A 144179-nucleotide genomic window follows, 5' to 3' on the forward strand; every position below is an offset into this window, starting at 1 on the left:
AAGAATGGGATCAATAATATTTTATTATTTCTCATTATTCGAGGATAACTCAATATTTTGTTATAAATAGAAGAGTTTTCCATTCATTATTCACTTTTGATTATTTTCATTGTTGCACTCACTATTGTAACCCTAATCATTTTCATTGTCGCACACCTTATTTTTGCTGGTTTTACACATTATAGAGTAGAGAGATTTTGCACAAGCTGAAGACGTTTGAGGATAGCCAAGAACCCATCTCATAGAGGGGGACTGGTATCATCTATTTGTTCCCTTCACAGGTGTTATAATAAAAGTATCCTTTGTATATCTGGTTTCCATTAGATGATCAGAGTTATTACTCTTTCTTTTCGTTGTTTAGCTATGATGATGATTGGAGTTATTACTCTTTCTTTTTGATGTTTAACTATGATTATGGCATAGATCTGGAATTTGGCAAGTTTCATTTCTATCAGTTGTTGTAGATCTACAATGTTTAGTAGCCATTTATATCGTTGAGATTGTTTGTCATCCACAATATTAAGTGGGTTCTTTTCGTACATCATTGAGAAGAAAACATTACAACAAAAATTGGCTACTCCACTAGTGACTTTTTTATTGTTTCTAATCACAAAATTCGTGACTCCGCTGGGTTTTATACTTCAAATCCAGAAACTTGGGCAACCTTTGGTTTTCAGCTTAGGGTTTCTTCTTTTTAACCCTAGATTTGTTAAATTTCTCACTTCCACAAGCTTTCTGGTCATTTTTGTAGGTCACAGGAACCAGCCGCGACAAAGGCGACAACTTTTTCCGAGATTTGCCGATCGGGATCTAGGGAGTAGAAATAACATTTTTTGGCCTAAGAAGTGCGATCTAGAGGACACGGCACACTTATTAGCCAAAAAAGTGCAATCGCTACTAGAAAACAGGTCAATACCTGCAATTTCTAGGTTTTAGGGTTTTTCTCAGATCTGTTTCTAGGTTTTGCAGAGAGCTGTCTGCTGGGTTGTTTGACCTTTGTCTCATCCCTCTTATGCCTTGACCACTCTGATTTACTCGTCAAATTTGAACTTAGCCTCCCCTAGGGCTTATAGTATGCTTCCACCTTTCTAGGAGGAGTTTAACTAAGTGAGTAGTCTAAGTTTCTGCAGCGCTTTCAACCATATTTTCCTTATCTATATCGTTCTGTTTTAGATTTGTTAAGATAGGTTCATACCATCCATAGTTTCACATTTAAACTTATTTGGTCATTAGCCTTAAGGACCCATCAGTTGCCCTAGTGTTTCACCCATCTCCCTATCCTTTTGCAGTGATCTTGCTCTCTGGTTTTTTGTATTGTTGCACCATTTTCTAGCAGCGTAGTGTCACTTGGTCCTAGTCACACCGAAATTTAGATCTCTTGACTGTTTCAGTGTATTTTATGTCGATTTAGCCACCAACCAACATAGTGTTTGCAAACCCAGATTGGGTGGGGTTTAGTTAATTATTTTGCTGTTCATTTTCTGTTATTAATTTCAGTTTATTTTCAGCAAGTTTTTTTTTTTTACAAACACTATTTGGGCTTAATCAATAAATACACTTGCACACACAAGCACACCTTAAGCAAAGGGTGCTTGGTTTACACTTCCAAGTGAATACTTAGCATAATAAATTTATCTCCTTGCATTAAGACAAAGACATATTGTTGATCTCCCTTCACCATTTCACATGTCACGTGTGTCTTACCACCATTGTGCCACCAAGGCATCTGTCACAGAGACTATTAGGCCTTCACCCCCAGTTTCCACTTAGGCATATTACTTCCCCCCATTGGGTTCGAGTTCATAGCCCTCCGAGTCCCCATATTGACTCTTCTCCTGGTTCATTCGATTCCTCATGTGATTCCAAGCTTCCTTCACTGCATATTGTCACCATGTTTGGACCTACAGCTAGTGTTGGAACCCAACCTCGTGTTGGTTCTAGTTATATCCCAGTGGTCACATCAAGAGGAACACTATCAAGAACCGTTCTGGCAGCCCCCATGCTCCCCTTTATGGTTGGATTAAGTCTACCGGATTTTAACCAGTTGATAATCGACCCCATACACCACGATGCTGGTTGGCCCTCTATGCGGGCTAAGCTTCCTTCAGATATCCCAAAGTTTGAGGGTAATGCTGGAGAGGATCCTACCAACCATGTTTGATCCTTCCACATGTGGTGTTCGTCCAACATCATTACCGATGACTCCATTCATCTTCGGTTATTCTAACGCACGCTCACTAGAGATGCTGCAAAATGGTATGTAGACCAGCCCGCCGCATCTCATTCCGTTTTCATGACACTTGCTAAAGCATTCCTTTCATACTTCTAGTTACCTCTCCAGTATGACACTGGTGCAGAGCTATTGACCTCATTCCATCAGTCTTCCGCCACTCGCCTTTCCAACCATGTTTGAGAGTGGCGTCGAAGGAGGAGCACATGCCATGCCCCGCCCTTCAAGGACCGTGTCTATCTAGATTGGTTTCATAGGAGCCTCTTAGCAACCATTAGAAAATATGTCGTGTCCCATTTTCCTCATACCGAGGAAGAATCTCTCTAAACCACCCTGAGATATGACCAGATTTATGTACAATCCCATTATGTCCATACCATCATTCCAGACCTCCCTCGTGCTGGAAGTGCCAATGCACCAGGGTTATCTCACACCACCGATGCTATCTTTGGATCCATTTCACACTCTTCGTCATATACTCAACAAAGTTATTGCTATCTGTAGGGGGAATCAATTACTCTAACACTTATTCCCCTCCTACTAGCAACATGTTTTAAGGACCCCAACCTATCTATTAAACGATTGCTCCTCCTTATGCACAGTCAAGTGCTCCAACTCCTCAAGCATTAGCAGCATAGCCTCCCATGCATCCTCAACCCCAGCAGCCATCGCCCCCTCAGGGTAAGGTTTTTACGTAGCAAAGTGTGACCAATCCCCAAAATTCGAAGAAAAATAATAAGGGGAATGGTAACAAGGGTCACCAAGTTAATCAAGATAATCAAGGTAATCAACCTAGTGAACCACAGGGGAACCAGCCTAACACCAAAAACCAGCAATAGGGCAACCAACCCAAGTAGAGTAAGGATATTTGTATGAACAAGCCTTATGCATGTTGTGGTGTACATGGCCATTATACACATGAGTATCCTCTCTTACCCCAGATGCACCAAATTTGGGAAGCTCAAGCAACTTCTAGAGGTGAACAATCACCTCAGAATCCTGCACCATCTAAACCAGAAGTGCTCACAAATCCTTTCCCTCAGTAAGGATTTGTGGCTACTCAACCTCAGTTAGGTCAAGCAGCCCATCCCCCCAGCCTTCTAGTCCTAGTGACTACCAGATCTTTACGATGAACTACGATGAGGTTAATCCCTCCAATATCAACATGAAAACTTAGTCATGTCAATATGACAAGCCCTCCACTTCGTCTGCCACTAAGTCCAAAACCAAAGTATCTATTGAGCCTCTTACGACACCAAATGGTACATTAATGATCCCTCAACCTAAATTTGGGGCCATTCCTGAGATCCCAAAGGGACCATTATGCCGTAATGCGGCTTTTAATAGAGCTGCCCATACATACAATATAGTAGACGACTTGGCACAATCACCTGCTGCCATGTCAATGCTAGAAGTCCTCCAATCGTGCCAATCTGAAAAGAAATCTCTACTAACTACCTTGGGTGCAGTAGATCCTTCTGAGGATCTTTTGATTGTCTTCCCAGTTGATACATTAGAGCATCCCCCATTGCCTTCATCTATTGCTTTCTAGATACCAGCTAGAGTCTGTAATGCCATCATCTCTTGATGCATTATTGACGATGGTGCATCCACCTATGTGGTGTCCATTGCTATTTGGAAACAACTTAAGTCACTTGAGTTTTCCCCATCCACCATCACTTTGTGTGCTTCGGATAGACACTCCTCCTAGCCCCTTGGCATGTATCGCAACTGTCGAGTGACCCTTGTGGGAAAGATTGTCCATGTCAACATTGAAGTCGTTGATGCCCCTTTCGATTAAAACATTCTATTAGGTCTTAGTTACACATATTCAATGTCAGCCGTCACATCTATGGTTTTCTGCAAGACGTGCTTCCCCCATGAAGGGAAGATTGTTACCATCGATCAATTAACTTACTATGAGCCAATATCCTTGACCTCCCCTGAGTTCATTATCTTGTCAATGTCAAATAAACAGTATTCACCTCCTCTCATTGGTGTTTCACCCAGAGTCTAAAAATATTCCTCACTTTTGGGTGCCTTCCCTAGTCCTCCCCCTTCCATCTGAGAACCTAACACTATGAGTGTTTGCTTGTTACAAATGTCATGGGCTATCCTTAAGTAGTTTGGTACACCTGACCAATAGCCATCTCCTCAACACCTTGATGTTTCCCTTCTAGCTCAGCCCTCTAGATCTACCCCACCAGGACCTCCTCCATTGTTAGGTGCCTCCCCTATGTTTCCACCAGGAACTGTTCCTCGAAGTCACAACCATCTAGGAGCTATTCCGCCAGGACATTACCTTGAAAGCCATATACCATTCTTGTTTCCTTCTCCAGGAATATTTTATGTCCCTGTCATGGCTTCACTGGTCCTTCCTAATATGACTTTGGGGATCCCAGTATGGTACATTGATCCCCCTGCAAGCACTCCGCCTGGTCAGCAAAGACCTTATCATGCTTTGAGCCCGGTTCAATCGGTCCCTACGGCCCCTGCCGCTGCTCCAGTTCCATCACAACCTCAACAGGAACCCACTTCTTTTACGAGAGCATCCAAATAGGGGGGCAAAGCCAAGAGGAAAGCACCCAAGGACAAGGCTCCCCAATCTCATCCAGCCCCTAAGGCCCCAAAACCGTCACCCTCATGTGCTTTGTGTAAATATTTTTGGCACACCACCAATAATTGTCCCGAACTTCCTCAACTTATACAATTGGTTCATGAAGCATTCCCTGACTCAAATATCCTGGAAGTACATGTTAACATGTCAGGCCCACACAACAAACTCAAATCATTTTTCACAAATCACCCTTGTTCCCTATGTGATCATCATGGTCACTATTCCCATTGTTTCCCTCATCTTGATGAATTTAGTGATTGCCTTGGGGTGCTTCACGAATATGAGGCCACTTGTAGTGGATCATCTACTACTTTACCCATGGATTTTGGTACCACTAGTCAATGAAAATAGGGGGACTCTGGTCCCACCATTGTGATCCCTCCCACTGATGTCGAGATGACGGACACCACAAGCCACAACCTTTACCTGTTGTAATCCTTGAGTTCCTCACAAACAAACCTTTCTGAGGTTTCTGCATGCGCTTCTATTGAACCTCTTTCGATAGAATCCTAGGTCTCAACATTCGTATATACTCCATCTACCAGATCATCGTCTACCATTCCAGATGATGCGTATGTGAACCTTGTTTCTCAGGTTGATGCACTAGGCAACACCACCGCATCATGTAGTCAGTCTTCCTCTCATTCACCCATCTCCTAGCTTGATGAGGACATCATGGAAGCTACGTCTACCCCTGATTACCCTTGCACTTAGGTAAGGGGACATTGATTTGGAGGATTCAGAAGGCCATTTCCTTCTTAATTCTCCCAATGCGCTCTACCTCAAGAAATTCCACACATAGCACATCCCTTTGAATTTTTTTTTCTTTATTTCTGCTATGTAGTTAGGTAGATTGGATCATCTCATCCATTGTATTTTGCACCATTCAGATGGATCCATCATCCATGCCATATATTGGTCATGCCGATGGTGCGAGTCACTTCTCCCCGAATTTAGCCTTCACAGCCTAGGCCATTTTTACCCCCTTGAATATGTTAGTCCTTTCAAATGGCATGTGCATTGGATCTACAACCAATAATTAGGTTGAATATTACACGGCGATAGGTTTGTTAGCTAATGCCCTTTCTCATCGCATCTTTCATCTTCATGTTCTTTTAGATTCCCTACTACTTGTCTTGCAATTGAATGGTGTGTATCATGTGCATAGCAAAGTCCTATTTAGAAAATATGTATGAGTTAATTTGCTGGTATGTTAATTTGAAACCATTACTTTCAGGCATGTTCCTAGAGCCAAAAATAGCTATGTAGATACCATTTCAAATAACATTCTAGATTGGCATTTAACCCATGTATACCATAGATGATAACCATAAACAAAACAAATGGCGAACCATCATCGTCATGTAAAATGCATAATCATATTATGTATCATATAAGTGTTTAGAGCCCATAAATCTAAATACATCCAGTAAGCCCATAACATACTAGGGGGCACAAAGGCCCCTACATCTCCTTTGGAGGATCTCATGCCAAGTTGGGTTGAGATGCTTGAATCCCTTTTTTGAGCACTCAGAACATAATGGCGCTCCACAAACTCCTCCTGCTAGGGGGCATCATTCCCACCCTTTCACACCAGATCAATCCCCTCCATCACATATGTATGTGGACAGTATCCCATGCTTAGGGGCATGATGGTTTTCCCTTGGGCATCTTCTCAACAAGTCTTGGCCTAGATCGCACTGGATCTAGGTATGGTCGATTATCCTCCCATTCCTTGGATAGTTTTTCCTACCAGCCCCTCTAGCGAGCCATATGCACATCGCATATCGTAAATGTTTGATACCATATCTTCAAATATCATACTCTTTGTCCACATAGTCCCCATGTTGGACTTCGTGTGTGAGGATGATTGTAGACCTCCTCTAGTAGTCCATTCTCATTTTCCCCTTCCCTTAATTCTTCATCAGGAACCATCATTCCAGGAAGCATTAAGGCCATATTTAGACAAGTAAGGCCACCTTCTTGAAATTCACAGATCTCAATTCCAATGGTTGGTTTGTCCGCTATGATCTCCACAAGATTTAGGGCCTTCTCCTCCTCTCAAATTGGAGGGAAAAGACCCTTTTATAGGAAAACCCACAGTTTGTCTGTCGCACATTGTGACGAGACTGTAGCTTCATTTGATGAACCATTAAAACCATTGTAAATCTCTCCTTGAACTCTATAATGGGTCTTCCTTAGTTTTTGATGATTTGACACTTCACCATGAATCCATTTTTCTAAGAAAGGCCACTTTGTCGCCTCTCAAAATCGAATTTTGTCATAAAGCGACACTTGTACTTTGATGAACACCTCATCTTAATACTTTTCATACCACGTTTTGATGTTTGTCATGAGTAACCATCATTTACTCATGTTTTGATGGTCCCCACCAGCCACAGTCTGTGTGGCAGCATCATCGAGTCACCCTTGTTCAGAGCATCCACGATGAGTCACCCTTACATTCTTGGAGTCTATTTCATGTCCCATTATATCATGTCACAGTATTCCATCCATATTTTCATATGTTCATCCTATGTTGCCAATTTTGGCCTGCAATCATATTGTCCCCATCCACTCTAGAATTGAGTCAATTGTTGCCTGGTCAACCATGCACTTTATGCTTTGAAAAGGGTAGTCGTTTGTTTGTTCCTCAGTCCCACTTTCTCCCCATTATCCCTGTTGTTAGTCCATCAGTCACATTATTATTTTCCCTTATGTTTTAGTTGATGATCCTCATTGCCTCACCTATCGCGAGCCCTATTATGTCGACATCAGCTCATTTATTCTAGAAGAACATCCTAGAGGGCGGTGTATCTTGGTTCCATCTCCCATTCTTGTTCGGTGCTTTGGATCGAGAAGAGGGACTCATTATTACCTTTTGACTTGGTCGTTTCATGTTCATGATTCATACACTTGATGGTCCAGTGATGCAGTAGATTGTACCAGTGATTCTTGGGTGTGTGTGAGATGTTCCAGACCTCACAAGGGGGTAGCCCTTCAGGTATCCCCCCACATGCTCGGATGCATTCCCATTATGCTACAACCTCATATGCAGTTTCAAAGATTTAATCGGTTTGGTTCCTACCAATCGTAGTGTTCATAGCATGCATGTCTGATTCAGATGATCCATTTAGTTTTGCAGAGTCCTTTGCCTTTCAATGGGGCTTCTTCGGTTGTTCTACCCTCCCTCCCACCCATGTTTGAGGGAAGGGCCTTTGTATCTCATGTACTCAAATATTATTGTATTCAGTCCTAGTTCATATTTTTCCAGGTGCATTATGTATATAGGACACATTGTATTATTTTCTGGCTCTTTTATGCCAATATGTAATGTACCATTCACTTCATTTCTTAGTTTTATATTTCTGGGCTAACTGTTATTTTTGTACTAAGTTGTCTCAGCGGGTATGGGTATACCTCCCCCTCCTCATTGAGGTCCTGTACCACAACATAAAAGGAGACTTGCATCAGTCTCGCCCCCTCTATCTCTATCCTCTTTTAATTCAACTTGATTGGTCTCTCTCTCTCTCTCTCTCTCTCTCTCTCTCTCTCTCTCTCTCTCTCTCTCTCTCTGTCTATCTCTCTCTCTCTCTCTCTCTCTGACTCCCCTGTGTTGTCTAGTGATTATGTCTTTACAATGTACTTCGGTCATACGTTTTGCTCCTAACACTCGTATGTTGGGGGGCAATCTTTTATCACCAAAATATTGATCATCTAGCCTAATTTACTAGATGGATTGAAGTACACCATGTAAAGCCAATTTTACCATAGTAAAATTGCTTTCACTGTGAGAAATTACTTAATAAACCACCTTTGTTAAGTAATTTATAGTTAAACCCTTGAAGAATAATTAAATCAATCACTATATATTTGATTTTCTTCTAGGAATAATGAATTAAACCACTGTTCAATTATTATTCCTTGTCATATTTGACCCAATCATGGAAAATAAAAAGATAAATCATTAATTATCTTATTTTTCATTAATAATGATTAATTAATCACTAATTAATTATTATTCTTTCTTAAATTTGACTATATCCCGTTGGAATAATTAAATAAATCCTTATTTATTTATTATTCCTTAACTAATTTCTTCAAATGATAAATATATCATTTATCTATTTATTATTTCTAAATACAAGTTTAAATACTTTTTCCCTCCTAAGCAAATATAATAAAATATTCCAAGAGGTTATTCCAAGAATGGGATCAATAATATTTTATTATTGCTCATTATTCAAGGATAACTTAATATTTTGTTGTAAATATAAGGGTTTTCCATTCATTATTCACTTTTGATTATTTTCATTGTTGCACTCACTATTGTAACTATGATTATTTTCATTGTCGCACAACATATTTTCGCTGGGTTTATACATTCTAGAGGAGAGAGACTCTGCACAAGCTGGAGACGTTTGAGGATGGCCATGAACTCATCCCATAGAAGGGGATTGGTAACATCTATTTGTTCCCTTCACAACCGTTATAATAAAATTATTCTTTTCTTATCTGGTTTCCATTGGATGATTGGAGTTATTACTCTTTCTTTTTGTTGTTTAACTATTATTGTGGCATAGATCCAGACTTTGGCAGGTTTCGTTTCTATCAATTGTTGCAGATCTACAATGTTTAGCAGTGATTATATTGTTGAGATTGTTTGTCATCCACAATCTTAAGTGGGTTCTTTTCGTACATCATTGAGAAGAAAATACTACAACAAGGGGCATCTAAGCTGTCAAATCACTCGGATAGCATGCACCATTCCTTAACATGGTTGGAGACCATCACATCACAAAGTGACTTAAAATATACGATATATATATATATATCTATATATATATATATATATATATATATATATATATATATATATATATGTCACTGAGTTAAGAGATAAGAAGGATTAAATCTCTTATACACACTCAAAGAGGTTTTCATATTGAGATATTTAATCCTTTTTTGCTTGGTAGATTTGTAGAGAAAATTAATTTACACTAATTTATTTAAACTAATTCTTGATTATAAGAAATCTAAGGTGTGGCTTGAGAAGCCTCAAGCGAGGGGCATATAAGCTTGTCAAAATCACCTGGATAGCACACACCAGCCCTTAACATGGTTGGAGACCTTCACATCATAGAGTAACTTAACAATAGACCCCATTACCATCCCTAAACAACTTCTTTATTATTTTAAAAAATTAAAATATAAACACTTTCTAGAATACATGGTTTGAATGTTTTATTTATTTATTGTCTCTAGAAAACACAATAATGATTTAAATATTACATGAAATGATTTTTTTTTAGTACAGAAAAAATAATAATGAAAATAGTAATGATTTAAATGTTACATGAGTTGTCTTTTTCTATTTTTTGTTATTTAAAATAACAAAAAGAGAAAATTATGTTTTAACATGGACTCATGTAATTGAAAATTACAAATTCAATTAAGATTGCATATCTAAATTTTGTCTGCAACCAATCTAAATGGAATCATTATCATAAAAATTTAATATAATTTTAATAGAAAATCATATTGCACACCAAAAACTATTTTTCACACTCCATTAATTCACAAATATTATACAAATATATAGTTGGATTGAGTTCCAACTAATTCCAAATATGAATATGGCACTTGAGATATTTTATCAACCAAATCCAAAACGAATTCTAAATTTACCATGTAAGCATTATCTCCAAGTGCCTCCCTTAATGCTTATATGTCAAAATTAAATATATACAAATTACAATATAGAGAATACATATTACAACAATATGACTGGTCTTCATCAACACTCATGCCCACTTTGGAATCTTTGTGAACATCGCTCTTTCTTCATCCACTACTTCGAGCTATCACTTGAACTCCATTTAACACATGCTTGCCTCAGACCATCATTGATGAAATTTGCAAGATCAACAATATTGACAACTTGGCTCATTGGGGCTTCCATGATAAGAGTTGTCAAGTAATGAACCATCTTATGGACAAATCACCATCTCTCGGATATTTCACTTTCAGTTATCCATCAGTTTCTAGGCAGACGATCTAAATATTAAATGTGTTCAAAAATTGATCAAACAACTTGACATGTTTCACACACATGGATCTCATATTGTAACTTGTAGCCATTGTTCAGGGGTTTCCAAGAACCAAGAACAACAAACCATAACAGTATGTAAACACATATGTTTAAGGGTTTGCATGTTCCAATAACTATTGATTTGAATTATGTTATACTATACAATGATTGGCTCTACACTTTTTACAAACATAATAGAAAACTACAGAAATCTCACAACAACAAAATCAATAATTATGAGACTATCTGCCATTCAAAACAAGTCTCCTCATTCTTTTCCGATTTAATTGCAGTATTGGATTGTCCTACAATGCTGCAATTCTAACAGAGTGCACTTCTACATTGAGTTGATTAGGCTCAATGTGTTTATCGTCCCAAACTCCAATTCTATCAAGTTGACCCGAGGAGAAAGAAGAGAGTTGTAAATCTCTGATTGTGTGAGAATGATGTTGTACATACTACTATACATAACTGAGATTGTTGTCTATTACACATAAATGAGCTAACATCTATTTCCAAGTAATTTCATTCACCATCTCCATTTCTGCAGCTGGTTCCTTTGATAGACATTGATGTAGAAAATTATAATGATCTTCGCTTTCCATTTCACTGTTAAAAGATATGAACCCAATGTGTTATTTCATGGTGAATTCCAACGTATCTATCTGCACTCAACGTGGAAATGCATAAAATTGCATGACACCTCAACATTTTTCAACATCTAATTCAATGTGGAGTGTTAAAACAACCACATCACATCACATGACTGAAATACAACAAGCTGCAGATTTCATACCGACCAGTGTCCATTGAAAGCCAAAGCCACCCATGAGCTTATTGGTTTTATTTCGCATAATTTCACCATTGAGAATGGACTCCAGTATTCCTTCATCCACACCCAAATCCAACGAAAGTTTTCATGGCACCCGTGCACCTTGCTGTAAGAAGTCACAACAATAGCCTCAATTCCTCCAGACAAGATTTGAAACAGATAACACCATTGGGAAATAACACATAGTCACTTAGATATCTCATAGCCTTCATGCATAAACTCCACGCCTTTTCTATGTGTCATTCACATTATGACAATTCTCTAGAAGCATCACCACTTTCTATGATACTCCTCTTCTTGTGTGGCACTGAAATGGAACTTTTGCAAAAAACTTTCCACATAGGCCTTCACACAACATAGGTCATAGGTACGTCTTGAGATAGTACAACAATACAAGCTCATAATGTTGTAATCCCATGCTACAATTAGATCCAAACTATGCATAATTCCTTCCAAATATTGATTCTTAATTCACTATTGCCTTCAAGCTAATCTAGGAGTCAAATCAAACACACAGGTACACGGGAAATAAAATTGGCACAAACACTCTAACCTAAACAATCTCACACACTATCTTTTTTATGTACAGAAAATAGCACCTCGGATCTCTTTCATTTTTCTGGGCCCTCCCTTAAGCGATTCAGACCCATATGAGCTCTGATACCAAATAGAAAATTAGATTACACATCAGAAACTATTTTTCACACTCCATTCATTCATAAATATTATACAAATATATAGTTAGAATTCCAACTATTTCCAAATATGAATATGTGAGTTGAGATATTCTTTCAACCACATCCCAAACGAATTCTAAATTTATCAAGTATTATCTCCATTTTTTTTACTTATAATAATTTGTAAAATAAATAAATATATATTAAATTATTTATTTTATTACCAAAAAAATAATATTTTTTAATACATTTTAATATTAAAAATTATAATTTTATGAATAAGAAATTATAATTTCAGAAAAATTACGTAATTTAATCTTGATAATAATAAATTAAACAAATAAAAATATTAATATAATTAATCTTTTTAATTATAATTATTTTATAGAAATGTAAATATACGAGCATAATATTATTTATTTCATTTTAACTCATAGCTATAAATTTTGGCAATTCTCCAAGAGGATCTTCTTTGCATTCTCAACGAGCATATATACTAGGAGACACATAGATTAAATGGCAGATAAAAACTAATACAGATTAAAGTATATGTTTCATTATACATTTTACATTGTCAAAATTTTAAAAGTTTATAAAAATAACTAAATTATAATTATATATAAATGATTATTGTTACTATTAATATAAAAAATATATATATGTATAAGATTTTTAATGACAGATTCACATATATTTTTGCATGATAATATTTATTGCAAAAGTATGGGTCATTCATTGGATTTACTAATACAACATGTCCAAAAAGCTATTACTCATATTAGTATGACACATGTTATTGTACCTTTTTTTTCAATTGATCAATTTAATTATAAAAGTAAAAGTATCAAAACTACTTTTAAAATAAATCTCAATCTTTGATTTCTCAATGTCTAAAATTAATCCCAATGAAAATTAATTCCTGACCATCTACCTAATAATTATTGATAATTAAATTAATCCTATACAAACTCTGCTCCAATATAAAGAAACTGTAATAAATGTGAATATATTAATTTATAATCACCTAAACTTCAAGTGTTAATAAAATATTCCTTTCTCAATTAATCTCTCCATCCTAATCTATCTTTAAAAATTAATTAATAAAAAAATAATCGTGGTATATTCACTACTTTTAGATTTCATAGAAAAGCCAGTTTAGAAGGTGGGGCCACAATTACAAGTTGCTCCAACAATTTCATACTTAATGACCGACTCGAATGATATGAATTCCTAGTTTTCGATTCTACATCAAACAAATTCGTTGTAAAAAGCCAATTTAACAAGGTGGGCTACGATAACAGGTTGCTCCTACTCTTTAATATTTAATGACCTCATTGGAATTGTAAGAATTCCCTAAGTTTAGATTCTACATCAAATAAATTCTTTGTAAAACTGGCTTTAACAAGGTAGGGCATGATTGTACTCTTTCATATTTAATGCTGGAATGAACCAGACGTTACTGGCTCTGATACCAATTTTAGCAGCAGGGGCTTCTGTCACAAGCTTGCTTTAACTCTTGGCCTTACTGTGTCTCTTTAATTGTCTTTGCGAACAAACTCCCGGTGAACTAGTGGTGAACTCAGTGTGAACCTACTCAGATCTTTCACGCTCTGCGACCTCAACACACAACTTCCTCGCCTAACAATGCTCTGGCGTCCCTTCAATCTTTTGGCGAACCCCTGATGAACTTCCTGTGAACTTCGAATGAAGATTGCAAGACAACTACTACCACAGCAGACAATAAAAATGCGCAGAGGTATTCAAATGCGGAATGGTGTACTCATATTATTTTAGAAATAGAGATGGATTACAAACTGCAGATTACAGAGAGAAATCTTTATCAGAGATTGACTATCGTTGCGTTTATCAGACTTTATGTTGTCCACAGAGGAACAAGCAATACTGAAGGCTACCTAGCCACTGATAGACTTTGCCTCAGATTATATAGACACAACCCATATACAAACTTGACTGACTGCTAATAGATCTGGCCATTTTAGGTTCTTACTAGTGCTGAGCACACTGATACGTAGGTTCCTCAGATCTCTAAGACTCTCTAAGACTCTTAAACACTCCAACTCTAAATGCCTGAAGAATGAGCCTTACCCTCAATTTATAACAAATGAGAGGGGGCAAACATTCCCGTAGAGCATCAGACAGCTAGACAGAATCATTGCTTTCGGGTAACATCAAGGTGACATCTGCACAAAGATTCCAGTCCGGAAAAGTAAATCTTATGGAAAATATGTTGTCTAAACTTTTTACAAAGCAGATGCTTTCCTATGGTAAAGCCCTCGATAAATTATATATATATATATATATTTTGAAATTTTTACTGTGTGGATGCTTTTTGTACAGCAAAGCCCATGGGAAAAACTGGCCACAATTAAGTCCTTGTGACTGGACATCATGATTACACTATGGATGCTTTTACGGACAAGCCCATGAGAACCGTCAGAATACTTTGATTTCTGGGAATCTATTTCTTTTATACATTAATTCGTCCCAAGCTTTAGTAAAGATTCGCCGGACAATCATAGGTTTTCCCAGTATTATTTGATGTTTAATCTTGGTTAAGATTAACCATTCATAATGACCAGTCATTAAACATCAAATAATACTGGGCAAACCTATGATTGTCTAGCGAATCTTTACTAAAGCTTGGGACGAATTAATGTATAAAAGAAATGGAAGGGAAGATTTTATTAGTGCTACAGAGGATTAATCATCTCCAAACCTTAATAAGTACACAAATGAATAATCATCTCCAAATTTTAAGAACTAATTCGTGCTGATTTCAAAGTTTGAACTAATACGTTTATGTGGGTATATGAAAATAAACCTCTTACATATTATATTTTTATTTTTGCGATGGAATTAACAATCTATTTCGACGTACCATTTTACAATATGAATCATTTTGGATAAATATTGCGAATTAGTTAGTACGATTCATCATCAAAACCCTAATAATGAGAAATCTGATCAAATTTAAAAAATAAAATCGTATAAAACATCTCTTAAAAAATAAATAGAAAAAATGCAATAAAAAGAATAAACTCCAAAAAAATAAAATAAAAAAACAAACCAACACAAGTCAAACTACAAAATCAAAAAACAAAAAAAACATTAGCTTCGGAACAATAGTATATTATATATCTTTATTAATAAATAAACTCTAAAACCCTAAAATATACATTAATAACTAAGCTTTAATATTTACTTGTTAGTAACTATATCTAATTCATACTTACTGCATTAAAATATAAACTATATATTTAACCATCTTAATATTAAGATATATTATATTTAAGACATGTTATAATTTAAAATTATAAAGTAATATTGTGTGAGAATATTATTTAAATAAATGATAAAAGTTACATACTAATATTAACAAAATATAAACTTAAAAGTATGTGCAAATAAGGTTATATATATATATATATATATATATATATATATAATTAAAAAAAAAAAGATATTAGGACAAGTTCATAAATATAAAATTATCATAAAAACAAAAACAAAAACAAAACATGATTAAGAAAAAAGTCAAACAAGAGAAGAAGCGAAAAAGAGAAGAAAAAAATAAAAGTCGGGAACAAAGTGATTTTAGGAAAAGGAAAATCTTAAAGTAAGGGTAGTGTTGACACCTAATCATAGGGATTGGGAAAACAACTATAATTAGTGTAAATAAATAATAGAGAAAATGAAGAGTCATCAGGAGATGAACTGAACAGTGACTCCCTCTTGTATATAATAATGAACAACCTCAATGAATAATACGATTATATTTGAGGAGTTACCTCCTAGTCTGAGATGGTATCAGAGCCAGTGCCATTTTAACTTCCCTCTCTGCTTTGTAACTCCTCTCTGGCAACTTTTTCCCTTCTCTGGCAACTATTGCAGATGTTCGGCTGGTTATGTGAGGCAACTGCTCCACAAGGGAAATTGAGATATCACTCTCTTGGTTTCATAGTGTTAAACACGGGTGCGATGAATGAAATTCTCTTATGACTGTGTATTGGCTTTCTGGACCCTATTAAGGTATTTTTGTTTGTTCATACATTTTATTTATAAATCATAGTCAATTAGCGTTAAGCGTTAATATTGAGTTTAAATTCTAAACCTTTTCTTAAGAGCCTTTTGAATTAAGGATGTGGGTAGTATTCAGCAAGTGGTAAGTGGTATCTCGTGTGCCCTAAAGGTTGGAAATAGTATTCCTAAATTTTAGGCAATTAACCTTAGCGAGCGACACGTAGCACAAGAAAACCACTTTTCTCGCGCACTCTCGATTTGTTATGCATCGTGTAAGATTTCATGCAAGATTACGCGATAGCCGTTGGCTCTAGTAGGATTGATCGATGGTGGAGATTGGCCAAGCTAGTTGGTGAGCAGGTGACGCAATAGCCGTTGGATTAGACGGGTCAGATCTTTTGGTGATCGCATCGAAAGATTCATGTGAGTTAATTTAAATTTTAGATGTGATAAGGTTATGAACTGGGGTTCTAATTCCTTTTGGTTCTGTTATGAGATTGCGTGACAATTGTTCGATGGCACGGGTCACATCGACGGTGGAGATCGTTTGGGTTAGTTGGTGAGTGGATGACGCGATATCCGTTGGATCTGGAGAAGTGAGATCAACGGCATGGATTGAAACGGTTGATAAAAGGAGAAGTCAATGAGGGACCGACAGTGATTGGTCAGATAAGCGGGGCCCTCAGGGGGAAAATCCACATATAGAACCGGATTTAAGTGTAACTGATTGGTTACAAAGTTAACTAGTAGTCGAATTACAGACTACCACCTCATTTTTGTCAACCTCGTACATCCACCTTGTGTGTCATTTTTTTACCAGCAAAAGAGCGATTTTTTTTGCACAATACATTTTTAAAATGCACTCATTGATATCTATTGTGGGAGTGGTTCTCACCAGGAAGGAGAACTCTCTAGAATGGTCATGGAAAATCAAACACACTCTCATTTATAATGAGCTATGGAAAGGAGTGTGTGTTGGAGATGAAGACAAAGAGGCAGAACAACCTACCTCAGACAAGAAATTCACCATTTGGAAAAATAAGAACATCAAGGCTTATCCATTGATTGCAACATCAGTAAATGAAGAGGTGAGTCACCATATTTCACCATTTTCAAATGCTTTCGAAGCCTTACAAAAACTTAAGGAACTCTATGACTCACTCTGCACTTGAAGTTGTTCAACTTATGATTAAATTATTCACCGTTGAATTACAAAATGATGATCCTCTTGCTCTTGCTTCAGAAGTAAAATCTATTATGCATGATATGAAAGTCACTAATGTTGAACTAGACATTCCTCTGATAGCTTTTCTCAAGGCACTTTATCCCACTTACTCAAATTATCTTGAGTCATTGCAAGAAAATGGAAACCTCAAAGATATTACCTTTGAGTCCCTTGTGAAAAAATTTACTGAAAGAGAGAAAGATTTTGGGAAGAAGACAACTCCTCAGTCTTCTGAAGAGGTTATGTGCCTTGCACATAGAGAGAAGAATCTTGCTCAATATTCTTTGAGAGGAAGAGGTGGTCAAAGAGGAAGAGGAAGAAATTTCAGAGGCGGGCGGGCAGACACTCTTAAGGAGAAAAGTTAGATTTGCACTGCATACACTGCAAAAGAGATGGATCACTTGATGCATCCACATGCAAGTTGCCTTGGGAAAGAATTGAGCATGAAAGAAACCAACCCAAAGGTAAAACTAATGAAAAAGAGAAAGGTAAAGAACCTAAATCCGCTCACTATGTTGTGGCACATTGTAATATTGGAGCAAATGAAGACTTCTTTAATGCTTCACTTGCTTCTTCGAAAAATGATTGGTTGCTTGATTCAAGAGCAACTTGGCACATGAATTTTAGAAGTGACTTTTTTGAAGAATTTTCTGACAATGTTGATGGAGTAGTATACTTTTCAGACAAATCAAAACTCAAGCTGTTAGGGCTTGGTACAATCAGGCTTAAATTGCTTGGTCATCCAGACTTTCTTCTGCATCATGTTTTATATCTCCCACAGCTGAGGAGAAACTTGTTGTCCTTGGTCCATATCCGCCAGCAAGGACACTCCATTCATATGTTTGATGGCAAGCTTGAGGTGAGAAAAGCATTAGATCATTCACTTGTCATGATGGGGATAGAAGAAGAAAGACTTTTGAAGCTGCAGGGACCTCTGCTTATGCACAAAATTTCTCATACAATTCTCATTATGAAGAAGGTACATTTCCATCAAGTTTATTATGGCATGCTAGATTTGGACACTTGAACTATGAAAACCTCCACTTGTTGAAGAAAAATGGTGTTGTTGGTTTGCCTACAATTCCTAGGAAACTTAAGCACTATGATGCTTGCATTCTAGGAAAGCATAGCAAATAGTCTTTTCATGATTCACATTCCAGAGCACATAGAAAAATCGAACTCATTCATTCAGATTTATGTGGTTCAATTCCTATTTCTTCTGCAAATGGAAATAAATATATGATGACATTTATTGATGACTACACCAAAATTTGTTGGGTTTATTTATTGAAGAACAAATCTGATGCTTTTCAAACATTTAAGAACTTTCATACATGGATTGAAAATGATGCACAAATTGATATTGGCTCTATTCGCACTGATAATGGAAAATAATACACTTCAAATGAATTTCAAAACTATCTTCGCCAACATGGGATCAAACATCAGACAACTGTGTCTTATAATCCCCAACAGAACGAAGTAGCTGAAAGAATGAATAGGACAATCTTAAATTTGGTGCACTCCATGATGTCTTTCAAAAATGTAAAAATGATGTTTTGGGCTGATGTTGTTCTATGTGCTGTATATATAAAGAATATATGTCCATTTAATGCTATTAGAAAAAAGACTACTTATGAAATGTGGTATGGGCACATTCCTTCGGTAAATCATCTCAGGGTCTTTGGTTCCACATGTTATGTCTTGATACCAAAGGTACATAGAAACAAACTTGGTGCAAGAAGTCGTAAGTGTATCTTCCTGGGGTATTCAAACACCTCCAAAACATAATGTCTCTGTGATGTAGTCAATAAAAAGTTTGTTGTATCTAGAGATGTAATCTTTCTTGAATCATACAAAACTAACAATTTTGTTGAGTGGGAACTTGATCACTTTGATAGATTCACAAATGAAAAATCATTTCAAGAATTTGATAATTAGATTCCACATCTTGAAGGGGGGATTCCTATACTAGATCATCCTATGGAATCTTCTTCTGAAGCACTCTCTCCCCTGCATGAAACTCCAACAATGGATGATACTTTGAGTGATGTGATTGACAGAATTGGGAGACTCAATCTTGATTCGGTCCCAACTCAATCAACAGAGCACCTTGGACCATCTCAGAAAGGTCCCCTAAAGTGGTTGACAAAGAAACTTGAAAGTGTTCATCCTGATGAGGTTGCAAATATAGGAACTAGAAATTCAACCCGAAAAAATGAAGGTGATGTAGATGACTTTGATTCACCTGTTGATATGGATGTTTCTTATGATTGTGAATTGAATTTGTCTATAGATTTTTACCAACTTCCTTCAAAGAAGCTGCTTCTCATGATGAATGGAAATAAGTTGCTTCTCATGATGAATGGAAAGAAGCAATGCAAAAGGAGTATCATGCCTTGATAAAGAATGGCACTTGGAAGCTGGTTGATCCTCCATTGGGAACCAAACCAATTGGCTGCAAGTGGGTGTACAAGAACACGTATAAAGTTGATGGCTCACTTGACAAGCATGAAACCAAGCTTGTGGCAAAAGGTTTTGCACAAAAGGAAGGGGTCGATTATGAGGAGACTTTTGCCCCTAGAGAAAAATGGGCTACCATCCAGACACTCTTTTCCCTAGCAACTCAGAACGGTTGGAAAGTCCATCAAATGGATGTAAAAACTGCTTTCTTGAATCGATATCTAAAAGAGAATGTTTTTATGTCCCAACCTGAAGGATTTTCTATAAAAGGACTTGAACATAAAGTATGCAAACTTGTGAAATCCTTGTATGGCCTCAAACAAGCACCACGAGCCTGGTATGAAAAACTAACTAAGCATCTTCTGAAACTGAATTTCAAACATTATGATCTTGATGTTGCAACTTTGTTTGTCAAGAAGGATGGAAAAATAGTTGTATATCTTGTGGTATATGTAGATGATCTTTTGATGACATGGAAAAATGAGAGCTACATTGAATCCATAAAGAAGGAATTGAGGAAAGGTTTTGAAATGGCTGATTTGTGCTATGTTCATTACTATCTTGGTATTGAAGTAACTCAACATCTAAATTCCATATTCCTTTCTCAAAAGAAGTACATTGGAGATCTGTTGAACAGGTTTGGCATGAATGAATGCAATCCTCTGACTACTCCAATGGAACAAAACTTAAAGCTCACATCCATTGAAGGAAAAGAATTTGAGGATGAAACAAAGTATAAATAGCTTGTAGGAAGTCTCGACTACCTAACTACTACCAGACGAGACATTTCATTTGCTGTTGGAATCCTTTCAAGGTTTATGCAAAAGCCTTGTGAGGGACATTGGTCTACTTCAAAAAGAGTTCTAAAGTACTTGAAGAGAACTCAAGACTTTGGAATCAAGTATACAAAGGTGGGTGACTTCAGCTTGGTTGGATACTCTAATTCAGACTTCGATGGAGACAAAGAAACTAGGGTATCTACTTCAGGTTATGCTATTAGTCTTGGATCAGGAGCTATCTACTAGAGATCATGCAAAAAATCAGTTCTAGCAGATTCCACAATAGAGGCAGAATATGTGGTAGCAGCTGAGGCAACAAAAATTGTGTGGCTCAGGAAAAGTTTGGAATATTTGTAGGTAAAACAAGTATAATCGATTCCACTCATGATTGAAAATACCTCGGCAATAAAGTTGGCCAAGAACCCAAAGTTCCATGATCGAAAAAAGCACATCAATACAAAATATCATCTAATTTGACATCATGTTGAGGCCAAAACAATCCATATTGCCACTGTTCCACTAATGAGAAGATTGCAGACATCTTCACCAAAGTGCTTGGAAGAGAAAAACTTGAAAGATTCAGAACGATGCTTGGACTCACCAGCATTCCTTCAGGTAGGAATCTAGTTCTTGTTTGTCTTCCAACAATTCTCCCTATTTATCTTGTTGGCTCTTTTTCTCAATTTCAGTGACTTCCCTAAAATTCCTATGATGGTAGTGATCGATATTGACAATGATGTTGGACTCCTAATGCAAATGTGATGTTTATTCTTCTCGGTGTGTATGGCTAAAGATGAAGAGTGAGACCAATTACTCAATGTGATCAATCTAGAAGAATTACATCAAAACATAATCTCATAAGTATAAACTCATATACACTAATATTATTTATTTATTATATTAATATTAATTATATGTAATATTATAATATTATAATATTTATTAACATATAAAATAAAATAATATTAATAATATTATTATTTATCATAATATGAATCTTATATATATGTTTGACTAACATATAATATTATAAATTTTAGCCCCGAGGATTAGCTCAATTGATCGCGTTTTCGTTACTAAATACCTTGCCGATTGGGTAGTCATGGGGTAAATTCTCCTCAATGGGTTAGGCTATGCCAGTTTCTTTGACAGGATGTGATCTCTTCAAGTTGATCTACCAAAATTTTCCACAAATTGTTTAGAGTTATAGTTTTAGTAATAGATAATTTTCTTTATTTTTTCTATTTTTTTCTAATTTTATTCGAAATTTGATAGAGATTTTCAAATTGTGAATTTGAATTATGAGCGAATAATTTTTTTGGACATAAATCCATTTATATAGTTTTTTCAACAAGAATGAGTATTTTTTTGTTAAATCTGCACCCAGTCATTGCAAAAACCCGAGAAATTTACATTGTAAGTGAAACTCTGGACATCATGACTAACATATCAAGGCTAACTATCCATGCCCAAATAACATCAGTACTCTTATTTTTCTAGTATTATAGACATGACAAAATTGATACAAGAGGAGTATGCAATGAAAACCAGTCATGGCATATGCAACAACCTCAGGTTAAAAATCCATGTAATAAAGTTAACAAAGGAAAAATAATAATGAAGGTCATGAGACATGTATTCCAAACTGAATGTTGGGTTAAAAACATAGTAATAGGGACCACTTATGATTAATTAATGGCTATGGAAATTGACAAAGGCAATGACAAAGGCTTTGGAAATACATGATACATTTATTGGCATTTTACTTATGAAAATAATTGAAAATAAGAGAAAAGGAAGGTGAAAGGTCACAATTTGCACGTGAGGAGGAAATTGAAGGAAAATAATGGAAAATGAAGAAAATAGAGAACTCATTAATAAAAAAAGCTTATGAATATCAATACACAACTTTTGTTAGTATTAGCTTTTTTCACTTTAGTATTTGGCACTCTCGTTATATTCTCACTCTCTCATACTCTTGGAAACTTAGAGTTTTCTTAGAGTGCTCTTTGAGGAGTGTGGCATACTTGCGGTTTGGAGCAAGAAAGAAAAGGAAAATACAGGAAAATGTAAGAGGACAACGGGATCAACAACTACAATGGTTTTTTCTTGCAGGTAACGAGTTGCATGTAAGATTTGCTTATTAGTTTTGGCATGCATGGAACATGCATGTGCTTTATTAGTTATGATATGTCATTGACATGGAGGATTGCCTATATTGACAATGGTTTTGCCTAGCCTTTCCATTTCCTGGATAGCCATGATGTTGTGGGTTTTGCCTTTTGTTTTCTAGTTGGTGCTCATCTTCCTTATGGTTGTGGGTTGAGTTATTAGTTCTTGGATCCTCGGTTGGATAAACAATCTGGAAAACCTTTTACAAATTGGGTTGAGTTACTAGTCTTGGAAGCCTTGGTTGGATAAACACTCTAGAGCCCTTGGTGGGTTGAGTTACTAGCCATGGAATCCTTGGTTGGAAAAATCATCTAGAGCCTAAGGACAACTATGGGTTGAGTTACTAGTCCTAGAAGTCAGGTTGGAACAAATGCTTTAGAGCCCTAGAAAACTTGGATAGAGACCGATGTAGTGATGGTTAGTGATGTTCGACAATGAGGTGGAATCAATAGTTGGGGGTTGAGGTGGTTTGGCCTCTAAAAGCCTTGTATTTGGTTTTGATTGGTTATTTTATAAGATCGCACATTCATGTTTGGAATATGGCACAGGAGCGATTGGATGAAAGTGAGATTTGGTTTAACCCAATCTATGGTTTTACCTTTTGTTTTTTGGTTGGTGCTCATTTTACTTATGGTTGTGGGTTGAGTTATTAGTTCTTAGAGCCTTGGTTAGGCATACAATCTCGAATCCCTTTAAGAGATTGGGTTGAATTACTAGTTTTGGAAGACTTGGTCGGAAAAATGCTCTAGAGCCTTTGGTGTGTTGAGTTACTAGTCCTGGAAGCCTTGGTGGGACAAATGATCTGGAGCCTAACAACAACTATGGGTCGAGTTACTAGTCCTAGAAGTCGGGTTGGAACAAATTCTTTGGCATCCTGGAAAACTTGGATAGAGACTAATCTGGTGATGGTTAGTAATGTCTAACAGTGAGGTGGAATCATTGGTTGAGAGTTCAGGTGGTTTGGCCTCTAAAAGCCCCATGTTTTGTTTCGATAGGTTATTCCATGAGATCCCACATTCATGCTTGGAATATGGCATGAGAATGATTGGATGAAAGTGAGATTTGGTTGAACCCAATCTATGGTCGGGTGGTATGTGGAAATCCATGACTTGGTTGGATTTGCATATGTTAATAAGATCTCCTTTCCTCTTATTTTTTGTGTGTAAATGTACTTGTTATTATATGGCTTTGATGGTTGTTCTATTGTTTTAATTTATCTAGTTATATGTTGGTTATAAGTATGGTTTTATAACATTCTTAAGTTACATATCTCTCCATGTTTTGGTTAGTAGATGAAATGTTAATGAATGAATGAACTAATAGATGATAATGTAGTTATTGTAAAGGGGCATCATACCTTCTTGAGGAATCTCAGATAAATATGAGATCCCTATGTTCAGATGGTCTTTTATGACCTATACATTACATGTTCAAGATGTGTTGGAAGAAATTTTTGTTCTGGTTAGGATGAGTCTGGTCAAGTCCTTGTTAAATTTTTTCCTTAGAGGGATTGTCTTCTTTTCATTATCATTTCATAGAACTTCATCAATTTCTGGGCATAAACTTGAGTCCTATCCCTGAAAAGGTGGCTCATAATTCGGGGTCATTGGCACAAAACCGCCTAAAAATACTACAGTCGCATGGAAGCCTTGTTGTGGGAGCGACTAGAGGGTTTCAGTCACATGGAGGGATTTTCATGGGAGTCAATGGGGGTCTAGTTCAGTAAAAATTAGAGCTAACTCAGGGGTTGGGAACCTAGAGTGGTTCGTTAGCCTCTCTGTTTGTGTAGCTCCTTAGGAATGCTAGATTCATTTTTGGTTTTCTGATTCCACTTCCTTGACTATACTTGGGGAGTTGAATCATATCATAGTAACTCTTCATCACATGTTTACCCTAGTCTACAGGTTAGCTTGGGTTAATGTGGGAGGAGGGTGGTTACAAACTAGTATCAAAGCATGGTTCAACCTTTGGACTAGATGGGTGGAATATGTTTGTCGTGCATGTTACTGCCTAGATTTACCTCAGGCTGAAAAGGTAGGATCCAAGGCCAACATCAAACCACGCTCAGCCTCGTAGCTAGCCCTACGAGGACAGGAGAGGGCTTTCTCTAGGTCTATCTCAGCAAAAGATAATCGATGGGGCTTGAGATGACTGAAATATCTTCTAATTTTAGGCTAGGTATGAAGTGCAAGGATTTGATTTGATTTTTTGGGGTTTTTGTTGGAATCAAGGGAAAGGCAAATTTGGGTCTGGGGATGAAAGCTAGTTTTGCAGAGTTCTGATTAGGGCAAGAAAGGCAATTGTTTTAATGCTTTGATTTCTAAATATGGAGGGCTCAAACTGGTGAGAAGGTGAAGAGGGCGATAGGGTATTAAGAATCCTCTTCAAACTGAAGAAAACATTGAAAATTAAACAAAACTATAAGGTAGAGCACAACAAGCTAATGAATTCTACCTTTGTCACTCATTTGTTTAATTTCAGAAGCAAAATAGAAAGGAAATGGTACACACAAATATCAGTGAACTTACAAATTACATATAGAAAAACACCATCAAAACACAGAGCCATAGAGATCCCAAAAAGTGCTACAAATCCTAGTCTTTCCTTTGCCAAAAATGCAGAAATCAAATGTACAATGGAGTCCTAAGCAATCCCAAGTGTCGAACCTTGAAAATGACTAAGAAATTACATGATATAGACAAGCCTAACTCCTTCCCATGCCTCTAGGGGTCGAGCTCATAATTTTAGGAGCCGTTTCAACCATATCTAAACAAGTTACTGAAAAATAGGCAATGAAACAACTTGCCTCTATATAAAAGGAAACTAATTCATTCACTATCTTTTCACTTTTTAGTGAATGAATCTACATGGATGAGTATCAATGTGCCAAAATTACATCAAATTCATGAATTTACACCATGATAAGTCAAGAGTTGCATGAAAAAAGTGAAACTAGTTAAAACTAGGCGAAATTCTGTGCTGCTGAGTGAAAAATAGGCCAAATTTCCCTATGCACCGTGCCTGAAACCTGTATGCGTAGCACAAATTTGAGGCTAATTTTGAGGGTCTTCCCGAAGTCCAAATTGAGCTCAAGATAGCTCGTTGGAAATCCCTACCCGTCTACTTTCCAACCCAAGTGGAATTTCTGGATTTGGTGTCCATTTTCCCCTCCAAACATCCAATCTCCCAACACTGCTTCCTGTGGGTGCAAAAGGTGGCAGAGAGGTCATTTTTTGCATGTTTTTGACCCTTTAGGCAACCCAGAACTTGATGAAATCCTTAGGTAATTCATGAGCATGCATAAATTTTTATAAAAAATCCAGAAATACAAAGTTTTCCTCCAGAGGATCTCCCAATTATAAGCGCGTGCCAAGTGGCGCTACGCGTTGGGCAGGAAAATCTGTTTTGAAGCCAAAAAATTCAAAATTGACAAAATTTTCTCCAAATTTGCTGAAATTTGGACTGAAGGTCCATCATCAAGTATCATGCTCAGCCAAGGAAGCTTCAGCCAAGATTTGGAGTCCTTCATCCTCTTTTTGCCTCCTTGATGCTCTTTTCACCTTTGCTTTCAAACTCCTGATTCTCGCTTTGCACACCAAGTTTCGGGATAAGTAATGATATGACAAATTTCTAAGCATATTCTTCTCATTTATCACCTTCTCTAGCTTCCACTCCAAGTGGATATTGACTCTCTCGAGCCCTGACTCCCTATCGACATTGATCTCTTGCTCCAATGTAGTGAACTCTATCCTCCTCCTTTGGGCAGCTTGGCGGTTTTGCCAAATCTTTTGTAACTCCATGACTGTATGCTGATCCTCCAATGGTTTGTTTCACTACTCCAAATAGTTTATGACCCATTGAGCTCTCTGCAATTTGTTGGTCAATGCATCTATCTCGGCCTTCTGCTCCTGAAAAATCTCCCTCAGCTTTGAGCTAGGAAAGTTCACATCATCATCGATGAGTATGAAATCAGTGTCTTGGCCTCCTAAAGGGCCCTCATCCTGCATAGGCTTGTTGCCTTTGTCCTGTACCTATACCTTTGTTGCCAATGATGGCAACAATACCCCTTCCACCCCAGGTGGAGATAATACTCGTCGGGCTGCTGCAAACAATCCTCTCATGCCTCTCTGATAGGTGACATATGTCGGCACACTAGTAGTCTTCGCCTCCTAACCTCCATACTGAGGTGAAGGTTCACCCACATCATGGACAACCTATTGATGAGCTGCGGAAGCTGTGAATAACTCACGGGAAATGAAGTCTCCCCATGTGATACCCTGCAAGCCAAGCTGATGTACAACAATGATCTTGATGAGCGCATAATGGTAAATGTTATTATACTGTTGTTCAGGAGTCTTCTTTTGTATAAGAGTAGTCATCCTCTCGATGTTTCAGCACATGAAATATGGAATGTTCATCATCTTCACTCTCGTGAAATGCATCAATAATCTGATATGGTATGCATAGAGGCGTGAGAAGCGACCCTCACAACTGAAGTATCTGATAATGAGTCTCATCAATGGCACATAGGATTCTTTCAAAAACCAGAATGGGAACACCCTGCTGAGCTGTTTCACATAGCTGGGCTTGATGTATGGTTCATAATGTACTTTTTCTACCTGCTGTCTTTTGTTCCACTCCTCACCTACATTCGGTATTCCTGTTGCTTGAGAAATGGTCTCTGGTGTCAAGGTGAAATTTACACCAGCAAGAGTTACCTGACCATTATGCAAATGTAAAACAAACAACCGAGCCAACTCGTGATGATGCTGAATCTGAGCAATCATTTCACAATACTGAAAGCATGACTGTTGTTGGAAACAAGCCATGGCAAGTGGGCAGGCCTGCAATTTAGTCAATGAGGTGGGCTCTTCTCTGACATGTCTGCCACCCTTACAAGGCCTCCTTGGTGCATGAAGTTCTATGGTAGAATCACTGTCTTGTTCATATGATGACTCAGTGTCTATCATGGTGTTACAAGTCTATGCCAAGTGAATGTTTGATTTGTTGAAAATGAGAATTTGGTGCTTTGTTTCCAATTGCCAAATGTGTGCCAAATAGGAAAGGACCGTGGGAAATATGTTCAGGGAAATATGGATAGTGGGTGTAGTGGAGCTTTGTCAAGTGAGATTTAAAAAGTAATTACAGTCAAATGTAATAATAGTCACTTGATTGTATTTAGGAATCTGGGGTTTGGGGATTTAGGAATTTAGGAGCTTTTAATGACATGGGAGAGTGATGATGATGGGGAATTGTAGGGTTTAGAGATAGGGATAATAGGAACGAGTGATAAGTGTTTTGGGATGTAGAGGAATAGGGGATTAATAGGAATGATAGGTTTAAAGTGAGGGAAGAAATCAACAAGGTGGAGGGGAAAAGGAGTCTTTAGCACCAAACTGATTTTAAAACACCAAAACCCAACCCTAAAGAGCAGTTTTTCACCAAATGGTAGGTTTTATGTTTTCACCACTCAAATTCTTATAACCAATCTTAAAACAACTCCAAACACTGACCAAAGGTAATAGCAAGATGATATACACTTACACGGAGCAACAGAGATTGAGCCATTTTGATTTTTTAGAAGCGGTGATGAAATTTTAGCTTGTCGTCCCTGTGCGCCGCGTGCAAAACCTAGTGTGCCACGCCGTGTGAGTGCACCGCACACGTTCAAAACAACACTACGAATGGTGGCTCTATGCACCGTGACCTCCCAGTGCGTCGCGACTACCTCCCAACGCGCCGTGCAACACTCCAATACATAGTCCCAGCCTCAAACACAAATTTTCGCTCCTCCATGATTTTCCTTTGGGTCTTTGACAACTTCTTGTGTGCAAATGACATTTGAATGGTGAAAATATCTTTTATAGTCATGGATTTTATTTTTGTTTTGCAACAACCCACTTTCTTATGTTTTGAATTTGGCACTTTTCACTTTTAATACAAACTCTATTTTTTGTTTCCATTTTGACTTTTTTGACTTGAATGATGAAACTTTGTCAATTTTTGCAGGGATGGTTGGCATTGGATTTCGGCAAAGGATGACCAGGGTTGCGCCTGAAATACTCCATGACTGAAAAACTTTAAAAATTACATATTTATTACAAACAATAAATTTGATGATTTCTTCTTCAAAACAGAGTTTTGAAGAAGAATCATTTTCAAGCATTATTAATAATGAAAATTTTGGAATGGAAACTTATTAGGAACATCCTCATGTGCCTGTTGGCATTATTGGAAAGTTTGAAGACAAAATTTGTGAAACCCTATACCTAATGACTGAAATGACTCTTGGCTGACCAAAAGACCATCCATAATGACTAGAAAATTGGCTTTGATGAACTTTGATGATCATACACGAACTAGCAGGTACATGACATGAGGGAAGTGTGGAGACAAGAGCCTTCCGTCAGAAGATTGATGCCCTAATGGAATGCAGATGATCAAGCTAAATCAGACACCAAAAATGAAATGCAACAAAAGAGGTTTTGATCTCTGATGGAGGGCTGAACAGACTGACTCTAACATTGGCTCCAATGGGGATGGTAGCTCCTTGGAGGTGCCAAGAACTACAAATCTCTGGGAGAGATAGAGAGTGCCTTCATCGATTGGGCTATGGAGTCGATAACTTAACAAACTGACACAAGACTTTTGACTCATTTATTAACTGAAACTTGACTCAAACCGACTCAATTTTGAAACCAAAATGACTTTAAAACATGACTCGACACACTCAAACCAAACCTAAGATATTTCTTCAAAATTATAGCCTTCACTTTGGGCCCCAAACTGAAGAAAAGATCATAGCACAGTCTTGCAATGAAATTGAAATAAAATGGTATATACAGTGACAATGTAAACAATAGAAAACATCTCAGAAATTGTACCACTTGAGCAACCGACCATTGACTGGCCCTCTTGGATAGTCTTCCCCATTCATCTCCTTCAGAAGAAAAGCATTCTGACCCTAATATGTAGAAATTTTGAAGGGACCATTCGAGAGATTCTTGAACTTACCATGCTTACCCTTTTCCTCATTCCTTGCATCCCATTTCAGCACCACTTCCTCCAATTGGAATTTGTCCACCTTTGCTTTAATTCTCTCCTGCAACTTGAATGTGTCTTGGAAAACCTCTTCTCTCGTTTGATGCAAATGAATCATTTGATTTAATCTTCTCTGCATATGATCTTCTTCACTGCCAGGTTCCTGAAGAAGTTTGACTATCGGAGCTGCGAGAGAGGTAGGGAACACTGTGTCAACTCAATATACTAACTCAAAGGGGGTCATACCAATGGATTTCTTCTAAATCACTCGGTCTGCCCAAAGTGCATTAACTAATTTCTTATGTCAACCTTTCTTATTTATTTCTAGCAACTTTTTAATGATGTTAACCAAAGATTTGTTGGAAGACTCTGCCAATCCATTGCCTTGTGGATGATAAGCAGTTGAGTGTCACAAAGTGACGTGATACTTATGACAAAACTCAACCATCCTTTTAGATTTGAAAGCTGTTGCATTATCAATGATTAACTTATTCGGGCAACCAAAATGAGACAAAATGTTATTCTCAAGGAATGAAATTATTACCACATCTGTAGCTTGCCTGGTGGGAATTGCTTTGATCCATTTCGTGAAATAATCAGTCGCCGTGAGGATCCACCTGTGCTGAGCTGAGGAAGGAGGATGGATCTCACCAATGAAATCCAAACCCCACTACTGAAAAGGGGCGCTTACCTCAATAGGCTTAAGTGGCAAAGGCTGCAATTTCTGTCTTCCTTCAAAAATATAACATTTATGATAGCTTTTGATAGTCTTATACACATCAGTAAAAGTGTCAGCCAGTAATATCTAACTCTCAAAATCTTTTTGGCCGTTGTTTTCCAAAAAAGGTGACCCCCGCAATCTCCTTTATGGAAATCCTCCATGACCTCCTTCGCTTCTTCTTCCACCAAACAATTCAACAAAACACCACCGAGATCTTTCCAATAAAGTGCAGAATTCAAAATACAAAACTTAGCAGCCTTCAATTTCAGAGTTCTACTTTTGTTCTTGGCCATTCTGGGAGGTGATGAAAGATTTTGAAGCACATAAACAATGTCTGAATACCAAGGAGAAAGGAGGAAAATTTCTAATACCTGAGTGGGCAGATTTTCTTCATCTTCCTCGGACATGGCAGCAATTAGATTAATGTCCAAAGCGTGCAGATTTGACTCAGCCATAAGTTTTGCTAGCCCCTGTCCTTTAATGAGCTTTTTCAGTTTGATTTCTACATCATATTCTAGCAAGGTAGCTATCCATTTGCCTCTCCTTCCCTCCGGATCTATTTGCACTAGGACATCTTTGACAGCGGCATTAGGAACATAAGCAAGGATGTGAGAATGCAAAATATAAACCTGAAAATCTTTCAATGCTTTTACCAATGCAAGGGCCTGTTTTTCAATAATATTATTCTTCAATGCCACATCCCTTATGGTTCTGCTGAAGAATGCAATTGGTTTTTTGAGCTGGTCTCTCTTCTGCATCAAGACCGCTGCCATAGTATGATCCGAGGCAAAGGAAAACAAAATAAAATCCTGAGTATAGTCCGAGCTGATCAAAACTGGAGCTGAAGAAAGAGCTAATTTCACCAAATTGAAAGACTTAACTGCTTCCTCAGTCCACCTTATTGCACTATCCTTTTTCAGCATGTTTGTGATTTCTCTTAAGTGTTTTGCAAGATTGGGCACAAAGCGACGTAAGAAATTAATCTTACTGTTGAAGGATTATATTTCTTTCTTACTTCGTGGGAAATCAATACTTTTAATAGCCTCCACCCGTGATGGATCAATTTGGATGCCCTCCTTTGAAATAATATGCCCAAGAAGCTTGCCTTCATCCATGGCGAACAAGCTTTTCTTTGGATTGAGCGAGATGCCATACTTCCTACACCGTTGAAAAACAACCTTCAAATGATAGAGGTTTTCTTCATCTGTATTAGAGAAAATTGTTAAGTCATCAAGATAAACAACTAGAAAAACATCTTTTTCATTGGCAAATGCTATATCCATCGCCCGCTAGAAGGTTGCACTAGCATTTTTCAATCCAAACGACATCTTTGCGTAATGAAAAGTTCCCCATGGAGTGGTGAACGCTGTCTTGTCATGATCATCCTCATGGACCAAAATTTGGTTATAACCTGAATAACCATCAAGTAGTGACATCCGTGATGCTCCAACTACTCGCTGAAGTATGTGATCCATTTTGGGCAATGGATAATTGTCTTTCAAGGAGACTTTGTTCAGATTTTTAAAATCAATGCATAACGGAATCTCACCTGTTTTCTTGCGGAAGGGACCAAGTTTGATATCCAATATGAAAATCTGATAGGGACTATGATACCAGCTTTATACAACCTTTTCACCTCCTTTTCAATTGAGGGCAACAGCTTTGGATTGATTCTTCTTAGCTTTTGGCGAAAAGGCTTTTTGTTTGGCTTGATCGGGATCACATGCTGAATTATGCTTGCGTCATATGCCTTCAAATCTGAATAATCCCAAACGAATACATCAGTAAAAGAGGATAAAAAACTGATATATTTTGCCTTTACCTATGGGGATAGCACCTTCGATAATTTTACCATCTTGGGATGCTCAGCTGATCCAATGTTCACATCTTCAACTCCTTTTTTAGTTGGCAGCAAGGTCAATTTTTTAGCCACATCGCCCTGATCGAAAAGCTCCTCTAAAGGCGTTAGACCTTTAGGAATGATGTTGTCTTTGAGCTACAAAACTTCCATCTGATTGACTTCCAAATTCTCATCACCATCATCATACTCCATGTCAATAGAAATGTCCTTGAATTTACCTTTATTTTGCATAAATTCATCGATCTCATCATCATCTTGGAACACTTGGCAATACCTTTGATTGTGAGGCACAGCTGGGCGATGCTTCACATGAATCTCAAACTTGTTGTTTGAGTTCATAGGAATCTTCAGATTGCTTGCTGCTGTTGCAAGTGAATATGCTATGACATTCTGAGCATGGGGCACACAAGTGATAGTGCAATCAGAAAATACCTTCAAGATGTCCAACACCGCATTTTGGTAGGCTCGCATTCGAGGATGCTTAGCTTGATATTCACCTTTCACCTGCTTGATGACTAACTCAGAGTCGCCATACACTGAAATCCTTTTAGCATTCAATTTTCTAAGAACTTTCAAACCAGCAATCAAAGCTTCATATTCAACCTCATTGTTTGAACAATCAAAAGCTAATTTATAAGAGCAGACCCTTACATTACTCGGCACTTTGTTTGGGGTGAAAACCGGGCTGCGTATCAAAATACCAATTCCAGCACCTTTCCTTCCTACAGCACCATCAAATTCCATACTCCATAGGCCTATTTCATCCTCTTCTAAATGCTGAAACTGTTTTTCTTTACCTTGCTATCCATCATTATGTTGCTACTACCAGACTGCTGATTTTTCAGAGATGCCATCAAATATTTGCCGCTCTTGCCTTAAGACTTCTCTAAAATTTTTAGTAATCTCAGGTATGTCTTCTACTTCCACTAGTTGATTATTTACATCATTAAAACTATCTGAATACAAAACAAATGACTCTAAATCAGTATGTACATAGTTGATCGGATGAATTACTGGTTTCTCCTTGCTAGTGATCATGTACTTCATTTTCTGCTCCCAATATAGTTTCCTCATCTGACCGAACACGGGAATCATAGCATAGGAGAAATCAAGTTGCATTGTCCCTTTAATCTTTGCTCCCCAAGATTTGGAAAGAAGCATGCCAAATTTGGGAGGTATATCCGCCACCACCACGTACATCAAAACATTTTTGGTCGGAATTTGATCCAAACTGACCACCAAATCTTTGATACGCCCGATGCACCTTACTCTACCGGAATCAAAAGAGTAAAGGTCATGGTATTTTCTAGTGATGTCCAATCCCAATTTCTCCATGATGGCTTTTGGCATAAGATTATGAGAAGCTCCGAAATCAAACATAGCATTATGTAAAACAAAAGTCATGCACCCTGAGACTGATATAGAAAGGAGCAACATCACTATCTTGGGACTGACCTTCCAATGCTGGCCCTAATATCAACTCGGGACTATCATCCTCCACATTTACCATGTTTGATGATGGATCTAAGCTCAAAATTTTAGACACCTGACCTTTATAATTGCTATTCTTCATCAACTCGGTCAAAGGAATGGATATTTTCAACTTAGCAATTTCATTTTCTACGTTAAAAACTGAAACTTTGTCTACCTCTTTCACTGGAACATCTTTCTTTCTCGCTTTCTCCTTTGACACATTTGGCTGATTTGGTCTTTCACTTGCTGATGTCATTTTGCTGCTGCTAGGATCAGCTGTTTCTTTTCCCTTTTTCTGCACATTAGGGGGATCATTCTTTGATGTTGCTGCCCCCTTCCTTTTCTGAATTGGATTTACAGGCACATCTCTATTTCGAAGTGAATATTTCCATTGATGAGCTAATAAAGTATTCATATATCCTCTTTGGTAATCATCGGACTCTTACTCAAGAACCGTTTCATTTTCCAAAATACAATTTTCATCCCCTCATTCAGCTGGATTCTTGGAGTACTCCCATCTTCAGTGATGCAAATTGGCATGTCATTGGGTGTAAAGAACTAATTTTCTTCTCCAATCACATTCTCCTCCTCTTCTGATTCTGGACCAAGTACAACATTCTGTTGTAGAGGTGTCTGCACTTGCTGCTGCGCTGTTTGATCTTGGGCTCGTTGCTCTCTTTGTTTGATCCTATATTGGGGCTACTGCTGGCCACGAAAATTAGGATTTCTGATCTGTGGTTCAGGCTTGTCAAGTTTCAGTCTATCCAATATCTATTCCACCTTTTGAAGCACTTGATCTGATGAGGAAGATTCTTCTTTTATTGTAACTTTCTTTTCAGCTCTTGCTCTAGCTCTTTTGGCCAGCAGATTTGCTTCAATGTTGACAGCAATCTTCTGCATGTCTTCCAACGTAGCCGGATCTCTTTCTCTTAATTGGTAAGCCATATCAGTGTCAAAACCGTCTGGAAACTTAATCAAGGCTAGCCCCATGGGTGGCTTTATGTGATCAGGGATTGCATTGTAAACTGAATTGAATCTAATACAATAATCTTGAACAGACTCACCAGCATTTCGTTTGATGTGCTCGTACTCGGAAAGAATCTGAAGGGGATTTTTCTTCACTTCCCAGTGGTTTAAGAATTGTCTCTGTAGATCGGCCAATGTAGTGATGCTTGCAGCTGGCAAGGCCCTAAACCATTTCCTTACTTCACCACCAAATGTTTGTACAAATAGTCTCATCATTACATTTTCTGCATCAATCTCATGAAGATCGAAGAAATTCGTCATTTTATCCAGATGTTGCTGAGCTCTGACACCATGAGGGTGCCATCAAACAAAGGAATTTTTCTTTGATAATCGGCCAACATATCATCCAGATTTGAGGTAGTACAAGAGGTGCAAAATGAGCAGCCATTTCTCTTGGTGGATTTGCAATCAGTCTTGGTGATGTTGGGGCAGAAGGTGGAGCTGATGTATGGGGGGTATGAGGAGGTGTATGCAAAGGTGAAGCAATCTTGGCTATTTTAGGAGTAGAAGGAGTAGATGGAGGTGATACTACTGCATATTTTTTATGAGAAACAGTAGGCTACACAGGAATGGTAGGAATGAAAGGAGGTTCGGTGGGAATTCTTGAACTAGACGCAATTGCGAATGACCCAAGGGTTGCAGAAGCAGTCTCTAGGAAATCAACAATATTAGAAGCCACAATTGTAGTCTGGAGCTGGTTCAAAATATAATCATCAATGGATTTATTGGCCCTTTCAGTTTCAAGATTTCTAATAAACTCAGGATTTAAGGCAGTTGAAGCAACGACACTTTCAGATTTGTTCAGATAATCTTCGGCAAAATCACATAACCAATCTTTTGTCGACGCGTTTCGAACCAACCAGTGTGGTTCATCGTCAGGACAAGTTGAAGAACCAATCCGGCTTAGCTTGATTAAATAGAGTGTGCAGAGACTCCAACAGCTATAATGCTAACGGCTAATTTGACCTAATGCTCCTGGTCAAACCACTAAATTAGTTAATTAATATTTCTAGAAAAAGCTAAGATAGGTAAATAAAGGAATTCATTTGTTAATTAAAAATAAATAGATATATTATTAATATTATCTCAAATATTAAGAGAATTAATATTTTAATTATAATGGTCAATATATCTCATAATATATATTAAATAAACTATATTTATTATTATTCCAATATTATTTAAATACAAGAGAATGGTAATAAATCACTATTATTTTTATAATTTAGTTACACTAGGTAAATGCGTAATAATTATTTAATGGTCCAATGGTAAGTTAGGTCTTCACTATTTAGTTCTTTAAAATATATCATATTTATTATTTAAAAATACTGGTCCATTAAAATAATAAGATATATAAAACAATATATGTTTATTAAATAATCTATATCTACTTAATAAATTATAATTTCAAACAAATTGTTAAAACATTATTATTCCTAGAATTTAGTTATATTAGGTAAATACCATAATTTATAACTAATATTATCATAATTCAACCTTAAAACCTAATGGTCAAATAATCAATATTCGTTCAATATTTTTTATTCCAATAAAAATATTAAAGGTAACTAAGTCCTTAGGTAAACTCAAACTGCTCATCAAATTCTTGATCCTCAAGATACTCAAACAAAGACAACTCAAACTGCTCAAAGACAACTTAATAATTTGGTTTCAAACAAAGACAACTCAAACTGCTCATCAAATTCTTGATCCTCAAGATACTCAAAACCAATAGGACACGAACGAGCTTTGAACACGGGAATGATAGAACTTTCTTGGTGGATGATTCTTGGAATAATATTGAGATTTTCATAGACAGGAGGGGGATCAAGATCCAGATTTGCTCTGGTATGTTTTCTGGAAGCCAATGTGTTACTATTTTCAAGAAATCAAAAGGACAGTAACAACTAGTTCAGCCTGTCAAATCTTAAACTTATTATCCAAAATCTTAGAATTCTTAGATGTACTGGGGTGATCAATAAGTTAGATACTCTGTTTATAAGACTAGACCGGAGATTGACTGAAGTATAGTTTATCTACTTGCGCTAATGCAAAGCAAAATCATTTCAAAGGCTACCTGGCTAATCTTCAGGCTCCGTCTATAGTTTATAAAATGAAGAATACCAACCAACAAATAATTTGGTTCCCTAGTATGGTCACCACTATGTTAGTGCCTAGATTTACCTCAGACTAAAAAGGTAGGATCCAGGGCCAACATCAAACCACGCTCAGCCTTGTAGCTAGCCCTACAAGGACAGGAGAGGGCTCTCTCTAGGTCTATCTCAGCAAAAGATAATCGATGTGGCTTGAGATGACTGAAATATCTTCTGATTTTAGGCTAGGTATGAAGTGCAAGGATTTGATTTGATTTTTTGGGGTTTTTTTTGGAATCAAGGGAAAGGCAAATTTGGGTCTGGGGATGAAGGCCAGTTTTGCAGAGTTCTAATTGGGGCAAGAAAGACAATCGTTTTGATTCTTTGATTTGTAAAGATGGAGGGCTCAGACTAGTGAGAAGCTGGAGAGGGTGAGAGGGTGTCAAGAATCCTCTTCAAAATGAAGAAAACATTGAAAATTAAACAAAACTATAAGGCAGAGCACATCAAGCTAATGAATTCTACCTTTGTCACTCATTTGTTTAATTTCAGAAGCAAAATAGAAAGGAAATGGTACACACAAATATCAGTGAACTTACAAATTACATAGAGAAAAACACCATCAAAACACAGAGCCATAGGGATCCCAAAAGGTGTTGCAAATCCTGGTCTTTCCTTTGCCAAAAATGCAGAAATCAAATGTACAATGGAGTCCTAAGCAATCCCAAGTGTCCAACCCTGAAAATGACTAAGAAACTACATGATATAGACAAGCCTAAGTCCTTCCCATGCCTCTGGGGGTCAAACTCATCATTCTAGCAGTTGCTTCAACTATATCTAAACAAGGAATTGAAAAATAGGTAATGAAACAACTTGCCTCTATATAAAAGGAAGCTGATTCATTCACTATCTTTTCACTTTTTAGTGAATGAATCTACATCGATGAGTATCAATGTGCCAAAATTACATCAAAGTCATGAATTTACACCAAGATAAGTCAAGAGTTGCATGAAAAAAGTGAAACTAGTCAAAACTGGGTGAAATTCTGAGCTGCTGAGTGAAAAATAGGCTAAATTTCCCTATGCGCCGCGCATGAAACCTGTATGCATAGCACAAATTTGAGGTTGAGTTTTCGGGTCTTCTTGAAGTCCAAATTGAGCTCAAGATAGCTTGTTGGAAAGCCCTGCCCGTCGACTTACAAACCCAAGTGGAATTTCTGGATTTTGTGTCCATTTGCCCCTCCAAACATCCAATCTCCCAACACTACTTCCTATGGGTGCAAAAGGTGGTAGAGAGGTCATTTTTTGCGTGTTCTTGACCCTTTAGGCAACCCAAAACTTGATGAAATCCTTAGGTAATTCATGAGCATGCATAAAATTTTATAAAAAATCTAGAAATACAAAGTTTTCCTCCAGAGGATCTCTCAATTATAAGCGCGCGCCAACCGGCACTATGCGTTGCGCAGGAAAATATGTTTTGAAGCCAAAAAATTCAAAATTGACAAAATTTTCTCCAAATTTGCTGAAATTTGGACTAAAGGTCCATCATCAAGTGTCGTACTTAGCCAAGGAAGCTTCAACTGAGATTTGGAGTCCTTCATCCTCTTTTTGCCTCCTTGATGCTCTTTTCACCTTTGCTTTCAAACTCCTGATTCTCGCTTTGCACACCAAGTTTCGGGATAAGTAATGATATGAAAAATTTGTAAGCATATTCTTCTCATTTATCACCTTCTCTAGCTTCTGCTCTGAGTGGATATTGACTCTCTCGAGCCATGACTCCCTATCGGCATTGATCTCTTGCTCCAAGGTAGTGAACTCTATCCTCCTCCTTCGGGCAGCTTGGTGGTTTTGCCGAATGTTTTGTAACTCCATGACTGTATGCTGATCCTCCAATTATTTGTTTCGCTGCTCCAAATAGTTTATGACCCATTGAGCTCTCTGCAACTTATTGGTCAATGCATCTATCCTGAATAATCTCCCTCAGCTTTGAGCTAGGAGAGATCACATCATCATGGATGAGTATGAAATCAATGTCTTGGCCTCCTAAAGGGCCCTCATCTTGCATAGGCTTCTTGCCTTTGTCTTGTACCTGTACTTGTGCTACTGATGACGGAAACGAGACCCCTTCCACCCCAGGTGGAGATAATACTCATTGGGCTGCTACAAACAATCCTCTCATGCCTCTCTGATAGGTGACATATGTCGACACACTAGTAGTCTCTGCCTCCTGACCTACATATTGATGTGAAGGTTCACCCGCATCATGGAAAACCTCCTAATGAGCTACTGAAGCTGTGAAGAACTCACGGGAAATGAAGTCTCCCCATGTGATACCCTGCAAGACAAGCTGATGTACAAGAACGATCTTGATGAGCGCATAATGGTAAATGCTATTGTACTGTTGTTCGGGAGTCTTCTTTTGTACAAGAGTAGTCATCTTCTTGATGTTTCAACACATGAAATATGGAATGTTCATCATATTCACTCTCATGAAATGCATCAATAATATGATATGGTATGCATAGAGGCGTGAGAAGCGACCCTCACAACTGAAGTATCTGATAATGAGTCTCATCAATGGCGCATAGGATTCTTTCAAAAATAGGAATGGGAACATCGTGCTGAGCTGTTTCACATAGCTGGGCCTGATGTATGGTTCATAATGTACTTTTTCTACCTGCTGTCTTTTGTTCCACTCCTCACCTAAATTCGATATTCCTATTGCTTGAGAAATTGTCTCTGGTGTCAAGGTGAAATTTACACCAGCAAGAGTTACCTGACCATTATGCAAATGTAAAACAAACAACCGAGCCAACTCATGATGATTCTGAATCTGAGCAATCATTTCACAATACTGAAAACATGACTATTGTTGGAAACAAGCCATGGCAAGTGGGCAGGCCTGCAATTCAGTCAATGAGGTGGGCTCTTCTCTGACATGTCTGCCACCCTTACGAGGCCTCCTCGGTGCATGAAGTTCTGTGGTAGAATCACTGTCTTGTTCATATGATGACTCAGTTTCTATCATGGTGTTACAAGTCTATGCCAAGTGAATGTTTGATTTGTTGAAAATGAGAATCTGGTGCTTTGTTTCCAATTGCCAAATGTGTGCCAAATAGGAAAGGACTGTGGGAAATATGTGCAGGGAAATATGGACAGTGGGTGTAGTGGAGCTTTTTCAAGTGAGATTTAAAATGTAATTATAGTCAAATGTAATAACAGTCACTTGACTGTATTTAGGAATCTGGGGTTTGGGGATTTAGGAATTTAGGAGCTTTTAATGACATGGGAGAGTGATGATGATGGGGAATTTTAGGGTTTAGAGATAGGGATAATAGGAACGAGTGATAAGTGTTTTGGGATGTAGAGGAATAGGGGATTAATAGGAATGATAAGTTTAAAGTGAGGGAAGAAATCAATAAAGTGGAGGGGAAAAGGAGTCTTTAGCACCAAACTGATTTTAAAACACCAAAACCCAACCCTAAAGAGCAGTTTTCACCAAATGGTAGGGTTTATGTTTTCACCACTCAAATTCTTATAACCAATCTTAAAACAACTCCAAACACTGACCAAAGTTAATAGCAAGATGATATACACTTACATGGAGCAACAAAGATTGAGCCATTTTGATTTTTTCAGAAGCGGTGATGAAATTTTAGCTTGTCGGCCCTGTGCGCCACATGCACAACCCAGTGTGCCGCACCGTGTGAGTGCACCACGCATGTTCAAAACAACACTGCGAATGGCATCTCTATGTGCCACGACCTCCCGGTGCATCGTGACTACCTCCCAACACACTGCGCAACACTCCAATACACAGTCCCAGCCTCAAACACAAATTTTCGCTCCTCCACGATTTTCCTTTGGGTCTTTGACAACTTCTTATGTGCAAATGACATTTGAATGGTGAAAATGTCTTTTATAGTGATGGATTTGATTTTTGTTTTGCAACAACCCAGTTTCTTATGTTTTGAATTTGGCACTTTTCACTTTTAATACAAACTCTGTTTTTTGTTTCCATTATGACTTTTTTGACTTGAATGATGAAACTTTGTGAATTTTTGTAGCGATGGTTGGCATTGGATTTTGGAAAAGGATGACCAAGGCTGCACCTGAAATACTCCATGACTGAAATTTTTTTAAAATTACATGGTTATTACAAACAATAAATTTGACGATTTCTTCTTCAAAACAGAGTTTTGAAGAAGAATCATTTTCAAGCATTATTAATAATGAAAATTTTGGAATGGAAACTTATTAGGAACATCCTCATGTGCCTGCTGACATTATTGGACACTTTGAAGACAAAATTTGCGAAACCCTAGACCTAATGACTGAAATGACTCTTTGCTGACCAAAAGACCATCCATAATGACTGTAAAATTGGCTTTGATGAACTTTGATGATCAGACACGAACTAGCAGGTACATGAAATGAGGGAAGTCTGGAGACAAGACCCTTCCTTTGGAAGATTGATGCTCCTAATGGAACGCAGATGATCGAGCTGAATGAGACACCAAAAATGAAATGCAACAAAAGAGGTTTTGATCTCTAACGGAGGGCTGAACAGACCGACTCTAACAGTGCATACATGTTGGTTGCATATGTGTTTATGATTGTGGTATATGTGTTTGTTATGTATGCATGGCAGTAGTCATTGTTACAGTTGTGTTGCGATGTAAGAGTTGAGAATGTTTTTTTGTGATGTGTTTGTTGTGAATGAATGATGGTTGTATATGCATTGGTTATACATGTAAGTGTCTATATGTTGTTGTGCATGCATTATGTTTAGTTGGTGTTATATTTGTGACATCATGCATGGTAACTTGGATGATGATTTAGATGATGTTTATATACTGCTATGGTTATGTTTATACATGTATTGTGCTAATCTAGTTGATATTGCAGAATAGATATCCTCACCTAAACTATACTGAGGTATGTTGGTTATGTTTATGTTTTGTTTTAGCTGACATGATATACTTGCAGAAAAGAAGAAGATCAAATATGACTATCAGAAAGGTAGAATACAGTTCATGATAATAACCCTATAGATCAGATTATCAACATGGTGATGGGTACTCTCATGACATGGTAGACACTTTGTCAAGTTAAAAGGAAAAAATAAGGAGTTGTAAAGTAGACGATGACAAAATCATTTAGTCACAAGAGGGACTTTCTACGGCACAAGAGAAACAAGTAGAGCTTAATCTAGTCATCCTTCAGAGCTTGTCATACTTACAGAGACACGTACCACTTAGGATCAGTCATGGATAGGAGGACAAGACTAATGGAGCATATGTTAGTAGGTCTCATGGTGGGAACAAGTCAGATAGAAATGTCATGGTTACCTTTGTTCTGGTTCAAACAGTTACCATGGTCATCATCGCTCTCATCCTTATAGGAGGAGTGACACATGATATTTTCTAGATGAGTTCAAGAAAGAAAAACCACATATATTTTATGGAAAAATGAAGAAGTCACAAGATGTAGAAGCGTGGTTTCTTGGGATGAATAAGATCTTCAAATTACATGATTACTTGGAGAACATGAAGCATGGAAAATTTTAGGGGTGAATTTTCGCCCTTGGGCTAAATTAAGTGGTATATATTTTTATTGGGTGAATATTTTGTATCATAGTGCATTGTTACAAATCATCTCAAATTTATTTTATAAAAAAATTAGGTATGGAGGTTAGCCCACCTTATTTTAAGGGAGAGGGTAGAAAAAGTAAATTTAGCGCTTGAAATTAGGAGATACAATCTTCCATTTGCCCTCATTTTCAAGAAAATGTATTTATGATAGTTATAAATAAAAATATAAATATAGTGGAGGTGTGGTAAATAAATAAAAGCTCTTTTTATATATAGTCCATAACCCTCTTTCTATTTAAGAAGGCTAAAAAACGAGGTTTCATTTAAGTGAATCCTATGGGCCAAATACCATATTTATAAAAGAGGTATCGTAAATAAACGAGAGGTATGGTAAATAAATAAAACATTTTTTTATATTTACTCCATATGTCACCTTATATTTATGAACACGCAAGCCAGTAAATAAATACAAATATAAATAAAGTGGAGGTATGGTAAATAAATAAAACCTCTTTTTATACTTCAAAGGTATGGTAAATAAATAAAAATATAAATAAGCTATAGGCATGGTAAATAAATAAAACCTCTTTCTATATTTAGTCCATAACCCTCTTTCTATTTAAGAAGGCTCAAAAAAGAGGTTTTATTTAATTGAATCCTATGGGCCAAATACCATATTTATAAAAAAGGTACGATAAATTAATAAAAATATAAATAAACGAGAGGTATGGTAAATAAATAAAACATTTTTTATATTTACTCCATAATCCACCTTATATTTACGAACACTCAAAAAATTTGTTATATTTAGGTGAAGCCTATGGGCCAAATTATTATTAATACCATGAAAAAAACATTATTAACCCTAATATTAGCATTAATAAAACTAAAGATGGCACATGGTATTGACCCATGGTATTCACATGGAATGCAGCCTATTTAAAGGGGGGAATTCAATTAGCATAGATCCATCTTTACTCTGGATCAAATATCGCGATATGCAAACTAACATAGAGTGAAAAAATATTTGATCCCTCTCGAGGCTTGGTAGATCAAGAGTAAAAATGCATCTTGCAATTTAATGTCATTTTAACATTTTGACTTGGCTAAAATAAAAAAATAAAATAAAAATAAATTATTAATTTTATTAATTTTTATAAATTACTAATAGTAGTTTTTAAGCTCCAGGTTTATGATAACCCATGGTATTGACCCATGGTAATACCATGGTATTCATGTGAGCATAAACTATTTAAATTGGAAATTCTATCAGCTTAGATCCATCTTAATTTCGGGTCTACCAAGTGCTAGGAGGGATAAATAGATTTCATCTCTCTAAGAGTGGTAGATGTGGAGTTAAGATGGATATAGGTTGGCTTTTATGATAATGAAGATATTAAATAGACTTAGGAAATTATATTGTAAAAAAAAATCTTAAGGTGAATGGTTAAAGCTACATTTAGTCACTTCACAAAATTAAGTAAAAAATATCGATACTAATATTGGTTTTTCTGATTTAACAAAAAAAAATTCAAAATAATGAAATCTTAACTCTTTTCGCATCACCCTCGCAGAAGAGAGATAGTTGTTGTTGTTTCTGGGAAAACTAGTGTCTATTCGATCTGCTAGTCCCACTAAGACGTGTAGCTATCTTAGAAACAAAAAATCAAAGCAATTTGAGATTTCCTTTAAGTGTAATAAATGAAAGGGAAGAAAAGAGGACCAACCTAGATCTTCTGCTTGGATCCTTGCTTGATTTCTCTTTCCCTTGATAGAATTTTCCACTCCTCTCCTACTTGTCCCGCTTCAAAGAGTACCTGTAGAGTCAAAGTAACATAAAACCATCAAAGCATCTCTATCTAAAACATCATAAACAATGCAGAATCAGAAACACATTGACCATACAATCGCATTCATAAACAATAAGATTCACAAACACACGATTATATGGAGGAAAACTCAAAGAACTTTATTAATAGTAGAAGTGAGGATTACAACCCAGCTGTATGATCCAACATCATCCTCCCAGCATAGAAGCCCTTTTCACCTCATGAAAAGCAAGATCACCCAACAATACAATGTCTCTTCTCACAGATAAAGCAACAACACTTCCTTACAAATTACAAAATTCTAGCCTCTAGATCTCTCAGATGAGGGATCCATTTATAGATGTCTTGCAGGGGTATGAGTCAGCTCTAGGTTTTTTATTAGTGTCATTCCACTAATAGTTCTTGGTTCCACTTGGAGATTTCATTGATCTCTTACTCATCCCTGGGCGAATTCAGACAAGCAAGTGTCGAATGAGAAGGTTCTGGAAGATTCCATGATCATCCACTTAGCAAACTGTCTCTCCCATTTGTCTATTCTCGCTCATCGCACCCCACAAAAGGATCTTTTAGTATGCATCATACCTTGACCATGGAGCAGTCAGTATGGTCCTGTTTTGGCCAGTTCTAAGTGGTTTTTCAAGTGGAACTTCACGGAAAGGATGTAATCAGTTGACAATGATCCTTTAGGGTATGAAACAACACTTTTAGGGGTTAAAGAGCCCTTGGTTTATGGACATATGAGTTTGGGGTTGTAGTGCCCAAATATGTCTATAACAGTTGCCCCCTAAAGCATGAGGTCATAAATCTTTTGATGTCAGGTGAAATGATTTGTCATGAGGATCCGAGGTATTTGAATTGAAAGGTGACCTATATAAGATACAATACAATACATCACTATCATATCATTTTCATGATCTAGCTGAGGCAGGAATTCCCATGCTCAGCTTTATAAATTCATTTTCATGTACATAGGACATACAATCGTTTGCTATTGCAGACTGGTGATTCTTTGCATGAAGAGTCATCTTCCCTGGCTTAGATGACTATATGTGTAGCTTCTATGTATAATTGATGTTTTTATTTCCCTGAATATATCACAACCTGGATGGATAAAACTAGATCTGGGGTCTTCAAACTTGTTCATTCTTCGCCTGATGTACAAGTCGATCCATGTGAAAAGATGTTCTGAAGTCGAACATGGAAAGACATTGGCTGATTACCAGCCAATAATGTAAGTTGTTAATAGGTGCGAGAGGAATCACCAATAATGATAATGACCCTCAACGTACTACAGTACAATTCATGTGGTGTGAATATATGATCTAATGTCAAACACCAGGCAAATCTTTTGGTCGAAGGCCATTGATGTAAACCTATCACTAGAAGTGAGAAACTTGCCATTGAGGCATGCAAGCTCCAAAGTACTGAAAGGGTTGTTTCTAAGTCAACTTCTTGGATAATGAGCTGATGTAAATAGTAAGTGACTCGCCATCAGAGCGCCTTAATGTATCCCACATCTACGACACGAAACGGAACAAAAAGATCCTCTGGAGGTGAAAACGATCTAGTGATATAAGGTTCAGGAATGGCAGTCATGAAAAGTGAACGACAGAGGTATTGCAGTGGATGGGGCATTTGCTGGATGGTGAATTCTCTGAATGAATTCTCTTGAACATGTTGGTGACACTGATATGGATTGGTAGCATTAACCCCATGGATGGTACGGAGGACCAATGATGACATGATGAATGGAATAACCCAACCCAACTCAATCATGGTGATGGAGTGAAAGTGTCATGTTCAAGAGCAACCTGCTACCAACAAAATTGTTCAAGTTTTCTTCCCTTTTTCCCCAGTTATTGTTGACCAGTCCCTCTTTATTTTTGTTAAGCTTGAGGAGGATAACATATGGTTGGTCTATAATTTTCCCTTTAGGCAAACTTATGGCTATGTTTTACCGAGTCTAGCGACAGTGAAACTCGTTCTCCTCTTGGTGGACAAGTTTGTCGCTATTGTTTTAACGATTTTAACGAAAAAGATAACTCGGTCCTTTTCATGTTTAGAGAGTTTGAAAAGGGACAAAAGGGAAACTCCAACAATCTTTTTTCATAGCATAATCCCTTAATTCTAAAAGAGTATAAAATAATACTAAAGGGATGACTTTTCAATCACTTTAACAAGCCGAAAAAGATGAGAGCTCGATCTTTTTGTTTGATAATCCCTTAGGTCCAAAAAGATTAAAATATATAGGAGGGATGGCACTTCCTCTTACTTTAACGAGCTGGAAAGGCCAATAGCTCGGCAATTTATCTATATTTAACGAATCTAAAAAGAGTTTAAAAGAGACTCATTTCTGAGGAATGAGTGGTGTTCTTGGGTAGCAACTGGTTCCAGGTAAGTTTGGAACTTCTCAAAACATGGTAATGTGAAGAGGGTGACTAACAAAACCACTCGTCGTAGTTGTTCCTCCAAAGGGTAAACAATCAAGTGGAAGCGTATGATTGGCCAAAAGAATGGAGGTGATGGTACGAAAACAACCAAGGCTCAAAAGGCTGATAGCAGGGCAATCACGAAGGTTATTTACTGAGGGTGGATTCATTTTTTAATGAGCTTAAATCGGAAGAAACTATGCTCAGTGGCAGGTTTATTTTTTAACGAGCTTGAACCTTGCGGAAACATTGCTCTTGCCAGTCATTTGAAGATGTCTCTTATTGGTAGGTTTATTTTTTAATGAGCTTGAAATCTACTATAACATGTGCTCATTTCCTTTTTATGTAAGCTAGAAATGACCAAACTACAAAGCTAACTACACTAAAAAGCTAAAAAGCTAAAAAACACTAAAAAGCTAAGAAATGAAAATGGTCATTTTTCACTTGCATACAAAGATTTGCATGCCCCCAGGTGTTTAAGAAAAGGAGAGTTCCCAGGTCACCATATGGAAGTCCCTGCGGTTAGGCAGGACTTCCTTGGCTTTATCCATCGAAATAGATGAAGGTGAATGGTGTGAGCTTCCAATCACATAAATTATAAGGAAATAGCTATTTTAGACTGATCACATAACCAACAAGGAAATGGTTTTTCAGTCCAATCATATAACATTCAAGGAAATCTCTCTTTTCATCTGGGTTCGCTTGCCGAAGTAGACCAAGGTGCATGCCGCCTAAACTTCGTCACCAAACTACTTGCGGTAATTAGGTGGATGGAATGAAGGTTGAAGAGACATTGTTGATGCGAAGAGACCATTTAGGGATGATGGTTGATTCATAGTTGTGTTTGAAACGGGAAATGAAAGTTGGTCGACAAGTTGTACCAGTTTGCCTTCATGTGGAAAACACATCACTCGAAAGAGTGTGGAAACAATAGCTTCCATGCTATATATATAGTCACGTCCAAGGAGTAGATTGTAATCTAGTGGCCCTTGGACTACCATCACGTTCAAGTGAACGGTTTTCCTTTTCAAAGTTATCAGCAACTTTGGAAGGATCCCTAATGGTCGACTGGTTCCTTTGTTGAAGCCTAACAAATTTTTTGTTTCAAGCAGAAGCGATGGCGAACCAAGTGCTTTCCAAGCAGTTGAGGAAATGATACTCACTAAAGCCCCTTCATCTATGATAGTGACAAACACGATCATTTTGTAAACTTGTACTATGATCCGGAATGGTACGCTAGATGGAAGGCGGGGTCTTGCTAGTTGATTCCAATCAAAGAAAACGACTAGACTGCTCAGAGGAGGTACCAGATAAACGGCTGGATAAATCTCATGAACTAGGGGTCTTTCCTCCAGTTGTAAAGGAACGGGTGGATTGCCCCCAAGTTCACCAGACTCTGTGTTTAGAAAAAGAATTTCAATGGTGTTGTTCTCATTCTCTTTGGAAATTGTATCATCTGAAGGTGGACCTTCTGAAGGCAAGACTGGGTCGACTGCCATCTCGACCTGTTGAGTTTGGTCTCGTATGGACTTAGAAGGTTCACTTTCAATGATAGGCTTTTTTACCAACAATTGAGTCATGTCAGTCGGGTTGAAGATCTAGGTTGGTCCTCTTTTCTTCCCTCTCATCTATTACACTTAAAGGAAATCTCGAATTGCTTTGATTATTTGTTTCTAAGATAGCTACCCGTCTTAGTGGGACTAGCAGATCGAATAGACACTAGCTTTTCTGGAAACAAAATGGCGACTCTGTTGGGGATCCTTACTTGATTTCTCTTTCCCTTGATAGAATTTGCCACTCTTCTCCTACTTGTCCCACTTCCATGAGTACCTATAGAGTCAAAGTAACAGAGAACCATCAAAGCATCTATATCTAAAACATCATAAACAATGTAGAATTAGAAACAAATTGACCATACAATTGCATTCATAAACAATAAGATTCACAAACACATGATTATATGGAGGAAAACTCAAAGAACTTTATTAATTATAGAAGAGAGGATTACAACCCAAGTGTCTGATCCAGCATCATCCTCCCAGGATAGAAGCCCTTTTCACCTCATGAAAAGCAAGATCACCCAACAATACAATGTCTCTTCTCACAGATAAACCAACAACACTTCCTTACACATTACAAAATTCCAGCTTCTAGATCTCTCAGATGAGGGATCCATTTATAGATGTCTTGCATGGGTGTGAGTCAAATCTGGGTTTTTATTAGTGTCATTCCACTAATAGTTCTTGGTTCTACTTGGAGATTTCATTGATTTCTTACTCATCCCTTGGCGAATTCAGAGAGGAAAGTGTCGAATGAGAAGTTTCTAGAAGATTCCATGATCATCCACTTAGCAAATTGTCTCTGCCATTTGTCTATTCTTGCTCATTGCACCCCACAGAAGGCTCTTTCAGTATGCATCACACCTAGCTAGTGTAGCAGCCAATATGCATCACACCTTGACCATGGAGGAGTCAGTATGGTCCTATTTTGGCTAGTTCTGAGTGGTTTTTCAAGTGGAACTTCTGGGAAATGATGTAACCATTTGACCATGATCCTTTAGGGTATGAAGCAACACTTTTAGGGGTGAAAGAGCCCTTGGTTTATGGACATATGATTTTGGGGTTGCAGTGCCCAAATATGTCTACAATAGCTGCCTAGATTTCCCACCATTTTTCAAACATTCTCAATATGATATCTTCATGAAAAAGTTAAGGTATTGATCTTGGATTAGTTGTTTGAAAAATATGTTGGTTTGTACAAGCTTTCATCTTCTCTGCTATTCTTAGTTTGTCATAATCCTCTGTAGGGGTTGGGTCACTGCACCATACTATCCTAAAAGGCAGAGATTTTGCACCAAAAAGGAAATTAATCCACATGTTACAACGCTGTTAAAAATGGTATGAAGGTAGTGAATTATGCTAATAAGAAATTTAGATTGGGAGGGACATAATTAAATTTTATTAATTAATTGAACATTTCCAATTAAAATAATAATAGATATACATTTATATATTTATATATTGATTGGAAGACTTCTGACAACGGTTACTTCTTTCCATTAGATCTCCTTCAGCCCTTTGGGATACCTACTACTTCATTATATTATATAGTTGGGGCTTGCTACTTGTTGGCGTGTTGGGGTAAACAAACTTATGTGTTTTTTTTTTTTTTTTTTATCTCGCAGTTGGATTCTATGGAATAAGAAAGAAATTTGATAGCTTGGCAAAAGGGGTAGCTTGACAAAAGTGGTAGAGAAAACATTAATCTCTCCTACCATGAAAAACATGGCCACTAAAACTTGCAACATTGTTTGTAGGAAGTGAAAATTATGTTTCTTTTTTCCAAACATGTGTGTTATTTTATTACAGTTTAATGAATATTTTTATTATTATCATATATGGTTTCATACTTTAACAAAACATTCACCAAGACTTCACAATGTTTTATTATTCAGTGAAAGATTTTCCAAGATCTTACAAGATTTTATAATTCAGTGAAATATTTGCCATGACTTTACAAGATAATATAATCTGGTGAGAGATTCACCAATATATATATATATATATATATATATATATATATATATATATATATATATATATATATATATATATCTATATATATATATATATATATATATATATATATATATATATATATATCTATATATATATATATATATATATATATATATATATATATACATATATATACATATTATATTAGTAATAAATTTGCCTCCCTTTCTTCCTATGTATCATGGGGATTCACCCATTTATTATACATATAAATTTAGGGTGGTTCTTAAAATTTTCCCTGTCATGAAGGCTAGAATAACTACATTCAGCGTTAAAGGTGAAGCAAAAATTTGGTGGGAAGATGTAAATAATGTTAAAGGTGTTCATGAAGAGGAGTTGACTTGGAGAGATTTTGAGAGACTTTTAAGGAAGAAGTATCTATCAGACATCTACTATGATGACGGGGAAAAAGAAGTCTATGAGTTGAATGTGGGATCCATGACCTATCAGGAGTACATTAGTAGAATCTTGGAGTTATTGAGATATGTGCCTTATCTATAGGAGGAGAAAGCGAAGATATAGATATTCATTAGTGGTTTTCCTGTAGAATTCAAAGAGAGGATTGAGTTTGATGAGCCTAGATCATTGGAGGAAGACATCATAAAGCTAAAGAATTGTTATTAACAATCGAAGCGCATATATGAAACTAAGAAGGATTGGAAAGGTAATGATAAGAATAAGGGAAAATGGGATAAGAAGCGAACAAGACTTCAGGACACAGGTAACAAAGAGAATGCAACACTGCCTAAGAATTTTATTGACACCTAATCATAGGGATTGGGTGAATAACTATAATTAATGTAAATAAATAATAGAGAAGATAGAGAGTCATCGAGAGATAAACTGAATAGTCACTCCCTCTTGTATATAATAATGAACAACTTGAATGAATAATATAGAGTTTTGATTTGAGGAGTTACCTCCTCGTCTGATATGGTATCAGAGCAGGCGCCATTTTTTGGCTTCCCTTTTAATTTGTAACTCCTATTCTATTTTGCCTTTGTTTTTCATCTTTTGTAGGCTGACATCTCTATCAAAACCCTGTGAAATCTCATTCATTTTTGTTGCATCAAATGGTGCATTGAAGCTGAAGGTGCTGTAGTGACTTGGATTTCCTCCCTTGGGCCAGATCTCAAATGCTATAAACCCGCATATATAAATATCATTGGGTCTGCTTTTAATCGCATATCGCAAGTCTCCTTGCCCCGATCAATACTACTACATGTTTGCGATGTGATCATACCCTTCATTAAACTTTTCACATCAGGACTTTTTCACCGTATATCTTTTTCATATTCACATGGTGATGTCGTAACCCACTCGGACACAGTTCCCAAGGTTTAACTTTATCGGGTTCGCTCTCCACCATTGATTTCCATCCCAGGATCTGACGGCTGACATTGATTTCGGGTGGCCTACATGCATGGGGGTTACCCGCCCGAAAAGTGTTTTCTCTCTCCACCGTTGATCAACACTCCCACAATCCGATGGTCTACAATGATTTCGGGTGGCCTACATGCACGAGAGTTACCCACCCAAAATGAGCGGTTTTTCTCTCTCCTCTAGTTGCTACGTGTCATCCATTCAATGGAATCGGGCGCTCTCCTCTAAATACCACTTACCATTTTTCATCCACCCAAAATCCCGCTTGTCGCTTCAAAACTATTGTTAGTCTTGGTTAATGCCCCGACCTAATTTGCTTCTGATGACAGTTGATATTCTACCATCAACGACTCGATGACTTGGCTTCCGATGACCATTGATTCCTTTCCACTTGAATGAAAGCTCATCTCCACCATTTATCTCTTAACACCATTCATCTCTCCGTTGTTCATCTCTTAAACGTCAAACTCTAGTATACGGGTGAAAGAAGGCGATACCAGGTTGAACATTGTTGGTATAATGATATGCATTCAATCATATCTATTGTGGGAATAGTTCTCACTGGCAAGGAGAACTATCCTGAGTGGTCCCGGAAGATAAAACACACTCTCATTTTTAATGAGCTATGGAAAGGAGTGTGTGTTGGAGAAGGAGACGAAGCACCAGAACAACCTACCTCAGACAAGGAGCTCACAATTTGGGAAAATAAGAATAGCAAGGCCTATGCATTGATTGCAACATCCATAAGTGAAGAGGTGAGTCGACATATTTCACCATTTTCAAATGCTTTCGAAGCCTTACAAAAGCTGAAGGAACTCTATGACTCACACTCTGCACTTGAGGTTGTTCAACTCATGATTAAACTCTTCACCCTTGAATTACAAAAATAATGATCATCTTGCTCTTACATCCAAAGTAAAATCTATAATGCATGATATCAAAATGACTAAGGTTGAATTGGATATTCCTCTGATCATTTTTCTGAAGGCACTTTATCCTACTTACTCCAATTATCTTGAGTCATTGCCAGCAAATGGAAATCTCAAAGTTATTACCTTTGAGTCCCTTGTGAAAAAATTTGCTGAAAGAGAGTAAGCTTTTGGGAAGAACACAGCCCTCGAATCTTCTGAAGAGGCTGTGTGCCTTGCTCATAAAGAAAAGAATCCTACCCAAGATTCTTCCAGAGGAAGAGGTGGTTGAAGAGCAAGAGGAAGATATTTCAAATGCGGGGGGTCAGACACTCTCAAGGAGAAAAGTTAGATTTTCACTGCCTATGCTACAAAAGAGATGGATCACATGATGCATCCACATGCAAGTTACCTTGGGACAAAATTAAGCAGCAAAGAAACCAACCCAAAGGTAAAACTAATGACAAAGACAAAGGTAAAGCACATGAATCTGCTCACTATGTTGTAGCACAGTATAATATTGGAGTAAATGAAGACTTATTTAATGCTTCACTTGCTTCTTCGAAAAATGATTGGTTGCTTGATTCAGGAGAAACTAGTCACATGACTTTTAGAAGAGATTTTTTTGAAGAATTTACTGACAATGTTGATGGAGTAGTATACTTTATAGGCCAATCAAAACTCAAGCCATCAGAGCTTGGCACAATCAGGATTAAATTGCCTGGTCTTCCAGACTTTCTTCTGCATCATGTTCTATATCTCCCACAGCTGAGGAGAAACTTGTTGTCCTTGGTCCACATCTGCCAGGAAGGTCACTCCATTCATATGTTTGATGGGCAATCTTGAGGTGAGAAAAGCATCTGACCACTCACTTGTCATGACGGGGATAAAAGAAGAAAGGCTTCTCAAGCTGCAGTGTACCTCTGCTCGTGCACAACATTTCTCATACCATTTTCATTTTGAAGAAGGTACATTTCCATCAAGTTTATTATAGAATGCTAGATTTGGACACTTGAACTATGACAGCCTCTGGAAGTTGAAGAAAAATGGTGTTACTAGTATGCCTACAATTCCTAGGAAACTTAAGTAATGTGATGCTTGCAAATTTCTAGGAAAGCATATAAAACAGTCTTTTCATGATTCACATTCAAGAGCACATAGAAAAATTGAACTCATTCATTTAGATTTATGTGGTCTAATGCCTATTCCTTCAACAAATGGAAATAAATATATGATGACATTTATTAATGACTACACCAGAATGTGTTGGGTTTATTTATTGAAGAACAAATCTAATGCTTTTCAAACATTCAAGAAATTTCATACATGGATTGAAAATGATGCACAGTCTCATATTGGCTCTATTCGCACTGATAATGGAAAAGAATAAACTTCAAATGAATTTGAAAACTATCTTCGCCAACATGGGATCAAACATCAAACAACTGTGCCTTATAATCCCCAACAGAATGATGTAGCTGAAAGAATGAATAGGACAATCTTAAATATGGTACGCTCCATGCTGTTCTTCGAAAATGTAAAAATGATGTTTTGGGCTGATGCAGTTCTATGTGCTGTATATATAAAGAATAGATCTCCATCTAATTCTATTAGAAACAAGACTCCTTATGAAATGTGGAATGGGCACATTCCTTTGGTAAAGCATCTCACGGTCTTTGGTTCCACCTGTTATGCCTTGATACCAAAGGTACATAGAAATAAACTTGGTGCAAGAAGTCATAAGTGTATCTTCCTGGGGTATTCAAACACCTCCAAAGCATACCATCTCTATGGTGAAGTCAACAAAAATTTTGTTGTATCTAGAGATGTAATCTTTCTTGAATCATCTAATACTGAAAATTTTGTTGAGTGGCAACCTGATCGCTTGGACAGATTCACAAATGCAAAATAAGTTCAAGAATTTGATAATTAGATTCCACGTCTTGAAGGGGGGATTCCTATACTAGATCAACCTGTGGAATCATCTTCTGAAGCACTCTCTCCCCTGCATGAAACTCCAACAAAGGATGATACTTTGAGTGATGTGATTGACAGAATTGGGAGACTCTATCTTGATTCAATCCCAACTCACTAAAAAAAGCAGCCTGGACCATATGAGAGGGGTCCCCCAAAGTGGCTGACAAAGACACTTGAAAGTGTTCATCTTGATGAGGTTGGAAAGACGGGAACTAGAAATTCAAACCGGTAAAATGGAGGTGATGTAGATGACTCTGATTCACATGTTGATATGGATGTTTCTTATGATTGTGAATTGAATCTGTCTACAGATTTTGAACCAAATTCCTTCAAATAAGCTACTTCTCATGATGAATGGAAAGAAGTGATGCAAAAGGAGTATGATGCCCTGATAAAGAATGGCACTTGGAAGATGGTTTATCCTCCATTGGGAACCAAACCAATTAGCTGCAAGTGGGTCTACAAGAACAAGTATAAAGCTGATGGATTACTTGAAAAGCACAAAGCTAGGCTTGTGGCAAAAGGTTTTGCACAGAAGGAAGGGGTTGATTATGAAGAGACATTTTCCCCCATAGCAAAATGGGCTACCATCCGGACACTCTTTTCCCTAGCAGCTCAGAACGGTTGGAAAGTCCATCAAATGGATGTAAAAACTACTTTCTTGAATGGAGATCTAAAAGAAAATGTTTTTATGTCCCAGCCTAAAGGATTTGCTGTGAAAGGACATGAACATAAAGTATGAAAACTCGTGAAATCCTTGTAGGGCCTCAAAGAAGCACCGTGATCCTAGTATGAAAAACTAACTAAGCATCTTCTGAAACTCAATTTCAAACATTATGATCTTGATGATGCAACTTTGTTTGTCAAGAAGGTTGGCAAAATAGTTGTATATCTTGTTGTATATGTAGATGATACTTTGATAACAGGGAACAATGAAAACTACATTGCATCCATAAATAAGGAATTGAAGAAAGGTTTTGAAATGGCTGATTTGGGCTATGTTCATTACTATCTTGGTATTGAAGTAATTCAACATCCGAAGACCATATTCCTTTTTCAAAAGAAGTACATCAGAGATCTGTTGAACAGGTTTGGCATGACTGAATGCAATCCTATGACTACTCCAATGGAACAAAATTTAAAGCTCACATCCATTGAAGGAAAAGAATTTGAGGATGCAACAAAGTATAGACAACTTGTAGGAAGTCTCAACTACCTAACTACTACCAGACCATAAATTTCATTTGTTGTTGGAATCCTCTCCAAATTTATGCAAAAGCCTTGTGAGGGACATTGGTTTGCTACAAAAAGAGTTCTAAAGTACTTGAAGGGAACTCAAGACTTTGAAATAAAGTATACACAGGTGGGCGACTTCAGCTTGATTGGATACTCTGATTCAAACTTTGATGAAGACAAAGAAACTGGGGTATCTACTGTAGGTTAGGCTATGAGTCTTGGATCAGGAGCTGTCTCTTGGAGATTACGCAAACAATCAGTTCCAGAAGATTCCATAACAGAGGCAGAATATGTTGCAGCAGCTAAGGCAGCAAAAGAAATTGTGTGGCTCAGGAAAATTATTGAATATTTGCAAGTAAAACAAATGAATCGACTCCACTCATGATTGATAATACCTCTGTAATAAAATTGGCCAAGAACCCAAAGTTCCATTGTCGAACAAAGTACATCAATACTAAATATCATCTAATTCGACATCATGCTGAGGCAAAAACAATCCATCTCTGCCATTGTTCCACTAATGAGCAAATTGCAGACATCTTCACCAAAGCAATTGGAAGAGAAAAGCTTGAAAGATTGAGAACAATGCTTGGACTCACCAACATCCCTTCAGATTAAGGGGGGAAATGTTGACACCTAATCATAGGGATTGGGTGAACAAATGTAATTAATGTAAATAAATAATAGAGAAGATAGAGAGTCATCGGGAGATGAACCGAACAGTCACTCCATATTGTATATAATAATGAACAACCTGAATGAATAATATAGAGTTCTGATTTGAGGAGTTACCTCCTGGTCTGAAAAATTTCAATGCATCTGATAGAGAGCGGTGATTTAAGTTTGAGGAGTAAAACAGGGGTGATGGCAGGAAGCCTTTACAGTTTTGGACTTGTTGCAAAGATCATCATAGGAGATATTTTCCACAACATCATTATGGTATACCACAGATCTATAGTGCTTAGGAGGCGCAAACAATGGGGGATGTTTGACATAGTATTCCTCAGATTTATGCAGCGTTGGATAATAGGAAATCAGATCACCAAGAATCTATTATCAACATGGACAATAAGGTTTGTGATAAAGTTATTTCTATTTTGATTTACCCTAGATCTAGTTATTGTTATGTTAATCCTAACCCTAGTATTCCTCTTTTCTTGTAAACTCTCCTCTATCTTTATTCTAGCTCTACTCTAAGTCATCTACTAATTTTTTTAGGTCTTCCTTGAGGATTTGAAAGCTATAAAATCTCTAGCCATGTGACAATAGTTGTCATATGCATAACACCTCACATGACTGAGATATGATGCGAGTGGATGGAATTGTTTTCTAACCATGCTATATCTCTAACTTGCATAATAAATGCCTCTCCTCCATGGGATAAATCTACAATCAACTACCTTGTGGCCAAATATGTTACAAGAATAACAATAAGCATTACATAAACTGGTATACCTATTGGTTTTTCTCCTTCGTTGCCCATATTGTTGATTACATCTGAAATTTGTGCCTCTATAGTTGGCTACAATATGTCCAAACTTGTGGAATATTTAGCACTCTACTTCATCCATCAAAGGAGTAAATGGATTGTTGCTTCTTCATTGAAATTTGACATATCTATCATAATATAGTTTTGGAGCAAATGATCTTCTAAATATAGGTTGTCCTTGAGGTCGTCTTCTCTTCCTCAATTGCTTTTCCTTTTATTAAAGATACTTTCTCAACATGACAACTTCACCTTTAAGTTGTTCAACTTGGCCTTCTCTCTCCTTTAGCTGGTTGGTCATCACATCATAAACTCTTTTGGACTCTTCTAACTTGGTATTCAAATTGACCATTTCTTCTTTGAGCCTAGCCTCCTTGTCATCACGGATCTGCAATAATTTATTTTTATCTTCGCATGCAGTTGTTTTCCTACTAACATCAGCAAAATGTTTATCTAGTACATCCATAGTTGACTCATATTCATCCTTGAGAAGTTTAACATAATTTTCATCTTCACTATTCAATTCAACATGGATGTCATTAGATCTTTCTAAATCATAACTCGAAAGTAACTCATATTTACTTATACCTTTAGATCTAAATTGTTGGAGCACATATGGTGCTTCTTTTTCTGATCTCTCCTCATTATCCACTAAAGCATTCACACTAGGGGGACCAGTTTCTTGAGTTGAGATTGTTGCTTTTGAGGGCCCTTCTTCATTTTCTTCTTCTTACTCTTCTTCTTTACCTCTCCATTATTATTTTTATCCCCTCCAAACAAAATGTGTAGTCTGTCCTGAATCTTCTTAGCAAATTTTAGATTTGTTTCCTTCTCTAGATATATATTATCGATATTCTCGTAAGTAACACACCTTGCTTATGCATTATGTGGAAACACCATGGATGGTATAGGATCCTTTCTACACCCTTCACAAACTAGTTTCTAAATGTCAGATCCATAATACAATGAATGATATTTAACTTTTCTTCCCATACATAGTACTTTGCCGTAGTGAGGATAAATTATTCTAGAGGATTCATTCATAAAAAATAAAAATAAAAATTACAAACATTCCCTAGATCTACTCTCGAACGATTAAGCTACAAACAAGAACCCCTACTCTGAAATCAATTGTTGGAAGAGTGAGAAATACTGGGGGGGGGGGGGGGGGTGAATCATTATTGTGTACTTATAATTTTTTTTTCCTTTTATTTCAAATCCCAATTCATTCATTTACTTGAAACACATCACAATATGTAAAGAAACAAATTTAGCCACAATATAAAAGAATATTATGCATGCATAACCAAGTAAACTATCGAAAACATATAAACATAAATCCACATAAGTAGACACATTCAACAAATAATCATATTAGGGACACTGAATTTTAGGTGGAAAACCCAACTGGGAAAAACCACCATTGTTGTTGTGTTCATTGTCTTTTATTATTATCTTCAAAATCTTGTTTTACATATGATCACTGGTGATGACCAATTTTCAAGCCACAACTTTCCACTTATGCGATTTTCTACTTGCTCCAAGCCACTACTTATATGAACTTTGTAGGCCACCACTCCCATGATGTTTGTAGTCCATCACCCATTGAATAACCCAATGCCCAAGTCTTTCTAGCCAACATTGGACATACGCCACCACTTCCAATTTCTTAGGACTCTACTTGAGGGATGTCACTAGACTCTGAATTGACAAGCCACCACTTTCCAACTAAAGTCCCCAACCTTGAAGATCATCTCATAGATTGTATTTCAGAATATTTCATACAAGAAACATGGTCTCGAATCAAGATAACTGTGAGCCTCATTTCATCCCTTTTTTAGACTTGACTCACAGTGACTCTAAGATCATACACAACTCAATCAAGCCCTCAATACAACTAGCACAATCCCTCTCAATATAATACTATGCTCGTAAGACAATATGCCCTCACTTACAATAGTAACCTATCTCTTGATTAACTTAGCAACAAACTCATCAAACCATAAATGAATCAAAAATACAAACACTCAACAACAACGTACATGGAATCAATGTATCTCTACATTATAAGACTTAACAAAAAAATACATTGATCTCTTCTCAGAACAAATGAGCCATAAAAACGATATTAGAAAAATAAAAACCCCAACATATAATGACACACATTGTCATCAAACACCTGTAGCCTTTCAAACACAATCTCTATCAACATTATCAGTTATTTTTCCATCAATCCAATACTTTTTGTGCACACTTGGTCCTCTATCCATCATCCTTACATACTTTGTTTTTTCCATCGACCTCTACAAATAACATGATGGGTACATATATACTTTGTGTTATATCCATGTGCATTCCTTCAACTATCCATTGCTAAAATAACCTTTGCACAACCACTTTAGCATACTCAAGAGCATGCACATTTTGCCTTTATGCATTCATAATGCGCACACACTCGGGATATTCTTTTTTGTCGTAGAGCATACTATCTATGTTAAGCGTTGGATGTCCAACCTTAGATTGACAACCATAAAATAAATTTAAACTTATCTAACTCAATAAACAATTTGGACCCCATCAATGTGTTGGTTTGTGACCAAATCAAAGCAATCCATTGATTCATGACCAAATCCATGATTACCGAGTTATTGAACAAATTAACACTTGAATTTTTGACCAAGTATTCAACACCAATAGTAGAAAATTAAATCAAATGTTCTAATCAAGACCATGGGAAAATTCCATTGTTTAGAGTCCATAGTATTTTTTCTTCACCTATAGGGATTGTCACTAGGATTGATTTGGAACCCAGGGATGATAATCACATGGATGGAGTGGGAATCCAGAGAGGTTGATAAAATCCTCACTCTATGAACAACTGTGTGCTAGGGATGATTCTCTAAATCAAGGAAAATGAATCTTGCCCTACCCATAATTTGTTTCCACTCCTTAAATACTTCCTCAGGGACCTTCAGGGCTTGTACAAGCCTCATCAAACCTTTGCAAGTAATTATAAACAAATATACATAGGGTAATAAAGGTTACTAAAATGATTTCCAACACCATGCTACCAACATTCTCACAATTTCTAGAGGATTTCAAGCACACCTCAAGTATGTAAAAAATAAAGCTAAATCTCAAGGTTTTTTCTCTAACATTCCACATGTTGTGTAGAACCACATTTCTAGGCTACTCAATTTTGAGATTAGTATGCTTCCTTCAACATATTTGCGAGCTCCACTAGTTAACCATTATCTCTAGCACAACCTATGGGTGTATCTGATCCAAAAATTTCATAGCAAGATGGCCTATTAGACCACTTTCTCTCTTAACATAGTGGGAAGATTAGTTTTAGTCAAATTTAGCTCTTTAATTGTTATCTACTTTTCCCTTGTCAACTCTTATGGAATCCTTCTCCACCCTCATTTTTTTTTCGAATCCTACAACAATATTTGTTATGGGGAGTAGACAAATAGGAGATAAAATGGGATTTAGGGACATGGGAAAAACTCTAGAATATTAATATAAATGTTGTTATTGACTTGACAGATCTCCTTGGATGCCCATATTATTGATTACATCTAAAATTTGTGCCTCTATAGTTCGCTACAATATTTCCAAACTTGTGACATATTTGGAACTCGATTGCATCCATTAAAGGAGTAAATGGATTGTTTCTTCTCCATTGATATTTGACATATTTGTCATAATATAATTTTGGAGTGAATGATCTTCTAAATATAGGTGCTCCTTGAGGCATTCTTCTCTTCTTTAGTTGGTTTTCCTTTTCTTCAAGATGCTTTCTCAACTTGACAATGTCACCTTTAATCTATTCAACTTGGCCTTCTCTATCCTTTAACTGGTTGTCCATCGTATCATCAACTCTTTTGGCCTCATCCAACTTGGTCCTCAAATTTATCACTTCTTCTTTGAGCCTAGCCTCCTTGTCATCCAGGATCTGGAATAATTTCTTTTGATCTTTGTATGTAGTTTCTTTCCTACTAACATAAAAAAAACATTTATCTAGTACACCCATATATGACTCATATTCATCCTTGATAAGCTTAACATCATTTTCATCTTCACTATGAAACTCAACATGGATGTCATTAGATATGTCTAAATCATAACTCGAAAGTAATTCATATTTACTTGCACCTTTAGATCTGAATTGCTAGAGCACATCTGGTTCTTCCTTTTATGATCTCTCCTCCTGATCTATTAAAGAATTCACACTAGGGGGACTAATATTCTCAAGGTGAGATTGTTGCTTTTGAGGGCCCTTCTTCTTTTTCTTCTTCTTACTCTTCTTCATGACTTCTCCATTACTATTGTTATCACCTCCAAACAAAATTTGTACTCTATCCTGAATCTGCTTAGACGATTTTAGATTTGTTAAAGTGTCCATATCTACATTATCGATATTCTCATAAGTAACGTACCTTGCTTATGCATTCTTTGGAAACATCGTGGATGGTATAGGATTCTTTTTGCACCCTTCACAAACTAGTTTTTAAATTTCAGATCCATAAGAAAATAACTCAGATTTAACTTTTGTTGCCATACCTAGTACTTTTCAATAGCGAAGATAGATTCTCATGGAGAATTCATTCTGATAAGAAAGGAAAGAATTACCAATGATCCCTAGATCTAGTCTCCAACGATTAAGCTACAACCCACAACCCCTATCTTGGAACCAATTGTTGTTGGGTTGTGTTTTATTCTTTCCACGACTAGCCCATGTAGTTAACTGGGGGCTCAGAGGGGGGGCGTAGCCCCCCCCCTTCATTCCGCCGATTTCATAGTAGGGGGGGTGGGTCACAGAGGGTTTGAGGGGAGTAGATAACCCCACTCTATGGGGTCTGGGGCAGCACCCCAAAAAATTCTGGTTTTGGCACCTATGTTAGGTTGGACGGACCCACCTATGGTTTTGTGCATGATTTTCGCATATGTTTTTTTGGACGCGATGGTTTTCGGTCCATGGTTTTGGACACGATGGTTTTTAGTCCATGGTATTGGATGCTTCAGCATGTATAAATATGTATTATAACATTGAAAGGAACATAACGAAAAATCAAGCTAGTAGTCCCGGTTTTGGGACCCAGGGGAAAATATCTGTGTATATGTGTTTTATGTGTTATGCTCTCGCATTGTTTATTTTAAGTGTTTTAGAATTCATATGCAGGTAATTTCTGTACGAGGTTAAAACCTACATTTAGTATCAGAGTTGTTTTGGCTTCATGCGGACACCTTTGTTGCTGAGGGGTTTTGCTCGGGCCTGTGGTAGACCCTGTTCAATGGGAGATTTGCGAGATCGATTTTGGTGGTGTTACAGGGAAAAGTGTCTATATGGAACTGCTCTATCCCACTAAGGTGTGACAGCTGCCTTAGAAACAAACAGAGAAAAGCTACTTATGTTTTTCCTTTACGAATTATAGATAGAGAGGAACAGAAAGACCATCTTCTGTCTTGCACTAATCCCTTGATTCGATCCCTCTCTTCTTTGATAGTCCTTAGCTACCTGCTCCCTTGCACGCCCAGCTTCACAAAGTACCTGTAAGATCACAGAAGCATAGCACTATACAAAGACATGGATCTATAATCATAAACAATCTAGGATCAGATGTAAATTGACCATACAAATGTAACAAGCATCAATGATACAAAAGCATGGAGGAAAACTCAAATAGCTTTTATTGATAAACAAGAAAAGAGCCAGGAGGAGTTACAACCAGTTGTTCTGACCCAGCATCAACCTCCCAGCAAAGAAGCCCCTCTTCACCTCAAACAAAGCTTAGATCACCCAATAATCTGATGTTTGTCTCTAGAAACCAACAGCAATTCCTTACAATATGCAAAATTCCAACCTCTGGATCTCTGGGATGAGGGATCCATATATAGATATCTGTAAGGGGGATGAGTCAGCTTGTGATTTGATTAGTGTCTTCTCTCTGACAGTTCTTGCTTCCACTTGGAGACTGAGGGCCTCTTACTCATCCTTGGTCGAATTCAGTGAGGCAAGTGTCACAGGAGAAGATTCTGGAAGCTTCCATTGCCTCTCCACCTCGCGGAATGACACTACCATTTGTCATTTCTCGCCCATCGCACCCCACAGAAGGGGCTTTTGAAATGCAACGCACCCTCACAGTGTATTTAGGTGAGATGCAACGCACTTAGCCAGTGGAGCAGCTGCAATGATCCTGTTTTGACCAATTCTGAGTAGTTTCTCATGGAGAACTTCTGGGAGAAGCTGTAATCTGTTGACCTTGTTCCTTTAGGGGTTAGAACAACACTTTTAGGGACTTAGGAGCCCTTGGTTTATGGACATTTCATGCTTGGGGTTGTAGGGCACAAAAATGTCTATAACAGTTGCCCCTAAAGTATGAGGCCGTTAACCTTTTGGTGTCGGGTGAAATGCTTTATTATGAGGATCCGAAGTTCTTTCAATGCTGGGAGGAGACCTATAATAAGATACAATACAATACATTATCTTCATAATATTTTCATGATCTAGCTGAGGCAGGCATTCCCATGCTCAGCTTTATAAATTCATTTTCATGTACATAGGACAGACAATTGTCTGAGTGTAGACTGATGATTCTAATAGAGCCATCATCCTTTTGAGTGGATGATTATCTGTGCGGAAATGATGTACATTTAATGTCTTTATTTCCCTGAATATATATCGCAGCCAGGATGGATGAAACTAGATCCGGGGTCTTCAATCTCGTCCGATCTTCACTCAAAGTACAAGTCGATCCATGTGAGAAATGTTTTGAAGTCGAACATGGAAAGACATCGCTTGATTACCAGTCAATGATGTAAACTGTTAACAAGCGTGAGAGGAATCAACGATAATGATAATGACCCTCAAGGTACTACAGTACAGTTCACGTGGTGTGAATAAAGGACTTGGTGTCGAACACCACGCAAAATCTTTCGGTTGAAGGCCATTGATGTAAACCTATCGCCGGAAGTGAGAAACTTGCCATTGAGGCATGCAAGCTTCAAAGTACTGAAAGGGGTGTTCCTAGATCAACTTCTTGGATAATGAGCTGATGTCGACAAGAAGTGATCCGTCACAGGAGGGCCTTAATGAATCCCACATCAATGACACGGAACGGAGTAAATGATTTTAATGGAGGTGAAAACGATCTGGTGATATAAGGTTCAGGGTGGCGGTCATGAAAGAATGGAGTATAATTTATGGTAGTGGGTGAGACACAGGTGAATTCTCTGAATGACTTCTCTTGAACATATTGGTGACACTGATGTGATGGATTGGTAGCATTAACCCCAAATGTGGATGGTATGGCGTGACCATGGTGATTTGACCGGTGAATGAAACAACCCAACCCGACTCGGACACGGAGCGTAAGTGTCATGTTCAAGAGCGACTTGCTACCAACAAAGTTTCTTTGAGTTTTCTTCCCAATTTTTCCCCAGTCATTGCTGACCAGTACCTCTTTATTTTTGTCAAGCTTGAGGAGGATAACATATGCTTGTTCTATAATTTTCCCTTCAGGCAAACCCATCGCTATGTTTTAACGAGCCTAGCGATAGTGAAACTCGTTTTCATCTGTAGACAAGTTTGTCGCTATTAATCTTTTTAACGAGTTTAATGACAAAGATAACTCGGTCCTTTTCAATTTTAGAGAGTCTGAAAAGGAACGTAAAGGTAACTCCAAAATTCCTTTTTCGTCATCTAATCCCTTAAGTCCGAAAAAGTATAAAACAATACAGAAGGGATGGATTTTCGATACTTTTAACGAGCCGAACAAAACAAGTGCTCGATCTTTTTGTGTAATAATCCCTCAGGTCCAAAAAGATTAAAATCTAGAGGAGGGATATCACTTCCTGTCCCTTTAACGAGCTGGAGAGGCCAATGGCTCGCAATCTTTTCATATTTTACGAGTCAGTTGAAAAGAGCTTAAAGGAGACTCATCTTTTGAGGAACGAGTGATAAAACGGGTAGCAGCTGATTCCAGGTAGGGTTTGGAATCTTTCAATCATGGCAGTGTCACAAGGATGGCTAGTGAAATCACTCTTCGCAGCTGTTCCTCAAAATGGGTAAACAATCAAATGGAGGTGAATGATCGGCCAATGAAAAAGTGGAGGTGATGGTGCAAACACAACCAAGGCTTTAATGGCTGAAGTACTACATTCACGATGGTTATTTACCGTGGAATAGTTCATTTTTTAACGAGCTTAAACGCGGGTGGAAACATTTGCTCATGTCTTATGTTTATTTTTTTAACGAGCCTGAACTATGTGCTAAAACTGCTCGATTGAATGGTCCCATTTCGATTTTACCATAAATAGCTTTCTTCTTTCAAAGAATGTACTGTGTTTTCAACTGCTTCATCAAACTAGTCAGAAAAGAACAGTATATGCTTGAAAATGAGTTTAGAACACTAATATTTTACCTTGAACTACGTAAAAAGTAATGAAAAAGCGTTTTTACCTCTCATTTTACCATTTCATTTGAACTTTGGTTTGTTGGAGCTTTGGAGGTGCTTTTCCCCCTTGATTTTCATCAGCTGATTTTGGGAGATTCTGTGGACGATTCTCAGCGCCATCTGGACCAGGTAGGAGCTAAACCTGAGCTCTTTCATTTCATGGTTTCCATTTTGCATTTTGAGCTTGATTCCTAGCTTTTCTGAGCCCCTGGGGTTTGAAGAACTCGTTCTGCCTTCAGCGCACCCTCTGTGTATCGAAAGGTGTGTTGAATGTTGACCTTTCTAAAGCCTATCTGACATTCAACGCACCTAGAACACTGCTGCAGGTGCGTTGGGCGTAGAAAAGGAATTTAAAGCACAAATTTTGATGGAAATTTTGCCTGTTTCTTACCAAAATCAGGATCTAACTCTTCTCTTGTTTGTTTTTCAGAGATCTTTGGAGTAATATGACCATTACATGGCGAGAACGTGAGCATGAAGAAGAGGACATGCTTGCCCTACATGATCCGGTTACAGTGAACGCACTGCGGAACTGTGGCTTACTGAAGTTCTTCCGCATTTCTAGCATGAGACAGCAGATCAACTTACTGCAGTATTTGCTCGATGCTTGGGATCCTACCAATCAGGTTTTCCAGATCAGGGAAAAATCTATCCCCTTGACTGTAGTAGACATCTATTTCTTGACTGGCTTGTCAAGGCGGGGTGCCCCCATCTCTTTATCAGGTTCGGCCTGAGGAGGCGACTCTGTGAGAGATTATGTTCGCCGTTACTGTAGAGAAGGATCTCAGCCGAGTAAAGACGGCAAGATCATCATCCGTGATGTCACTGACAGGTCCCTCAGGACTATTCTATTTACTTTTGGTAGGATGGCCGGTGGTGCGGCTCTTCATGTAGCCAACCAGTCTTACATGCAGTATGCCTTGGAATGCCTCCAACCGAAGGTGTTCAACTGGTGCGACGTAGTACTTCTTGTGATGAAAGAATAGTTGACCAAGATAAAGAGCGAGAGGTTGAAGAACTTTGGGTACAGTTCTATTTTGACTACCTTTGCCTTGGAGAAGATACCACTGATGCAACCGCAGTATATTGCACTCGATTTACCTTCTCCTACTGAACCACGTATGCAGAGATGGGTTGACCATATGTCTAGGCATGCTGGCCAGTCTCAGATTTCATTTTCTGGTACCTTCTTCAGGTGGTTTGATCGTCAGGAGATGGTTTATTCCGAGTATCCATACGCTGGCATGGACTTCCGGGGTGATCCGGATTTAGTACTGCCGGATGGCGAGCAGTGGGGCGCCATTGGTAAAATCTTTGACCGTATTTTTGTTTATCGTTTTTCATTTATAATGTCCTTGTGCTTTATTCTATCAAGACTTTAATCAAACTCATGTGTACATGCAGATGTTGGTCCTGTTCGTCCAATAGTTTGCCTGAGAGTACCAGCTGCTACCCCAGCAGGAGAGGCCGTCGGAAGGGCTATCCTTCGTGACCTTGATGTGGCCGAGACTCTCATAGCATTACAGGAGCAGGTTGAGGGCCTCACTCTTGGCATTCCAGATGTGAGGACTGACGAGCTACCTTTGCGGTTACAGCGGCATACTACTGGTGTGCCAAGACAATGGACTCGTCTCTTACGCATGATCGCACAGGCTGTGACTTGCTATCACGAGCATCATTAGACTAGGGTGCCCCCTACCATTTTGAGTTTTTGGGTCATTTGACCGATTTTGTCTTGGTTACAGAACATTATGTGTAAACCAGAAACAGTTATATATATTTTTGATTTTCGGAGTTTTACTTTGGTTAAGTTACATGATCCAAATGCAAACATTGATGGTATGTTTCTTTTTATAAATGTTGCAAATGTCTATCTAACACATAATTTTCTAATGAGTCAGTTAATGTGTTTAAGTTTCTAGAAATATGTTGATATTGAATAAAATCAAATTGTCTTTCCAAAATCTTAACCCTTAGGAACATGCGATAAATAGCTGGGTTTCGAATGGATTATATACCATTGAGTTGTAGTATTACGAGTTCTGAGTCTAGCCTGACAATTATTCGACGTATACCATGTGTGATGGCATCAGAGAGAAGTTCTATCAACTCGCTATATTCAGTGATGTTATTTGTTGATCGACCAATACATACCCCTCTAAAACTTACTAACTCACCGCTTGGATCAAATATAGCCCAGGCTGCGGAAGATAGGTTCCATGAACTACGACTCGCTCCGTCAGCATATCCAACACATGACACCAATAGGTTTGACATCTGCAATAAATGTAAAAAGTAGATTACTTGACCAAAATAAACACTTTAGCGAAAACAAAAACATAACAAAAGCATACAGGTTACCATTATAAATGAAAAATGGCGACTCTGCTGGGGAAGTTAATTAGTTTGTTTGTTTATCATTCTTTGTTGTCTATTTCATAAACTTACAAGTAGCATTCGAACTGCATTTGCCATAAAAAATGCAAAGTAGACAACTGCTACTTCAATCCATCTATTGGATCTGTTTATGATTTAAACAACTGATTCACAAACTATCTGATTGCCCTGGTGATAGCTCTTAGATCCTCCTTAGATCTACCCCTGATTGTTGCATTACTGATTGCTTTTTTACTCGGCCAAAAACCAAAAACTGAACTGCAAACTGTGACCCGGAGACCGAACAGAGTCTCGTTTCTGGCCCAGTGCAGGTAATGTTCAGAGATTCTGAATTTCAATGCACTTCCCGAGTGGACAACCTGCATTGCATTTCAGATTCTCTGTGTTACAGGTGCGCTGATCAAACTAGCTCTGTGCAGTTGTGGTTTCTGTGGATCATTCTTTCCAGTTCTATTCCTGAATTTTGCTGCCTGTGATCAGTATATGTCTGTTTGAAACCCCTTTTCCTTGCTGTTATTCCGCCTCCTTTGTACAAAAGAACTGTAGATGTTTTTGTGTGTTTGTTGAGTCGTTTACAGTTCTCCTTTGCAAAAGTAGCATAATCGTACTGTCGCCCTTTGATTTGAAACTGTCGCAAGTGTCGATTTCAGTCCTAGGAAAGAGTTTGATTGCTGTTGATGGTCGATTATCCTGTTACTATTGCTTTTGGTTTGAATTTGTAATTTTCTAGTGTCAAGAATGAGTATTCATTTCAAAATCGTAAGGTGTTGTGATCGTCTCCATTTTTGATTTCGAAAAGAAACTTGTTTATATTTGTCACTTGAAAAGAAATTCATATTTGTGCATCAACTTTCTTTTTTAGCATCCACATACTAAGAAAGTCGAAAAACAAATACATGCCTATGCATTTGCATATAGACAGTCTGATTGGCTTGATTTAGGAAAGTGCATTTAGAGTGTGCTCTTTGCTCTTTGTGAAAATATTCTGTCTTTCTTTTCCCTAGTAGCTAGGATTTTCATTGCATAAAGGAGATAAAAAGTTTGTTTATCATCTTAGATTGCATTTTAGGAATTACATCTACATCTTGTGGTGAACCTGAAAGACAAACTTCATAAACAAGATCAACTTAAAATAAATTCAATGAATCTAACAACGCTTTGGAACTTAACGCACAACATTTAGAAGTCTAGGCTAGAGATGTATTCCGGCGTCGTAAAACTTGGTAACTGTTGTTCTCACTGATGGTTGGGTGATTCCTCCACTTTGAGATGATAAGTGCCAATACGGACTTGTGCTCCCACGTACCGTCGAGTATATTTTGGGAGACCCCAATAGGCTTAAATCCTTTATCCATAGGAAGTCGTGTCTACCGCCCTATCGATCGCAATGCACTAAACACAACATTCAGGAAGATTGACTGCCGTACCGTAAAAAGTATTCTGCAGTTTTGTGATTGGTTTGGTACTCCCTCTACCTAGATTTCCAGAGCAATCCCTTTCGTTCCTTTTCAAACTCCTTAACGGAAAAGGTCCATTTGAGCACTTGTCACTTCAGGCTCATTAAAAATCGAAGGCGACTAGAGTCATCTTTTGTTTTTTCTTGACTCTTAAAAATTGAAAAAACAAGTTGTGTCAAAGCATCTAAAATTCATTTAATTCAGAAACATACTTCCCCAGCGGAGTCGCCATTTTGTTACAGGGAAAAGTGTCTATATAGAACTGCTCTATCCCACTAAGGTGTGACAGCTGCCTTAGAAACAAACAGAGAAAAGCTACTTATGTTTTTCCTTTACAAATTATAGATAGAGAGGAACAGAAAGACCAACCTCTGTCTTGCGCTAATCCCTTGATTCGATCCCTCTCTGATAGTCCTCAGCTACCTGCTCCCTTGCACACCCAGCTTCACAAAGTACCTGTAAGATCACAGAAGCATAGCACTATACAAAGACATGGATCTATAATCATAAACAATCTAGGATCAGATGTAAATTGACCATACAAATGTAACAAGCATCAATGATACAAAAGCATGGAGGAAAACTCAAATAGCTTTTATTGATAAACAAGAAAAGAGCCAGGAGGAGTTACAACCAGTTGTTCCGACCCAGCATCAACCTCCCAGCAAAGAAGCCCCTCTTCACCTCAAACAAATCTTAGATCACCCAACAATCTGATGTTTGTCTCTAGAAACCAACAGCAATTCCTTACAATATGTAAAATTCCAGCCTCTGGATCTCTGGGATGAGGGATCCATATATAGATATCTGTAAGGGGGATGAGTCAGCTTGTGATTTGATTAGTGTCTTCTCTCTGATAGTTCTTGCTTCCACTTGGAGACTGAGGGCCTCTTAGTCATCCTTGGTCGAATTCAGTGAGGCAAGTGTCACAGGAGAAGATTCTGGAAGCTTCCATTGCCTCTCCACCTCGCGGAATGACACTGCCATTTGTCATTTCTCGCCCATCACACCCGACAGAAGGGGCTTTTGAAATGAAACGCACCCTCACAGTGTATTTAGGTAAGATTCAACGCACTTAGCCAGTGGAGCAGCTGCAATGATCCTGTTTTGACCAATTCTGAGTAGTTTCTCATGGAGAACTTCTGGGAGAAGCTGTAATCTGTTGACCTTGTTCCTTTAGGGGTTAGAACAACACTTTTAGGGACTTAGGAGCCCTTGGTTTATGGACATTTCATGCTTGGGGTTGTAGGGCACAAAAATGTCTATAACAGGTGGCGAAAGAAGATGGCGAGCAGTGGAAAGATAGAGATCGAGAAATTTAATGCTCAGATTTTTGAGTTGTGGAAACTCAAGATGGAGGATATGTTGGTGGATAAAGATAAGTGGATTGCAGTAGATCCAGGTACTAAACCAACGGGAGTGTCCGATGAAGAATGGAAGAAGTTGGATCGGAAGGCAAAGAGCACAATACGATTCTGTGTCTTAGATTTAGTATTGATGAATGTATCAGGGGAAGCTATGACGAAGTCTTTGTGGGACAAGTGAGGGACTTTATATGAATCTAAGTCTCTGGTGAATAAACTGTTCTTGTGTAAAAATCTGAATAACCTGAGGATGAAAGATGGAGAATCGGTGATAGAGCATCTGAACGCATTTAATACTATGGTAAGTTAGTTAGCATCTATTGATATTAAAATTTCAGATGAAGATAAGTGCATCAGTTTGTTGTGTTCTCTACATGATTCATGGGATAGTCTGGTTAAGGCAATAGGTAGCAATACAACTACCTAGCAGTTTGATGAAATTATCTCATCCTTGCTGATGGAGGAAATGAGACGAAAAAATATGGAGAGACAGCATGGTGATGCCTTGTCTATACGAGGACAGTCCTAGAATAGAAACAAAAATAAGTCATCAAGTGGGAGATCTAAATCTCTAGGAAAACCTGTAAAGGTGGTGTGCTAGAAATGTGAAAAGTAAGGGCACTACAAAAGGGACTGTAAATCTAAATCTCCTAATAAAGGAAAGGGATTTAATGGTGCTCCTTCTTCAGAGGTCAAAACCACCTCAGATGAAGGTGGGGATGTGTACTTGGCTTCTTCAAATGCACATGTAGATCACGAGGCATGGTTGATTGACTCAGGTGCATCCTTTCACTTCACTCTCGATAGAGAGTGGTTCTACGAGTATGAGAAATATGACGGTGGTGATGTATTCTTGAGGGATTACAGGAAGGCTAGAATCATTGGTCGTGGAAAAGTAAATTTGAAGTTGCAAGGTCTAAGGGTTAGAACACTTCCAGGTGTTCTTCATATTCCTGCATTAGCCAGAAATCTAATTTCTGTAAGCAAGCTGGATGATGCAGTTGTAAAAATAGTGTTCGAGAAGGATACCTGCAAGATGGTTCGGGGGGCACTGGTATTGATGGTGGAGTTCGAATTGGAACTCTGTACAAGATGCAAGGTAGCACTGTTGTTGATGGGTGCAATAGTTCTGTGGTTCCTGAAAGTGGAGCAGAAAATCTAGTGGTCTCTGGAGAGAAGACCATGTTGTGGCATCAAAGGCTTGGACATATTGGAGAGAAGGGCCTTCGAATACTTCATGGTAAAGGTATGAGTAATAATTCTCTGGATTTTGATTTCTGTGAAAATTGTGTATATGGGAAGCAAAATTGGGTGAGTTTCCCCTCTGGTGGTAAGAGGGTGAAACATATATTAGAGCTTATGCATAGTGATGTGTTTGGACCTGTTGTAATAGCCCCAAAATAAAAACATGTAATTAATTAGATTAATCATGCAATTTATAATCAACATGAAATTTATCAACTAATTAACATTAAATTTCAAAAAATATGAGTAGTGACAACTTACATGTGGCGATGATGTTTCTCACTTATGATTTCAAGGTTGAATGCTAGTTGAATTCTGCTAACTACAACAAAGTCTTGGGGACAACTCTCCATCCAACCGTAGGCTCAATTGCACAAAATCTCACCACAACTGGCCACCCCCGAGCCCTCAATCAACGTATTACTGCCAGGGAATCCTTTGTCTCACAACACTATTCTCCCAAGAGAATGGATGATGGAATCATGGAATCATGGAATGCCTCTCATCTTCCTCACCATCTATTAAATAGAGCAAAGATTGGAAGGAGAACCACATGCACACACTCCATGTGTCAACATGAAACTTTATTGATTTCTTGTTTTATTTCTTTTGTTTTTACTTTTTGATAGCTTTACTGATTTTTACTATTTTTCTGTTTATTTTTATTTATATTTATTTATAGCTTTAGTATTTTTATTTATTATTTTATTATTGTTTATTATTTATTTACTATTACTATTTTTTTGTTTATTGTTTATTATTTATTTTGTTGTATTTTAATATTATATTATATTATTTATTATTTATTATTAAGGGACATTACATACTCCCCCACTTTAAGGAACTTCGTCTCGAAGTTAAGTTGAATTATTTAACATTTTGTTTTGTTATTTATTACTTCATGTTCGCTGACACCCTCTGTTGAACTAGTATAACTAGCAGGCATCGAAAGTTTCACAACACCTCAGAAATCCCAAGGAATCTCTATCCTTTTTCCCATTTTCAGAACCAGGCATAAGCCTCCTCGGTCTATATCCTAGTCCAAGGTTGGCCCCAAGGCTCGCGCCCGACTCAGACCTTATCTGCCCCAAGGAAGGCATCTGGTACAGTGCTCAATATCATTGAGCATCTTGCAAGGTTGGCCCACTCCCTCCACATCTCACTAAGGCACACAACCCTAGGCATCAAAGTCCTTACACCCCTACCAGACTTTGGCATCCCAATACAATACTAGGCACCTAGCCTTCAATATCAGGCACTTGGCCTCCTCAAGATGGTCCCATAGCCCTCAAGAGCTATCCATCAAGAGCTATACAAGACAAAGGAACCATTGGCATATGTAGTGTTGATTGAGTTTTTCCCCAGCCTATATGGTGTTACTTATTCTCCCTCGTGCATATGGGCTCGCACGAGATCATCAAATAAACTGGCCCTCTCGGCCCATTTGTGGAGTCTTGTCAATCATCACACCTCAACATGCAACCAATGCATTAGTTATACCATCATAGTATCATAGAAAATAATCCACATGCCAAGTCTTGCATGTCATCATGAGAACATTCATCATTGTTAATCGCAACATTATGAATAATAACGAACTACATGCTCATGCATGTCATAAATTTGTATGCAACTATCACATGCTTCACCTCATGAAATACCATCATAAGTTATAACATCAACATATTTGCATCAAAGACATATCATGACTTCACATAATAAATGAACCACATGTCAATAAACCTCATATTATAGCATCATAATTCCTATGCCACATTATGCATATCATATCCATCATGAGTACTCAACATTATATACCTATCATCACGTAGTAAATGAATATGTCAATATACATTGACATAACATCATAATGCCTATGCATATCATCATCATCATAAGGACACATCATCACTATAAGAACCACATGTGCCTCATTATCCTCCTACCATTATATCACGAAACCTCATGTAACATTATACTCAACATCATAACAGTTAATTAAACTAAACTGAAATCATAATGTATGATTTAGATGTATCATAAAGTTTAAACAATAAAACATGATTTAGATGCTCCATAAAAGTATCTGCCTTAGCTAAGTAAGCACTCCTAATTAGTTCACCACACATTTTAATCAAGTAAATAAGGAAAGTAATTAAAAATAACATCTGCATCTTCCCAGGTAGCTAACCCTGGGCTATATTGGTTCCACTGGACCTTGACTTACTCAAACTCATGGTTCCTGAGTCGACAAACTCGGCAGTCCAGTATACAGAATGGTTTGACCTGAAGGAATCCCTCCTCGGAAACCTGCAATTTTTCAAATTTCAAAACATGGGATGGGTTGGGTACATATTTTCTAAGCATAGAAACATGAAATGCATTATGCATCCTTCTTAGATGGAATGGAAGCTCGAGCTTATACGCAACTGGTCCAATCCTCTCTAGGATCGTGAATGGCCCAACAAATCTAGGGAACAACTTTGTTCCCTTACCAATCCTAAGAGGACTTTTAAAGGGTTTGATTCTAATAAAAACTTGGTTTCCTTCCTCAAAGTTTCTATCAACTCTCTTTGCATCAACATAGCTTTTCTGGCGATCTGTGGCTTCTTTTAGTCTCTGTTTAATTGTGGCCATTTTTTCTTCCATTTCTTGGAGCATTTCGGGTCCCAACATGACTCGATCCTCTAATCGATCCCAACTTAATGGAGTACGACATGGTCTTGCATACAAGATTTTGAAGGGAGATGCCTGAATTGAACTGTGATAACTATTGTTGTATGCAAATTCCACTAAGGGAAGGTATTTCTCCCATTAGTTTTGTTGATCCATGACATAAATTCTTAGCATGTCCTCTAATACTTGGTTTACTCTTTCTGTTTTCCCATATGTCTCTGGGTGATATGTTGTACTGAAGTTTAGTTGTGTTTCCATAGATTGTAATAGGCTTTCCAAAAATCTGGAAGTAAAACGTGCGTCTCTATCAGATATTATCTTTCCAGGCACTCCATGAAGATGAATTATTTCTTTTAGGAAAATTTTAGTGATAACTGATGCTTCAAAGGTGGTCTTAACTAGAGTGAAGTGAGCACTCTTAGTTAATTTATCAACAACAACCATAATGCAGTCATGTCTTTGGAATGTCATAGGTAAGCCTCCAACAAAATCCAGCGAAACAACTTCCCACTTAGTTTCTGGTATATCATGGGGTTGTAAAAGACCTACTAGGTGACGATGTTTAGCTTTAACCTGTTGACATTTTAAACATCAGGCCATAAACTTTTTTATATCATTTTTCATTACTGTCCAAAAAAATAGTTGTTTTAAATTCACGTACATTTTATGGACTCCTGGATGTGCAAAATATGGAGCTTGGTGGGCTTCCTTCATTATTAATTTCCAAAGTTCGTCATCACCTCGAACGTACATCCTACCCTTATATTATAGCAATCCATCATTATCTAAGGTGTATCCTTCCCACCTGGTCCCACAGGTACCTCTTCTTGTCAGGCAAATTTTATTTGTTGGTATTGCGGGTCCCCTACTAGGTGGTTTAGATTCCTACTTCTCAAGTCTATCTTTAATGATTATATTGAATGAAGTCTAGGTCTCCTACTTAAAGCATCTGCAACTTTATTTTCTTTCACCTTGAAGTAGGATATCTTGAAATCATAATCGCTAAATAGCTCACTCCAGTGTCATTGTCGAGCGTTAAGGTCCTTTTGGGTGAAGATATACTCAAAAATTTTATGATCTGTTCTCAATTCAAATTGACGACCAAGGATAATTTTAGGCGCGAATGTTCGCCCTTTGGCGAAATTAAGGGGTTTTAAATTTTTAGTGGGCGAATATTTTGTATCATAGTACATTTTTACAAATCACCTCAAATAGCCCACCTTATTTTAAGGGAGAGGGTAAAAAAGGTAAATTTAGCCCTTGAAATTAGGACTTACAACCTTCGATTCGCCCATTTTCAAGAATAGGTTTTATTTAAGTGAATCCATTTGCCCATTTTCAAGAATAGGTTTTATTTAAGTGAATCCTATGGGCCAAATACCATATTTATAAAAGAGGTATGGTAAATTAATAAAAATATAAATAAATGAGAGGTATGGTAAATAAATATAACATTTTTTATATTTACTCCATAAGTCACCTTATATACATGTAAAGGTGTAAACAAATAAAAATATAAGTAAAGTGGAGTTATGGTAAATAAATAAAACGTCTTTTTATACTTACTCAAAAGGTATGGTAAATAAATAAAATATAAATAAACTAGACGTATAGTAAATAAATAAAACCTCTTTTTATATTTAGTCCATAACCCTAGTTCTATTTATGAAGGATCAAGAAAGATGTTTTATTTAAGTGAATCCTATGGGCCAAATACCATATTTGTAAAAGAGGTATGGTAAATTAATAAAAATATAAATAAACGAGAGGTATGGTAAACAAATAAAACATTTTTTTATATTTACTCCATAAGTCACCTTATATTTACGAACACTCAAAAAATGGGTTATATTTAGGTGAAACCTATGGCCAAAATACTATGGGACAAATACCATGGACTAGATTGTTATTAATACCATGCAAAAAACCATTATTAACCCTAATATTAGAATTAATAAAAATAAAAATGGCACATGGTATTGACCCATGGTATTCACCAAAATGGCACATGGTATTGACCCATGGTATTCACCAAAATGACACATGGTATTGACCCATGGTATTCACCAAAATGGCACACGGTATTGACCCATGGTATTCACCTGGAATGTAGCCTATTTAAATGGGGGAATTAAACCCTATGCTAAGATTCACTAGGGCGTTACAAAGTTTTATTATTTAGTGAAAGACTCACCAAGATCTTACAAGATTTTATAATTGAGTAAAATATTCGCCATGCCTCGTGAGAGATTCGCCAAAAAATTATATATACATATTATATTATTGATAAAATCGCCTTCCATTTTTCCTATATACCATGGAGATTCACCCATTTATTATATTTGTAAATTTAAGGGGGGTTCTTAAAATTTTCCCTGTTGACGACCCATCAGATAATGTCTCCATAGTCTCAAGGCCATTACAACTACTGCTAACTCCAGATCATGAATAGCATAATTGATTTGATGGATCTTGAGTTTACATGAAGCATAAGCGATAACCCCTTCATCTTGCATCAAGGCTGCACCTAATCCTGCTCCTGATGCATCCATGAATACATGAAAGTCCTTGTCCATGTCGCGTACCTTCAATATTGGGGCAATTGTTAGTGTTAAGGGAAATGTTCCCCTAGCGCTTTTGGGTTGAAACCATAGCAGACTGAAATTTGTCTATACAGAGAAACACACATTCACACAGCCATTATGCTAATGTAAGCAAATTCTATGATAAGGGGCATACATGAGGTCCTACGTTTGAGAAGGTCCTTTAGGGTCCAAACCCTTTTTGGAGTTCCTTTTGATCTTTTGACCTGCAAAACAACCAATTCAAGAGAGCACAACAGTATATGGACTAAACCTTATAAAGAAACCATCTTCATATTATAAAGAAAGGTAGTTAGTTATGAAATATAAACAACCAATCACATATGAATTCTAACATGAATATCATAAACATCAAGAAGATTTATATCAGGAACCAAGACATGTGTTTCTTTTATTATAGACAAATAAAGTACAGAAAGGGAATAATTTCACCTGAGTCATCCTTTCACAGGCTCCAAGCAAAGCTTTCTTCCAGATTCGTCCAGCCTCAAGCCTTTAACAAACTCCTTCCATGACTTACTCCATGATTTCACAAGTAGTGGATGAACATCAACATAGAAGGAAACAAGGGTTTCCTGTACAAATGGGGGAAGTGCAGGAGGCACAAGGATCTTCAGACCTGGTCAGGGAAAAATCTCAGCATAATAACCATTCTCTCTCTTCTCTCCTCCTTGAGGCCTTCCCATTGAAGCCTTTTTATACTTCTCCCAAAGTAGTTTTTTAGTTGGGAGTTGATTGGGAACAGTTGGGCCACAGGCACTAACAGGTGATCAACAGGTAAAACCCGTGATCTCTGCCCGAAATTAAGGAGTTTTATATTTTTCTAAGTGTTTCAATACATATACGTGGGTTGGGTATATGCCTACCTGCGTATACACGCGTTTAACTCAGGGCAATGTCGCGTATAAGGGATAAAACACAGTTTTTTAAATTTTGGACCAGGTCTGGAAGGAGGGGTTGCCCTAGGCCATGAGTGCAGCATCACAAACCATAAGAGTGAGATTTCGAGCTATAACAGTTAGTCGATGTTTTAGGTCATTAAATGCTTTCTCACACTCACTTGTCCATTCAAACTTAACCCCTTTCCTTTGGAGGTGGGTGATGGGATTAGATATCTATGAGAACCCTTCTACAAATCTTCTATAATAGCCTACCAACCCAATAAAGCTACGTACTTCCTTGACATTCCGAGGAGTAGGCCAATCCATTGTAGTTTCAATCTTACTGTAATCCACTACAAGGCCTTTCCCACTAATGGTATGGCCTAGATATTGAATTTCTTTCTCAAAGAAGGAAGACTTAGTAAGTTTCCCATATAGCTTATGTTCTCTAAGGCATTGAAGTACCAATCTCAAGTGTTCTAGATGCTCCTTCTCATTGTAGTAATAAATGAAGATGTCATCCAAGAACACTTGGACAAAGCAGTCCAGATATTTTCGGAAGACACTATTCATTAAGTTCATGAAGGTTGCCGGGGGCATTAGTCAAACCAAATGGCATAACAATAAACTCATAGTGTCCATAACGCATTTTGAATGTTGTCTTAGGTATGTCTTCCTCCTTGATTCTTAGTTGATGATAACCTGACCATAAGTCTATCTTGGAAAATATTGAAGCTCCTTTTAGTTCGTCAAAGAGGTCATTTATTCAAGGCATGGGGTACCTATTTCGAATGGTGGCCTTGTTTAGATCTCGGTAATCAATACATAACCTAAGAGTTCCATCCTTCTTCTTTACAAAGATCACTGGTGCACCCCAAGGTGACACACTGGGTCGGATAAGTCCTTGATCAAGAAGTTCTTTAAGCTGTATACTCAACTCATTAATGGCTAGGACAGTCATTCGACAAGGTGTTTTGGATATGGGTTATATTTCTGGTTTCAAACAAATGGAGAAATTGATTTCTCGAACTAGAGGCAAACCTGGTAGCTCTGGAGGTAATACATCTACAAATTCAGAAAGTAGTGGGTGCAACTTATTTGAGGACTTATCATCGGCACAAACCATCTCTACCACAAAAATCTTGCACCCTTTCCTCTTACACTTATTAACCTTCTTGGCTGATATGAGGCACAACATAACATCACATCTAATGCCTTTTATTACTATGGTTTCTCCCTAGTCATTTTTTAGGAGAATTGTCCTATTATAGCAATCCAATATAGCTTGATGAGATTCAAGCCAATCCATTCCTACAATTAAGTCATAAGTCCCTAGAATCGTGCCATACAAGTTCATCTTGGTATCACAGTCCCCAATGTTAACACTGCAATCTCTTGCCATTGACCCTACTGATTGCTGAGAGCCTAATGCCATTTCTACCATTCTAAAGTTAATTTTCTCATGAGTTGTCAATACACATCTAAGTATTGTTGAAGGAGAAATAAAACTATCAGTGACACTTGGATCAATTAACACAGATAGAGGGATGTTATTGATCATACCTGCGGGCTCCACCACTGTGGCTTGGTGCTCAGCCTGGCGATGGTTTGTGGCTGCATGAATTCGGTGTGGGTTTTGTGGTCTTCCTCCTTTTGCTTTGTGTCCCTATTGCTTATTCCCAATTTGATACCTTGGACAGTCCCTTCTATAATGTTGACCTCCACATTGCCAACATTCTACTTGTTCTCAATTCTTACATTGTACCTGTCCTTGGGGTTCCAATCTCTGTAGTGGCAGGAGGTGGGGTTTCCACCTCAGGGTTGCTTTTGGTTTGTCTTCAATGTTTAGGAGCCATGGTCTCCCCTATGTTTAATCAAGTTGAATTTTACATTACTTCCTTACTCATGTGCCAAAAGCTAAAATAAATCTAGAATATACCCTGATTTTAGAATATGCAATTAGTTACATTAACATATTCGACACACAATTTATTTTCCATTCATCCAAATTTATTTATTACAATACTTAAACCATAAATTATCAATAACCACTAATTTTATATTATTATGTTATATTATTTATATGATGGAAAACATGAGTCGGAAGGTAATAATGATGTCCGAATAAAACTTAGAAAGTTGTCTCAACATAAAATCGAAATTCAAATGATTGTGAAAATAAAGCTTTAGAATATTGGTGGCATTATAGGAATGAAGATATTTATTTTTTTTAATAGGTATGATTATTGTTTTAATAGGGTACTTGAATCCTGAAAAGAAAATTTATTCACCAACTGACTTTTGAAATTATATGTCACACCATTCACATATAAATTTGATGGACCATCACAATATTAAGTCTACAGATTCATGACCCATATGTGCTAGGATAGATTGAAATTATGTGCTGTAGAGTGAAATATTTTGAGTATATAGTTATTATGTAACAGCCTGAAATAAATAACTTAGAGGTCGATGGTTCTTAGCACTGTTGTAACAACTATGTTTGGTATTTACGGAAATCAGCAAATGTTTTAATTTATTGTTGCTGATATATTAAAACGGTTCTGAGACATTACAGTGAAATGCATCAGATTTAAGCCATATTTCCATAAATAAACTTATCACAAACTACCCTACAATGTAAACCATAGAGCTCATGTAAATTAAAGTATATTGAATAGTTTCTAGTGCCCAGCTACTTAGGCTATGATTCCGTGTATTTAGATTCCAGCAACAGGCCAATAAATCGTATCAGCAAGTGGGATTACCGAATTAGAACAATGCTAACAATCCCATACCATTAAATGTAAATTATCCATTCATCATGCGTGTTAACAGCTGAAAGAGAACTCAAGAAAATTCATGCTCATTTATTTAGCATCTACGTAAAACTATTCGTTCCTCTATAAATTGTTTGCAAAGTTAAATGGCCCCAGGTCTCAAATGGTCATAAGGGTGAACTATTTAACTCAATTAATTATGAAACTATGTTTGGGTTTCTACATCAGTAATGAGAGATCAGTTACATAGACACCACAAAACTCTATTTAAAGAACTGATTTTAGTTGAAGAAAATACTTGCAACCACAGAATGAAATAACAACAATAAATTAATTCTAATGCAAATTAGACATTTAATCAAACAAACTATTCCAAATCTATATGATTTTTCCACTGAGACTTAAATATACCATCAAGTGGTTTATATATATACTGCAATTTGTTTACTTAATGCATAAAATCACGATATACAGGATATACTTGCATCTATCTAGAATTCACAATTAACGGGATTGCAACTCATTCAGTGCTCAAAGGGTTTCCCCTTCGAAGGAAGGGGAGGGGATCATGTCTAAGCTGAATAGATACAAAATCTACTGTAAAATGTGATTGCTCGCAAGGACTGTATGGTGAGCTTTGCCAATATCATAACCCTCCTTGATGTCAATATTAACTTCATAAGGCGTCACATCTTAATGAACAGGGCAGTGGAAAGGCTACCCTAGACAAATAGGCCAGAGGAAAGACAAAGCCAGACACCAGCGTCATTTTACTTCTGGATTTTACTTGGAAAGGATGGGAACTCATACCTGAAGCGTAACAAAGATTTCAAGATGAGATGGTATGGAGAATGATGCTTAGGTCTGATCAGATGCCAAAAATATTAGTACGAACTGCTAATAGCACATAATATCTGAAATATGTGTGTAGTGCAGTGAGTTATATTGTCCTCCCACACACATTGAATTGATCACGTAGCCAAAGACACAATTGAACAGATAAGAATTTGATATTATCCACGCACAATGAAGTGAACCGGGTCCAAAGAGGCATCAATTCAAATGGAAAATAATTGACAAAGCCATTCAAATGCAACAAAATATGCACACGCAGGTCAAATGAGTAAAATGAATGACAGAGAAACGCCCTAAATTTAAACCGATACCCATCGGCAGATTTTATGCGAAGGCAAATTCTAGGAACGATGCTAGATTTCCGACTTTAAAAATAAACCTAAATTTATCAGACGGATTATTATAGTATATCAAAAAACAAAACGTCAACGGATTCAAAAAGTTGGACAAATGCTAGTTTACCTTGAATCTAGGTCAATTTCCAGTAAGTCGAAAGTATTGACAAGCTGAAGAGATATCTACAAATTTCTCTGCACATTCCCTGAATATTAAAAATGCTGCATTGTCAACATTTAAGCCGATTCCTAGAAATTAAGGTTATGGACCTGAACTTGTGGGACAAGGGTGACTCATATCGTCCCATTTTTCTAGGTAAAAACAACTCTAAATCCAGAAAGAATTATAGAAATTATATTGAAAATTAGAGTTCTGCTTTGTCTAAATCCAGTTAGAATTATAGAAATCATATCGAAAATTAGAGTTCCATTTTATCCTTTAGTTAATTTTACAATGATCCAGTTTTTCTTTAAAACCTTTCCTCTCAAAAACCAACCCAAAAACCAGCTAGATTCACAAAAAAAAGAATGAAACGAGTTGAATATTATTTAGATATTATGAAGATTCTCAACCAAACAATTTCCTAGATATTAAAAAGCAAACAATTATTCCCTGAATTCTGACGGCTTACTCGGTTGAATGTGCCAGAATTCAATGAAAGCCGACAGTCTTCGCTTTCCTTGCAATAGGTTATAGCATTCAAACTCTCTTCTGGGTATATATATTGTGACTGTAATATTCCCTTTTAAGTGGATAGAATCATTAGGATGTGACTATAATTTTATTATTATTATTATTATTATTAATCATTTAGATCGAAGTTTTCTACATTAAAATGTCTATAGGCCCTAAGAGTTGAACCTAGGCTCTAATACCATATGTAACAGACCCGAAATAAAAACATGTAATTAGTTATATTAATCATGCAATTTATAATCAACACGCAATATATCAACTAATTAACATTAAATTTCAAAAAATATGAGTAGAGACAACTTACCTGTGGCAATGATGTTTCTCACTTATGATTTCAGGGTTGAACGCTAGTTGAATTCTACTAACTGCAACAAAGTCTTGGGGATGACTCTCCACCCAAGCGTAGGCTCAATTGTACAAAATCTTCCTATAACTAGCCACCCCCGAGCCCTCAATCAACATACTATTACCAGGGAATCCTTTGTCTCACAACACTATTCTCCGAAGAGAATGGATGATGGAATCATGGAATCATGGAATGCCACTCATCTTCGTCACCATCTATTAAATAGAGCAAACATTGGAAGGGGAACCACATGCACACACTCCATGTGTCAACATGCAACTTATTGCTTTCTTGTTTTATTTCTTTTGTTTTTACTTTTTGATAGCTTTACTGATTTTTATTGTTTTCTTGTTTTATTTCTTTTGTTTTTACTTTTTGATAGCTTTACTGATTTTTACTATTTTTCTATTTATTTATATTTATATTTATTTATAGCTTTAGTATTGTTATTTATTATTTTATTATTACTTATTATTTATTTACTATTACTATTTTTTTATTTATTGTTTATTATTTATTTTCTTTTATTTTAATATTATATTATATTATTTATTATTTTTATTATTATTTATTATTTATTATTAAGGGACATTACACCTGTGAAGGTTCCATCAGTGGATAAGTCTGTGTACTATGTATCTTTTACAAATGACTTCTCAAGGAATACATGGATATATTTCCTTAAGAAGAAATTTGAAGTCTTTGACAGGTTTAAAGAATTCAAGGCTCTAGTGGAAAACCAAACAGAGAAGAAGACAAAGGTGCTAAGGACAGATAACGGTGGAGATTTTTGCAGTAAGGAATTTGAAGAATTCTGTAAGAAGTGTGGTATAGCACGGTAGAAGACTACTCCATATACACCTCAGCAAAATGGAGTTGCCAAAAGAATGAATAAGACGTTGATGGAAAGGGTGAGAAGCATGCTCAGTGGTTTCGGGTTAGGACAAGAATTCTGGGCAGAGGCGGTGGAGACAGCATGTTACCTGGTCAAAGATCACCTTCATCATTGTTGGAGGATAAAACTCCACAAGAGGTATGGATTGGTAAGAAACGCTCTCTTTCACATTTGAGGGTATTTGGATGTGATGCATATGTACATGTTCCAAAGGAGAAACGAACCAAGTTGGATAGTAAATCTGAAAAGTGCATCTTTATTGGGTATAAGCATGGTTTAAAGGGTTATAAGATTTGGAACCCAGTAAGAAGGAAGGTTGTGTACAGCAGAGATGTGGTGTTCAGAGAGGTGAAAGATGTTGTTAAACATGAAGTCCAACCAAAGGAACCTGAGAAGATAGAATTTGAGCTAAAGGAGGAAGAATCATACTCTACAGTAGAGGAAGAATCAGAAGATGAAGAGCCACAAAATCTGGGTGTGAGAAGATCAGTTCGAGAAAGAAGGTAGCCAGAAAGGTATAGTCCATCTGCTTTCTATTCAATTTTTTCTTTATCTATTACTAATGATGATCCCAAAACTGTGAAGGAAGCAGTAGATTCAGAGGATGGAAAACTTTGGAAAGAGGCCATGGTTGATGAAATGGCATATTTGCACAAAAATGAGGCTTGGGATCTGGTGGAGTTGGCGGATGGAAGGAAACCCATTGGTAGCAAATGGGTGTTCCAGAGGAAGACAAATGCAGAAGGAAAGGTGGAGAAATACAAAGCTTGAATGGTAGCAAAAGGTTATTCCCAGGTGTCGAGAATTGATTTTGGTGATTTTTTTTCTCTTGTTGCCAAGGTAACCTCTATTAGATTACTTTTATCTGTTGCTACTTCTTTTTATTTTGAGGTAGAACAGATGGATGTAAAGACAACATTTCTTCACATGGATCTGGAAGAGGAAATATACATGAAGCAACTTCAAGGCTTTGTGGTGAAGGGTAAGAAAGAACTAGTATGCAAGTTAAATAAGTCTCTGTATGGGTTAAAACAGTCACCAAGGATGTGGTATCAGAAATTTGATACATTTATACATGGACTTGGCTTCACCAGAAGAAAAGTAGATCACTGTTTGTATTTTAAATTAATTGTTGACTGTGTTATTTATTTTGTCTTGTATGTGGATGATATGTTGCTGGTTGGAAATGACAAAGAAATTATCCATGATTTGAAGACCCAATTGTCCTCCAAATTCGACATGAAAGATCTTGGTGCTGCAAACTAAATTTTGGGCATGGAAATTAAAAGAGATCAGGCAAAGAGGAAGCTCTGGTTAAACTAGAGGAAGTATGTCGAGACAATATTGTAGAGATTTAATATGCAAGATAGTAAACCGGTGAAGGTTCCTATTCCTATAGGTGTAAAGTTATGTGCTAAACAGTGTCCCAAGACACAAGAAGAGGAAGAGGACATGTCCCGTTTTCCATATGCAAGTGTAGTTGGTAGCCTGATGTATGCAATGGTCTGTACTAGACCAAACATTGCACATGCAGTGGGAGTATTGAGCAGGTTTATGTCAAAACCAGGAAAGGAGCATTAGACAGCAGTGAAGTGGGTTTTTAGATATTTGTGTGGCACTAGTGATTATGGTTCGTGCTACCAAGGAAGACTAGGATTGTACACAGTGTTGGATATTTGTGACTTTGTTGATGCAAACTGAGCTAGAGATCTGGATCAGATAAGATCTACAAGTGGGTATGTATTTAACCTATTTGGAGGTGCAACCAGTTGGATGAGTAAGAAACAATCTGTAGTGGCACTATCAACTACAGAGGTAGAATACATGGCAGCCACTCATGCAAGCAAGGAAGTAGTTTGGTTGCAGAGATTGTGTTCAAGTATGGGGTTAGTACAGGGAGCTATAAGGATAGACTGTGAGAACCAAAGTGCAATTTTCTTGGCAAAGAACCTAGCATATCATTCAAAGATAAAGCACATTGATGTTCAGTATCACTTTGTGAGGGGTATGATAGAAGACAAAAAGGTTTTGCTGGTAAAATTGGACACTTTGAAGAATATTGCAGATGCATTGACAAAATCTATGATCTCTTAGAAGTTCTCTTGGTGTAGAGAAACAATGGGTGTTGTAGGGCTGGATAAATGATTAAGTTCTCTTATGGCCCCTTGTGTAAATAAAATAACAAGCGGGAGAATGTTGGGTTGTGTTTTATTCTTTCCACGACTAGCCCACATAGTTAACCGGGGGGTTAGAGGGGGGGTAGAGCCCCCACCTTTCGTTGCACTGATTGTGTAGCGGGGGGGGGGGGGGTCACAGAGGGCTTGAGGGGTGCAGGTAACCCCACTCTATCGGGTTCGGGCCAGCGCCCCAGAAGGTTTTGGTTTTGGAACGTATGTTAGGTTGGGCGAACCCACCTATGGTTTTGTGCATGATTTTCACACATCTTTTTTTGGACGCGATGGTTTCCGGTCCATGGTTTTGGATGCAATGGTTTTCCGTCCATGGTATTGGATGCTTCGGCATGTATAAATATTTATTATAACATTGAAAGGAACATAATGAAAAATTAAGCTGGTAGTCCCGGTTTTGGGATCCAGAGGAAAATCTCTGTGTATATGTGTTTTATGTGTTATGCTCTTGCATTGTTTATTTTATGTGTTTTAGAATTCGTATGTAGGTAATTTCTGTATGGGGTTAAAACCTACAATTGTTGGAAGCATGAAAAATACAGGGGGGGTGAATAAGTGTTGTGTACTTATACCAATTTTTTCCTTCTATTTCAAATCCCAATTCATTCATTTACTTACAACACATCATAATATGTAAAGAAACAAATTTATGCACAATATACAAGAATATTATGCATGCATAACCAAGTAAACTATTGAAAACATATAAACATCGATCCACATAAGTAGACATCTTCAAAAAATCATCATACTAGGGGACACTGAATGTTAGGTGGAAAACCCAACTGGAAAAAGCACCATTGTTTATGTGTTCATTGTCTTTTATTATTATCATTAAAATCTTATTTTACATATGATCACTGGCGACCACTAATTTGCAAGACACGACATTCCAATCATGCAAATTGTTACTTTCTCCAAGCCACTACTAGTATGAACTTTGTAGGCCACCACTCCCACGATGTTTGTAGTCCATAACTTGTTGAATGCTGCAACTCCCAAGTCTTTCTAGCCAACATTGGACATAAGCCACCAGTCGCAAGTTCCTAGGTCTCTACTTGATCGATGTCACTACACTCTGAATTCATAGGCACCAGTCTCCCACTAAAGGCCGAAACCTTCAAGATCATCTCATGGGTCGAGTTTCAGAATATTTCATACAGAGACGATGCTCTCTAATTAGCATAACCATGTGATTCAGACTTAAACAGGAATGCAACAAATTACAAAGATAACCATAACACAGATATGCAGTGGAAATAATACTTCATTTCATTAATATAAAATACTGAAATATGCTTACAAACAGTAATGGAAATAAACCAGCTAGGGTGATGGTAGCTTATCTCTGAGAAGAGATGTGGTGGCTACATGCTTCTGAACTATGTTAGAATGAGGCTCAAAGGCCTATTTCTTGTTGAGAAACAATGGAAAACAATTCACATTCCAAAACCTAACCCTAGAAGACGAAATGCTAAACTGTGGGCCCTGTTTGGGTAAATTGGTACATCAACTTCCCGGGGTCGTAACTTTGGCATGTGATCTCCCTTTAACGCATACAATAGCTCGTTAGAAAGATCTATCCAAGCACTACCACTTTAGGAAGAGAAACAATGGTCTATGAACCCATGTTGTCCCCAGATTTCCCAAAAAACGTCGTTTAGGGCCTCAAAACGGCTCCAGAAGTTCAGGACCCGAAAAACTGCTAAAAATAGTAAGTTGTGCTACAATTAAGGAAACTGAAAATGCTGAGAGAAATAATGGTGGGGGTCCAGGTGGACTTGGTAGGTGGCCACCAATATCCACCTGGATCATTCCTCCCCCTTAAGAAGCAATGGTCCCCATTGTGTTGAGTTCCTCCATGAGATGAGGAAACTTCTGCTGAACTTGGTCCCTGGTGAACCACTTGCCCTGGGGAAGGAGTTGGCCTGCTTTGACAATTCGATACAGTTGGATATTCTGTTGGCGACTGTTCTTGATCTGTGTGTCCATGATCTGATCAGTTGCAGCTTGTTCCATGCAATCTGGATTTAATTCTATGGGTGTGAGCTGTTATGCAATGTCGGATGTGTCTAGCAATGGTGGAAAGTATGGCCGAAGGCGGTCCACATTGAACACTAGGTGCAGGCCAAGGAACGGGGGAATGCTGAGCTCAGACGCATTGTCCCCCGCAACCTTAGTAATGGTGTAAGGACGATATCGGAGTGGTCTTAGTTTTTGATAGGCTCTAGTAAGGCGTTCCTTTTGCAAATGCAACTAGACATTGTCACCCACCTGAAACTTGTGTGGCACCCAATGTTGATCATGTCGCTGCTTGTACTTGGCATTTGATTTCTCCAGAATGTCATGGACTTGCTGGCAAATATGTTGGATGTGCTCAATGAAGCTGGTTGCCTTATCTGTTTTGGACTAGACATGAGCCGAATCTATGTGAGTAGCTGCAAGTGGTATGGCCACATCAATGGGGCATAGTGGCTGGAATCCCAAGCCCACCTGAAAAGGGCTGTGGCCAGTCAAGCTGTGAAGAGCTTGGTTGTATCTATACTGAACATAGGGGAGGCTCTCATCCCATGTGCATGGTTGCTTTGAGTTGTACATGTGCAGAATGTGCACAATCATCCTATTAACAACCTCTGTCTAGCCATCAGTTTAAGGATGGAAGGCTATGGACTTAGTGAGTTTGGTGTCCGGCATTGACCAGAGATTGGACCAAAATGTATCGAGGAACCAATTGTCCTGATCTGAGATGATAGACTGTGGGATCCCAAAGTGCACCCACACTCGTTCAAAGAAGAGTTTAGCAGTGGCTTCTGCTGTGATATTCTTCTTGTAGGCCACCATAATGGCCATCTTCGAGAACCTGTCGATGACCACAAAAACATAGTCATTTCCATGCTTAGTGGAATGAAGGCCTGACATGTAATTCATGGATATGGATTCCCAAGGTCGACTAGGGGTAGGCAGCGGGGCATAAAGGCCTTGCTTCTTGATGGTCGGTTTGGCAATGGCACAGGCAGTACATGATCTGATGTACTTCCCAACATCTTGTTGAAGATTCGGCCAATAGAAATACTTTTGCAGTACTTCCACCATTTTCTTGACCCGGAAATGCCTAGTAGCCTGACTATAGTGTGCTTCCCAAATCATCTTGGCACACTCGCTTGAAGGAACACAAAGGTGACCCAGGTGGCATAACAAGGCATCCTGGAGGTGAAAATCTTGAACATGCCGACCCTCCAAGAGTGTCTGGTATGTGTGGCTGAATTCTGGGTCTCTTTTGTAGAGAAGTGGCCAATCAGAAGTGTCGTGCCCACAAGAGTTGAGCACACTTGTTAATGCCATGATCGGTGGTCGATTGAGGCAATCTACAACATTATTGGTGCTGCCCTTCTTATACTTGATATTCAAATGAAACTGTTGTAGGTATGTAGACCACTTCTGATGGCGATCATTCTGCAATTTCCCTTGGGTCTATATGAACTGCAGGGGTCGGTGGTATGTGTGGATGACCGTTTCCTTCCCCAAAATGTAATGCTTACATTGTCAGCAGGCCTGCACAATGGAATACATATCTTTATCATAAGTGGGATACTTCTGGACTGTGTCTGAAAGTGTTTCACTGTGATATGCCACTGGATGCCCATGTTGAGTAAGGACTGCCCCAATAGCATAGTCAGAGGCATCTGTCTCGACCTCAAATGGTTGTTGTAAATCTGGTAATGCGAGCACTGGTGTCGTGCAGAGGCAATCTTTCAACTCTATGAATGCCTTCTGTTGAGATTCAGACCAAAAGAATTTTGCTTTCGCTCCTTCCTTAGTGACTTGACTCAAGGGCCAAGTGATATGAGAAAAACCCAACACGAACCTGCGGTAGAAGCTGGCAAGACCTAGAAAGCTGCGGTGCTCTATCAGAGTGGTTGGGGATGGCCAATCCCAAATGACTTGGATCTTGGCTGGATCCACATGCACCCCCTGTTCATCAATAATATATCCCAGATACTGAACCTGGGTCATTCCAAAAGTGCATTTCTCCAAATTGGCACATAGCTTGTGTTGCCACAGTGTTTGGAGAACCTATCAGATGTGGTGGAGGTGCTCTTCCCAACTCTGGCTGAAGATCAGAATGTCGTCCAAGTATACCACTACAAATGAGTTGGTGAATGGCCACAAGATGTCATCCATTAGCCTCATGAAGGTTTCAGGAGCATTTGTCAATCCGAAAGGTACAACCAACCATTCGAAAAGGCCCTCCTTGGCTTTGAAGGCAGTCTTCCATACATCAGAGGGTTTGATTGGTACTTGGTGATATCCTGACTTTAGATCGATCTTGCTGAAATATTTCGCCCCCTTTAGTTGGTCCAGGAGGTCATCAATCGTCGGGATCGGGTACCTATTACGGACAGTGATCTTGTTCAGCGCCCGATAGTAAATACAGAGTCTTGAAGTCCCATCCTTCTTCTGTACCAACACAATTGGGCTCCCACAAGGCGATGAACTTGGACGGTTGTGACCTTTCTGCAGGAGCCCTTGAATCTGCCTCTTGATTTCATCGTTCTCCAAAACGGAGGGCCGATAAATTGGTCCATTGGGTAGTGGCGCACCTGGGGTCAGATCGATGGAGTGCTTAACCTGATAGTGCAGAGGAACCCCTGCAGGGGAGGTGAAGATGTCCTTGTACTCCTCCACGACCTTGTCCATCTATAGCTGTCGTGCGGAGGGGCCCTGTCTGGAGGTCGTGGCCACCATCTTCTTCTTTCCTTGAGGGTGTATCATTAGGAAAACAAATTTCCTAGTTTTGGAAATGAGCTTACTGCATTGTTTTGCAGTAATCAAAGCGATGGCGGTAGGCGGTGCTACCTCTGGTATCCTGTACAACTTATTTTCCAATGTAATAATAACAGCACGGGGCCTTGATTCATACATAGCATGTCGCTTCCACAAGTATGGTTGTCCCAATAATACATCACAAACTTCAAGGGGAGCAATGTCACACAATACCTCATCCGTGAAGGGCTTGATGTTGTATGGAAGGTGAAACTACTGGCTCACACGAAGATCCCGTCCTTGGTGAAGCCACCCGATGGTGTATGGTTGTGGATGTGTTGTGGTCGATAAGCCCAACTACTTCATGACCTCTGCCGAAATGAGGTTCTTTCGGCTCCCGCTATCGACAATGAACTATACCGGGGAGCCCTTTACCCACATCTGGGAGTGGAAGAGACGCTCCTCCTCCTCTGGATCTTCGGGTTCATTTTTCTAGATCTTGGCGGTAGCAACAGTGGCATTGGGATCTGCATCAATGATCTGCTTCCCTTTGTCATTCCCCTTGTCGGGTTCTGACTTAGAGTCGGAACATTCATTTGATTCTGAAACCTTTAGCTCAGCCACTAGTGACTGCTTGGCCCAACACTCACTTGTGTTGTGAGTGGAGCTCTTATGAAACTCACACCATTTTCTCGTGTCCTTTTTTGGCTTCGCGGTGCTGTTCTTTTCTTGCAACTTTGGTGGGTTGTCTTGGGCTGCCCCACCTTGGCTTTGTCCTTTGTTCTATGGTTTAGGGGCACCTTTCCCTTGCTTTGGATTCACAGATCCAAAGTCTCACTTCTTTCTCTTAAACTTTTGCTCGACCTTGACGGTATATCGGTATGCTGTGCCAAGCGAGGAGATGTTCAGGAATTGTATTTCTTCCTGGATGTACTTGTGTAGGTAGCCGCGGTATTTGAGTATCAAATGCTGTTCCAAATCCTTGATACCCAACTTTGTGCGAAGGGTATGGAAAAGATTGGTGAACTCCGGCACGTCTTGATCCCTTCCCTGCCACAGCGTGGTCCACTTTATGTATTCATCCTCATAGCTTCCGACAGGGTAGTACTGCTCCTTGATGGCATCCCGAAATGAATTCCAGGTGGGTGCTGTTGAAAATAGTGAGCCGGTACTTTCATCCTTCTACTCGTAGTAGGTTTCCCACCAGTCCTTGACGTGCGGGGCTACTTTGAGAAGAGCGAAAATAATCTTTTCCTGACCCGAAAATTCATGAACAAAAAAATAACCCTCTAGTAGATTTAACCATTTGTCTATGGCATCTGCATCTATCTAACCCTTGAATATGGGGATTTCAAAATTAACTTGTACCTTAAAGGGCGTGGCATTTCCAAAGTAGCTGATGGAAGCCGATGCGTCACCTCTGGGTAGCCACTGAAGGATCTGGGGAAAGTTGTCCATCATCACATTCCGTTGTCACTCAAGGGCTTCTTCGAGCAAGATTTTGATAGGATCTCCTACCCGCTCGCCTTTCTTCTCATCCACCATGGGGGGCCGTCGGGATTTGCGAGGCTGGTCTTGCAAAGGTTCGACCAGTTCAAGCCCTAACTCCTTATATCCCGACCTCGTTGGGGACATGCAAAGAAAAACAAAGAAAAAGCAAACTGCTCTGATACCACTAATCCGGACTTAAACAGGAATGCAAAAAGTTACAGAGATAACCATAACACAAATATGCAGTAGAAATAATACTTCATTTCATTAATATAAAATACTGAAATATGCTTACAAACAGTGATGGAAATAAACCAGCTAGGGCGATGGTAGCTTATCTCTGAGAAGAGACGTGGTGGCTACATGCCTCTGAGTTGTGTTACAATGAGGCTCGAAGGCCTATTTATTGTTGAGAAACAATGGAAAACCCTTCACATTCCAAAACCTAACCCTAGAAGATGAAACGCCAAACTGTGGGCCCTGTTTGGGTAAATTGGTACATCAACTTCCCGGGGTTGTAACTTTGGCATACAATCTCCGTTTAACGCGTACAATAGCTCGTTAGAAAGATCTATCTGAGGACTACCACTTTGGGAGGGGCAACATGGGTCCATAGACCCATGTTGCCCCTAGATTTCCCAAAAAAACATCGTTTAGGGCCTCAAAATGGCTTTGGAAGTTCAGGACCTGAAAAACTGCTAAAAATAGTAAGTTGTGCTAGAATTAAGGAAACTGAAAATGCTTAGAGAAACAATGGTGGGGGTCTAGGTGGACTTGGCAGGTGGCCACCAATATCCACCAGGATTACCATGAGCCTTATTTCATCCAATTTTCATACTAGACTCATAATGACTCTGAGCTCACACAACAACAAAATCAAGCCCTGAATAAAACTAACACAATCCCTCTCAATATAATACAGTGCTCGTAAGACAATATGCCCTCACTTACTACAGTAACCTCTCTCTAGATCAACTAAGCAACAAACTCATCAAACCCTAAATGAATCAAGAATACAAACACTCAACAACAACGCACATGGAATCAATGTATATCTATAATATAAGAGATAACAAAAAATACATTCATGTCTTCTCACATTAAATGAGCCATACAAATTATAATAGAAAAATATAAACCATGACATCTAGTGACAGACTTTGTCATCAAACACTTGTAGCCTTTCAAGCACAAGCTCTATCAGCATTATCAATTATTTTTCCATCGATCCAATACTTTTTTTGCACACTTGGTCCTTTATCCATCATCCCTACATACCTTGTTCTTGCCATCGACCTCTACAAATAACATGAAGGGTACACATATACTTTGTCTTATTCTCCATGCGCATTCCTTCAACTATCCATTGCTAAAATAACCTATGTGCAACCACTTCAAAATACTTAGGTGCATGCACATTTTGTCTTTATGCATTCATGATGCACACACACAATGAGGATTTTCCTTTTTTGCACTAGAGAATAATATCTCTGTGAAGTGTTGGATGTCCAACCTTAGATTGACAACCATAAAGAAAATTTAAACTCATCTTACTCAATGATCAATTTGGACCCCATCAATGTGATGGTTTGTGACCAAATCAAAACAATCAATTGATTCATGACCAGATCCATGATTACTGAGTTATTGAACAAATTGACACTTCAGTTTTTGACCAAGTCTTCAACACCAATAGCAAAAATTTAAATCAAATGTTCCAATTGAGACCATGGGAAAATTTCGTTATTTAGATCCCATAGTATTTTTTCTTCACCTACAAGGATCATCGCTAGGATTGATCAAGAACCCAAGGATGATAATCACATTGATAGAGTGGGCACCCAGGGATGTTTCTGAAATCCTCGCTTTGTGAACAAGTATGTTCCAGGCATGATGCCCTCACTCATCAAAAATGAATCTTACCCTACCCATAATTTGTTTCCACTCCTTCAACACTTCCTCAGGGACCTCCAGGGCTTGTAAAAACCTCATCAAACCTCTTTCAATCATTAGAAACACATATACATAGGGTCATCAAGGCTATTAAAATCAATGTCAACACCATGCTACCAATATTCTCACAATTTCTAGAGGCGTTCACGGTCACCCCAAGTATGTAAACAATAAAGCTAAAACCCAAGTTTTCTTCTCTAACATTCCACTCGTTGTGTAAAACCACATTTTGAGGCTACTCAATTTTGAGATTAGCAAGCTTCCTTCAAAATATTTGCAAGCTCAACTAGTTAAAAATGATCTCTAGCACAACCTATGGGTGTATCCGATCAAAACAATTGATAACAATATGGCCTATTGGACCTCTTTCTCTCTTAACATAGTGGGAAGATTAGTTTTACTGAAATTAGTTCTTCAATTGTTGTCTACTTATCTATTATTAACTCTTATGGAACCCTCCTCCACCCTAAAGTTTATTTGAATCATGCACAAATATTTGTTATAGGATTTAGGGACATGGGAAAAACTTCGGAAGGCTAATATAAATGGTTGTGTTGACACGAGGGATCTGACAACTTTGGCTATAGTTCTAGGAACCACAATTTGGTGGTGCTAGTTGCAAGGGAGGATAGGTGTATGTAAGAATATATAACTCTGAAAATATGTTAAACACATCCCACTACAACAACTCATCGAAAATCCTTTTAGACAAGTGGGATCCTCCATATGGAATTTTACCAAATGAGGCATGTAAATAATCCAACAACAATGCTTTTGGGAAATGAGTGATTGTCAAATAGCCTTGTTCTGGGAGGACTCTTGGAAACAAAAACTTAAGCTACATGACCAACACCATTTTTATAGTCTCAAACTTAATATCATAGCCCAGGGCTGACTAAAAGTCATAGATTGCTAGAGTGACTCTAGTAGAACCCCCTATAAAGACCATGGTTGTAGTTGTGCAAAGGCATACCGAACCAAATGAGAATATCTGGACCTCATTTTGGTAGGATATTAAAGAAATGCACATCTCAATCTTTAACTAGGATGTAATAACCCATATGAAAATAGTTTGGTATTGATTTTTTATTAAAAGAAAATAATTATGTAGTTATTAGTCATTTGAAGAACACGTTAATTAATTAAATAAATAAAAATAGGATTCATAACTTCCTAGGTAAACCATGTCAAAAATAAAATAATCTAAAAGATCATTAGTGATGTATTTGAGGAAGTTGTTTTCAAGGCTGACCTAAAATTTTTGAAAAAATATTGAAAGCATAATTTTCTTAGTTATTATGCTTATAATAACATGGAAAAACTTTGGCCAAGGTGCAGAATTAGCCATTGATATTTTTGGGAATTCAGTTGTCAAGTGGAGGAAAAGAAACTAATTCTACTAAATATAAATAAAGGATAATTTCTTTTGGAGAAATCTTGGAGAGACGTTTTAGGAAGCAATATCAAGAAATGAGAAGTTGACGGCTAAGAAAAGAAAAGTGAGAAGTAAGAAAGTGCAAAAGTAAGACTACATTCTTTTTACAACATAGAAGTGGGATTAGGGAACTAGTAGTAACTAGGAGACAATCTTTACTAAAAGTTATAGTTGGGAAAAACATAGAAAGAACAAATTAATCATATCTATATATAGATATTCTATTCTTCTTTATTACTATTGATTTATTTTATTTTATTCTTGAAAAGATAATAGTTATTGAAAAGCGTTAAGTTAGAAATATTTAATGTATTCAATAGATATTTTAATCGTAAAAACATTTATTTTTATTTTCTTCTTGAAAAGATAATATTGGTTGAAAAGTGTTAAATTAGAGATATTTAATGTATTAAATAGATATTTTAATTGAAAAAACGTTTATTTCGCTTGTAGTTCGGATAGAAAATATAGAAGAGAAAAGAAGTTTAAAAAAACTAATAACGGACTAAAACATTACAAATAGTATAGAAATAATGTTAAAGAAATAATCCCCAAAAAATATGCACTTTTATATGTTATCTTGTCACCCAAAATTATTTATGGTTGGATTCATGGAATTGAAAACTATTTCTTTCTTTATAATACTTGGAAACAAAATAAGGAAGCATCCATAATATTAACAAGAGGATGATCGACTACTCCTTTTCCAATATATTTATCCATATCAATATTCCCATCATAATATTAACCAATATTAACGAGAGTATGATCGACTATTCCTTTCCCAATATATTTATCCATATCAATATTCGCATCATAATTTTAACGAGAGTATGATCGACTATTCCGTTTCCAATACAGGTGATTATTAAGTTTTAAAAGGAAAAGAGAAACTTGGATAAAAATAAATAAACATGTAAGAAGTAAGAATTTTCGTTCTCTTTTTGTAAAAATGGTAAAATTTCTTACCCGAGGCAATATAGATAGAGTAGGACCTACGCTTAAAGCACTATAAACCATGGACTATAGCCATAATATCATCGTTCTTTTCCTTTGATATTAAATATAATTTGAACACAAACCACATATGTTTACATATAATTGTTTTTAAATAAATAAATATAGTTAATGAAGATAAATGACTTTTTTTTTCACAATATCAATGCTGTATTACTATTGAAATAAAAACTTATTCAAATATAATAAAATGAGAACTAAAGTTATTTATCATTTAAATATTTATTTTAAAATGTGGAAGAGTTTGTTGGTTTATATATATATATATATATATATATATATATTTTAGAATAAAAGGAACCTGAAAAATGGTATTCGTATTTTATTTGATAAAAAAAAAATTATTAATTATATTATTTAATTATAAATCTATATTATTTATTTTTTTAATTTAAAAATAATTGAATATATGTTGTTGTAAATTTTTGTTATTCTAGACAGTTTGGAGGAATAGTTGTTCAATTCCTTGAGAGAGGCATAATTATTAGAAATATTGACTACATTTATTTTATAAAGAAAAATATCAAATGAACAAGTGTCATAAGAAATGATTATGGTTTTTGGGCATGTGGTATTGGTAACCCATAGTATTGAAACAATACCTATTTATAGACTGAGAATCTCCATAGTGAAGTGTGAAAGTGATTTAATGCTTATTATGGATTGTGTTCATTTGTGTGTATAGCCATTTAATTTATATGGTTGCACTAGTTTTATGTAAGTCAATCTTATAAACTCCCAAGAATAATATTTATTTAACTATCAAATAATCATATTTATATATATATATGAAAAAATTGAAAATTTAACAGTTTGACTATGGGTATAACAAAATAAATGAGACACAAATATTGTACTCACAATACTAAGTATTTGATTCACACATAGTGAAGAAAACAAATAAGTTATAGTTGAACAATTGCAAGAAACATCTGAGCAAAATGTTGTATGGGTTAAGTTATGAAGAAATGAACCACCTTTAAAAATACTTGAAATATTGTGGACTCTTAAGGCATAGTTAGATAATGCTAAGGTGGATAATTAATGGTTGTTAAAGGCTAGAGTTGAAGAAGAAGAGGTGCTTAATTGAAAAGAAAAATCGTAGAATAGGCCAAGATTAAGGAAAATGTAGAAAAATATTAGATATGGAAAGGAGAAAGAAAAGTAGTTCTTAGTGAATCATTTGAACCATTTGGAGGAGAAGAGTGAAACAATAGTTTAACAAAGGGACCTCCTTTAAACAATTTAGGAAAAATAAATTGAGAACAGAGTTACAAGGTGAATTCAAGAGGATTCCAACCCCAATATTTGACAAAAAATCAAAGGGGGAGTTGAAGCATGGCTTCTAAATATGATTAACTATTTTCAGGTGTATGAACATCTAAATAATATAAAAATATAATTGACCACTTAAAAAATGCATAGTAAATTGTCTTTTTGGTGGGATGACCACAATATAAGAGATAAAGAGTTGAAATAGAAAATATTTGAAATACATTTTAAAGAGAAATATCTCACTAAAAAATATTATGATCATAAAATTTAAAGAATTTCACAAATTGAAACTTGTTCAAATGACACTCCATGAATTCATTATCAAATCTACTATTATCCTTAGGTTCAAGTATAAAAAAGCTTCATTAAGTGTCTTCCTCTGTAATATAGAGAAGATATAATTTGATAATTCAAGATGGGAAAAATGATTGTATATGGATGATAACATGATGAGTTGGTGTGTTCCTCGGTAATATATAAGCAGTTTGTGACGAGTTTAAAAAACCGTTAATGAAAATATTATGTCTGAGCATGATGAAATTGTTTCCCCTATCTGCTAATTAGAAACTTGATAAAAGTTGGGAAATATTGAGAAAAAAACATCTCTCATTTGTCTAATGTCGATTATTAATATAATTTTACAAATGAACCTGGATAAAAGTTGGGAAATAATGAGAAAAAAACATCTTTTATTTGTCCAATGTCAATTACGAATATAATTTTACAAATAATCTATACACAATAGAATAAGACTGTAAACCTTTTTGTAGATATATTCTTAATGGTTAAGAATGAATTTCTTCTAATTTTGTGTAATTATGAAAGGTGATTTTCTTAGCTCGTAGTTTTTCTTTGAACTACTTTGTATGGATGGTAGATGTGGTGTGTCTCACATAGCGAAGCAATTGGGATTAAATTATTGGTACGTGTTGGATAGTTTTGGGAACCACATAAAGGGAAGCGTCAAGGCTGAATTTTTCTCACAATAATATTCTCAGGTTTTCTCAGGTGTGAAATTTGTACTAATTTTCTCAGCTTTATGGAAAGTTTGATAAAATATTACCAGCATGGTTTAAAATGGTTGATTATATGTACTTGATAATCATACAAATTTGGCGTGATTCATTCTCTGTAACATCAAATATCAAATAAATAAAACTAGGAATTATCCTAAAACTAGGAATTGGATAATGAGTACTCGGGCATGGTTTAGATTCATTCTCTGTAACATCAAATATCAAATAAATAAAACTAGGAATTATCCTAAAACTAGGAATTGGATAATGAGTACTCGGGCATGGTTTAGATGGATTGATAATTGATTTGAAAAAGTTGTTGTAAATTACTTATGTTTTAAATGATTTATTGACATATTATTAAATTGTCTAAAAAAATGTTTAAAATTCATAGAAAAATCCATAGTCCATGTTGATTGTGAAACGAGATTAAGTAAAATATATTGGGAAATTACATTAAAATATGTGATCAAAATCCTAGCTTGGAATCCTTAACAATTTGAGTATATGGTATTTTAGTCAACCATTAGACCCAAAGGGAATTTGAATGACTATGGGGTAATATGTGTGGTTTTCAATCCGATTTCTAGAGAAGTTATGGATTGTATGGATTGTGGTTAATTTGTTCCATGTTTTCCTAATAATTTTTTTTTTTTTTTTTTTTATTTATGTTTTCCTAATATAATATTTCTAAAATACTAATTTTATAATAGATATAATCTCAAGTGAATTTGAATGACTATTAGGTAAGATGTGCGGTTTTTAATGTGATTTCTAGAGAAGTTATGGATTTCGGCGAATTAGTTCCATGTTTCCCTAATATATTATTAGGGAAATATTTTTAAAATAATAATTTTATAATAGATATAATTATGATCTTTTAATACTCGAGAAATTGGTTGAGACCCCGCAAAACCGTATTTAGGCCCCACAAAACTCTCAAGCAATTGTTTCGATCAACCAAAAGGATTTCGGATCACATGCAAAAATTAGGGGTTTATAAAATTCTTTGTTCCTGTGGTAAAGCTTACATTGGTCAAATGGGTTGTCCTTTCAAAGCCTGCCTCAAGGAAAACATTTATGACACCAACCACAAGCATCTTTGAAATTATCATCACCGAACACTCTTATAAATCCAATCACTTAATTTGTTTTAATCAATAAAAATCATAGCCTCTCCACCATACTACAACTCTGGTATTATTCTAGAAGCCCTCGAAATCGAGAAGAACCCTAATAACTTTAATAGGGAGGATGGTTATAGGCTCAACCAATCCTAGAAACCCGTCATGCACCATTTCACCCAATGATTCTTTACCCATCCCTAATCTTTGCCTTCCCCCTTCCAAGTGCCCCCGTTTAAATTTGACCCCGCTCTCTTTATCCTTCCCTTCATCTTAAATAAAAATTTGTGGTCATCCTATATAATCTTTAACTTTAATCTAATATCAATAATTAAATATATTCTTCACCTTATTTTATATTAATCCTCACCTCTTTTATTTTTATTTTTCGCTTTAATTCTAAACCTTTTATTAGACATTAATCCTTTTATTTATTTGCTTTAATCTCTAAACATTTTAGTTGAATTTAATCCTTTCTCCTTGAATATTTTATTATTTTATTTTTCACTTTAATCCTAAACCTCTTTAAACCTCTTTATTTGCCAGTGGGATTTTCAACCATTGACTTTATAATAAAAAAGTCAAATTGTCAACCATTGACTTTATAATAAAAAAGTTTTTGTTGGTATTATTAAATCTGCTTACCCTTTCACTTAATGTAGACTATCTAGGTTTAATTTTCATATAATTATGTTTCATATAATGATTATAATTCATCAATATTTTTTTTTTTTAATTCTTATGTAGTTTTTTATATTAATTCTTTTGATTTTAAATTAAAAATTATATTTAAAAATACCTTATTTCTATTTTTATTATTTTCACTTTTTCAAATTTACCAAATCCTAATCATTATTATTTTGGAGTTTCAAAAATTGGTCAAATATGAGTTATTTATTTTTTGGAGTTTCAAAAATTGGTGAAATATGAATTATTTATTTAAATCAAATTTGGATCGTTAACCCAACATTCAAATATATCCAACATTCAAATATTTTCCAATTTCAAAAGACAATTGGTCAAATATTATTTATTTAAATCAAATTTTATCCGACATTCAATTATTTTCCTATAAAAAGGCTCTCCAACACTCTTTTACTCGTATGGTTCTCTGTGGTCCCTCATGATGGATGGAGTCACCATGTGAAAGCTTGGACAAATCACACATATTACAACGTGTTAGTCTTGAAATATCTAACAATATGATTATCTGTGGAAGTCTCTAATCACTCATGGTTGAGTTTTGTTATCACTTAAATGTTTAAATCATTTTTTTGTGATTTAATACGTTAGTGATTAGGTGATGGAATCAGTATTTCATATTGCATACCAAATTGACTTGTGATCTATTCAGAACTTTGCAAACTTGTGATTGTTAAAGAAATGATATAGTTGGAGATGAAACTTGCATTTCAGATTAGACCATGGACATGAGATTGTATGAAGAAATAAATTTTAGTTCTTGATAATTAACAAAAATGTCTACTTTAGAAATTACTATAATGAGATATTGAACAAGGGTGACATTCCATTCTTGGCGAATTAGAGTGTGCATTCATAATACAATTTGGATGATTGTATAATACATAGAATGCAAATATAGCTTGACATTGGAATTTGTACTTATGACACACGATTGTATGAGAAACTAGTGGTCATGGAAGAATATTGCAAGCCTATGAAAGGATAATAAATAGTCTCCTTTGCAACTAGGTAGTGTTGAAACTTAACTTTGGGGTAGAAATTGTTGTTGTGACAACCTAAAAATTGTGTAAATAAAGGCGACAATTCATAACTTTTGGATTTTAGTGTTTGCATAGGTTGTTTGAATTCTTTGTGGGTGTATTCATGTTAAGAAATAAAGCAATAATGAATAATTATTTAAAAGGTGGATACATTTGTATTTCTCATAATGAGTATATTATTATTATTATTGATAAATTATTTAGCTATGCATACAAGTTATCTTAGATTAATATTTTTCAAAATGATATTTTTGGATCAAAGCACTTTAATTGATTCCTTACATGTGTGAGGTATCATGTAAAAGAAGAGAATGACACTAATGACTTGAGATTTAAGTAAAGTTCATAGTTCAAAAATGGTATCAATGAGGGTTGTGTAAAACCTTGTCTTCCTAGACCTAGAACTACAACTATGCTGAAACATAAACTATTTTGTAAATGTGATAGAAGCACTTCACGATATGTTAAGGATTCCAATGTTATGAACAAAATAATTAAGTAGGAAGATTATTTACATCTAGTTTAGTTTGTCTATAGTAATAGTTATCAAACCCCTTTAAAAACGAGTTCCTTTGAGGTATTATATAGACAAAAGTGTGAAATTTCACTTAGTTGGGATAATCCCAATGAAAAAATGATGTTAGGGATAGACATGTCAAAGGTGATGGAATCAATAGTTAAATAGGTAAAACAAGATTTGAAGGCTCTTTAGGATGGACAAAAGAGTTATGAAAATCTTCAATGTACAAAAAACAAAAATTAATGCGGGAGACCATGTCTATTTGAGAGTAAAACCAAGGAAATGTACTTTAATTTCAAAATTGTCTCTGAGGTTTTGGGGGATATTCGAAGTGTTGGTTTGAGTAGGCCCAATATCTTATCAAGATAATTGTAATTCCGAAGGGATAGAGTTGTCCCAATCTTTTATTTTCAAATGTGACAAGGAAAGGGAAAAATCAATGTAACGATTTGTTACGAAGAGTTTCCTTTCTCAAATGGGATTAAGGCTAATGAGCATTAGGACCTCATCCAAGTTTAAGGTCAATGGGAATATTAGTGTACATGTTATACGAAGTCATTGAATAGGTCATTTGTGATGATGAAATTCTAAAACTAGACAAAAGGATGGATAAGGAGACTGCCCTACCCATTTATCCTCTTGTTACATTAATTGCATAACCTTAGTATAAATAAGTTTCTTATGGGAATGAACGGAGAATGAGAATATTGTATTTATTAACATGAATTATTAGAACATGCTAAGACTATTATATATGCAAGAGAACATCTCATTTCACGTCATATGCATTAGTAAGCATTCTGAAGCATTTGGCTATGTGTGTGACCATGTGAAGCACTGTGTGGAAGTGTTGTTGCATAATGATTGAGGATTGTTTGTTGTATTATGCAAAATGAATGTGGCCTAACACTTAAAATGGTTGTTGGTTTAACTATAAGTCAGAAAGGAATGATGATGTGACAAGGTTGTTTCCATGAGGTAGGATAAAGGAAAGTGCTTCCTATTGGTCGATGGATAAGGGAGTTAGATGAGAGCATGTGTGAGCATCAACATGCTAGATTTCTATGAGTTGATGGTACTGCAACATAAGATAGCCATCCATATAAGGATGGGATAAGGACGATGAATATTTGATTAAGAGGTTGGTTAATACTCTAAAAACATAAACCCATCAAGTCCATCAAAGCCATTGGTGGCAACCATGTAGGTATGCATTTTAGTATGGTTATATTTCCCATGTGTTGAAGGAATCAGGTGATAATTCCTTCACTTATAATTGGTACAATAAGATGGGAATGATTGTTGTTTGAATGCATTATGTGAATGCTCAATACCAACTATCTAAGAACTACTTGTGAGTTGATTATATCCATAAATATTGACAAAAATTTGATTGTTTAAAAATACTCACAATTTTTGTTTGTTGAATGGAAGCACTTTGGCCCTAAAGAAGCCACTTCAGAAATGGAAAATGAAATACATGAATTTTTTCAATATTTCAAGGTCATCATGGTATGATAACACTGAGGATGATGTTGAAACTAAAAGGCGGAAGAAATGTGATACCCCATAAGAAAATAGTTTGGTATGATTTATTTTATTAAAAGACAATAATGAAACAATTATTATTCATTTAAAGAATAGGTTAATTAAATAAAAAAGTGAAAATATGTGTGATAACTTCCTACCATGTGTGAAAACAAAAACACCTTGTGTTATAAAAAAGATTTAGTGGTGACATATATTGAGGAAGTGTTTTTCAAGATTAACCTAAAATTTGGAAAAAGTATTAAAAGCCTAATTATTTTAGTTGTTATGCTTATAACAACATGTAAAAACATTGGCCAAGGTATAGAATTAGCCTTCGATATTTTTGGGTAGCTAGTTTCCAGATGGAGGAAAATAAACTAACTCTGCTAAATATAATAATTTATAGGTTCTCCATGGGAGCACCTAGAGAGAAGTGTTAGATAAAAATATTAAGAAATGAAAAGTTGAAGACCGAGAAAAGAAAAGTGAGAAGCAAGAAAGTAAAGATGCCAAACTAAATTCTTTCTACATAGAATTAGGCTTGGTGGTCAGTGGAAACTGACCAGACAAACTTGTTACTAAAAGTTGTGGCGGGAAGAACGTGGAGGGAAGGAACTTATCATACTTATTTATGGATATGTTATTAGTATTTACTATTATTGATTTATTTTGGAAACTCCCGAAACAAACCCGTTACTAAAAGTTGTGGTTGGGAAGACCGTGGAGAGAAAGAACTTATCATACCTATTTTTAGATATGTTATTAGTGTTTACTACTAGTGATTTATTTTATCCTTAAACTAAAATAATCGATGAACAATATCACAATTTGATATTAAGTTAGTAATGTATAATGTAATAAATAAATATTTTAATCATAAAAGTATTTATTTCATTATTCGTTCTGTAGCAAATATAGAAGAAACAATAAGTTTTAAAAAAATAATGACAAAGTAGGACATTGTAAATAGTATAGACTAGGACATTGTAAATAGTATAGAGGTAGTTTTAAAGAAATAATCAAAGAAAATGAAAAATAATCTTCTCTACACTTTTATGCATTATGTTGTTACAAAAAATTTGTTTATTGCATTATGTTGTTACGAAAAATTTGTTTATTGTTTGATTCATAGGATTTACTGTGTAGAAAAAATTAGGAAAATAAAGAATAATTGGAAACTATTTATTTCTTTATCATCTTTGGAAACAAAATAAACAAGTATCCAAAGTAAAAACTTCCGTTGGTAAAAATTTTCACGTGTGTCAATATGGATACGGTAAGACATATGTTTGAAGGGTTACAAACCATGGCCGATAGACATAATATCATTGTTCCTTTCCTTTTGTATTAAATATATTTTGAACACAGATGACATACAGGTATAAATTCTCATATATAAATCGATATAGTTATTTGAGAAAGAAAAGTGTTTTTTTTCGCAATATCTATATGATATATTGGTATTGACATAAAATCCGATTCAAATATAATAAAATACCAGCTAATGTTGATTATCATTTAAACGATTATTTTCAAGTGTTCGAGATTTTGTTATCTAATATATATTTCTCTTATGAGATAACAGGAACCTGATAAATGGTGTTCAACTTCATGATGTAACTTCTCTAATAAAAAAAATAATTAATAAATGTATTCAAATACAAATGTATATTATTAATTTTCATTTATCTATTTAATTTAAAAAGAAATTTGGAGTTAGTTTAATTGGTTGGGAAGAACGATTATCTCTCCTATCTAAGTTCAATTCCAAGTGAGAGACATGATTATGAGAAATATTGTTGAAATTTATTTTATTAAGAAAAACATCATATAAACAAGTGTCATCTGAAATGAGTTATGTGTGTATCAACCATTTAATTTATATGGTTGCACTTAGTCAACCTTATAAATTTCGAATAATACTATTTTTAAATATAATATATTCACTTTCATATATATATATATATATATATATATATATATATATATATATATATATATTTTTTTTTTTTTTTCCTAACTGCAAATGGAAAATTTAATGACAAATAGAAAAATTAAGAGTTAGATGATGGGTATATTACATACAAATTGAGGTGGGGCTATAATTCTAGTGGCATCTTCTCCATCAAAGAAGCATACAATTTGGAAGCGGGCTCCATAGAGAGCAACATTTGGAAAAGAAAAATAATGCCAAGGTTATCTATATTTCTATGGTTTCTCATTTAGGGGAAATTACATAAGATAACATACAAAATAGAAATTACTTTAGTCCTTTCTTGTGTTATCTATGTGATATTTAGTCATCAAATTTGGAACACCTATTCAATGGTTGTTCATACAATATTATCCCTTGGAAAACTACGAAAAGAAGCATGCACCACTCATACTAGGATCCATCCAACATCCCTCAAAATATTGAAAATTGGAGATCAAAATCTTCCACAATGCTATCTTAAACAAAATTTGGATCCTCCTTATAGGACCACTTCTCTCGGCCATATGGAGAGAATGAAATTGACATATATTCTACAACCACTTCATTTATGAAGACAATCACTAGCTTCTCATAATTTTTTTTTATTCAGGAATCTATTCTTGCTCACATGTGGTAAGACCAAGAATCTCAGGGCTAGGAAGAAGAATCCATTATTATTGGAGACTAGCACTTGCACCCTACTTCATCCTACCCTTCAATTTCTTCCCCTATCGCTCCATGCCACCCCTCCTCATGGACTCCTCCATCTCTAACTTTCTCAAGTTAAATTTTGATGGAGCTTCAAAAGGAAACTTGAGTCAAGCAGAGTATGATGGTTTCTTAGGGACCACTAAAGAGATCTTCTTTATATATACTTTCAGTCCCTCGGAAAGAACAACAAACTTTGCGAGGTTGAAAATATTATAAGAAGGAATAAGGATTGCACAAACTTGGGGCTACACCAAACTAATGGTGGAAGGAAACTCGTGATTGGTTATCAATATAATTGTCAAAATCCCCAATGAAGCTCCTACAAACAATGTATCTTTTACCTAGAAACTCAAGAGTCTCCTAAATTCTGTATATAATTTCCTTGCTACTATCTTAGTGTTCATTCCAACTCATGTTCACATGATGAGAAAAAAATAATAGATACACTAACTAGTGAAGTCTACATAGGTCAAGTCATATTGATTTCCACTTGCTACTATTCCTTCCCAAAATCTCCCCTCAAACAACATAAGAGTGCTAGAGGTTAGCCAAATATGACTCAAATTACCTATATTAAGTGAGTGTGATGCGATAAATGGGAGGTCATGTTGTCGTCATCCTTCTTTCTTACATGCCAATGGAACATGGAAGTACACTTCGTTAAGAATTCATTAACTATCATGTAAAAATCAGGGATTAGTATAGTGTTTCACCACCTCATGAATTCAATAGCAAATTCCTGTGGCAAGTGGATGTTAGTGACATCACCAGGTGGTATGAGAAGATCTGAAGGATTGAATGGGATGTGTACTAAGCTGAGTGTGAATTTGTCACCACAATTGGTAGTAGAAGACCGTTATTTGGTTTAAAATCACATGCATGGGATTTGAAAATCATTACTTTGCATGGAACATAGCTTCGCTCTGGGGCATCTTCTTAGGAATGGTAGCAATTTAGCATCCTAGAATTTTGGGTTTCCCTATTCTAATCCATTAGAGGTTGAGAGCGTGTTTATTGTTTCTCTTAGTATTTCATTTAGGGAGGGCACTTAAAAATGTTAGACTCTAATCCTAGTGGAATTGAGGGTAGAGCCAACTTAGCCTCGTTATTTCCCTTGACATCCCTAATGATTTTGCAAACTTTGAATGATTTGTGTGGATGTCTTTTAGGTAGTTCCATTCATGTTGGGATATGCTAAAGCGGAAATTTCCTTATAATCTTAGAGTGTTCTGGTTGAATCTTATCTTCAATCTTTCTGTAAGCCATCTCCAAAACATAGTATCTTCAAGGGGATTTGACATGCAATCAAGTACTTTATGTTTACTAGTGCAATTGAAGGATTACTAGTTCAGGTTCTAGTCTTCTCATGGGGGTTCTGAAGTTCCTTCTAACCAAGTAAAATATTTTCGCTCACTTCCCCTAACAACAATTTAGTCTACTAGCCTTTGTGTCGTTGAACTCTCTATTCTAAGTGTGTTCTGCATAGGCTCATCAACATTCAGAGTCCCAACACACATCTTTCTAGTCATCTTCTCTTAGAAGTTGCAGCTAGGCATTTGTAGATCTAGGTGGCATTTGGTTAATTCCTTTGGTTTGCGCTCTCAATTTCCATGGAACATGCTCTTTCATAGAGCAAGGGTAGTACATCTAACTGTAGCCTACTACAAGGAATGTGGTTGTTCAACGATGAAAATGCTAGCCAAGAGCTCGACATCTAGATACCAGACACTCACCCCTCAATCATTCTAGATGCTAGGAACTCACCTTTTAGTCAGTTCAAGAGGAAATCACTCAAGAATAATGGGAATTAGCTGATGAAAGGTGCACTCTCGCTCATGACAAAGGTTGCAGACTAGATTTCGAACGCAGGGCACACTAGAGGTGACTACAACGAGTTCATGTACACCATGGACATTTATTGAATATAAAATCTCTTCTTAGAAGAGTTCTAGTGGACAAAACAGAAATCAAAGACATTCTCCTCACTCAAAATAATATGGAAAGGCACATGATATCAATGGATCAAATGCTTAGGCGTTTAGAGAACCAATTGGGCATCCCTCTTGATCTTGGCCACTCATGAGACAATAATGAGAAACCTGATTTTGTTAGGTCCATTTGAATGTTTTGCAGAAATTGTCTTTTCTATTTCTATGCTTAGGTTCAATACTTTTCTACCTATAAATTAACCTACAAACCCGTAAGTCAATCTTAGTATTTTTGTTTTCACTAATTTAATAAAACCTTTTTTTTTTTTTAATAATGAAACAATTAAAATTCTGTATCTAGTCTGTATCTTGTGTGATTTGATTTAAGAAATAACGAAACATAAAGGAGGACTTTTGAAAACATGTATGTATATCTGTAACTCAATAGAATAAAATATATTTACTTAAAAATAAAACTAAACAACCAAACAGGATCATCAAATATTATTAAAATAGTTTTGAAACCATTTAAATATTAATTAACATATGAAAACGTTAAAACTAAGGAAACTAGTTATTGATGTTAATTTGATACATTAATATATCAAGCAGTTTTTGAATATAAACCTGTAAAAACATTGATGTAACAACTTAGTAAATCGATATATAAAAGGTAAACCTAAAAGAAAAGTGGCTAGGGAATGTCTTAAATGGGTACCACAAAATCTTGTATTAATTATTGGAGATCTCCTTTGAACCACTACGCTTCACACTGGCGTTGAACCACAGTATATCAAACTGAACCTAGTAGAGCACAAAATCGAACACAGGCAAATCGTAATGAAATCTTGCACGGAATCGAACTGCTGCAACTCGATATCGAGCCAAGGCAATTGAGCTTGTGGCCTGTGAAATTGAACCTGTGGCATGCGTAATTTGACATGAGAAATGGAAGCTGCGGATGACAAAATTGAACCTACAGCAAATCGTGGGAAGAAAATATCATGTTTCATTATAATGATAAGAAAGTATATTTTTTGAAATGGAAGTGAATGAGATTGAAAAGAGATGATACCTTCAATTAAATGTTTTTTAAAACATATGGTACGATTTCCAATATTTACTAAATTAAAATTTCAATTCCTTAATATTAATAATACTATTAGTAACACTGTAATATTTATATTATTTTAAAAGCATGAAAAATGAGATGCTACTGAATCTCAAATTCGGTAAAATAAATTTAATTTACTATTCAAATAATTAGTAAAATAAATTTAATTTAATATTTAAATAACTAGTAAAATAAATTTAATTTAATATTCAAATAATTACGAGTCAAGGAAGGATTTCAGATTTCATAAGTGATTGGTCATAATTATTAAAATTTTTACCATTTAAACTAAAGATTCTTATTGTTACCATGGCATATTTTCAATCTACAGAAAAAATCAAAATGTTTTTTTCAAGGACATTTCAAACAAACAAAACAAAGTGTTCTTTCAGACTCTCCAAAGAAAATTACTCCCTTTCGAACCTCACAAACAAAACAGAGTGTTTTTTTACACTGTCTAAACAAAATTACTCCCTCTGCAAGCTCACGCACTGAGATTTGATGTTATGTACAGTGCAACATTAAATAATAATAAATGATTTAAAATCATTACAAAATCAACTATGGGTAAAATGACCAAATATACCAGTGTATAAGACATTTAATAATATATTCTCTAAAAAACAATGTAAAAAAAACTTTAAACTACATAATGCAAATGGATAAATCATAAAATCTCATTTGCCAAGAATGCATATAAATATTACCAAGATTATAAAAGATTACCAAAGTTAACCTCTTTCATAATCTATTCCACAATAATGAAAACTTCAAAATGCATATTGAAACTCTTGTTTTCCAAAAATGTGTATATATTAAAAGTTACAGAGGATTACCACACTAATTTGTCTTGCAAGGTTTCGTAGTAAAAGTTACAAAATATTACCACACTAATTTATCTCATGCATTAACCAAAGTAAATGTAACACACCAATATATACACCCATTCAGATAAAGGTATTATCCATCTTTGCAGTTAATGAAATGACTCTCTAAATTAGCACACTAACATTAGTAAACAAAAATTAAGCAAAGATATATATTTTTCTTTTCTGCAAAATGAATAAGCATTACATTTCAAAGAATACGTTATTTTATGTAAAAAGTAAATACTGTATTTCAAGAGAACTTTTTTTTTGCAAAAGAATAAGAGTAGGAACAATGTGCATAGTGCCTTCAAAACAATGACCGCAAACTCTAAAACAAGACTTTTGCAGAAAATTATTATGAGATGAAAGATAAATATATAACCTTAAAGGAAGCCAACTAAGCCAAACAGGATGACAGAGAATAAGAATATGAACATCATAGTCACAGGACATGGTTTGTTTTTTTTAATTCGTGAATTACAAGATTAAATTGTATTCCTCTTTTTTTTTCTTCCCCGCCAAAAATTAACATAATATTAACTCTTTTTCAGTATAAGCTTTCATAAACATAAACTTATTAACATAATAGTAACTCTTTTCATCATATGTTTTCATAAACAGAAATGTATAATAAAGTAGAGATCCTCAAATTGAAAATAAAAACAATAAACTTACAAAAATTAACATAATATTAATTCTTCCTCGATATAAGCTTTCATTAAAAAAAAAAAAAACAGAAACTTATTAACATAATAGTAACTCCTTTTCAACATATATTTTCATAAACAGAAATGTATAATAAAGCAGAGATCCTCAAATTGAAAATAAAAACAATAAACTTATAATGGATATAAGATATTGAGACTACAATTAATTACATTTTTGTAATTATATCCAGATCTTTTATAACAACAATAACTATTTTAAAGATAAACCAAATTCATCTTCATCCAAGAAATATTAATTAAAGAAAAATATAACAACCTTTCAGTGTTTTGGAGGTAAACTAATTACATCTTCATCCAAGAAATGTTAGTTAAAGAAAAATATAACAGATAGTAAATTTTATCTGATACTGAGTCATTCTACTTGTTCAAAAACTCTATGCTACTTTGTTCACTAGTTCTACTTGGCAACTTCACTAGACTAGTAAGATTTACCACCCAATCATATCCAAAGAAAACATTTTTTCCTTAGAACCCCCTAGCTCTATAAGCTCACAAACAGTACCAACTTCAACAATAGTGAGAAATTTTGGGCAACTAAAGAAAATATCCTCTCTTCCTCTCACACTACATAGTCTCAATCAACCAAAATAAATTACTGAGATTTTAATTTAAAAATTAAGATAAATTACTGAAATTTTAATTTAAAAATTAGGCAGTCATTTTAGCAGCATAGAAATTAATATCACAACTCCAAAATAACAAATCACAAAACTGTAGAATTAACTGGGCAAAACGAAACATTAAACTTTAAATTCAAAGTTCAAACATTAGTTATTTCAAATTAATACACCATCACACCACAGCAGAGTTTAAAATATATTAACATATTCGGCCCTCTGCACTTTGCCAATTATTGTGAAGTATAATTAAACTCCAAAAAGGACAGGAATAACTAAACGCCAAAGAAGACAGAGGCGTTTCAAATCTTGACTGGTTATAAACATTTGACAGCGGCACCTTTGGGCTAGCTTAGTAATGCTAATTGAAAAAAAAAAAAAATAGCTTAGAAGAATATTCTTATAGACCATTTACTTTTAGTGGCTATGGTAATAGTAAAAGGAAAGATTCTTGAATATTTTTATAAACCATTAACTTCTTTGATTTGATCATAAAACTTATATTTTACTATAATTCTTTTAAATTACTGGTGCTTATTAATGTAAATATTCCAAAATCTGTTCAAAATTCTTTGCAAATACGAAATATAAAACTTATATTTTACTATCTTTATTTGAAATAACTGGTGTTTATTAATGTAAATATTCCAAAATCTGTTCAAAATTCTTTACAAATACGAAATATTTCATTTTTTTGCTTTATTCTCTTGAAAGAAATTGGCTTCTTTCACAGTTAGAAAGTAAACGTGAGATTCCCAACACCAAGGCAGCCCTTAAGATAAAGTTTTTTTAGAATCCAACCTATAACAACAATATTCATCTTCATTAACCCATCAAAACTCATCATGGCGAGAATTTAAAACTTGAAGAGGGATGATTACAAGCTTGGAAGCCAACTGCCCAAAGTAACACTATTAATAGAAAATACTTATCTACTTACTAGTAAAGCAGTTTAAAAAAATAAATATTTAAATTTTACTCATATAATTAACCAAATATATTCAGCAAGTTGGAGAGTACATTAAAATAGATTGAAGAAATACAGAAAATGCTTAGTGGCCAAAGTTTACCATCATTTTACCAGTTTTAATAGGATGTATAAATGTTTTAGTAGTCAATGAAAACATTTTATTTAAAAATATATATTATAATTTTGAAAACGCTTACCCAGAAATAAACTATGAGAAAATTTAGTGAGAATCTTAAAACAGTCAATAACGAAATATAATATTAGAATATTTAATTATACTATTAAAACGGTAAAAAATGATGAATTGACTGCATTTCAAATTCAAATCCTACCGCCACCCATGTGTATCAATCCATGAAGTTCCCAGAAACGTTTTCTGTCATTGGAGCAGGGAAGTCAGTTTTGTCCCTGAAGCTTAACAGCAGTCGAATCCCATCCCAATCAAAAGGATGCTCTCAGGGATGTAATTTGATGGGTAAATTATTTGAGGGCTCCTCAAATACAGTCAATTTTTTTCTCTATCTGTTAACATTTTGTGATAAAATCATAATTCCTCAATTCGACAGAATTTGTTAAAAATATTCGAATATTCTTCATTTCCTCCGATTCGGCCTAATTATACATAAAAATTGATTGGTTTTACAATGTAGAGATGATATAGGCAAGCCAAGGACGGGTTGATCAAAAGCTCGTTTCTCGTTTATCCACACTTAAAAAAATTATTAATGAATTGCGGCTTCTTAACCAGATCAGCCAAAGGAACACACCCTTAATCAAATTACAAGTAGATTTGGTCAATCAACAAACACCCTTAATCAAATTATAAGTAGTAGGTTTGGTCAATTTTGAAATATAAAAGCAAATTTTTCTAAATATATTCTTGAATTTTTTCTAAATTCAAAAAAAATTATAAATCTTATCATGTCGAAGTCGAGTTTGAATTTGGTAACCATTCGTAAAATAATTAAACAAATATTAATTCACATTTGAAATTCCTACTCTGCTGCTATTAACACCTACACCTCTGGAGTTATATTAATTCACATTTGAAATTCCTACTCTGCGGCTCTTAACTCCTACATCTCTGGAGTTTTCCAAAAAATTATGCTTATAATCACTGGGATGAAATTCTAGGATACCCATGGACACTGCAGAGGACATAGAGAAACTCTAAGTAGCTGGCCTAACTCGAAATTAGAGAAATTATTTAAAAGAAAAATAGATTAGATAGAAAGACAATACGCCAATCAATTCTTAATCAGCTTTCTGATATTTAATATTTAACCAATTTATTATGGAATAAAATCGAAGAATTTACTCCCATAACAAACATTTGATAAACTAAGAAAATTCAATTACATTAGATCCTCAACTTTCCTATCTGTCTTATTTTTCTGGTTAAAAGGGAAAAATTGATGATCATGACCGAATTTAATCCCCCAGATCAGGTCAAGGTTGCTCTGAAAAGAATAAAACGGTTCACAACCCTGAGTATAATATGCACACATGAAGCTCTTTTTAACAAAATTTGTACACAAAATTATGAACGAACTGACCTCCTCGTAGGGGAGTAATGAAGCGACCTCCGAAGAAAAACAAGGAATAGAAAGTTCTGTTAATATGCAGGACGGGGATGCTGCGCCCAGCCGTAGAAGTCATGAGGCAGTTGCCCGTTGGGGAGCAGATTTGGGGTAACGTTGAATATTGGCATGCTGGATGGATGGGGCAGCTGCTGCTGCAGAGGCGGCGCCGCCGTCACGGCGGTTGATTGCGAGAGTCCTCTTTGGGATTGGACCCCCTCGTCCTCTTCTTGAGGCAGCCGTTCGTAGGGAGTGCTGCGGAATGTGGCAGCCATGACCACGATAGGGCTGGAAGCCAACAGGGCGCCAACGATTCTCCCTCCCATCACTTGCCCCTGTGCTCCCGCGACATAAATGGTGAGCCCCGTAGCCCCGGCTGGCTCCGTCGTGGGCAGAAACGCCCCAGAAAGGGACAAGATCTCGAAGCACCCGTGCAAGGTCATGACCGCGGTGCCCGTGCCCGGCTGCCGCAGAGTAACGTTGCTCACCGTTCCGCTCCCGCTGAGAATGCTGAGTCCGCGCTGCCTCCTACGCGCGAACGTGGCCAGGCTCTCGACTACGTCGCACCCGTTGGCAATCTCCAGTACGTGAGCTCTGAGGGCGTTGGCGCTTTCCTGTTTCACAATTATCGGGGGCTTCTTCTTGTTCTTGGACCCCGGCGGTCTGCCGCGAGGTCTCCGGTTAATCTCCGACCCGAGCTGATCGCCTTCGAAAGACCTCCCGGCCGCGGCATCACTGTTGTCGTCGTTGTTGCTGCTCTGTCTTCGTTTCTTCGATCCACTGCTCTCGCTCTTCTCGTCCTCCGAAATTTGTAAGTCCCTCGCTACCACCCCGTGGGAATGGCCATTCCCTGGACAGAGACCCGGAGCATGGCCATTCCCGGGGCCTGAGCGGGAGCCCGGCACGACTCCTGCCATCGCCACATTGCCCGACCACCACTGATTTGCCAGGATTGCGTCGTTGGATTCACTGCACCAATTTCTCTCTCACCTTCCCGACCTTGACATGTAATTTCAAGGACCTTCACCAAGAAGAAGAAATCAGCCTGTATAAAAAGAATTGTAGGAAAGAAACCAAACCAGCGAGTCCACGGCGGCGCTCGCACATGAGAAAACCATGTTGTTTAGAAAGGCGGTATTCATTGCGACGGCCGGTTAGGAGTGGAGCTCGAACAGCGCGGGCAATGTGGGTTATCGTCCTCTATCTCTCTCTGATCCATTCTCTCTCCGTTTTGCAACGTTCCACTAACAATCTCTCGCATTTCCCACTTTTTCCAAACCCTAAAGCCACACGAACTCTAAAGGCCTTTATGTCATTTCTGTCATATACCAGAAGTCCCTTCAACTATCCTCGCTGTCCATTTTAGGCCATTGCACACCCAAATTGCCACCGCCTATTCTTTACCCATTTCTCAGCCGTTGATTTATTTGTTTGTTATGTGAGGCCGTAGTGGTCTCCACTCAATGAGTGTTTTCCTATTTCTCAAACGTTGAGGTCGTAGTGGCCTCCACTCATAAGTGATTTATAGATGATATACCATCGCTCATTTCTAGGTTAAGATGGGATGGGTTGCAACAGGAATGATTTATAGTCCAATTCCTTTATATTATATGAAGATTAGATTTAACAAATAACAACCCAATTTAGGTTTATCTCTAATAGATGTGGATGAGTGTTTTCCTATTTCTCAAACGTTGATTTATTTGTTATGTAAGGTCGGACTGGCCTCCACTTATAAGTGTTTTTATAGATGATCTACCATCGCTTATTTCTAGGTTAAGATGGGATGGGTTGCAACGGGGATGATTTATAGTTAATTTTTTTTATTCTATATAAAAATATTTTTATTCTATATAAAAATTAGATTTAACAAATAATAATTTAGTTTAGGCGGATTTGGAAAAAAAATGAAAAATATAAGTTAATATGGTTAACATTTATTATGTCATTTGTGGGAGTTTAATTTGCGTGAGGAGGCCATTCTTTTTTTGAGATAAAATTAACACATATAATCAAATATATAGTCAAATCCTTTTTATTATATCACAATTAGATTTAATAAATAACAATTAGATTTATTATTAATATGAAGAGTTGTGGATTTGAAGGAGAATTAACCAGAAAAAATATGAGAAATATACTAATACTATCAATACAATCAACATTTATTATGTTACTCTAGAGTTAGACTTGAATCTTAATGACAAATAAAAAGAAAAAAGTTGAAGAATATACACCAATATCGTCAACATCTATTATGTCACTTGAGGGAGTTCAACTTGCCCATGGAGGATACTATTCCTTCTTTCTTTTAAAATAAATTAACAAACACATATTCAAATTCATAGTCAAAATCATTTTTATTATATGACAAATAGATTTAATAAATAACAATTAAATTTATTATTAATATGAAGAGTTGTGGATTTTAAGGAGAATTAACAAGAAAAAATATGAGGAATATACATATACTATCAACAAAGTCAACATTCATTACTTGGTGGAGAGGACTCCATTCCTTCCTTCCTTCACATAACCTCAATTGACACACACAAATACCAAAGTAACCTTCCACTATTAAATGTTGTATAAATAACATTTTTAAGCATATTTCATAAAAGAAAGATAAATAAAAATAACTAACTAATGTATCTTAAAATAGTAATATAATAAATAATTTATTTTACCACCACAATAATTTTATAATTGAACAAATGTAAAAATATATAATTTTAATTAAAAATAAGTTAAACATATATAAATTAATTATATTTATGTATTTAAAATTAAAATAAACTTATATTCTTATTTCAAAATTTATTGTATTCCTATCGACAAAATTCTATATCTACCTGCTTGATGCCAAACAAAATCTTTTATCTCTTTCAATATCCATAAAAGGCAAAGAAATTGATGTCATTTGCTTGTTTGGTGCGACTGATCAATATTAGGTGGGTGAGTAATAGTTGAAATCCATTAAAATGGAAATGTGTACTTAAAGCACTGATTGATTCAATTGTCATGTCTATAATTTGTCCCGTAGCCCTTTGTGCGAAGAAATCCGATCTCATCTTATGTTCCATAAAAGGTAAATTTGATGTTATTTGTCAACATGTTGGCCTCGAAATTACCCATAACAGGTTGGTAAATAGTTTTGAAATGACCTTGTTTTGTTGAGGGATTCATTGATTCAAGGGTCCCATGAAAACGGCGTCTCATCATTCAGAGGACGACATTTCAACATGAAGCTTTCTACTATTAATCGATTCGCTGTGCCAAGGAATTTTCACAAAGGCATTTCATCGTGATTTTTTTTACTTTAGCTCCCTTTATAAGCTCTATGGACTACATGGGTCAACTGTTTTAATTTTTTTTAACTAATATTAACCATTCACACAAAGGAAACAAAAATGGAACAACCATTCACACAAATGAAACAAAAAATGGAATTTTGATTTGCATATAATTGTTTGTAATTTATATATGTATAATTTTTATTTTTTAAAATATTTAAAATATTTTTAATATTCTTTTGTTTCAAAAAAACATTAATAAATGTATAATTATAAATCAAATTTAAAAAATATTACATCATCTAAAGGGTTGATAATAGTGAGTTATATGTTTAGTGTAATTTTTGGTGGTATTGGGTTTAATGATAATCCTTTTGGAGGTTTGGATTTGCTACCATTATTACTGAAAGACTCCAGAAATATTGTACTTTATAATAGTAAAAAAAAATTCTCGAAAAATTATAATTTATAATAATTATAAATCATAATAATTAACTGATTTTAATTATAAATTATAATAATTAACTAACTTTCATTTTAACTAGTGATTTGGCAGATTATAACATAATGATGGATGTAAGTGCAAGTTGAAGTTGTAAATTGAAATGCACTATACAATGGTTTGTTGTTGAATTTTTATAATATTAGTAAGTTTAAAAGATATAATCATTGGTGTTTTGATATTTTACGGTTTTAATGTAAGAAGTGTATTATTTATATTGAAAAATTGGAGATTTGTGTTTAAGTTAAAAGTGTACTAAATATTCCTTTCAATTTAGAAATGATGGGTAGAGTCCTTGAATTTCAATTCTTTTTTTTTTTTTTAATGGAAACTAAAAAGTATGAGCAATTCATAAATCTTTTATATTTCATATTTTTTTTATAGATATTTCATTTCACCTATCTATTTATCACAATAGGATCATCCACAAAGTTGATAGTAGTAGTCTGCAAGGTTTATAATTTCTCAAGTTCCATTTGATTTGCATTAGGTATTATAACCTAAGAGTGACTAATGAGAGATTTCTTATTTATTATTTACTAAATCTTACTTTGAGTTTAAAGAATTTGTGCTTTCTGTCCATTTAAATTTACATTCTTTGTTGGTTAAATCAATGGTTTTATAGATGTTGAGGATATTTGGGTTAACGAATGGTGTTATTTGCATGAGAGGAGGAAGAAATAAAAGAAGAAGAAGAATGAAGAAAAGAATCATGGTGGTGATTAGAAAGAATATGGGTTTGTTGTAATTTAGGGAACTGTATACATGTGTCCCCAAGAGACCTATACACTAGTTTAATACTATATGAAGATATACATGCAACACATATGGTATAAGAGAATAGAAGAGAAGATGATGTAGTGATCAAGAAGAAAAACCCTCCTTTATGTTATGCTAGATAATCCTCAAAAATCATAACATTCTTAACCTGATACACATATATTTATATTAGAATCAGACAACTACAATAGTTTAACTATGTAACTAACTTGTTTCGCTAACTTAATAGGGATTCAAACGACTTTCATGTTGGTATGTTGACTATGGAGTTGTTGACGATCTTGAACCCACCAACAAAGGGGATCTCCATGGTATAAAGTCCCCCCTAGACCTCTAACCATTTGGTGTAGGATTCCCATCCAGTATGATGCCCTGATTGCCATTATCTTAGAGATATGCCTTGGCTCTAGCTGTCAGCACATGAGAGTGTTACGTTAGTATCTTCAAACAACAAGGTACATGTTCCTGGTGAGTGCGTAATGTAACTCATGTCGAGGTTCTCTTACTATAAAATGGGAGAGTGAAGTGAGCCTCTTAATGAGAGGGAGTAGTCCCAACCCAGGAAGAAACACACACGAAAAAAAAAAGGGTTTGCCCAACATTTAGCGAAATAGTCCACATCGGATACAGTAGTCATTAAAGCCAAAGTTGAAGGGAAAACACTTACACCATCCAGTAGAATAGTCCACATGGGGGTGACAGACATTAAAACTGAGGAAACACAAGGATGGTCTGTCTAATTTCCAGTGGAGTGGTCCACACAGATGGGACAATAGTGATAAACAACACAACACATATTCACCAATCTAAGTACTAAAATAACTGAAGTAGTTCAACTATCTTAGTACAGGTTAAGAAAACATGTATTGCAAATGTTTAAAGAATAGTCTTACAAATAGATACAAAACATGCGTGAAAATGTGCTGCCCTGAGACAAGCTTTTGAATTAAGCAAAAGTTCCAAGACACATCTTAACACCATACATCACTAGCCCTAGTAGAGGTACACTAGAGCCACTCCTCGCTCCTTAAGGAATAAACTACAGACTCTCAAGGCTATGTGGGAGGAGTCAAGGTGAAAAATTCTTTGTTCATACAGTGAGTGGGCATATATAGCTAAGGCGAGTAACTGACCCTTGTGACTCTTCAACTTCCCTCATGAATGTTTGACTTCCTATTAATTTTCGAATTTACCTGACTCTTCAACCTCATATGTGGGTCTCTTGGACTTCCACTTTACATTACATTGATTACAACAAGTATGGCCCATAGTAGTGATGTGGCTGAGACAATTCATGAAACATCTCGACATGACACTACTGACATGTATTGCCTAGATATGGTGTCTGTGTTGATCTATTGTGTTACTGAGTGATGATATGCTCTTGTTGTAACATGTCTTCACCTCCACATGGAAAAGTGCATGGGATCTTCGATGGTGTTGGTCTTTGCTTGATGGTGCATGTGTATGTTTCCCTTTCACTCACTTGCTCAATGTGCTTCATACGTTCATTCAACTGTGAGCAAGTCTTCTAACATGGAATCCTTTTTCATCCCATTTGTTGTCACGCTATGTTTCATTGATGTACTTATTCCTCCAATCACTCATGAGGAGATGACATCGAATCAAAAAATATCATAGTCTAACATGCTGCATTTTTTTCATTTCGGTGCAGGTGACTAGGAGAGGGAAAAGGCATTCAAACTGGGCAGAGTACAACATAGACTGGTATGCGAGGCTCCGAAGCACTGTTAGGAAAAATGGCATAGAGGTCATTGGGAGGTAGATTTGGGCAATCCAGGACAATAGTGATAATTGTTGGGAAAAACCCAGTTGGCAGGCAGAATTGCACAGTTTGTGGGAGGAAGGCCAGGCGGGGTGTTAGGGAACTGTTGGACCAATCTGCACAATTTTCAAGAGGATCACTGGGCAAGTCACCCAGCTAGGATCTGTACAATTTCTCTGAGGAAGACAGTGTGGGAAGCATGAGGCATTGGTAGAAAAATATGCGCAGTTTTCCAGAAGAGGACAAGATCAGGCTATGGGAGTGCTGGTCAAAATTGCACAATCCTGGGATATATTACTGGCCCAAACATAATTATGCAATTTCTGGGTTGATTGCAAAGGAGGGAAGAAGGGAAGGTGATAGACAGCTCTGCGTAATTCCTGGGCTGATTGCAGAGTGAGGAAGAAGGGTAGGTGACAGATAGTGTTGCGCAATTACTAGACTAATTGCAAAGTGGGGAAGAAGGGTAGGTGACAAACAACTCTACGTAATTCCTGGGCTGATTGCAGAATGGGGAAGAAGGGCAGGCAATAGACAACTCTGTGCAATTCCTATGCTGATTACAAAGCAGGCTAGCAGGGCAGGTGACAAATAGCTTTGCAAAATTTTCGAGATCAGTACAACCCTAGGTCACAACTCAAGTCATTTCTCTGGTTGACCAGCGGAAGGCTTGATGGGAGATCTTGTGGGAAGCACGGACTGGATCGAGTTCCAGGACAACTTTTGCGCAGTTCTGGGAGTCAGTCAGCTAGCTCATTTCTATAATTTCATAGTGCAAGCTGTCGGGAGGACAACCTCAAGCTCTATGGCATTCTGGGTAGTAGTGAAAGGTCACTGAGATCGGGTCCGTTTGACGGAGGGTTGTCCGATCAACAGATTTTAAGGAAAATTGACTAAGTTTGAAAGCAAGTCTACTTTTTCATACACGACAATGTGATCACACACTGAGCTCTACTTGATGACAAGACACCTCAAACCAAAAAGACAGCATGTGCTCAGTGGGACTGATAAAGGTTAAGAGCGAGAAGTGCAACATTTGAAATATGGCTTTGAACGACCGTGATGACACTTGAACGATAGCGTTTACAAATTTGTGTGTGGGTGAGACCAATTTCATCTTAGCGAAAACAACTCATACACACAAAGATAAACCTTCAAAATTGCAATAACAAACTTGCAAGCATGAAATAGCGATTAACATCCCAAAAGATGACTGGTGGTCAGTCAAGCAAAAAGGGTGTGTAGACTTGACAACAGTGCATGGGATGAGCCTGAGTGTTTGTTACCATCAAGGGTAAAAACCAAGGAAGGCTCCAAAATTTGGATGCTAGCGAAAATTTTGGATGGTGTTGTAGCCACTACAACACTTGGCAACACGCTGGTTGAATAACAAATTCTTTGTTTCGGTTCATTTACAGCAGAGGGCCTTGGATTTTCAGATTGTATTGATTCATTTTGTAGTTTACTTTGGCTACCCCACTTACCCCATGGAAAAACATGGTTCACCTTGTACCCAATCAGTCAAACACAACAAAATTTTCAGCGAGATCACAGTCTTTCAAAATCGGAAAGGGTAGTTTGGTTTGCGAGCTTAAGATTTGCATAGTATAACTTTTCATCTCTAGTGTTGCTCTGCTACCAGCAGGCCTAGACAATACCCCGATGGGGTCATACAGGAACACAAGCATTGCTCCACTGCCAGTGAGCCTGGTCAGCACCCTAGTGGAGTTGCCTACTTCACCTCTCTGTGCAGGAAGGCTTTATCTTCTTTCACCTTTTTATTTTTTTGAAAGAGGATTGTGCATAGGAACTTACTTATTTTTGGGGCAGAAGAGGGATCCTAACTTATTGAGAGTAAAAGAGGTTCTTCCTTTAGAGAATCATGTAAGACCTCTGATTTAGTTTTGCTCGTTTAGATTTTTCCCCTTCTCCGTTTCTACTAGTTGGATTAAGCTTGAACACACAAAGCATAAGACTGAGTATAAGCATGGGGTTTCCTATTTTGGACACAATTTCATGGTTTGATGAGAGCTTTCCCTTATAGATGGATCATATTTTTTGTCAAGGCTTCATTGGCCAAAAGTTACAACCAAGCACAGAGAAGATGAACACAGGATTGGCCAAGTGCTACAGTGTCACAAGAATCTTTAAATTCAACCACATATTCAAAATCCAGAACACAATATTGGGCAACACTTATTTGCGTAGCGAAAACAAAAGGAAAACTCAACACTAGAGGGAAAACAAAACAAGGAAATGAGTACACAAGTAAACAAAACCAGAAGACAAGAAAGAAAAATGGCTAAAGAAAACATAATGAAAATAAGAAAACCATGAGGCACTACGAGTGCAAGGAAAGAAAAATAAGATGCTGCTAATCCTACTCCTATCCTAACAGCTAAACAGTTAGGATTACGTGACATGAAATTTCTACTGAAGCCACCATAGTCATTTGCAACATGCAGCTATAAAGATACAAGCAATTAAAAGAGATAACAAATAGTGTGCTACAGAAAATACAAAAGCTTGAAAATCTTGCACACAGAATGGAAGGTCTTGCCTATGGGCAGAAAAATGTGTCACAACCACCCAATACGCATGCTTACCTTTTCGATGTATACTCTTATTTTACAAAGCTCGGAAGCCTCTTGCAAGTGTCTGTTCATCTACAACGAGCTTCCTAGCAAGTGTGAGGAAGGATTGAAGCTTGTTGGTTGCAACACGATTCGCCAAGTAAGATTGTTCCATCCATTGAGTGATTGGATCATGAAATTCATAATGCATATTTGGAAGGTCTCGTGACCTGTGAAAATATGGATTTATGATTGGAGAGATGGGATCACAATGGGAATCTTGTACAAAAAAATCAATCTGATCATTCTCATCAGTCATGAAAAGACAGTGAGGACCTGCCATAACCATTAGCACAAGCTGAAGTGCCTCACCTAATTAACATGAATCTGAGGAAAAATATGTTAAACAGTGATGATCGTAGAGAATGAAGTAACTATCATTGAATGTACTATTGGGAAAATGATAAGTTGCGTGATAGTCACGTGATATGGGGAAATGATTAGATCAGTTTGTTAAAATATCTGATTCCCAGTTTGAAATGAACAAATAAAAATTCATTTTAACAATCTTGTGAACGATCTAATTAATGGAACCAAGTTTGTCGTGAGCTAGTCATGACGAACCACCCCCCTGCAATTGGTGAAAAATTGTGCAGGCTTCATGGTCATCACAATAATGTAAAAGGGATGCTAGCATTGTGAATGTGTGAAACCAGTTGGGGCATGGTGAAATGAAAGGAACTTGATTCACATGATAGCTTGTGCATTCATCATCACACAAGGGATTGTGTGTGATGAGAGAGAAAATTTGAAGTACAAGGTTCACAAGGAGACTGAGGAGCTGATCACGAGACAGAAAATCCAATAAGTATAATCATGGGAAAAGAAATTATTTGAGAAGATCAACTTCATAATTCCATGATTTCATGAAGGATGGAAATTCCCACCCCAAGTTTGATGCAAGAGATGTGCATGAAGATGGATGCACTGTGACATGTTTGTGAATTCAACCATAAGTGAAATTTTGAAAATTTCAGAGATCACATCTAGAATACCAAACATCTTTTACATGTGAATTCACATCAAGTGCAACCATGCAGAAAAAACAGATTGTGTGTGAAAAACCAGATATGATTGATTTTTGGGGGCTTACCAGAGTTGTGAGGTCCTAACATAACCATCAACAGACGTTGACGTGCCTTGACTCCCTGGCATGTCCCAAAACTTTCTAGAATTGCAGGATCATATTTTGAAGCTTGAACCAAATCATGCATGGTTTGAGGGTGCTTGTTGTTGCTAATTTCAGAATTTCTCTCAGGATGGTAGCCATCTCTGTCACAGGTTGCACTAGATTTTTTAGCTTCAGCAAGCTGACTTGAAGAGTTGTATTCATGCAAGAGAACAGATGACAGGCAATGGAAAGTACATTCTATGATTAAACTACTTTCAATTTCATCGTGAACAACCTCACTGCCTTGTTTCAATTGAGGAGATAAGTCATTAGATGAAGAAGTGAGAGAACACGAAGTATATCTGATGCATGTTGATGCATTGTGAATGGTAGGACACACAAGCAAGTGAGGTGAAGAGAAATTTTTTATATGAACCTCTTCTTTGACGAGAGAAAATTTTAGATCCGAGTTAGAGTATTTATGATGGAATGGAAGATCACATGATGTTCTTAGGAATTCGACACAACATATGGAAGCATGGGAGTGATGACTTCCCATGGCTGGTGGTTGATCAAAAGGAATAGTTGTACAAGATGTTTCATTGAGATTAGTAGATTGTGAATTGTTAGAGAATTGAATCTCATTGTTTTTATGTAGATATTTTTGAATTAGAGAGGAATTGAGAGTGTATTCACCTTTCTGCTATTATGTTGGAGTAATGTCACTACCTTTTGCCCGATCATAATTTGAACCAACAAATTGGGAATTGAGAGAATGTGCACAACTGGTTGGTGAAACATATTGATTAAGCGATTCATGGTGCAAGGAGTCATGGCTTGTGAATGATGCAGGATGGCAGAGGGGCTGATCAAGTTTGAGACTTCAGTTGTGAATGGTGATGTCCTCTTGTGGAATGGGGGAGTGAGTCTTGGCTATAGGCTCTTTGAGCCATTCTAGAATTTCCTGCATGAAAGAGGGAGACAAATGAGAATATGGGTTGGGGACATGATGCGTAGGTTCGTCAGCTTCGAAATCACCACAAGGGGGCACTCACATCGGGACCAGAAAAGGAGGAGGACAAGAAACAAACAGGGTGTTGGGTTCATGCTCTACAATCTGAGGTGCCTTATGATCCACAAGAGCTGGGGAAGCAGAAAAACTGAGAGGTTCATGTTCACCATATGAAGAGACACAAACCGAGCACTCGAGATCTTGCTTCAAGAAATCCCAGTTCAAATCTTCCTCTGGAATTTCATAGAAAAGGAGAAGAAATTGATCAAAAAATTTCTCAACTGATTCATTAGGTTCCATTCTTAATAGGTTGATTCTTCCACAAACATCTCGGTATTTATAATTATCGAAGGATTCATGGAGCTCCTTGAGGAAACGGGGAAGGGAATGGATGGAAGCAGGTGGCACTGTATGACACCACCAATTACCATGGCCTTCAAGGGTGAGGAAGAAAAGGACACAATAAGACTCTTCATTATTGATTTCATAAGGTTGGTAAAATTGAAGAAAATCATAAATGTGATTGGATATGGACGTTCCATCATCACCATCAAACTTTAACTGGGACAAGTGAATGAGAAGCTCATCGGGGAGTAAAATTTGATCAAGGGAAAAATTGGAGAAACACTCTGGGATCACAATTCGTGTGTGAGCCATTTTGATAAGAGATTCAAAGTAGATGAAACAAGCTCAGATTTTCATCTCGACCTCCTTCTAGCACCATTTTGTTGATGGTCTTGGACACAACAATAAAGGGGATCTCCCCAGTATGAAGTCCTAAAAAAGTACTTGAGAATATCTATTCATACTATTGTAACACCTGGTTACCTGCCACTGCTACCATATTAAACATTGAGCATGGGATCCTAAGCAATTTTTCCACTTTGATACTCAACAATTACAGCTACAACACAATCATTCATAGCATGGGCACCTATGTGATTCTCCATACTTATAATTAAATCTCATTCAATTTACACACTCAAGGAGATTATGCTTTGAATTTAGCTTATACTAATAGTATGGCTCATTAACGCTCAAGAAATAATTTTGAATTGCTTCACAGAGACCAGCACATACCTCAGGTATGCTCTCCTTCAAGTGATCAAATATTTTTTCCTTGAGGCTTTTATCTTTACTTAATCCCTTGTATTGTGCACAAAAGATCATAGGTGGCTTACCTCTTCTCAATACATGCCCATTAAATCATGTTGCACAATTGTGGTCCTCTCTCCTTTGACTCAACAACCTCTACAATTTTCCATTACTTCAGCGAGACCAAATTTGATGCCAACTGATCCATGCCTTCATAAACACCTCAGGACAAATAACCAAACTAGCAAATTTTCCAAATCTGGATAACTTCTCCTAGAGCTGCCAATTCATCCATCAAATTAAACATATGCCATTATATGAGTTGGATCTCAAAAGCCCTCATACCTATAAATTTTATTTAAATGAAATTCCATAAGAGTTACAGGATTTTAGGCTTCCATGCAGTGACCCACTTGTACCTTAGCCCCTTTTCCTTGGCTCTTCTACTTGTTCTCATTCATAGGACTAGGTGGCATGACCTACGAGCAAGCCCCTAGGTGATAGACATCTTTGCTACCTTATAATGGCTAAATTCTCCTTATAAGCTTTTTCACATGGTTGGTCACACAGTGACACAAAAACCTATCTTTGGCTTATTCTTAACCTTTATCTTTCTCCTTTAGGATTAACTGTTAAGGTTGGAATTCCCATTGTATGCATTAGACAATCAAAAAATCATCGAGATCAAATGTGGAACCATTACCTCTAAAGCCTCTAAGAGATTCTTTTCCTTTATAAACCCCCATGACCTTAGCTTTTATTAGCTTCAAGAATGACATCCTGACACTAAGGCTCAAATCTCCTTATTGGAGCACTTCGAGAAACTTATTTTAACAAAAGGTTACAAAATTTATGACCTTTGGGGTATGCCCACTCCTAGGGTGATGTCATGCTAGTTTCATCCATGCCACATGTTGACCTGTGAGACGTTAAAATGTCACCCATATATGGCCCTTTTGGGTACCCAACAATGCCAAAATCACTTGCCACGTGTCTAGGGTTATGTCATTCTAACATCATCTCCAACCAATAACATGATGCCACCTTTCTTGTCGAAGGAGAGAGAAAGGGTTTGTTGGTCTTTGGTTTTGCAAGTGATTTCCTTTGTAAATGGTTCTATACTTGAAGTGATCCAGGTGGATCTTAAAAAAGTAGAAGTGGCATGGTAAGAGGCTCAAAGCTGAAAGTTGTATAATTTGGATAGACTTAGCATCGGATCGAAGTGTTCATCATCCTGATTCCAACGGTGTGAATAACACTCAAATCTGAGTTCATATGAAGAAGTTAGAGCAAGTCAAAGTTTATGTTTGACTTGTCCAAGTAGCAGGAGGAGATGATCAACAAATGGAGAAGCGCCAAGAGGCAGGCTTCCATTGGTCGCACATATCGCAGATCGTAGAGGAAAGAGGTCGTAGCTTAAGGAAAATCAGCCATTCTTGCAATGCGATCAAATCGCAATCACATTTCCGAAGGGTTAAAGAATAGGCCCCCAGAACTAGTTCTGGTTGCGGTGCGATATATCGCAATCACAGGATTATGTTTTGATTTGTTATATTGCAATCGCATTTTGCAAGGGTTAAAGAATCGTCCCCCAGAGCAAGCCAAGTTATGATGCTATCCCAAACGCCGAATCATGTTGCGATTTGTGATATCGAAATTGCATTTTGCAAGGGGAAGCAATCGCATGTTGGACCAAACTTGGGTTTCTGCCGATTGCGATTTGTGATATGGGCTCTCCGATCTCACATATTATATATTATGCTTAATAGTTCATCGGGTTCATGGTTATCGCAGGGCGCTTGATGAATGGGCTTTGAGTTGTTGGCTGATTGGAAATGATGATGGGCAACAACCGATAATGAAAGCCACTGGTTTAAAAATGCGTAGTTAAGAGTTTTTCCATGTTTATAAGGTTTGTTGTTGCATATCATGTGGGACCTAAGATTCGCGTATTAAGAAACAAGCCCACTTGCTAAACTTGGTCTATTGTTTAGAAGTGCCAGAGATTTTAGGGGTTTACCTCTAGCATATATAAAGGACTATCCACATCGGAGAAGGGTGGAGACGACTGGAAAATTAGTTCAAAAGCTATTGAGTGTAGCAGAACATGACCTGGCAGTAGGCTGAGACCTCGCCTTGAGTAGTAGGGAGGTTCTGAGAAGTTGCATATGGCCCAATTATCTGAATTGGGTGTTCAGATAGGCGTTTTTACACGATTTTTTGCCAGGATTTTAGTGGTACCATATATTTATGAAGTTAGGCTCTTCATTCTTCGTCCATCTTCCAGCTTGGAGGTATAATGATTGTAGATAATGTTTCTTGTACTTTTATCTCTTTTTATGCCACTGAATGAATGAAGGCCTCCCCACTATTGAGTAGGGCCTGGAGACGTAGCCCAAATTGGACGAACTCTATAATCAAATATTTGTGTCATGGTTTCTTTCTTATCATATTATTTCCACATTGTTTTATGTTGTTTTTAAGTTCCATGGTATATAAGCTTTGTTTCATGTAATTCTGATGCATCTATAAGCAAAGATCTTGGATCATGAAGTGACGTGCTGCCAAATCAATGCCCAAATCCCTCAATCCTAGCACTTTTAAGAAATTATCTTAACTAAAAGTTACAGGGTTCCTACCTTCTAGTATTTTGACTCTTTGGGCACTGTCCCTGCGATCCCAACTCACTGCTATCCTAGGTTTCTTTTACGTAAGCCTCTAGGCTTCCACCTTCTGGTTGTTCCTTGATTCTGACCTTCTAGGATCCCGGGGCTTCCAAGCATCTGTGCTTTCAAGCTTTCGGGGTTCCGCACACTACAACTTTTAGCATGGAATTCTTGATTTTGATTGTCAATAACTTCCTATCTTGGAGCCGATTTGTAGACTTCAGCATACTGTTGGAAATAATTATCCAAGAAATTTCCAACTATGCAACTTCCCCTATTATATGAGATAAACACCTATGGCAGAAATTCCTTTAAAGTGTGGGACTCCCAACCATCATAGTCATCATGTTATGGTTTCTCCAGTAGACCTACTACTATGATGATTCTCTACAAGAGACTACAACAATCATGCAAACTCCCCCTGAGCTTGACACATCAAGCACATCAATGCCACCATCTGTTTCACCTAGCCTCACTACTCATCTAGTTGACATCAATTCTAAGACACATGTTTCCACTAGTCACCGAATCATGCCAACTATCTAACACATCTCCTATCATGGATGTTGACAGAAATGCCAACACACTTTCTTCCACTAGCCATCTAGGAAATTCCAATTTTCCAACAATGTCCTCCTTTATCATTGATGGTAACACTTGCTTATTTCTTCCACATTGATGGCCAATCCTCATGCTACTTCCACAATTCTCTTTGCATAAGCCACTAATGTATTTCTCTCATGTGCATGGATCATAACAAATTACTCTCCCCTAATTATCTCCACGTTTGAAATAAATGGAAAAGGGATATAAGCAACTTCTTCTTCCTCTTACAATCAATGACTAAGGGTTTGGTTGCTAATGTGCAATCTTCTTCTACAAACTTCTCTTCAAGGGTTTTTGTCTTCTTGATAGTGAATTTGATGTCTATCACCAAATCTCAATTTCTTGTAGCTATTGTTATTCTATGAACTCGACATATGTGATATTCTCCTCTTGAACACATGCTTTCTCCTCTTTGATAATCTTCGAGTTCTAAAAAACTTATGTTTCTGCCTAAATTCTCTCTCTGCCAATTCATATTTTGTATCAATTAAGAGAAATTGGTACCAATTAAAACTACAAATGGTATTGTTCTTGTTGTAAATACCATCCAATAATTAGGCATTTAAACTTTCTCTTCAATTTTTTTGTTGCTTGATGTTTCAACAATTATGTTCACTTCTTAGCATATTAACAATTAACGCTACCCCCCTAAGATATTACCTCTCCAATTATGGAATACTTCTTAAATAATACCAATTTCACTAAGAAATTGATACAAATTGGATATTGTACCAGGAAAACTCGAATAGCTCCTTCTCCAGAAGAAATTCCCTTTTTCACAAAATCTTTATCCATATGAGCACATACCTCCAATTGACATAGTGATACCGACTGAAAGTTAGGGGACGTTCAAATCTTGTACCCATTTTGTTTCATGAACACAAGATTGGTAGGAAAAATAAAATTCAAAACCTAAATGAAATAAGGATATTTCACCTAAGATGAAAGCTTTTCATTTACTATGCAATCTTTATTCCCGAGTCTGACAAAATTAATTTCTACTATTACTACCAAAGCATCACCCCCTGAGTCAGTTATCTATGATCTTCCACATCTACTTCCTTGCGTCTATGAGGGGACTGATCATGTGGACCTGACTTAACTATGGGCCTTGTCATTACACACTTTTGTTGTTATCACCCAAAAATGATCACCTAGCCATTTCTTCCTAGGTCAATCGAAATACGCCATGTAGTATTAATTTTAGCATCGTAAACACATTTTCACCATGAAAGTAATTTAATAAACCATTTTCCCTAAATTATTTCTCATTCAAAATAAGAAAACCCCATAACAATATTTAAATGAATCAACATTTATTTAATATTCTTCAGGAATGATTATTAAATCATTATTTGATAAATATTCCTTGTCACATATGACTAAATCCCCTTGGAATAATTAAATAAATCACTATTTGTTTATTATTCCTTATTTTTATTTTTGGAATATGTTAAGAATTTACCATAGAGAGATAAATTATTACCCAGAAGAACAAATATAAGAATAAATAGCAACACCAATAAACACATAAACACACATGTTTATCCAGGAAAACCCCAAATCCAAGGAAAATCCCAACCCATTGAGATCTCATTATCCTTGGCCAAAAACCTGGCCAATCTAGCCAAGTGAGCCTTCACCTCTCACCTCGAGGCCTACATTATAGTGAAGTATTCCCAACCTTCTATAGGCTCCATTACATGCAATACCACGGACATAAAACCATGGTTGCACAATACCTTATGCCCCAAAACCATCATTTTTTACCTGGTCAACTTTGAATTTATCCCAAGTCAAGTTTACCTAACAATTCCCCCATTAAACTTGACTTGGGGTTCCTTGAATAACTCCAGTGGAACTTGCTAAGTGAGAATCTCGCTGACTCTAGCCCTTACCCCCCTCAAATTTTAATACCTGGGGTATTAGTTAACCTGGCATCCCCCCTATCACCTAGGTCTAACCCAAAATTTACCAGTGATTACCGAGGGGTTCGTATGCCATACCAGGTCTTACAACAATATGCCCATTTACATGTAATAAAATTTGACTCCATTATAATAAAAAAGTTATTTACCCTTGTTGTTGACTTTGTACATATGACATCAATGTCCATATAAAAGGAACCCATCTACCATATTACATGGGTCACTAGCCGCTATAACCACCAATTATCTAGGAGTTCTTTTCGGGTACATGGTTCATCAAGTAATTAATCCATGTACACATATCCTTCTCATTTTCATTGCTCCATGCTTTGAGCCTATCTGATCTCCATAGCTATGGAAGCAAAAGCTTAAAACAAAAAAAAAAATCTATCAAACTTCTTGAAGTCCCATAAAACATCATTATAGAATTATCATCTACCATGTTGGACATAAAACTCAACATAACATGGTGCATATCATAGACCCTAACCTTCTAGTTTCCCACCATTTCATATTTATCCTACATTCTCCAATTCAACTAAGGAATGAGCTCAGCCTGAGTAATATCAATCCCAGGCCTATATAAATTCGTCTGCACCATCAGGGCAACCTCTTGCATGACCTTGACATCAGATGGTGGAGTCTTGATGCCCTCAAGTGCATTGCTAATTTTTTTGTTTCTTGTGAGATAGGATGATAAATGGTCCAACAGAAAATCTTGAGTCCTCAGTGCCCTTGTCCAAATACAAGAAGCTCTGATCAGACCTCTATATCTGAAAATCATCAAACCCTGCAACTTACTTAGCTCTTGTGCCTCAAACTCAGCTACACCACCTACCTCTTTATGTTTCAGGGCTTTTAACGTGACTAAATGGACAACATTTGTCTTGTACTAGAGCCAACACATTGCCTAACACATATCTCTCTTTCATTATGAGAAATCCAACAACATCATTACCACATTTGACTAGGCACTCCATTACATCGATCAATCGCTCTTGGGCACATTCTATCAAATTTTGAACCATGTAGATTACACTCCAGGAAGCTACTGCTCAACCAAGCCAGGAAACATCCCCTTCGAAGCCAACATAGGTGAAAAACCTTCGACCATTCCCTTGGCTTCCATTTGAGGACACCAACGGGATCACCGCTTCCTTTCGCTATTCACTTCTACAAAACAAGTGCCTTGCATTTCCACTTGGCTCAAACCCTCCGCCCAATCTTCCACCTTGATCGTTGTAGTGTTTAACAAAGCCAGACTCAAACTCCCATCCTTACCATCATTGCTAAGAATGACAGGTCACTATTGCACCATATGCCACATCTTCCCTTTATTTCAACGAAACACCGACAATCTGATCCAAAGGTTTTGCAGATCGCACTCCATTTTTTTCGTGCAAGAAAGAAATATTTCTTAGGCTATTGATATAGAGCTTATTACTACATGGCTTGACCACCATGCTAGTGATTGAGTGCAGGTCCCAGCCACATCAAGATACCACCAATTTTCTTTGACCATGATCGCCTTGCTACTGTGATCCTTTTACCACGTAAAATGATCTAGTAAATCCCTTCTTAATCCTAGACCGAGATCAAATGATCCTGGATATGCATCGATATAACATATCTTTTGAGCTTTACTCATTAGACTATAAACATTTGGTGACATAAGCGTCCCTCTGAAGCCAACTCTTGGCTCCGATACCAATTGTTAAGAATTTACTGTAGAGAGATAGATTATTACCCAGAGGAACAAATATAAGAATAACTAGCAACAACAATAAACACATAAACACACATGTTTATCTAGAAAAACCCATAATATGGGGAAAAACCCAACCCAATGAGATCTCATTATCCTTGTCTAAAAACATAGCCAATCTGGCTATGGGAGCCTTCACCACTCACCTCCAGACCTACATTACATTGAAGTATTCCCAGCCTTTTATAGGCTCCATTACATGCAATACCACGAACATAAAAACATGGGTTCACAACACCATGTGCCCCAAAACCATCATTGTTTACTTGGTCAACTTTGACTCTATCTTGAGTCAAGTTTACCTAACAGAATAATTGTCAAACCATTATTTATTTATTATTTCAAATTCACACTTTTCTTAATTCTCACAAAGTGATTAATAAATCATTTTTATTTGTTAATTACTTCAACAATTTTTTAAATAAATATATTTGACCATTTTAAATATCTTTTCCCTCTCCAAAAAATATAATAAAGTGTTCCCAACGGCTAGATTTTGATTTGGTCAATAATATTTTAATATTTTCTAATTTCTAATTTAGCTCAATACTTTGTTATAAATAGAGGGTTTTTCATTCGTTCATCACCTTGATCATTCTTATCATCACCATTATTGTGTCACTCCCTTTTATCTCCCGCTTGAGTTCAAGCTATTTTTTGCATTCTACCCATTCCAAGTTGAGAGAGAGAAACAAATCGCTAAAGCACAAGGACATCAAAAGGACCCATCCCATGGGGGGGATATATAGAACCAAGTTTATAAGTTCTCCTCACCATGTGTAAAGTTTCTATTAATAAAATTTATTCATTCATATGATCCATTGGGTTGCTACACTTTCATTTTTGTTGTTATATGTTTCTAGTTCACATGATATTATACTATAGGGTTTTTCTTTCTTTTTCAATGGAGATCTAAAGCATAAACAACCATATTTTTGTTGCTAGGGTCACTTTTCACCAGTGACTTAAGTGAAGCATTTTTGGTACACTTGCTAAGAATTTTCATACTAACAAATGGTGAATCCATCGATGTAGTAATTCAGAACCTTGGTAACTGTTGTTTCAACCATCTTCAATATTTTTCTAGCTATTTTTAGCCCTCTCAATTTCTGTTTTTAGAACTCCTTTGTTTTCTGAAAAATTCTTCATTTATGTTGGGTTTCTACATCTTTCTATAGGTGACAGGTACTAGCCAAACATGAGATGACACATTTTGGGTCAGATCTGCTTAGTGGGAGAAGCGGGAGAAGAGAACACTTTTTGGTCCAAAAACTACACCCAAGATGCACTTTTATACCCAAAAACTATACCAACACACTTTTCAAGTTAGTTTCTGCATTTTGTCATTTTTCATAAAAAAGAATTTAGAATTTTCCAGTTTTTTTGACAATCTTGCATGTGTGCCATTAAGGGTTCCTGTTATTTCTCGAGTCACCTCTAGGCCTAGATCCACTTAGTTGTTTCTCATTGAGGAAGTAAATAGTCCCATACGGTTTAGAATACACCACTATCATTTAGGAAGAGAATCGTTGAGCTGAGTAGTCTAGTGTGCAACATTTTCAACCACTGATTTTTAAGGTTTTTTCCACTATTTTACAACCCTTTTGGATAAGTTAATTCATCATTTTACTCCCTTCAGATTTTTGTGTTGTCTTTCAACCTTAGGGTCCCCTTGTGTATTCTGGTTTTTGGAGCTTCTTTCCTATCCTTTTCTAGTGTTTTCATCTCTTATTTTTGCTGGTTTTCTACACCATTTTTAGCAGTCATTTGCCTTTAGATCCCAGTCCCTTAGACATGATAACTTTTAGTTATTTTTGTGTCTTTGAGTTGCTTGTTTCCCTTCGCTTTTTTTAGGTGCTTGATAGCCTTCTTGAGTTGGGGTTTGTGTTCTTGAATTTGATGTTTATTTTACTGTCCATTTTCACCGTTATTTACAATTTTAAACACTTTATTTTCAACAATTGATGGCATCATAAAAACATGCTTAATTAACTCATCCACTTAACACATTATTTTCACACATGAACACCATAAGTGAAAGAGATATTGGTTAACACCACGAAGCCAAGAATTGAAACACTACACCTTCATAATTCAACTCACATATATTAAGCCCACTTGGGCACCAGGGCAAAACAATCTTTGTAGTTAGGTGTAGGATCAGTGGGATAGAATTGCAATAACACCCATTGATCGCATACATTGAGACATATAAAGTTGACATATTAGGTGGCTTGAAATCCTTCACAATCCCCCAGTCTAAAGCTAAAATGCTTTAGAAATTCGATTCAGAGGGGGTTATGCTAAATTATGGTGCGAGTGGTTCTCCTCAAGGATACCCAACCCATGGTAGGGAATTTGGTGCCATGGTTGATCACCAAGAATCTCAAGACTTGACTACCCCCAAGGGATGAAGGTAACCTTAGTGGAAAATCTTAGGAAAACACCCTATAAGATAGGCTATGGGCAAGAAGTTGGTCCTCTACCACACCTTTCTTCAGACAACTTTGCTTGTGGTGATAAAATTCCATTAAGTAAGAAGTCCCTTGGAAGGTCATTCGAAAGAATAGATCTAGGACTTGTTTGGGGATTTAGATTACCTTTAGGCTAGAGGTTGTTTTTCCTTTGATAGGATGTGTTTTCTTGAATTAGAGTAGCATATCATTATATTTAGTTTTCACTTGCACCACTGCACTTGTGTTTTATTCTTGTTTGTTAGTATTCTCTCCTATCATCACCATTTAGTCTCTTGAGTTATCTTTGTCTTGACAACATTGTGCCTTGTAGGCATTTCTCGCATAGCCTTTTTTTCCTTTGTCCTAAGTTTCCATTAGGAAATCTTACTCCTCCCTATCGAGTTAGAGTTCAAACTCCTAGTCCTCTATCGAGTCCCCATATTAACTCTAGTTCTTCTAATTCATCTAGTTCTTCCTTTGATTCCACATATTCCCATCACTGCACCACCACCGTGTTAGACACCAATGTGGGTGGTGGAAACCAAGGTCCTAACCAAGATAGCCCCACCTTAGGGAGCTCTACTATTATGGTCACTAATCCTGATCGCTTGCTTCCTTATATGGTTGGTTTGAGCCTCCTTGATTTTAGCTAGCTCATCAATGATCCTCTTCTCCATAACCCCAATTGACCTTCTATGCCTACCAATATTCCTTCTTACAATCGCAAGTTCGAAGCTAATCCTAGATAAGACCCCATAAATCATGTTCACTCTTTTCACATGTGGTGTTCGTCAAAATCCATTACTAAAGACCCCATTTGTCTTCATTGTTTCCAACACACCCTAACTCTAGTTACTTCCAAATGGTATGCAGACCAACTGCATGCCTCTCATTCCACCTATGTGACTCCCACGAAATATTTTATTCCCATTTTTTAGCTACCTCTTTGATACGACACAAATATCAAACTTTTGAACTCTTTTCATCAAACTTTTTCCACCCATGTTTTTGGCCATGTTCAAGAATGGCGTAGAAGGAGCATGTGTAGATCCCCTAAGTTTGAAGACCATCTATATATGGATTGGTTTCTAAGAACGCTTTTTCCCCCATAGGTAAATATGTCGCCTCTCACTGCCCTCAGACTAAGGAAGAATCTCTCCATATAACCTTAAAATATCATGTGATATATGCTTAGTCAAGTTATGTTTATACTATCCTCCCCAATCTACCTTGGCCTAGTGCTACCAATGCACCAGGGGAATTGCATGCCACTGATGGTATCATTGGATCCCTTTCCCACCCTCAACCATCATGATATACTCAAACTTCTATGAGTTATGGTCAATCGCAAGGGGGACCAGTTCCACTTACATGTATCACCCTTTTTATTCTTTGCATGTCACCTCTTACCAAGGTACATGCACACCATACGCATATCCCCATCCACATCAGTCGATGCCAGGGTAACTATTGCACAACCTAGTTACCAAAATGTTCCCATGAATCCTCACTATCCTTATGCACTACCTAGCACTCCATCCCCACCAACACAGATGCATCAAGCTCTCATGCCTCTGCCTCCTCTGCCCCAACAAAAACCACCTCCACAAAATCAAGCATATGCTAAGAAAAGAATTATGAATCCCCCTAACCCTAAGAAAAGGAATAAGCTGAAAGGTAACTAGAATTAACAACGTCAAGTTAACTAGGGAAACCAAGGCTGACAACCTAATGCCCCTAAGGGTGACCATCCTAATATTACAACCAACCAATAGGGCGGACAAACTAAGAAAAACAAGTTTCTTAGAACCAATAAACCCTGTGCCTATTGCATAATTTTTTTCCGTTATACTCATGAATGTCCCATTTTATCTCAAATGCACCAAGCATGGGAAGCTCAAGCAGCTTCTTCTCGAGGACTTCAATGCATTTCTCCACCTCCTCCTCCTCCTGTGTCATTACAACTGGGTGTGCTTACAAATATGTTTCCTTATCAAGTATCTATGCTTGCCCAACCCACACAGATTAATGCACCCCCCAACATTCACGATTTGGCCAAAAAAATTACTAGATCCTCATGATGAATTCTGAAGAGTTCAACACTGAACAAATTAACCTCTAGACTCGATCACACCAATATCATAAGCCTCTTTCAAAGTCAGCGACCAATTCCCAACCAAAAGTTTCCATTGAGCCTTTGTCATCACCAAATGGCACATTACAGACACCTCTACCTAAATTCGTGGTTCCCCCCAAGATCCCCAAAGGTCCAGTAAGTCAAAATTTTGCTTCATCTAAACTTCCCCATACCTATAGCATAGTATATGTCATGGCATAGGCTCCTACTGCCATGTCAATGTTGGAAGTCCTCGAGATGTGCCCATCCCAATGGAAAGCTCTATTATCTACTTTTGGCATTGTCGATCCCTTTGATGATCATATAATTGTCTTTGATGTTGATAAAGTTGAACATCCCCCCCTTCCTTTATTTGTTTCCTTTCAAATACCAATATCCATAAAAAGAACCACTATCTAGTGATGTATAATAGATGAAGGCACCTCCACCTATGTGATGGCAGTGAGTGTATGGAAGAAAGTGGGTTCCCCTAACCTAACCCCATCCACAATCACTCTTCTTTCTTGGGATGGTCACCCCTCAGAGCCCCTTGGTTTATATCACAACCGCCACATCACTGTTTCTACAAAGATAGTCTTGATTGATATTGAAGCCGTTGATACCCCATTATATTATAACATCTTTTTGGGTCGTAGTAACACCTATTCCATGTTCATTTTCACATCTGCTATCTTTCTCAGGATGTGCTTTCCTCACAATGGAAACATCGTCACTATTGATCAGTTTACTTACTATGATCCTCAATTTAAGACCCATCCTCAGACCATTATTTCATCAATGAATCGCAATAAGACTATCCCTTTCTGAATCGTTGTTTCTCCTAGAGTCTACAAAGATTCCATGTTGCTTGGGGCCTATTATGGACCACTACCTAGCTCTTCAAGGGTTTGCATGCTCCAAGTGTCATGGGTTGCCAACAAGTGGTCTAGTATGCCTTCACAACATCCCACTCCTCTCTAACCTCTTTCTCCCAACTTAATTTATCCTTTAGGTACAATTCCTCTCGATAAGTTTACTTATGCTAGTATATCTCCCGATCCTTTTCAACCAAGAACCAGTCCCCTAGGTCTCAACCATCCCAGAGTTGTTCCCCCAGGTCATTACCCTTTTGGTTAGATACCTTTGTTATTCTCACCACTAGGAATATTTTCTACCACTACTATGTCTACATTGAGTCTTCCTAACATCATTTTGGGGATCCCAGTATGGTATATTGGTCCTCCCATAAACACTCCTCCCAATCAGCTCAAACCTTACAAAAAATTTACTCTGGTTTCACTTATTGTTCCTTCCCCTTCCTTTTCTTTAGTTCCACAACAACCTCAGTAGGAAGCCATTCTTGTTGTGAAAACATCTGGTGATGGGTGCGAACCCCAAAAGAACAGAACCAAAGAAAAGGCAACCCAAACAACTCCCACTCCTCCTAAACCAACAAAGCATGCTCCTCCATGCTCTTTGCATTATGTCATTGGCCATGCCACCAATAATTGTATCAAAATCAATTATATTAATAATGAGGTCTTTGATACATTTTCCAACTCTAACATTCCTGAGGTCCATGTCACCTTACCTGAGTCCACCAAGAAGAACAAATCCTTATGCACAAATCACGCTTTTGCTTTGTGTGATATATGGACATTAATCCCATCATTGTCCTGGTCTCGAATATTTTCATGATACACTTCAAGTTAGTTGTGAGTTAGATGTCGCTCGTAGTGATTCCACTTCCCCTCTACCTATGAGCTCTGGCCCCACTGCCTTGTCAGAACAATAGGTTTCCCTACCCACTAATGTAGTTCCCCGTCCTGATGTAGAGATGAAGGATAGTATTGCCCCTATTCTGTACATGTCATCATCCATGGGATCAATCTATTGTGACTCTCTTGGAGTTTCCTATTGTGATTCTTTCAAACCCTCTTAGGTGAAGACTTTTGTCTCAACATCGGTAGATGTCACATCTATTAGTCATTCTTCCATCCCTCCCAATGATGTGTATGTGAACCTAGTCTCTCATGAAGATGCCTCAGGTAGTTCCTCTTCATCATGTTGCCTCTCTTCCTCCTTTCCTCCCATATTTCATTATGATGAAGACATCATCAAATCCATGACCACCTCTGGTTATCTTTGGGATGATATGCACCATCATGTGTACTTCCTTTCATAGCAAACACATGACCAATATGCTGTGGAGTTTAAATATTTCATCCATGGTGAAGTTGACTAGTTCAAAAATCCCATTCCCACACCATATGATTTCAAAGAAGGAAATATGGCTAAGATCTCTTCAACCATAAAGATTAACATTTAGAATAAGCTGAGGGTTAAAGAAACTATCACCTTGGGAGAACATTGTACCCTGAAAGAAATTGAAGCTTACACTAAGTTATTCAAATAATTTTGTGATGTTTTCGCCTTGTCTTATTTCGAAATGGTTGGACTTGATCCCACCATTGTTGAACATCACATCGACACTTGGCCTGATGTCATACCTATCCACCTAAAACAAAGGCCTATCCATCCTTCCAAACAAGATGCTATCAAATCTGAAATCGATAAGCTCAGGAAGGCCAGTTTCATTTATCGCATTGAATACACCACATGGGTGTCCAATCCTATTCCCGTTCTAAAGAAACAAGGCACCATTTGTGTCTACACGAACTTTCGCAATCTGAACAAAGCTTGTCCCAAAGGAAAATTTCTGACACCTTTCATAGACGAAATTATTAATGAGTGTGTGGGGCATGAGGTCCTTCCCTTTATGGATGCATTCACTAGATACAACGTGATACATATTTGTTATGATGATCAACTTAAAATTTCCTTCATTATTCTATGGGGAATTTTTTTCTATCGAATCATGCCGTTCAGTTTAAAGAATGGTGGGGCCACTTTGCAGCATGCCATGCCCTACTATTTCAATGACTTGGCTCATATTATCCTTGCATATCTAGATGATGTCACTACCTTTTCCAAAATTTGGTTTGCAACACCTTGATGATTTGTGTACCATTTTCCTTTGATGTCGCAAGTATAAAATACACCTCAATCCACTTAAGTGTGTCTTTTGTGTTCCAGTCGAACATCTTTTGGGCTTCATTGTGTCCAAATATGATATCTATATTAATCCTCTCAAACTTCAAGCCATTCTCAAACTTCCTCCTCCTTGTAACCTTCACGAGTTACAAAGCCTCCAAGGCAAAGGCAACTTACTTCGCCAATTTATTCCTGACTATGCCACCACTGCTCATGAATTTATTAGACTCCTTCATTACTAAATTCATTTTGTTAGGGAAGAAAAATATTAGTATTCCTTTGATTCCCTCAATTGTTCCCTCACTTTTTCTCCCTTGATTATCCCACCTAATTTTGAGAGGGACTTCATATTGTACATCTCAACTTCCGACTATTCACTTATCGGGGTCCTAATATAATAAGATGTGATTGAGACTAAACACATTATTTATTATGTCAATAAAAACCTTAACGGACCCCCTATATCTTATTCCCATTAAGAAAACTTGACCCTGGCTATTGTGTTCTCTATTAAAAAACTTCATCATTATATCATCACACTAAAGTTGTGACTAATTCCAACCCCATGGCCTTCATGTTGAGTTGACAGATCATTAATGGAAAGTATGCCCATTGGATGGCTATACTCCAATAATTCAATCAAGAATTTGTCACACCCAAGAGTAAGAAACGATTAGGCCTTGCTGAATTCATTTCTTATTTTCTTACTAGTGCATTGGATCTACTGGTAAATTATCACCTTCCAGATGAACATTTTTTCACTATTACCTTTGATGATCCTTGGTATGGCGAAACTTACCTATTTGAGAACCCATAAATTCACCCCCAATCTCACTCGTGATGACTAATGATGTATTCGACTTCAAGCCTCTCGTTATCTCCTCATCAGTGATGATATTTAACATGACGGTGTCAATATTGTCCTTCATCATTGTCTCACACGTGTTGTAGTTGAGAAAGTGTTCAATGCCTATCACAACAACGCTTGTGGTTGTCATATCTCTAGAATGGCCACTGCCTAGACAATCATGCATGCTAGATACTTTTTGTATTCTCTCTGTAGTGATTACATTGAGGCATTCAAACATTGTCCCAAATGTCAATTATATGCCACTAAGGCAGAAGCTCCTCCTGCTCCCCTCCATCTTGTCATCGCAGTCGATCCTTTCTATAAATGGTCCATTTGTTCATCAGTGGTTGTCATTGATGTCAACCTAAGTAGCACCAAGGGCTACCCCAATCTTGCAGGGGAATTTTGACTTAACAAGTCATATTATTTTGTGTCAACGATCTTCTTGATGGGTTCTACTCTTCGAGATGTTTGTGTGGATATATGGTTTGAGACCGAGAAATATCCAAGAGATAATATTTGAACTTCAGTCATTTTACTGTAGCATCTATGCAATAACATTAATATTATAGGTCATTAAAGGTCTACATTATTCAGTGAAGGTCATTACAAGTCTAATGAAGGTCAACGCAAGGACAGTTGTAGGTTTTGGTTTTCCATTCGAACTAAAACTAAAGAAAAAATTAATGCAGGAAGTCAAGCTACTTTAGGGACATCGATTCATTTGGCATTTTAATTATCTCTTGGATCTGTCTCACAATATAAGGAGATATTTTTAACTATGTTGCAAGGAAATACATTGGAAAAACTATAGTGGTAAGTATTATTGTTAAAATATGATTTTTAATTTACTCGTGTGCTTCTTCTTGTCATTGTTTTAAGGTTTGTATACTAGTTAGGACTGTATCAAGTCTAGTAGAGGGGACTAACAACCTACTGTGATGTGTTAAATTTGAGTGTTATGTTTGGGCTATCAATTAGGATTGTGTCAACTTAAGTTAAGGACTTCATTTAGTATAATAGTGTCGTGTTCCATTTAAGCAAGTATTTAGAACTGTGTCAAGTCAAGGTAGTCACATTGGTTAGGATTTGTCATAATTTAGTTCTTGATTAAGATTCTTGTATAGATTATTTGTTGTAGCAAGAAAAGTATTCCTTAGCTCTGCCTTTGTTAACAGTCAGTCCAGTCTTAGATTAACTATATTAATTGGACAAGTA

General features: G+C 36.7%; 1 pseudogene; it reads right to left on the bottom strand.

The window, feature by feature from the left end:
- Positions 1 to 114922: 114922 nt before the first annotated feature.
- On the bottom strand, positions 114923 to 116591 carry LOC149148729 (AT-hook motif nuclear-localized protein 16 pseudogene; annotated as a pseudogene).
- Positions 116592 to 144179: the final 27588 nt, after the last annotated feature.

This window comes from Pinus tabuliformis, chromosome 9 (assembly GCF_031772625.1).
Source record: "Pinus tabuliformis cultivar Carrire ecotype Pingquan chromosome 9, CPIR1, whole genome shotgun sequence".
NCBI classification, from domain to species: Eukaryota; Viridiplantae; Streptophyta; class Pinopsida; order Pinales; family Pinaceae; genus Pinus; species Pinus tabuliformis.